This window comes from Podarcis filfolensis (genome assembly GCF_964270895.1).
Source record: "Podarcis filfolensis genome assembly, chromosome: 7".
NCBI lineage: Eukaryota > Metazoa > Chordata > Lepidosauria > Squamata > Lacertidae > Podarcis > Podarcis filfolensis.
Window position 1 is genome coordinate 64,377,994 of NC_139603.1, and position 126,838 is coordinate 64,504,831.

General features: G+C 43.8%; 1 protein-coding gene and 1 long non-coding RNA gene across 2 annotated transcripts; one reads left to right on the top strand and one right to left on the bottom strand.

Annotated features, from left to right (window-relative positions):
* Positions 1-59,700: 59,700 nt before the first annotated feature.
* On the bottom strand, positions 59,701-94,958 carry LOC310766855. The gene is made up of 2 exons (XR_014550464.1): positions 94,857-94,958; positions 59,701-60,904 (listed from the first exon to the last, which is right to left on the bottom strand). It is a non-coding gene; the product is annotated as an uncharacterized lncRNA (long non-coding RNA).
* A 613-nt stretch (positions 94,959-95,571) lies between these two features.
* RIPK2 (receptor interacting serine/threonine kinase 2) lies at positions 95,572-121,331 on the top strand. The gene is made up of 11 exons (XM_083623344.1): positions 95,572-96,656; positions 107,496-107,649; positions 108,462-108,617; positions 109,879-110,036; positions 111,202-111,251; positions 111,937-112,098; positions 115,647-115,732; positions 115,902-115,997; positions 117,197-117,278; positions 119,176-119,352; positions 120,715-121,331. The coding sequence occupies exons 1-11, from the start codon at positions 96,436-96,438 to the stop codon at positions 121,068-121,070; spliced, it is 1,698 nt and encodes a 565-aa protein (XP_083479470.1). The 5' UTR covers positions 95,572-96,435; the 3' UTR covers positions 121,071-121,331.
* The last annotated feature ends 5,507 nt before the right edge of the window (positions 121,332-126,838 follow it).

Consider the following 126,838-nt stretch of genomic DNA (forward strand, 5'->3'; position numbering starts at 1 on the left):
AGAGAGAGAGAGAGAGAGAACTGCACTTCATGATTATGTGAGATTTCCTCATCTCTCTTCATTATATCTACCTAAGGACAGGACAAGGATGAGGAGTTGGCATGATTAGGTGCTTACTAATGTCCACAATACAGGGGGTTCATCACCAAGACAACTGCTTGCCATTCCTCCATTTTGCTCAGCAGGTCCTTCTTCTGGTCCAGAAGGGGGTGGTAGTGGATAATAGTGTTATGACTCCCAACCAATAATTCTTGGCAGCCCCAAGGAGAAGAGGGATCCATTTCTTGGTTCATCCCATGTGGAGCAATGGACACCAGAGCCTGCCTCTCCTCACTTGAACCCAGGGAAGATGTCTCTGCCACAAGACTTCATTGAATGGTCCCCAGATTCCTTGGAGGATCTGAAGAGCCCTGAGGAAACTACTGTTTGAAACTTCATGATCAAGAAGCCGCCAATGGCTTCAGAAAAGAGCAACTGCCCTTTAACTGGCCAGATGCAGCATGCAGGTATTCTAGTCAAGAAATACCAATCCCAGTCTATAAAGGTCTGCCAACTGCCCCACAACACTGCCAAGATAACTGGACCATTCTTCCTCAGCTGTAGGATTGCTAACCATGGTACTGAAACCCACACCTTGGTCCCTCTCCAAGGTGCTGATTTTGCCTTGCCTTCCTATCTGCCTGGAACCCAGAGTCTACTGACTTACCTTGGACATCAGCTATAGTGAGCATTCCCATAGATCGAGGTCAAGGAGGAGAAGGGAATGGCTGTTCCTTGACTTGTTCACCTAACTGCTCTCTCCCAAGCAAACCAGGAGGCAAAGAGGAAGAGGAGCACCAGCAGGCCTAACTGAAGAAGGAGGACACATTGAAAGAGCAAAACCACTCGGGTTATTTTGTCTGAGGACTAGGATTGGCAGTGCTTATAGATAAAGTGTGATTTCTCACATCTTGGATCTCAATCTTAGTTGTCTTCTTGAAACTACTTCAGGCTTTCTGTTAAGTTTTTTTAAAAGCTAATCTGTAAAATGTTTACCTTTTAAACTGTAGAAGTCTCATTGTTCTCTGTTCTCAGACTTATTGCATTTTATTGGTTACTGTTGCACTTTTGTGTGTGAGCCAATCTGGGGACCATTTGAGGGCCGGAAAGTAGCACAGAAGAAAAGTATTTCTTCACACAGCACATATGGAACTCACTCTCGCAGGAAGCAATGATGGCCACTGAATCTAAAAAGACCCCTGACCATTAAGTCCAGTCGTGGCCGACTCTGGGGTTGCGGTGCTCATCTCGCTTTATTGGCCGAGAAAGCCGGTGTACAGCTTCCGGGTCAGGTGGCCAGCATGACTAAGCCACTTCTGGCGAACCAGAGCAGCACACGGAAACGCCGTTTACCTTCCCGCCGGAGCGGTACCTATTTATCTACTTGCACTTTGCCATGCTTTTGAACTGCTAGGTTGGCAGGAGCAGGGACTGAGCAACGGGAGCTCACCCCATCACGGGGATTCGAACCGCCAACCTTCTGATCGGCAAGTCCTAGGCTCTGTGGTTTAACCCACAGCGTCACCCGCATCCCACTGAATCTAGGTGGCTTTAAAAGCGGATTGGACAATTCATGGAGGAGAAGGCCGTTGGTGGCTATTAGCCATGATAGAGGCAGCAATGATTTTGAATACCAGTTGCTGGAAACTGCAGAAGGGTTGCGCTTGAATCCTGTTTGTGAGCTTATGAGAGGCATGTGCATGGCCACTGTAGGAAAAGGATGCTGGGCTATATGAGCCTTAGGCCTGATTCAGCAGGCTCTTCATACAAATGTTCATACAAATACTTGGTTTGGTTGCAGCTTTATACAAGCAACTATTAACCTACACCATGGGCTCTATGTTGGATTTAGAACTTGTTTGGGAGGGAGCTATAAGGCAGAATATAGGCAATGGTGTTTTTCATGTAATGTGATATGACTGGCCAATAAAATCAGTCTCAGCCCATTCTAGGGAAAGTACACTTAAACTGTACAAGACCCCAGTACATTTGACATATAAGACACCTCATACCTGTTGATGAGGCTATGGTGCTAGGGGAAACATACTTTCACCTCTGGTGGAAGTGCTGCAAGTTCACATATTTTGATTCTTGGTTTTCAAAGAAATTGCTGCAATTGCTAAGGAAATTACCCCCCCTTCTTGCTCTCCAATTTATTTTGGGACATAAAAAGATGGATGTTATTTTAAAAGAACTAGTAATCATCTTATTGGCTGCTGTGCACTTGTCTGCTGTGCACTTGTCCATCATCCAGAAAGGTAAAGCATTATGGTACTTGGACCTTATGCTTTGGTACAAGAATGTTAGAAATACTGCTATTCTGGAAAAGGTGACACTCCATCTTTGAACATTGTGAGGCACAGCTACACACAGGTGGAGTTTTACTTTGTGCACAAATAAACATCACGTACAACAAAATTTACACCAGCCTCCTATGAGATCTGGAATTCTTGAGTTAACTTATCTTTAGCCACAGTGTGTGATATATCATTTGTGCCATCCTTCATCCCCTATGATCCCTTATTGTTTTGCTTTTGCAGAATATTGTTTATTTTGCATTAAAATCAATATAAATAAAAAAGGAATGTTAGGCAATGCCCTTTAGTTGATTTTTACCCATCATGAGCAATGAATTTAGATGCATGGATCAAAATTATTTAAAAGTATTACTGGATTTAAGAAAAATAATAAGAGTTCTATATAGCAGCCAGTTCTGGAAACAAACAAGTTCTGAAGTGAATAACATTATCTCTCCTCAAAAAACAACAACACTGGAAGTGTTCAGCTCATACCTGCCTCCATTGTGCCTAAATTTGTTCAGCTTCCATTGCGGCTCTGGAAATCAAGAATGCCAAGTCCATATTAGTTCTCTCCCACAACACAGCATGCCATCAGTGCAGTGGGCAGTTTGCCATAAATATTAGCAGGCGCTTGAATGAGATTTCTGTAAATGAAGATTAAAGGAAGCCACTTTGAAATTGGCTGAACTGGACAAAGTAGGGATTTCACATCCCTCTAAATATTGTAGCACAACAAATACACAGCACAGCCACCAATTCTTTTATCAGCTTCTTTGTCACTTGCTGGAAAGAGGAGAGTTGCTAAGGACAAAAATATGGAATGTACAGTAATATCACAAAGTCTGTGTTGCTTCCAATGCAAAATATGATGGTTTCTACTGTATAACATTTGAATCACAAGCTTCCATTCCTCAGCAGCTCCTCATGCATATGGATTTTTTTTCTTAACTTCTGTCACTACAGATAGGTCCCTGAATTAGTTACTCCTAGGAAATGGGAACATGTCAATCCCAATTTCCCTGCAGTTTCTCCTATTTCCAATCTTAAATTCAGTACTCCATACCTCCACATCAGTTAGCAATTTTTTTAAGTCATCATGAAACTTCATCAGCAAATTTCTCATGAAATTTTGACCCCAGACCACATCTTTGCAAAGCAATTTCCCCAATTAGAATGCATTTTGGTATGTTATGTTCAGTAATGAGGGGCCAAGAAGAGTATGTGGCCTGAGGGTGCAGGTGAATGTAAAAGTTGTGCACTGGATTTGGCCAAGGCCCTAAACCCAAACCCAATCAGGCCAGTTCATGGGGATCTGGGTGTCACTTGGATTGAGGCAACCCCAGATTGCCATGGATTGGGTTGGTTCAGAACAACCTGAAGCTGTCAGGAAGCAGGGCATCAGGCAAGGAAGAGAGGCAGGCATTGGGTGGAAAGGAGAAAAAACACAAAAAGAGTAGGAGCGACCTACTTTACCAGCAACATCTTCCTGGGAGAAGGTATGAGCTAGTTGGAAATGGATGCCTTTGGATGCGGAGTGTGGGGTGCAAGTTTCACTGCCAAGCCTCACCTTCCTGTCCAGTCTCTTCTTCTGATGCTCCACTCCCTGAACCAGCACCATACAGGATCAAAAATTTTGCTTGCCAGTTGTTAAGCAAAAGATTCAATCCCACAGGGTGCAGATTGCTGCTCATTCATGAGGAGCTTCCCTGTAGGGTATGAGCAAGATCAAATCCTCCTGCTCTTGGTCCAGGAGAAAGCAGGAGGAGATACAACATCTCCTTCCCCCACACCCCACTGTATGTTGAACCAGAGTTTGAATTATTGTTTTTTGCCATTGCTGGAAGTTGTAATGTTGCAAATATAATGTGGTTATGTTTGTAGCATTGGTTTGTTGTTCTGTTGTTTTATTATTCCTGCTGTTATGGAATTGCTCTTGCAATGGTTGCTTTAGAGGTGTATTTCTACTCTCTTTGTTGTAAGCCACTTTGAGCATGTTCAGTTTTGTGGCTGGTGACCAGTATGGTTTTTAGCAAAGAATCCCCACACTTGCACACCTGTATGCATAGCACCATGCAGAAACATCTACCATTGCCACCCAGTGTGCCTGAATGGTCAATGCACACACACGGAAAAATAACCATTGGTGGGGAGGATACGCTAACATTCTACCTGTAGGGTCCTTCCACCATCTGGCAACCAGCCAAGACATCCAGTCGGCGGGGCAAACCCTGCCAGGCTGGCAAACCTTCTTGCTTCTAATATTCTATTGCTCCGTGTGTTGGGAATTTTTTGTATGAAGGACACATGGGAATCCCTGCCTGCACTCTGAAGGATACAGTGGAGAAGCTGGCTTTACTATCTCATCTGTTGTTTGTGAGAGAGAAGTAGGTCATAGTGAGATGGTGAATAAAATTTCATGGAGATTGATCCTATTTGATTGGATGAAATATTCCTCCTTTGTCTGGCAACTTGCTTGAATTTCATGCTGTCTGTGTGATACATCATCTGTAGCATAAATATCAAACCAAGCAATGATATCTCAGTAGTGTGTGTTCATTTGCCATCTTAAAACAATGTACCTGACTGTATTTTAGTTTATATTGGGTCTCTATTAGTACCTGGCTCTCACTCACTCACTCACTCACTCTATATATTTTGTCTTAAATTGCACTTGTTAGATGGATTTCCCATTCCATATAAACACCCCCATACTGTACAGATTATTATTATTTTTAAACCCTCTCTTGATAGCATGTGGCAATGGTGGTTGTTTCTTTTTCCTTTTGATAACATTTTGGCTAATGGACTTTCTGTCTTTACTGTGCTTCAATAGTTTCCCCATGATCGTCATAGCAACTGGAATCAAAGCTGTTGTCCAACTGTTGCACAAGCATATTATGTCATTCTTTTGTGAGACAAGAAAATGACAGCAGCAACAAAGCTTACCATCTTTTTTAACTCTATAAAAAAATGAACTTTTGCAAGTAAACATATAATATCATTCTATGAATGACAGCTTTCCTTTCACATCACCACACCACAGAAAAACTGACCATTAAAGCACACACACACACATGCTTTATCAATCTACACAAAACCCATTTTCATTGTTAAAATCAAGAATAGGTCAAATACACTTTCAAAACAGTAGCACAAGTATTGTGTGCATGTGTATTTAGTGTGGGTTTTTAACTCCATTGCTCCTGAAAAAGAACTGTATATTCTCTAATCACAGTTGAAACTATATTTGTTGTGGATAGCACCTTTGCTTCTTCCTATATACATAAAAATGTAAGGTTGTCATCACGCTAGTACTTGTGCACTTGCACAGCCAGCAGAAAGGGAAGAGCTTAGGTAGGCATGTGTGTGAGTCAGTGAGAGAGGGGGGTGAGAGAGCTAATGTGGCCTGTGGGAAGCCTTTCTGCCTGCAGTGGAACTTTGTGTCGAATTGCTTGGGGCAGCCCCACAGAGAGTTCCAGAAAGGAACGTGGCAACATTCTCTGCATTCTCAGAGGCAGCCACAAACAAGTCAGTACCTCCTTCCTTGGATGGGAGGAGGAAAGGGTCCGTGTGCTTGTTTTGTTGCCTAGACACTATAGAGCACATGCCTTTAAAGGCTACAAAAGAAGGGCAATGGGGCTGCCAGAAAGGTTGAGGAGCCAAAGAGGGGGGTATGTAGTTTGTAGAAGTGTACCTGCGCACGCACACACACCCTGGCCAGGCCAGCCTTCTTGTGGAAAAGCAGCAACACCTCCTTGGTCCTTCCCAACTCTCTCTTTTTCATTCCTTACACACACAGCCCACAAATCTTTCCCCCTCCTGATCATGGCCTTAAGACTAACCTTCTGGATTAGGCCAATGGCCCATCTCATCCAGCATCCTGTTCTCACAGGAGCCAAACAGATGCCTGTAGGAATTCAGCAAGCAAAACGTGAGCTCAACAGCACTCACTCCTCCTGAGGTTTTTAGGATCTGTCCTGAATCCACTTCCTAAGCATGGGATGGAATAGGATGGGACAGGAGAGGGAGGGAAGACCCACCTTGGAGTCTATGAAGGATGAAAAGTGGAAGAAAAATGTAAGGAAAGAAATAAACTAGGCAGAGTATCAGGGGTTAATTGGTTTCATGTGGTTTTTGAGTGACCAAGGAAGCAGGAATGACACAGAGCTCCTGGAGCAACACAAATCTACCTAATAAAATGGTCTGTCTTATCTAAACAAGTATAATTATCTGTCAGTGTTAATTATTGTGCTGTGGATTTATATTAATGGAATCCCATAAATTAGGTCTTTCTGCCTCTGCCTCTGTCTTGTTCAATTTGTATGTAAAACATCTCCCCTGTGTTTAGAGGGTCACTGTCTAGAAAATTCACAGCACAGTCCTATGCATGTCTACTCAGAAGTAAGCCCCACTGAAATCCACTGGATTTCCTTCCAAGAAAGTTTATATAGGATTGCAGCCCCAGGCTTTTTTGAAAACAACACACACACACACACACACACACACAGGTCTCCCAAAACAGATCAATACAAACTGTTCAGGCTAGACTTTAAGTTTCAGCTAAAGTCACATATTGAGCTTTGAACTTCCTTGCACACAGCCGGAATAACTTCTCAGAGTCTCCAAAACTGTGTTGGACCTTCACTGCTTCAACCAGCTTGACACTCTCCTGGGAATGAAGCATCCCAGTTCCACCCAAACGTCAGTCTGTATCATAAATAAAAGATGGTTATCCTTGCACTATGTTATTTTATGGCTTCTGTAGCAAAGAATGGGTCAGGGATTATGAGAGTGGAGCAAGGAAGTGCCACAGCACAATCTGTCTTCCCTCCTTTGCTACGAGTGTGCATTCTGCAGCACTGTATACTGTCCTGGGTGATTAACTGGGGCAGTTCTTTGTCTCCGCTTTTCAGCAGAAAAGATAAGCCACTACATGAATCCCAGAAAAGCTTTCCACAAACAAGCTTGATGTTTGTCACTGGAGAATCCATAACATTCTCCACATGAATGGCATGCCTCAGGTCCTCAGGATGCTGGATGTTTTTCTGGTTTAGGCAATTGTTTGCCTCTTAGGGTTTAAAATTACACTCTGCTCCCAGTGCTGAATGAGCCAAAGAACATGGGATCAAGAACTATATGTAGACAAAAGTGTAGTAAAGTCTTTATTGTTCACTTATTGCATTCATAGTCCACCTTTTTCTCCAAGGATCTCAAGATGGTGTATATGGTCCTTCTCCTTCTCCTCATTTCATTTTAGACTGAGAAGCAGTGACTGGCCCAAGGTCACCCAGTGAGCTTCATCATGGCCAAGTGGAGATTGGAGCCCTGGTCTCTCTACCCATTCCTCCACACTGGCTCTCCAAAATGGTCAATTTTTATTTGCTACAGCTCAAAAATTTCAGCACAACATAAGGCACATAACTAGATATCGGACAGCATGCTGCTGACCAGTGCCACCACCAAATCAAATATGGTGCTGTAAACATTGGTAGGGGATAGCAGAAACCTCAGACCTGCCTAAGGTGGGCTCTCCCTACAAATTGACTGAAGCAGAAGCAGCATGGCTTCTGTGAGGAAAAGTTTTATCTCACTAACCTTTTAGTGTTTGTTGTGATTGCAAGAACAGGATGCAAGACTGGATGGGTCTTTGCTCTGGTCCTCCTCCCAGCACCAGCATCTCATCGAAGAAGCACTGAGACTACACGGTTTTGCCTATCTAGCTGGCCCTGCACTTGGAACTGGCAGCATTTCTGAGGGTGGTATTCAACTAAACACTTGTGCTAGCACATAGATTCATACTAGCACAATGGGATTCCCCCTCCTCTCCTTGTGAACGACCCACACCATCCCCAAATTTGCTCCAGAAGTTTGAGGGAATACCCAGAACATATTTAGGGGGTGCATGAGGAAGGAAAGGAGGAGACAGTTCTGTCATGCAAGGAGAATTCTTTCCACTGATAGAATGCTCTCCTTAGTTCTACTTTGAATAAAACCCAGATAAATTAGCTTATCTTAACTGACATAGTTTAGTTAGGAGATTACAGTCAAGTAGAAACTGAGGCAGAGAAGGGGAAGGGGAAAGGAAAAGGAGGCACAGCAGGAGAGGTAACCTTGAAAGCTAATAGTTTATCACCAACCAAAGTAGGAGAGTTGGAGGATCAATGTAAAGAATTTGCAAAGCACTATGCAGTGGTTATTCTTTGAGAATGAAGTGGTGATGTGATTTTTGTTTTCAGCTAAACATCTGGAATCAGTTTCTACTTAACTTCTAGCAATCAAAATCTATTATACTGAAGATGTCTATAAGTTATATTAAAGCTGACAACAGTTTATTGGAATTTGACAGCTTTCAGAAGGTAAATGAAGGTAAAACCACTTTCTTAAAGGGAACAATATATTTAGCCCAGCAGGTTTTTGACCTCACAATGATCCATTGTGTTTACCCGCCAACCATTTTCTAGAGGGGGGTAGAATTGCCTTTGTCATAGTTGAGAAACACACCACTTTGTTAACCATAACTTTATATGAAATAACCTGGATCATTTTTCACCTTTGAAAAATGAACAGTGAAGCAGTTTGCTCTTTACAGGAGAGAAACGAACCAAGCATTAGTTACAATCAAACATCTGACAAAATGCTTAGCACAGCACTGTGGGGCTGGCAGTCCAGGGTGCAGATGAAGATAGTTTCACTGGAGCCCAGAAATGCAAGATATGGAGCAGAGAAAAAGATCTGTTCTCATTTTAATCTGACCCTATCAAATCCACACTTCCCAAGCCAAGACACAAACTTGAATGCAACTATCCGTCAAAATTCACACTGAATTTTGCAATGCAGTTCTACAGTCAACAGATCTGTATAAAAAGTGTGTGTGTGTGTGTGTGTGTGTATAATAATCTTTATTGATTTAAATTACACACATATACAAAGAATTTACAAAGAATTTACAATCTCATACTACAAAAAGAAAATTAAAGAAAAACATTTAAGAAAAAAGAAAAGAAGAAAATACAGAAAAAAGAAAGTTGAAAAAGCAGATTTACATGCATAAAAAAGCTTAATCTTCCTAATTAATACTTAAATAAAAAAGACTTCTGACAAAACGAATCTTCCAATCATTCTCATTGTACTGTTTATACTGTCGTCGTTTTTTCCACACAGTTTTATATTCTTTAATATTGTTCCCGTCTACTCCACAAACAGTATTTGTTGTGTTTACAAGTATCACTCAAGTTCTGCTAATATGGTGTGGTTGGTACAATATGATCTTATATAATCCTTAAATATTCTCCATTCTCCAAATATTTTCTGGTTCAATACTCCTCTAACTCTTCCCGTCAGTTTTGCTGTGTATGTGTATATTAGGTGGAACTTGATTCTGCAGTGGTTGCTGTCCCAACCAAAGTGCCCAGTGCCACAGCCTGTGATGTGTTTTGGAATCACTTTCCATTTATGCAGCCTGATTATATGGGTAAGGTGCTTGCAGCTCTATGCCGGATCCTGTGCCCATTTGATCTTTGTCCCTCCTGGCTTATTAAACTTGCAGAGGAGGTCTGTCTGGTTGGGTCTGCAGTGTGGTTAATGCTTCATTGTATCATGGGATGATCTCTGCTACCTTAAAAGACCAGATGTATGTTCATTCCTAAAGAAGCCAATTCTGGATTCATTGGTTTCAATTAACATATGACCAGTCACAACACCCCCTATTTAGGGAAGGTGATGGAGAGAATTTTGGGAGGGCAACTGCATACATTCTTGGATGATACAGTCAGAGATGGATAATGTGGCTGAGACAGTTATATTGAATTTTATTTCCCTGGAGAGAGAGAGAGAGAGAGAGAGAGAGAGAGAGAGAGAGAGAGAATATATACAATAGAGAGGAGTTTAATAATGACATTTTTATTATACATACTGCAGTCATGTATTTCATTCTTGGTCCTAGTACTTTCCTAGTCTTCCTTATTTTCCGCCTAGTGAAAGGATGCAACATATCTTATAAAATTATAGCTGCATTTCTGTTAAAAAACAAAGAAGTAAACAATAAACTACATTTTCATATTATAACTATTTTTTTATTAAAAAAATAATCCCATGCATAGTGTTAATATATTGAGCACTACAAAGAGTTGAATATCAACCTGTTTGATTCAGGATTCCTCTAACATTTACTGTCCATAAACAGATTTCAGTGTGCTGATTTGATGCAGGAGTAGGAGATTGTTTTATTTGTTTTTCTGAAAGGTAACAAAGTGGTCAAAGAACTCAAAAGTGAAGTTGCTGGGGATAAGCCAAAAATATATACATCCACACAACTTAACAACTGTATTCACAAAAATGGGGCCCTACTTTCACTAAAACAAGTTAAATTCAGTGAGATCCGGCTTGGGATAGTTCTACCACACCCAGAACTTAAATGTCACTACCATATGTGGCTAATATGGAATTCAGTGCCATCTGTAAACAGAAGCAGATGGGGAAAAGCTCCAGAATTATCTTTCACACTGGATAAAGGGGAAATAGAATTACAGAGGCCAAAATACCATGCAATGTGCCTTCAGAGGCAACAAAAATCCTAAGTTTAAAGATACACCAATGGCATATATGCTTGCTATAACTCTCCAAGAAAGTGATGGAGTCATACTAGAAGCTGAGTGGAAACTTCAGCTCAGTTTGCTAGGGCAGTGAGCTCAGATATGACATTTCTTTTTTAGGGACAACTCTGATTTAGCACTGTCAAAGTGAAAAGAAAAATTATCTTCCATTTTGAGGTAGTGTAGAAGGCAGATTGGGTTTCTCTTTGAAAGTACCAAATCTGAGCAACAGTTTGTTTTCAAAGCATTTTCAGCAACAAAGTACCTTCTAAGCTTTCATTTCCTCAGTTCTGGTTTGGAGACAAATTATGGCTTACCATAGTTTGTCCTATTAGTACATCATTAGTTGCCACAAATCAGGACACAGGGGAAGGAACTAGCACACGGGAGCAGGAAGGAGGGAGCACCCAAGTTCCGAGTTTGGATGATGGCCAAACCAAATGTTAGCAGTGGCATCCAAACTGAGCCTATGAAATTCTCACTCACAGAATGCAGTGATGGCCACCAAGTTGGATTGATTTTAAAGGGGGATTAGACTAATTCATGAAGGATAAGGCTATCAGTAACTACTAATCCTTATGGGTATCTCTCATCCAGTATCAAAAACAGTATGTCTCTGAATATCAGCTGCTGGGAAACACCAGCAAAAAAGCTTCTGATTCAGGAACAAGATGGTGGACTAGATAGACCTTTGCTCTGATCCAGCAGGGCTCTATGTCTGTTCTTTGGCCTACGTGTCTGGCTGCTGTTAAAGACTGGGCAGTCCTACCACAGAAGCTTGTAAGCCACCCCATTATAACGGACTTCAAATCATCAACACATTTTGCGCTAGTTTTTTTTATTAGCCTGCCTTTTTCGTGAAATAGGCAGGGGGGAAGAAATTAAGTGACATTAGCCATAATATTACTACTTCAAAGCAATACTGGCTTTAACAGACATATTCTTCTTCTATAACTCTGTGAAGAAAGGAGAGGAGAAGAAAGAAAAGATTAAAATCAGGTCACTCCTTCGCTGCGCAATATAGGCTACCTTAATTGGTTTGTGTCACTCGACAGAGAATAACAGCAGTGTAGTTCTGAGTAAAATACTTCAGCAAGTAATTACCATTTCCTAGAAATGGATCCTTCCAACCTGGCTCTCCCAGAGCAGCTGCAGGAGATCGCCTCTAAAATAACAGTAACAGCAGGCTATGGTGAAATAAGACTGTTTATCCATATCTCATTCTGTGTGTGTGTGTGTTTTTTTTGTTCCTTCCCTTCCTTGCAAATGTGGCCTGGAGAAAATGAGATAGAATGAGCTAAACAAACCAGGTTTAACTTGCACAAAGGAACAAAGAGACCTGTCCACTTTGCATTAAGAGCAATGGGGGCGATTCTGTGTGCTTTTCCCGCCATGCTATTGTAAGACTGCAGAAACAGGAGACTAATGTCAGGGTGGTAATGATACAAGAAAGGCTTGCAAGTTTGGAGCCTATGGGTTGTTCTATTAATTGCAGGCTCGATTATTGCACACTCTAAGCAGAAAACACTGCACAGTCATTGGATGAGGTGACACAATTAGTACACAGGGAAGGCAGCGTTTGACAGAGGCGCAACGAGAAGTGTGCACAGCAAATTGCTGTGAATTGTTTCTACATGGCATTTAAATAGACTTAATTTGCTTGCACAGCTCGGTAATCTTTCTAAAGGGGAGAGGTAGCCATGCAGGTTGTTTGAGGGATGCAATGGCTCTCCAATGTGGGCACAGCATCAGAAAGACTTCACAGCTGAACGAAAGGAAGTTTTGCTACCATCGAGTGCTAGAGGGAGAGGTAGGAACACTGGATTGGATCCAGGGTGCCCTTCTGTGAATGGAAGGGCTTTCCCCAATTTAGCACAACATCCTTCTATGAGAAAAGAGAACTGAACTCCAGTGGTGTGCTTCTTGTAGCCCTATGCCTTGCACAACATCTCAAGAGCCACATCTGTACTCAGTCAGGGTTGTGCATAGCCCCTGTCACTTGTGCGCACTGCATCACTACCAGAATTTCTTCTGCATCCAGCCCACAGAAGACAGATTATGATTGGCCTTTCTAGGTGTTTGAAACTCATTGAGCCTCAGAATTCACCTAACCAACAAAACAAAAATTTGAGAAGTATCTGTATTGGAACTGTAGTGGGACTGGCACTTTTTTACTTGGTCATCAACAGAGTGAGATCAGAGGGAGATGAAATGCAAAAGCTATACACAGTGCTAGTTATGCAAATGCCTAAGTGTATGCAAAACAATCATCTAATTATTAATGTTTGGCCTCACTCTGTATTCCTCACCATTCTCGTCCCTTCTTTCGCATACAGATGCTTGCCAGCTCCTGACAACTCTTCATACATGTGATGAGTACATTTGCCACAATAAATTTGTCAGTCATCACAATAATGCAAGATTCTTGGTTACTTTTGAAATCAAGTTCCTCCCTTGATTTTAACCTCTGGGGAGAGCTTCATCTGAACAAAGTGGGAAGAAAACAACATGTGCATCGGTAATCACACATCCATTGGGCACACACATAATCGTTGCCGCCTGTGCTTTAATTGAATTTTAATTATGGATGTTTCTATTTCTGAGAAACCTTTTTGGTTCCATGGAACAAATCCTTAGTAGTGTTGGCCTTGGGGACTAAATTTAACAGATTGGGGGGCTGCCCACCTGGCAATCACATGAGGTCACCGTGACATTGCACAGGTGATAGGTGGGCAGGGCTGCTCACCCATCAAAAGCCATGCTGTGATTTTGCAAAGCACCCCTTGAACTTGCTTCTGGCCTCCATTAAAATAATGGGTAGGCCAGTTCAAATAGCACTTCACTCTGCTTCTCCTTCAAGCAACCAGCAGCAGTAGCACCCCTCCATGGCCTGCTGAAACATGACCACTAAGGCTCACAACACTATGTTAATTGCATAGAGTCTAATGACTGAAAGGGACTACTGACATGCGGCTAACAGCAATTAGTGATTTAATGGGGTAAGTATAGGGAAGCTTGCTGCTATCCAAGGGATGGCACATAATAAGTGGATTTAAATGTAGCAGCTTTGTGTTTCCTCATTCATCAATAAGCCTACACAGCCTCAGTCATATCTTATACCTTCTTTTACCATGTGATTCCCACAAAATCTTTCTGTACCAACACTTTCAGAGTTGCATTCACTGCCAAACTGTTAAGAAGGTTTCTTTTCATGACCCTGGGATCATGCAGTGTGCAGCAGACGAAGCTGATGAAAGTGATGCTCAGGCTACTTTCATAGGTGGAGAAGCACTAATGCCTTATCTGGAGCCCTCCCAACTGGAAGCAAATCACTCCAGGTCTGACCAACTTACACAAGGCCTCAGTTGGCTCCACCTCCTTGTGTCTTCTGTAGATGCCTTTGCAGAACCATTTGGAACTGTCCAAGGTGCTGTTCAAGCAGACTTTGACTGCTTCCCCTATGAGTCTCAAGCTTCCATGGAACCAAGCAGTGTTTCCCAAACTTGGGTCTCCAGCTGTTTTTGGACCATCCCCGACCACTGGTCTTTCTAGCTAGGGATGATAGGAGTTGTAGTCCAAAAACACCTGGAGACCCAAGTTTGGGGAACACTGAACTAGAAGATCTTCTACTCCACCTTTGCGTCCTCACTAGTGTTTCATCAGCCCCCACCGACCTGTTCCCAGTCTATAGTCTTTCCTCAGTCTCTGTCTCTCCTTTTCTTCCTTCATCTCAGGAAACCAACCTTTCTCTCTAGGGTAGAGAAACAGGTCACAGCAGAGGCTGTTGGGAAATGTTATCCTAAGACTATATGACCCTTTCTTATAATACAGAATGTGCCAGGTTCTTCTAGGCATCTGAACTTCCACTTTCTTTAGCACTAGCACCTTCCAGATGTTGTAGGACTACAATGCCCACCAACCCTAGAAAGCACAGTAATTCCAGCTGAGGCTGATGGGAGTTGTAGTTCAACCACATTCAGAAGGCACAAGGTTGGTGAACGCTGTTCTAAAGCAAGCTGGGGAGTGATCATCTCAGAATATGTGATGGGTCGTTTAAACTAACGTCAGTTCAAATAAGCCAGGATCAAACCATGGTATATTATCCTGACTTGTTAAGCAACCATAGTTTAAACCAGGCATCCCCAAACTCGGACCTCCAGATGTTTTGGGACTACAATTCCCATCATCCCTGACCACTGGTCCTGTTAACTAGGGATGATGGAAGTTGTAGTCCCAATACATCTGGAGGGCCGAGTTTGGGGGTGCCTGGTTTAAACTGTAGTTCTCTGAGTTCAAATGTAATAAGGAGCTTCAGTTCACTTAAAAGCAGAAAACTGGTTTAGAATTTCAGCCTTCCTTATCTTTCCCAGAATCAGTCACAAAACAATCAAAGTTTGCAAGCTCATCTCTTGAATGAACCAAGGCATCACGTAAGAAGTTCAGCACACTGAACTCCCCATTGCATTTTAGCTTGTTTAATGCAAGAAACTAATTTACTGGTTTTACTGCTTCTTGGACAATCTTTGGGCTGGTAATTCAATTTTACATTCATTTAGCTTGTATTGTGTAGGGGAACATCTGCAACAACTCCTAACAATAACTACATTTCAAAACAATTACACAGTAATAACTAAGCTGGAGGATACTATCAAAAACGCACAAGAAAACGAAAAGAAGAACAAACATATGAGGCTGGAGGAGTCAAATTAAATTTGATCCTTAATCGGGAAAATGAAAATGTATGGGAGAGGAGACATAGACAGTAATGCTAGAAACACTGTTACCACTGGGCAGTACCAGTCCTGATTCCACAGCGTGAGATGCAGTGGAGCACAGAAGTCTGCAGATATGCTGAGCAGGTGCACGAACAAGGATAGTTGGAAATACTCCTTTTATCCCAAGAAGGAGCATCTTTTACTCACTCATATATAGGGATGGAAATATCTCTTTATTTTGGTTCTCTCTGTTCCTTATTTTTTCCAGTCTTATGTTCAGTTTGCCACATTTCCACATCAGTTTCCGGTTTTTAAAAAGAACCCCCCTCCACACACACACACAAATTCATCAATATGTCGGTGCATTTCTGAACATGCTCATCACTAGAGATTCATCCACCTTTCTGGAACAGAACAGAAAGTTCTAATGGTAAGATTCAAGCATAAGATTATGGTAGCATTTTCATGTTGAGGTCGTCCTATTCCACAGACAAGAAAATTGCTGTAGCATACCTGACAGGTCTCTTCCCAGCTACAGTCATGCGTAATGATAATAATTAAGGAACTGTTGCAGTTCTGTAGCATTTCTCTAAAAGAAGCCGGCAGTACTGTCAATGTTCTTCACCATTTACATTTCATAGCATTTGCCTTTGATTTGGCCCACCCTCTTTTCAGCTGTAGACAGTGTATATTGGTGCTAGATCTTCAGGCAGCAAGCATTACAATAAGCACCAGGAAACTATTTACAAAGAGCATGGGCTCCAAGAATTCTCACTGGATTTCATCTAGGCAACATCTCTCCCCTTTGTGTATCCTCAAGGATACACAACTGCACAGAAATTGCCACCCTGGACTCTTTTGTGAAAAATGAATAAATAAATATCAACATAGTAAAGGTAAAGGGACCCCTGACCATTAGGTCCAGTTGTGGCCGACTCTGGCGTTGCAGCGCTCATCTCGCTTTAGTGGCCGAGGGAGCCGGCGTACAGCTTCCGGGTCATGTGGCCAGCATGACTAAGCTGCTTCTGGCAAACCAGAGCAGCACACAGAAATGCCTTTTACCTTCCCGCCGGAGCGGTACCTATTTATCTACTTGCACTTTGACGTGCTTTCGAACTGCTTGGTTGGCAGGAGCAGGAACCGAGCAACGGGAGCTCACCCCATCACGGGGATTCAAACCGCCGACCTTCTGACCATAGGACTACTTTTAAAGAGGGGAGGGGGCTTACCTATGAATTGCTAGTCAGGCAGCCATCCTATGCAGAAGAAGCTGGTACAAAGCAAACTAGTGTAAATTAAGCTGGCATAAAGTTACACTAGATCCAAAATCCATTCTGCAGTGGGGCTGCTGCTGCTCTGTCTAAGCCTGGCAGAGTGGAAACAATCCTTTAAAATAGTGTTCTATGCTGGGTTAGCTGGTCACATGGCCAAGCTGAATAGGTGTAGGATCCAACCTAAATCCTCGCTCTCTGGTCCAACCTCTGTCACCCCACCAGAATGCCTCTTTTTTGGCCTCAGCCCAGCCATTATTATTATTATTATTATTATTATTATTAATACCACACCCATCTGGCTAGGTTGCCCCAGCCACCCTGGAAAGCTTCCAACACATATAAAACCATAATAAAACATCAAACATTAAAAACCTCTCAATGCAGGGCTGCCTTCAGAAGTCTTCTAAAAGTTGGATAGTTATTTATCTCCTTGACATCTGATGGGAGGGCCTTCCATTGGGAGAGCACCACTGCCGAGAAGGCCCTGTGCCTGGTTCCTTGTAACTTCACTTCTCACAGTGAGGGAACCGCTAGAAGCCCCTCAGAGCTGGACCTCAGTGCCAGCTTCGGCTGATCCAGAATGAGCAAGTTACATTGATTGATCTGGGGTTGGGAATGTAATGCTAACTGAGGCCGGTTGAGCTGAGAATCAGCTGGCTGAGTCTGAGATCTACTGCAACCTAAACTGCTCATCCTGAATGACCTTGCCATAGGATTGCCCCCTTAAAATGGTTATGGATAGATATAGATATAGATGATATGGATGATATAGATGATATAGGTAGATCTTTCTTAAGGAAATCAGCCCTGAGTGCTCACTGGAAGGACAGATCGTGAAACTGAGGCTTCAATACTTTGGCCACCTCATGAGAAGAGAAGACTCCCTGGAAAAGACCCTGATGTTGGGAAAGATGGAGGGCACAAGGAGAAGGGGATGACAGAGGACGAGATGGTTGGACAGTGTTCACGAAGCTACCAGCATGAGTTTGACCAAACTGCGGGAGGCAGTGGAAGACAGGAGTGCCTGGCGTGCTCTGGTTCATGGGGTCACGAAGAGTCCGACACGACTAAACAACTAAACACAACAACATTATAGATATATAGATATAGATATATAGATATAGATATAGATGATATAGATATAGATATAGATATAGATATAGATATAGATATAGATATAGATATAGATATAGATATAGATATATTCACTAAACATGCTTGTTTCGAGATTTTATTTTTATTTTCCTTCCAGAACATTCCCTTGCCACATTGCCGATTACTTTAACAATGTAATCAAAGTTAACACTCTGCAGCCAACAAGCAACCTAATTGTTTTTCAATACTGGATTGTAATTAAACCGCAGGGCTGTGCTGGAGGCAGTGCAGTAACATGGAAAGCGTCTCCGAGATTTGGATTGTGGCCTATGAATAAGTAGAAATGGCACAAGAATAAACTGCTGGATTAACCAAAGGGGATTTTACTTTTCCATTTGATCAGAAAAGCACAGGGTTTAAATGCAGAACTTTGCAACATCTCCTGGGGTTTGTTTATTCTTACATAAAGGACAGCAGCTATTTTCTCAGGACAAATCAAAGTATCAGCATTTTAGTATGCTGCTATGAAACATACGGGGATTTGTGCAGGGAGAGCACAAAGCTCTTCAAATTGAACTTCAGTGAAAGGATTATTTCAAAAACAAAGAACCTAATCTAATATCACTGTAAGTATATTACGAAAACCCGATCAGAATTCTTTTGGTGGCTGATCAGCAAGCATATGTTGCCTCTGGATTCAGAGATTGATATGGTCCAAATATGATTAAAACATATTCGTTAACTTACAACTCTTTTATTCAAGAACTGTGGAATCAGCTGCCAGGTATTTCTTTAAATTATGGAAGAAACCTCAAAGGACATCTAGACCAAACCCCTGCCAGTTCAGACTCTTCACTACTACTGTGGAACGCCCTCCCACCAGATGTCAAAGAGAAAAACAACTACCAGACTTTTAGAAGACATCTGAAGGCAGCCCTGTTTAGGGAAGCTTTTGATGTTTAAAAAACTATTGTATTTTAATATTCTGTTGGAAGCCGTCCAGAGTGGCTGGGGAAACCCAGCCAGATGGGTGGGGTATTATTATTATTATTATTATTATTATTATTATTATTATTATTATTATTACAACAGCATCCCTAATGTGAGGCCATCCAGCCTCTGCTTAAGAACCACTACTGAAGGAGAGTCCACCATCTTCTGAGATAGCCTCTCCCACTGTTGAACAGCTTGTCAAGCACCATAATAAGACACACATTATTTTGCACAATTAAGTCTGATATACCCATGTGTCCATGACAGTTGCACTTCTGTTATATTTATAACAGTACTGTTTTTAATGTAATCAATCATAAGCTGAATGACTGAGCGGAATGCTTGAACAGAAGTTAGCTCTGCTGTAAAAAGAAAGGACTTTGCCTCTGAGGCGCACAGAGGTGGGCTACCTTCCTTGCAAATTTCAAATGAGCAAGGCATTGATTGGCTCAGAATTGCAGAGTCATGGCAGTGGTCTTCCAGAAAGTACAGCAGTATCCTGTTATGGTCAGAGATCCTGTAATCATGAGGTCAGCTTGCCTGCCATGTGACTTTGGGCAGAGCAAACAGAGAAAAAATAAGCTTGGGGAATGGAACAAGTAAAGGTAAGAAAACAGTAAGAATTTTGGGGGCAGAGACACTTTGGGGCCAAGACTTCTGCAGCATCCCACCTACCCATCATTCCTCTGAGCAGCTGTCTTTGGTAACTATATCCCTGCAGCACAGGGATTCTTGAACAGATTAAATTAAAAGTTTCCTTCTGAGAACTGGTCCCATTGCCTTGGCCTGTGATTTCACCCACCAATCCCAGGCTACCTTCATGGCAAGCTGATGCAAAAAAATAAATAAATAAAAATCCCCTCCAGGTAGCTGCAATTTGCCTCAGGAAAGATAGCTCCCTATTCCCTCTGCTCAGTAGTAATTATGGTTTAAACTATAGTTATGTTCAATGACTGTAATGTGTAGTTGGCCCACCAAAGGGTTGGTTTCTATGCTGATACATTCTATTTTGGGGCTGTAAACTTAAACACATATTTACATAATCCGACTTGTGGTTCCCACAGGATTATTTCAGAATTAATGAGTAGTTGAGGATTGCAGTCAGATGCCAGGTTTCCATTAGAGTAGATGACTAGTGGAAGTTTTTGCTTAAAACGTCTTTCAAATTGCTTGCCACAGGTACCTCAGTAGTAATAGTAATAGTAATAGTAATAGTAATAATATATTATTATTTATACCCTGCCCATCTGGCTGGGTTTCCCCAGCCACTCTGAGTGACTCCCAACAGAATATTAAAAACATGATAAAGCATCAAACATTAAAAACTTCCCTAAACAGGGCTGCCTTCAGATGTCTTCTAAAAGCCAGATAGTTGTTTATTTCCTTGACATCGGATGGGAGGGCGTTCCACAGGGCGGGCGCCACTACCGAGAAGGCCCTCTGCTTGGTTCCCTGTAACCTCACTTATCGCAGCGAGGGAACTGCCAGAAGGCCCACGGAGCTGAACCTCAGTGTCCAAAAGATGGCACTGCTAGTCAAACTCCAGTGGCAGGTGACCTCTGTACAATTGCTCCCATAAGTGGAACTGCTGTTGATGGGAAATATTCCAAATATGTGGTCACTTAGCTGAAAAGGCTTCCACAACCTTTTGTGAAAGGTTCCTCAGTTGGATGCTGGCAGAAATAAAAAATGTGGAAAAGCTTTAACACTTGTTAACCCTGTTAACTTTAGTCAAATAACTCAATTCCCAGCAACTTTCAGTTGGCTTTTATATCTCAAGAAGGAGCACCAGTTTTAGTCTGTTGCACTATTTTAATCTTTGTTGTGCAGGTGTAACCTACCTGAGATCATTCGTGCTCAATTAAAGTGCTTATTACCTCTTGCACAACAGTAACTTGGGGAGAAGCAAACCATACTTATTGGGAGGTCGTTTATGAATGGCAGTCTTAAAAATGAAGGGTTATCACAAGAAGTCAGACATTATAGCCGTGCAGGTATGTAACCTTCAAAATACTGGAATTTTTATATTATTAATTTATTTAGTGGCCAATTATCAGGCTTTAGCACAAAGCAGCAAGAGGTCTTTTCTGTCAGGGGGAATGTACAAGCATCACTCGCCTGATGTGATAAGATGTACCTAAAATAATTGACCATAAAATCTTGGGAAACGAAATTATTTAAACAGACAATATAAAGACGGAACAGAAGTGACAGCAGTGCAGTTGAGTGGGGATGTTAATAAAGAAATCATAAACAATATGGATAGTGGAGCAGAAGCTGTAAGGATGAAAATGGGTATGTCACATTCAAGTTGCTAGAGAAAATGTACTTTAAAATATTTGTATACAAAGAGACCCTTGGGAGAAAGCCATCAGAAATGTTAGTTTTCACTGCCATGTTGTCTGGTCAAAATATACTGGGGTCAAGTTCAATGTCACCTAACGAAAGAGAGGCTCACACAACTCCCACCTCAGACCACCAATGTCTGTGCCAGAAACACTTCCCCGGAATCTGCAGGTTCAGCCATTATGTGTGAGGGTTTTATGCATGCAGTGATTTTAATTAGATAATTAATTGATTTGTACATTTATATCTCTCCTTTCCTCCAAAGAGCTCAAGTGCCATGCCTGGTTCTCCTCCTCTCCATTTTATCCTCACAATAACCTTTTACGGCAAATTAGGCTGTGGACACAACGGCTGGCCCACGTTTTGTGGCTGAGTGGGGATTAGAACCTTGTTCTCCCTGGTTCTGCAACAACATTCTAACCACTACATTGGCTTTAGGTTTATATTGATCCAGAAATGTGCTAATGTGCACTCCTCCTCTCTACTGTTCCAGTCAGCCATGTCTTTCTCCATGATACTCCCACTCAGTTTTCCAAATATATTGTTATAGATGGGGGGAGGCACCCTAAACCCTAGAAATTAATAAATGGTAAGATTTTGATTATTTGGGGTGTGAAGGGAGAAATACAAACTGCAGAGAAACTTTGCATGGGCTAGCCAATACCCAACGTCTCTCACCACCAAGGAAATGCAAACTTGTCGTTTAGTCGTGTCCGACTCTTTGTGACCCCATGGACCAGAGCATGCCAGGCACTCCTGTCTTCCACTGCCTCCCGCAGTTTGATGTTGAACTAGCTGAGTCTGAATCTTATTTTAGCAAGGGAATCCTGACCTTCATGCCCTGTGCTGTGGGCCCAGTCTGGATCTACTTGAGTTTTAAGTGTTTGGAGAAAATCTTGGCTCTTTAGATAAATGCTTTCAAGAAACATCAAACTATTTAACTGGGGAAAGTCACCTCAGCAAATGCGGAGCCTATTTATTCAGAAGCTAGCTTGAGGTTTACCTTTACGCACCATTGATAGGGATTAGTCACAGCAGAAAGAGGAATGTATTTGCCTTTCTTCCTTACTGAAGGCCATTAAAAACATTTTTAAAGTCCAATAAACAACATTGCATGACATCGGCTCTGCTTCGCTCAAACTGTTCGTTCCTTTCAATCCCGAGCAGAAAAAAATGGCAGATCTTGAAACAAACATTTTTAAAAACGATGCCCAGGATATTGCCGTAGTGAGTATAAAAAAGTATTTGCACACAATCAAGTTAGGTAATGATGCAAAAAATTGCTCCATAAATCAATCAGCCAGCTATACTTGTTTCATTAAGAGATAATATAACTGTGATATAATTTCAGTAAAATTGGCAAGGCTGTTCAAATTTGATATCCATCCAGGGTTTTGTTTTTTTGTTTTGTTTTTTTAAAAAAGGCACGACTCAGCACTTTAGAAACAAAGGAACTGGGGTGACAGTAGAGATAGTGCAGATGTACATTTTCATGATGTTTTATGCATAACAGCAAGGTTGCAATACATTAGTCATTATGGCAAAAGGTCTATATAGAATACTAACTAACGCTCAAAGGAAAGTTGCCCTTCCGTGCACCCTGAAAGGCTAACCACAAATTGAACTGAGTCTGAGAGACAGAGAAAGAGGGAATAGAGAGGCAGTTAATTTATTATTGTGATACATTATGTGCCAGATTCTGCTTTCTTGGTTAAACATAAGCAATTATCATCAGGCACAAGTTAGATCCCTCTGCATGCAGCAGAGAGAGGATGTCTTGCAGAATGTGTTGTAACTCTCCAGCCTTGGGGGGGAGGGGGAATGGGGGAGGGAGGACTCTGTCAAGCCTGTGTATTTGGTCATACTGAAAGGGGAGAGGATTTGTCTGGGTGACAGCTCACTAGTGAGAGATTGCCCCAGGATTACTGCCCCTTAGGTCTTTCCCAGTTCAAAATATAGACCCTGTTAAAAATGCATCACTAGCCTAAGACCTAGACCAAGGATGGGGAACGTGTGGTATTTCAGATGGTGTTGGAAGCCCCCGCCAGCATGGCCAATGAATTGGGAGGAGGAGTCATAGTTCCACAACATATGGAGGCTCCCTGATCTAGACATTTCTATCCACCCATAACTCTCCTTGCTTGAACTGTGGCACTGAAAACTACTAAGATTTATTATTTATATATAGCGTTCAAACAATATATTATATATAATAAATATTAATATGTAATTGTGATACTGCACAATTAATTGAAGAACTCTTAGCAGGCTTTAGCAAATTAGCTTTAATCTATTTAATGTGAATAAATGTGCCTGTTTCTAAGGCTGCAATGCTATACACATTTTCCTAAGAGCAAGCCTCATTGAAGTCAATAGGACTTCTAAGGATAGAAGTAATAATTATGGCGGAGCCCTTCTTAAGTCCTTCTCAAAAGAGGACTTTTTTGTATATTTGTATTTTTGTATATTTAAAAGGGGTTTGAATCACAGAGTTGGAAGGGCTCTCGGAGGTCATCTCACCCAAGCCATTGCTCAGTCCTGGATCTGCCATGCAGGAAGTAATCACTGCATCTCTGATAGATGGTTGTCTGCCACTGCTGAAATTCTTAAGCAAAGGACAGCCAACCACCTCCACTCCACTGTTCCACTCACTGATTAACTGATTAATGGTTGTAATTCTGCAACAAATGAAGTTTGAAATTTTATGGAAGGTTCATAGCTCAGTGGCAGAGCACTCATATGCAGAAGGTCTGGGTACAATCACTGGCATCTTGAGGTAGGGCTGGGAGAGACCCCAGTCTGAAATTCTGGAGACCCACTACCAGTCATTGTGGGGAGTGATGGCCAAACTTGGCCCTCCAGCTGTTTGGGGACTACAACTCCCATCATCCCTAGTTAACAGGACCAGTGGTCAGGGATGATGGGAATTGTAGTCCCAAAACAGCTGGAGGGCCAAGTTTGGCCATCACTGGTGTAGGGGAACCTTTTTTGGCCTGGTGGGCCAGAAGTTTATCCAGGACCTGCCTGTTAGAATTCCTGCTCCATGATTGCAGTCATGCATTTTTGTCTATTACATGACAGTGTATGTTTTGACTCCACAGAGTGGGAAGTGATGGAGACGGGATGTTTGTGTTACTGTGTTCTGTGAAGTGGGACTATTGTCCTTTGTTTTTACTCTTTGCTGTCTCATACTAGAGAGAGAGGGAGCCATGTTGCAGTGCTCCGTGTGTGTTTATATGTAAATAAAGTAGATTAACCAAAATGCTGAGTTGCTGAGGTCTGTTACAAAAGCTGCGAAGACTCTGCGAATCCCTAAGTGTGCCGATGTCTTTTGGCATCGGTCGCTGTGATGTTCTGGCTAAAGAAAGTTTTTGAAGCTCCCGAACCAACAAGTCAGGCATAGGTCTCTACCAGGTTCCTACTCAAGTGTAGGACGATCTCCTGACAATGGTTATGGGCTCAGGGATCAGGGCCACAGACCCAGTGCCAGCAGAGGAAGAACCGGGGGTTGTTTTTGTCCCGGTTGGGGTCTCCTGGAACCAGCAGCGTGAGGCAAGCCTCTTCAGAGATGGAAGAGAAAAAAGCTGCCCACTGGTCAAAGTTGTCCCACAGGATGCGAAAAGATAGTAACCAAGCAGGTGAGTTTCTGGTAAATTGGTCCCTGCTTGCACAGCCCTGACTTCCCACTCTACCTCCTGGCAAGCAACAGTGTCCCACCTCAGGTAATTGCTGCTAGCCTACAACTACCCCCTGTCCCAGGGGGTAACCAGGACTTGCAAAATGTGAATCCACAGCTGCTGTCTGCCCAGAAGTGTCAGAACAACAGATAACATCATTGGCACATTCTGGGCAGTGCTTTGCAAGTCATAGATATAGTATGTTTGTTAATATACCTTCTCCAGAGAAAACGTAATAGTTAAGCTTGTTGATGGTCATCTGGCCTGAATAATGCTGCCTGAAGCAGGATTTCCTGTTAAGCTTAATATTTTCCCCTTTTATGCACACGTATTTTCCTAATTGTGCTGACTAGTGTGCAGAGTATCCTTTTGTTCTCTGGTGGTTGTGTAAAGTATCAGTGAAGGCAGTTAGCAATGGCTACCTGATTGTATTTACCCCTCACATCTGTACTCTGTTCACGTGCACTAGGCCTGATCTTGTAATATGCTGAATGCTTCTGGGGAGGCGCTCATCTCCCTCAGCATGCATTGATTTCAGCAGATGAACAGCCTGCCATTTTCAATATCTTTTATTGCGGCTGTGGGATGCCACAGGCTCCTTTATAAATCAGATTAGAGAATACTTGCAAAGAAATTTGGGTTGCATCTCAAATCTGAATAAACATCTCATCATCACAAGCAGCTCCAAACAGGCCAAAGCAATGCCCAACTTGCAGGTTCCAAATTAAAATTCAATGCAACACCTTCATTTGCAGTACAGCCACTGTCACCTTTTCTCAAAGGGACCCAAAAAGTATCATTGCTATAGATTGGATAATTTCTGCCAGGCTACTTGTGGAGGGGTCATATGCACATCTAATATACCCACAGCCCATGTGGTTCCTGCTTTGTAATTTGTTAGTACCTAGTGGTTTCCTGTCAATCTGAACTTTAAAAAAATGAAAAGAGGGGGAAAGTCATGTGATCAGCATAATGAGCCAGTCTGCATGCCCTGAGAAGCAGTGGTGACATGGCTTTACCCACTGCACTGATATCTATCAATATGGTAAAGGTAAAGGGGCCCCTGACCATTAGGTCCAGTCGTGGCCAACTCTGGGGTTGCGGCGCTCATCTCGCTTTATTGGCCGAGGGAGCCGGTGTACAGCTTCCTGGTCATGTGGCCAGCATGACTAAGCCGCTTCCGGCGAACCAGAGCAGCACACGGAAACGCCGTTTACTTTCCTGCTGGAGCGGTACCTATTTATCTACTTGCACTTTGACGTGCTTTCAAACTGCTAGGTTGGCAGGAGCAGGGACCAAGCGACGGGAGCTCACCCCATCGCGAGGATTCGAACCGCCGACCTTCTGATCGGCAATTCCTAGGCTCTGTGGTTTAACCCACAGCGCCACCCGCTTCCCATGAATATGGTAGCATTATCCATTTGATATATTTGCTTAGCTGAAGAGCAACAGAGCTGGTCTTACTTATGCAGGTGTCTGCACCAGCCTGCCCTGAGCCCTATAAGCTAGTATGAGGCCTTCTGTTGCAGCAGAGGGCAGTGTCCCCTCACTAGTGCTGAAGTAAAATTCAACTGCTTGTCCATTCAGCTTTTATTCATGGGATTGGAGGGACACCTCCTTGTCCTTTGCCCCAGGCAGCAAAATGCACTGCACTGCACTGGGCTGGCCAATCAACTCCCATTTGCTCCAAGCAGAATGGCTAGTGGTCAGGGATGATTAGTCATTATTATCAGGTTTTATTAATTTAAATAGCACTTTACATACAGCTAGGCTACAAAACATTAAAAGCAGTTGCACAACATTGTGTAAATAATTAAAAAAAAATACTACCACCATTCAAATACGCAATAAACGTAACTCGCTAAAAAAAACCAAATGTCCATGATATAAATGTGCATTCAAACAATCCCATTAAAACAAGCAATTAAAATAGGAAACTTGGGTCAAGAGATCAAGAGAATGCCTCTGTAAACAGGTAAATGCACAGTAGCCAGCAGACCTATACTGGTTGGTTGATTGATTGATTGATTGATTGATTGACTGATGCATTTAAAATCTACACTTTCATGAAAGCATAACAAGGCAGCATACAACATACAAAAGTATAATAAAATCAGTCACAGCATCGATAAAACATCAGTAACTAATAGTTGGAAAAAATTAAAAATAACATACTTCAAAGGCCAGTCTAAGCAATACAGTTTTTGGAACATGTCTAAAGGAGGCAGGAACTGACCTGTATGGACCAGCTCTGTACTAAAGACTCAATCCCTAGTAAAAGCCAATTAAGCCTCAGTGGTGTGTGGAACCACCAGAAGTTCCCCATCATATAATCTCAGTGATTGAGGTGGAGTGTTCAAATGGTTCTTACACAGTTCTTTGGATCCAAATTGTTTAGGGCTTTGTGGATTAACACAAATACCTGGAACCCGGCCTTGTGAGAAGTTGGCAACCTGTGCAAATGTGATTTAAGAGTCTAACAACTTCTGAAGAGCACCAAGTTGGCTATAAAAAGAAAAAATGGAATTGGGATTTTGAACCAGTTGCATCTTTCAAACTGCCAAAGGCAACCACAGGTCTCTATCGCTTGAGCAATTTCTTGGGAAAGTGGGGTTTTCAGATGACGCTGGTCATAGGAAGAAAGAAGCCACAGTTCTTGAGGTACCTCAGTTTTCTTGAATGTGAGAGGTTAACGAAGAGGAAATGGATCGAAATGGTAGTAACACTGGCCAGTCATGATAAAGAACAGTAGTGGCAGAGCATAGAGAAAGCCTTTCTAGACTTAAAGCAGTTGTTCTTTCTTGAAACTGCAACAGTTTCAGTGGAAGAAAGGAGGAAAGAAGAATGGGTTGAATGTGTCTCACCAATGCTGGGAGCACATGTAACAAGGCTGCTGAATTGGAAACATATGTTGAGGAAACATTGGCTTAATTGGAATGGCAGGGACTGGTTAAAATGAGATATCAGCCGCAAGGATAAAATATTGCTTGAGAGGGGAGGGTTTCTGATGGGCTTCATGGTTAAAAAAAACTGCAGAAGAAGCAAAAATATGAACAGAGGAGAAATGTCAGGCCCATTGAAAGGAGGGGAAAATATTAAGCTGAAACTGCAAATACCATTTGAAATCAAGTGAAGGGTTAGATAGGGGGGGAATTGATCCTTGGCTATTGCCAAAAACCTTCTGGAAGCGAATAGACAGCAGACCAGGAAATGTTTGTGTGCAAGTAAAGGAAGTTTGTAACAATGCCAGGGCAGCAATTGTGCTGAGTTAAATGATCTACATATCAACTGGGAAGGCATTTAGAGGCGAAAATGAGGAAGGAAGCCTGATCCTGCCTGGACCTGAGCTCCAGGCCAGGGTTCATTCCTCAGAACATACAGTGGACCATGCAACATTTATCCCAGTGATTTGGAGAGGAACAAATGCTTCACTGCCACCAAGTAAGGGTGCTCAAAGTTTTCATTCATTCTTAAGCCAAGTGACCTGATTCACACTTCCTAGACTAATACCTGGACCAGAATGCAATTAGGCTTTTCACACATGGAATTTGTTCACTGTATATGTCAGACAGTTTCACTCCAAACTTGATATGCCAGCTGCATTTACAATATTAGACTTGGGGATGAGGATTAACACTTGCCTGCAAAAGGCAAATAACTTTGTTACTCCAAAAGACAACTCATCAGGACTATTTCCATTGAACTTGCATGTCTTGTTCAATGTACTTTTAGGTTTAGGGTTGTCATTTTTTATTCATTAATAAGTACTTACTAGCTCATATTGACTTTCTTGCATCTAGAATGATGATGATGATAACAACAACAACAAAATGCAAGGAAAATGCATATAAAATTTGCATTTAGGATAAAATGTACAAAAAAGAGAATTTCAAGGTATAATGCATACAAAAGTCATATTTTGTTTTTTAAAAAATAATGTGGATTTTTGGTCTTTGTTTTTACAAAAATGCTGATTGGTGTAGAACTGGGATGGAAGAGACTTATGACTAAACTTGTGAGAAACTGAATTAGTTCAGAAATGGACTTTATCCCTACAGCAAAGGCAGACCACTAACTGCTGACTTTTTCAAAAAATGGAAAAACTGGAAAGTTTGCAGAGATGGAGAAATAAATTAATGGGGGGAAATGGATAACATATAGAAGGTGTCCTTTCAGGATGGCGGGAAAATCAGGTAGCTAGAACCCATTTAAGTGGAAAGAAGACTAGCATGTCACTGTTAAGAGTTGCAGGATGTGATATTTTTAATTAGTGTAGCACAAAGATTAAAAGATTAACCAGACAGTAGAAAAATGGTACTGATATAACAGACACAGTCAGCACCATAACAATTAGGGTGGAAAAAAATGTGAAATAGCTTAAGGAAAGCTGGCTGGAATACAGCCATGGGGGAGATGCTGAGACATATTTAAGATTCATTGGGGAAAGATAAAAAACCAACACACATATGAGAAATAGATATCAGAAAACTGAAAAGGCAGACAGAGGAAAGTGTGTTTAAATATGTAGACTACTTTGCCTTGCTCTGAAAATCCAGCTCAAACAGGTTTTGTCAAAGGTTTCTCTTAGCTAATGCCACTGACCAGTTCCATTAGGTTGTATCAGCAACAGCAGATTCCTGCCCCGTAGCTGAGAAGCTTTCCAAAGTTTACTTTTCTTTACCAATATGTCCCTTTGTTGCTTTTTCTGTGTGTGGTACAGCACGGAAGTGACGTGCGACTGTAAATCCTACCAGGACACTTATAACTTGATCAACGGGCAGGGAGAGCTTCAGGCCTACAGTTTTACATGACTACACTGCAGCCCAGGGGGTGCCATCACTATGGGGCCAAAGTGTCTTTGCTCCCCCCATCCAATAGCTGTTGGGAGGAAGCCGGGTCCCCTCAAACTTGAGGGGTTAGAGACCAAGCATGACATGCTTCTGCAACTAACATCAAACAGAGGGGTCTTTTGCAGCGACAGAGCATATGCCCACGCTGCCCGGGGGTGTGTGGCGTGGAGGGTGCCCTCCCAGGCACAGGATAGCCACTTGGGTGCCCAGAGCGGCGCACATGCACTGCAGCCAGGGGCAGAGCGAGCCACCCATGGTGGCTCAACTAGGGCCAGGGCCTTTTCAGTACTGGCCTCGACTTGGTGGAACGCTCTGTCACAAGAGACTAGGGCCCTACGGAACGTGACATTTTCCCGCAGAGCCTGCAAAACAGAGCTGTTCCACCTGCCCTTTGGTTTGGACTTAGTCTGTCCCTTATGTTTCCCTCACCTTATGGTTTTGATCTATGGGCTACTTTTAAAATGAGGCTGAATTTTAAATTGCATTTTAACCTGGATGTTAAATTGGTGTTTTTTTTCCTATTATGTTTTTAACTGTAATTTTACTGGTGTTAGCGAGCCTGGTTCTGGCCAGGGAGGGCGGGATATAAATATTATTATTATTATTATTATTATTATTATTATTATTATTAACATTCAGTGTACTGCTCGCCCACGACTCCCAAGCCTCCCCCAAGCTGTCAAAACAAAGGGGGAAGGGGGGTGCCGCCAGCAAAGCGGCACAGCTCCCCCCTTACCCTGACGGCTCGGGGTAGGCTAGGCAGTCGAGGGCGGGCGGCGCCCCAAATGTCACCCCCCTCAGTGAGGGCACCCAGGGTCCACCCCCCCAGCACCTCCCCTTCCTATACCTCTGGTCTTTTGGTGCCACGCTTCCCCACCAATCAGGGCTGTCAGATGGAAGAGGGAACAAGCTTGTTTTCTCCTGTTCTAGAGGGTAGGACTCAAACCAACAGCTTCAATTTACAAGAAATGAGATTCCGACTAAACATTTGGAAAAACTTTCTGGCACTAAAAGCTGCTTGACAGTGGAAGAGACACCCTCGGAAGATTGTGGACTCTCCTTCCTTGGAGGTTTTTAAGCTAGAGTTCAGCAGAAGCACCACCCCAGACCTCAGGAGCAAACGCTGGCAGTGGTGGCCAAGGCCCAGCCCCACATGGTATGCCAGTTCTGAGGGGCAGGCAGAGGTCAGGGCTGCCCTGGGTGGGAAGAAAGGAGAAGAGCAAAGTGCAAGGAATCTTGATTTTTTAAAACAATAATAAGAAAAATGCTTTGTGTGTCTGTGTCTAATCTTGCCCCTTGTGTAGTGGTGCTGGCACTTGCCCTTCTTCTGATTGGAAGTTGGTGTGGGGAGTGAGAAATATCTCTATTTTCATCTGAGGAGTGTTGGAGGCTATTTCCCTCACAGAGCTACAGTTTCCAGAGTCCTCCATGATGAAAGATTGTTGTTAAACCACTCTGGAAACTGTAGCTCTTTAAGGGGAATTGAGGGGGGGGTCTCCTAACAGCTCTGGGAACCCGGAACAAACTACAGCTCACTGAATTCTTTGGAGGAAAGCCCTGACTGTGGTATCAGAGTGGTATCAGAGTGCTTTAAATGTATGGTGCGGATGTGGCCAGTGTTTGACGGCCTGGTTCTGGAATTTTCACAAGAATCACCCCCAGGAAAGGGTCACATGATGAGTCAAAAAGTATCGGGGATTTATGACTGGAAGAAGAACAATTAAAAATAAAGACTGTTGTGAATCATGTTGATGAATAACAAACAATGTGGGCACTCTCCAGCCAACACTGAGCACTTTTAAATCCAGTGGATTTCAAGGAAGCTGAGTTAAGCACATGCTTCACTTGCCAAAGGCCATAAAGCAAACTTTAATTTGCCTAAATTTGAATTGATGTTGCCCTGTGCCGGGTCCAGCTCCAAGTCGTTGGACAACCTGGGTGAGCTGCCTCGATCATCTTCATCTGGTGGTACCTTCCCTGCTTCTGTCCTCACTTCCATGCACCCCTTTTCAGGGGCCACATGCCATTGGAAAGTGGTGCCCGAGAGAGAAAAAATGGGTGGACTAACACATGTGAATTCTATCTTTGTACCATAGGCTTGTTTCTTTTCCTCCCTCTCTATCCTCCATCCAGGCCAACAAGAAGCACTGCCAGAGTTCCAGCCAGGCACAAACACTCCAGGAAGGTGCAAAGCAGGAATGGCGAGGGGTGTGGCTTGGGAGAGAGTGGCCTGGGGAGAGACCTACGGGCCAGATAGAGACAAATGGTGAGCCCCCACTGCCCCCCACTGAGGTTTGTCATCCCTAGTGAAGGGACAACAGAGTCACTTCAAAGGTCAGAGCCAAATAACACTAATGGCTTCTTCCCCATTACCTATAAAGGGAATCAAGTCCTATCTAATCCAGGGCAAAAGGGCATCTGATGTAGTGGCTGGTCATCTTAGTACAGTGGTTCACAAGATATCGCTGATAGAGGGGGAAGAAAGCAATGGTGAAAATGGTCCAGCGAGTTGGTGCAGGGGTGGGGATCATAGCGATTAGGCTTAAAGATTCGTATCTCACTAGCTCTAGGTGATGTCAAACTGTGCCATGTTATAAATTTATATGCAGTTGCATTTCTATCCCCTACATAGCTTCTTACAGGATAGGGCAACTTGTTCCTCACATAGACCTGCTCATTGAAATTCAATATATTCAGCACATTGGAAATTCAGCAGAAGCCAGAGGTTCACAGTATATTTGCATATTTTCATGGCTAACAGCATTTGCATAAAATTGATGTTAACATGTTGGGAACCAGACCATAGCCAGCGGACATGTTTCTTTTGTTCCTTTTGTGGTGCCATTTATACAAATTCTGGAACAAGACTGGAAGTAGCATTTGTTTATGTCAGTGAAGCAAGTGCAAAAGTACTAGCATTTGTTGCGATATGTTCAAGGCTGTTTTATCAGTCAGCTGGACACCCAGGACAGATTCTGAGGGCTTTGCCGTTGCAATGCAGGAAGAAGGAACCTGGTCATCAGAAAGGTTGCAATACATAATGGGTTGCTTTCCCCCCCCCCACCCCCTGTGTGTTGAATATAGAGCCCCAGATTGCCCACTAAGAATATATGAACAAGCAGCTGGATAATAATAATAATAATAATAATAATAATAATAATAATAATAATAAATTTTATTTATACCCCGCCCTCCCCAGCCAGAGCCGGGCTCAGGGCAGTTAACACCAGTAAAATTACAGTAAAAACATAATGGGGGGGGACAATTTAAAATACAGGTTAAAATGCAATTTATAATGCAGTCTCATTTTAACAGTAGCCCATAGATCAAAACCATAAGGGGAGGGAAACATAAGGGTCAGATTGAGCCCAAACCAAAGGCCAGACAGGACAGTTCTGTCTTGCAGGCCCTGTGGAAAGATGTAAAGTCCCACAGGGCCCTAGTCTCTTGTGACAGAGCGTTCCACCAAGTCAGGGCCAGCACTGAAAAGGACCTGGCCCTAGTTGAGACCAATCTAACCACCTTGCGACCTGGGACCTCCAAAATGTTGTCATTTGTGGACCTTAAGGTCCTCCACGGGGCATACCAGGAGAGGCGGTCCCGTAGGTACGTGGGTCCTAGGCCGCAGGGCTTTAAAGGTCAAAACCAGTACCTTAAACCTGACCCTGTACTCCACTGGGAGCCAGTGCAGTTGGTAAAGCACTGGATGAATGTGATCCCACAGCAAGGACCCCGTAAGTCCAATGGCCCACCCAGTCTACCATCTCATTCTCTCAGTGACCAACCAGGTGGCTGTAGGAAACCTGCAAGCAGGATCTGAGCACAACAGCACTCTCCCTTCCTGTGGTTTCCTGGAACTGGTATTCAGAAGCATTGTTGCCACCAACTGTGAAGACAGAGCATAGCCATTGTCGCTAATAGGCATCAATGACCCTCTCCATGGATATGTCTAATCTTCTTTTAAAGCCATCCCACTTGGTGGCCATCACTGCCTCCTGTGAAAGTCAGTTCCTGCATGAAGAAGTATTTTATTTTACCCATCCTGAAGCTGCCAACATTCAGCTTCATTGGATGTCCATGAGTTCTAGTGTAATGAGAAAAACTTCTCCCTGGCCACTTTCTTCATGCCACATATAATAAGAAAAGCTTCTGCCTTGTCACATCTTATAAGCCTTTTCTCTAAGCTAAAAAGTTTCTAACACAGCAACCTTTCCTTATAGGGGATTCACTCCATCCCCTTGATCAATCCCCTTCAGATGTCCATAGATCGTGGGTGGGAACCTGAGGCTCCTCCATGCCTCTCCATCTAACCCTCAAGACTCTTCCCAAGCCACATCAGCCCAGCTCCATCAGGTACTGTCAGGTACTGGGCAGAGGAGGAATGGTGGAGACCGCCTCCCCAGTCTGACTCTTCCGGGGAGGAAGAAGAGGAAGACAGTATAGATTTACAACAGGGGTTTTGTCAGGTGTGCGTGCAGGAGCCAGGCCCTGTGACCAATAGGACTTTGCAGGACTGGGGCCTTCCTGAGTTTGTTCTGAAGAGGCAAGGTGCAGCCTCACAGGGGAGGCTGATTGGTAACTCACAGCACCTGGTGGCAAGAGCTGGGAAGGGATATAAGGTCAGCATTTCCCTTCGGCTCTTTGCCGCAGCAACACGCTTCCTGCCTTGCTGCGTTTGGCTTCTTGATCCTCAGATTCTTGACTCCCAGGCCTCTGACCCTTGGACTCTTGGCTTCCTGACTCTTGGCTTCTGGACCCCCGTTCCTGCTCCCACCCCGCCATCTTGCCCCCAGACCTGACATCCCCTGCCGGGACTTCGATTGCCTGTGAACCGTACCGTGACAGGTTTAAGGGAGGTCACAGCTCAGAGGCAGATGAGGGGGGAAGTTGGGAAATCATGGAAGAGCCAGAGCACCACCTGGCTGACACGTCATTAGAAAGCATTCCAGACCCTCCGTCTCCCAGAACCCGGCAAGCCTTGAAAGTAGGAGCGCAAAGAGCTCAAAGACAGAGAGCACGTAGATGAGGAAGTGGGAGAGACAGGGGGTGGAGATTCACTTGGAACAACGTCATTATCCAAGAGACTGGGTTTTATAGCCTCTCTCTGTAAATACTGACTAAAAAAATGGTGGTAAGAAATCTTCTCTTGTCTTTATACTCTCCTGGGCAACAGCTGGGAGTTGCTGACAGCATCCTGACAGGTACTTTGGCATGACTGGAATGTATTCATGAATTGTTATCTATGTCGCTTAGCTGGAGGATGGAGATTCTGAAGGGGTGATGGTAGAGGAACCCTACTGTACAAAGGCAAACATAACATGTTGCTCCAACTGATCCACAACTGGCATGCAGGCTTTGAAAAACTGCTTATGAGGGAACATGGTCCTGCAGCTGAAAAAGTTCCCCCACCCTTGCCATGAAACTTAGCGTACAGTGATCGCAACAATGAAAATCCCTATAGAAGAACAAATTAAATAGTTGTTAGAATTAACCTTCTGATTACTCTTGGGGATAAAAATTAATATAGTGGACAGGAAGTGTCAAGGAGCTGTCAAGCGTGCCCAGGTCAGCCACAGGGCAGGGAAGCACAGGAGACACAGAATGCAATTAGCTTTTTATTAACAGAAATAGCAAGAGAGTCCTCTGGTTCTACTTAATCCAGCTGAGACGTTGCTGAAACTGACCACTAGCCCCACCCTTCCCCCTCTAGCCTCTCACTTTGGATCCCTCCCAAGCAGACAAAGGCTGCATCAAGAGGATGGGCTCCTCCTCTGGGCCTGTCTGGCCTGTTGCTCAGCAACATGCAGGACTCTCCTAGAGCAGTGTGTCAGAGGGGAAGGAGATACAGAAGGACTGGGACTGTCCTGCCGCTGGGTAACAGGGGCAACCTCTGACTTGCTTCTGTGTGAGTCTGTGCTCGCACTGTGAATCTCAGCCTCTAACCCTGTCCTGGAAGGCCCTCCTTCTCCTGACCACCACCACCCTTGATCACTCAAATCCGCTGCTTCTTGCTCATCCCTTCCCCAAACTGCTCTTAAGCATTCCACCACCACAACCTGGGATCTAGGTCATCTTCTGTGTCCTCCCTGTGTCCTCTTGGGCAGGTGGAACCCACCACTCTTCCTCATCCAGCCAGTCCCTGACAGGAAGGTCCACAAGTCCAAAAGGAAGACCTCAGCACAACAGCATTCCTCCTACTCATTATTTCCAGAAACTGGCATTCAGAAGCATACTGCCTCTGACAGTGGAGGTAGTCTTAGGATATAGTTTCATTCCACCTTTAGAACAGATGTGTGGATTGTTGTATGTCACATGTCTGTTTACATTCCAGCACAGTCTACTGGGAACTTCCATTGTATATTGCTGTTGCTCCTCTTCTGTTCGCTGGGACATGAAGGGAAGCAGACATGTTTTTTCCTTTTTTCCTGATGTTGAACAAGGTAAAGGTGAAGGTACCCCTGACCATTAGGTCCAGTCATGACCGACTCTGGGGTTGCGGCGCTCATCTCGCTCTTATGGGCCGAGGGAGCCAGCATTTGTCCGCAGACAGCTTCTGAGTCATGTGGCCAGCATGACTAAGCCACTTCTGGCGAACCAGAGCAGCACACGGAAATGCTGTTTACCTTTCCGCCAGAGCGGTACCTATTTATCTACTTGCACTTTGAGGTGCTTTTGAACTGTTAGGTTGGCAGGAGCAGGGACCGAGCAACAAGAGCTCACCCCATCGCAGGGATTCGAACCGCCGACCTTCTGATCAGCAAGTCCTAGGCTCTGTGGTTTAACCCACAGCGCCACCTAAAATGCTGTAAATATGCTTACACATGTCTCTGTCCGCCACTTCCGTTGTGAAAAGTTTTTCACTCTGCTGATAAGAGCGTGCTTCTGAGGCTTGAGTCGCTGATTGATGCTGTTCCGAGAACCGGAGTTCGCCCAGCTGTTGGCCGGTGGCTGGAGCCAGCTGGGGGCCTGCCAAATGCCCTTGTCTCCCTGGACACATCCCAACAGGTAGAACATAGCCATCATACTGTAACTAGTAGCCACCATTATTATTTTTAGCCATTCTAATGGGAACTACCTTTTGTACCATGGTTTGCTCTGGGTGAGCCATTTTCTTGTCATTCTGCTTTAGGTTGCCTTTGTAATACCAATGAACAAAATAAGTAATTAACCAGACATCATGCTGGTGCCAAAACATGGGCTGCTTCCACCATCCATACACTCTGTTTCATTATATCAAGATGGACTGGAAGGAGCCCGCCAGCCAGGAGAAAACTGACATTGTTTTATGCACACCTGTGCTTATTTAATTCAAATGGCTTTCCAAAATACCATTTACTACTTCTCTGTAATATATAAAGAATAATGTGTTTCTAAGCAGCTGAATTAATGTGCTGGGTTATGCAAGGGCTGCGGAACACTCAGGACAAAACAAAGAACTGTGAAACAAAAGAAAGGTTATTTGGGAACTGCTTATGAAAAGAAACAAAAGTAGAGCAGCCCCAAGTGCACTTAATAGGAAGTTAGCCCAATTTAAAGCAATATTTCAGTGTGAGTATTCCTAGGATCAGGTGGTTAGCTTAAGATGTTAAATGTGTCACAAATCAGGACTTCGTACTTACGTCTTTGTTAAAACAAAACAATAAAACTAGACATGCTCGAAACCAATGGTTTTCTTCCCTCAGCCATGCTGAGAGCCAGACACACATACAGTTTGTAGCCATGGAAACAACCATTTCAGGAAACACAAACTTGAACATCCCTGTTAAGTGACAGCTCCTTTCTTATTAAGAGAAGCTGTTCGATCTGGCATGATACTACAATCCCATCTGGGACTGAACCTATCGCAAGCAGTTGTGTGAAGTCTTCCAGATAAGAAAAAATTACTCAGCATTGAATTAAACTCAGGAAGGAAGATGACTAGTTGAAATCCTTGGAACACATTTAGCCACATCTCCAGGGACATCAGTATAGGTATCTGGCAAGGAATGCTGGATGCAGGATCCAAGGACAACTAGTGAAGAAGTTCCAGAGGGGTAGCCATGATAGTCTTCTCTAGCAGTAACAACAGAGGGAATTCCCAGAGGGAATTGTGGGAACTGTAGCTCTGTAGAGGGAATATGGGTCTCATAGCAGCTCTCAGCACCCTTAGCAAACTACAGCTCCCATGATTCTTTGGGGGAAGCTGTCGCTATTAAAATGGTATAATAGTGCTTTACAGGGTGTGTTTTTCAGGCAGAACTCACCAGAACTCAGTTCTGGCACCTCTCAGGTGGGCCATTGCCATTATAAGAGAACAAGGGAGGCATTCGTGGTGAGTTCTGGCACCCTTTTTCTAGAAAAATAGCACTGGTGCTTTAAATGTATGGTATGGATGTGGTCCAAGGCAGAAAGAGGCAGGATAATTTGAGAGTGCAGAAGACTTTCAGGCGTGGCTGTCGATGTTTCCCCTTTTTTAAGGGAAATTCCCTTATTCCAAATAGGATTCCTCATAAGAAAAGGGAAAAGTTGACAGTTATGCTTTCAGGTGTCTGAGGAATGAAGGAATGAAGTTCATGGGTGGCGGTTTAAGACCAGAGAGAGAAAGGAGGACAATGGATTGGCAAGTAACAGTGGGATTTTTGCACTTGACAGGGAGGTGGTGTTGGTGTCTCATTCAGCAATGGTTGGCTGTGAATGGAGTGTTCTGGTTTCATAGCCTCCATCACAACCTCCAGAGCTACACTTCAAGGAATGGGTCATTTTGTGAGAGGCTTCTCATCCTCTGTCTTCCATTTCAACTTCCCTAAGTAGACTAAAAACTAATTTTCTCCCTCCAGCAGTACTGTTGTGGAAAGTGAGTGAAAATGTCTGAGAAGGTTGGAGGGAGAAGGAAGTAGGGGAAATCCAGCATCTCTTTCAGCAGATTTAGATATGAGGGATAGCAGAGAACAATAGCTAGGAATGAGCAAAGACACACCCTTCCCATTTTGCCAAAGTAGATAGAAATTTTGGTGATCTTTTGTGGCAGCAGATTTTCATGAGGATTAAATTTATCACCCAGGCAGAGTCATTCCTCTCAGTGACCCACAGCAGGCAGCTACATTTTCTTCCCTGTAATCCCCCTCTGAGAGAAGCTATTACATAATTTCCCCCTTATAATTGGCCTGTGGGAGATGTAATAGCATCCTGGAGTTTCATTCTGGGACAAAGGGGATGTCACCTCCTGCTTTGCACTTGCCCTAGAAAGCCCTTGTGAATGACACTTGATATAGCATCATTTAGAGGCATTGTGGGAGATGGAGTAAGGACTGCAGAGAAATTCATTTAGTTCACATCTTGATGTGGAGATGCCATACTCACTGTTCTCAGCCAACATGTGAATCAAAGTACATCTCTTCTTTGAAATGTTCGCTTCTCTGAATCTATCAATGCAGCTCTCCAACCAAAGAATGCACACAACAATGTATCCAGCAGGGGGGAGATTACAAAACTGCATCCAGTTAGTAGAAAAGAGCTTGTGCAAATGCATACGCTGGACAAAATTGTACATACTAGACAAAATATTCATATCAGAAGAAATACATTAAACATTATCAGGCAGAAGTTTTTTGGGCTTTTAAAAAACAAATTCACAAACATTCAGAAAGGGGGTGAAAAACTGGAGACTGAGAGAAGGCCAAACTGACAGATTCGTCCATCCATGAGACAGATGGGAATTGAAGGCCACTGAAATGAAAAGAAAAAAAAATAAATCTGCTATAACCAATGCTACTGAAAAGCAAGGTGGCAAAGGGTCAAATGAGTCAGTAGATTTCATCGCCACATGGGTCTCCACTTGGGCAAATAACACCAATCTTCGTCCTACTTCTAGTCACAGCTGCCTGATGTGAAAGGAGCAAATCACCAAAGGTGCATTGCAGTTGAGCCACTCCTAGTCATTTTCCTGAGGTGAATTGATTTGTGGTCGTGATGAGGTTGAGTTTGGAGGTTCTCATTTTCTTCCCACCCAAATGAGGAAGGGGAAAAAAACTATCTTGAAGCTCTTGAAACAAGGATTCCAAATCGAATAACACTGATTTGTCCCGACTGACGGAATGTGTGTGTAACCCTGTTATTCGTAGAGAGCTGGTGTAGAGAGGTCAATGAAGAGCCAGAGATTGTCCACAACAACTGCATTGGCCATTTTCTGAGCACTCCTCTCTGGTGCAGTGGGATTTTGCTCCTCTGTTATTTTTCAAACTCTGCAATGCGTTTATGTTCCAAAGTGAAGAACTTCATTTTGTGCTTTCATTTAAGTGTGGAAATTAATCACTGGGGAGTGTAATTAAACATATGATGCTTGAGGAAAGTAGAATAAAATTTGAAGTAGAACATCTTTAGCCTGCATTTTGTCCTCGACATGTTAGATAATGCTTAATGAAGCATTTTACATCCTATTAAAGCTTTATGGCACACAGCACCTCCTACTTTAAAAATGCTGAGAGCCAGCATATAATTACAGTTTAAAATTAGATAATACTTATCAACTGTAAACACATTATATAACTGTCCCACTGTAATGTAATAACAATGTTTATACAGCTTGTGGTAAAAGGCAGAAAGCTGCCATAAAACATGTGCATTTGCTGACACAAAAACGAATCGCTGTTTTTTAGGACAGGCATATGGTGAGCAGCTACAACCTGATGGGGACCCCTGTGCAACACAAAGTCCAAATCATGTAGAAACTTCTTTGTGAGCAGCTGTGCACATGTATTTCATCAGAAATAATGACTCCCAACAGACTTCCATTCCAAAATATGAACTTCCTGGAGCATCAGCATGTCTGAGTCTAGGGCCCAAATTGTGGCTCCACTCTCTAGTCTTCATGTCCTGACCCCTGTGTATGGATAACATATGAAGAGGCTGTACAGGTTGTTGACTTAGAGCTGTCCAAGGTTCTGGAGCTCCAGTCTACCTTCTCAGTTGATTGCTATATGGCTGGGTCTGCCCAGGGACCCCCTCTTGGCCAGGATATCATCCCTCTGCTCTCTCCTCCAATGAGTCAATATGCTTTATTTCCATGGTTTCTGGTAAATACGTAATGTGCTGCTATCCAATAATAAAGTTAGCAATATAGAATATGCGTTCTAATTAAGTGGTATTTTTGGTGTTTTGTCACCATCATCATTAATTTTATTTGTTATCTGCCAAATGGTCCCTAGGTGACTCACAACAATTAGAAACAGTCTTACAATTTTTTTTCTGAGGGGCAATGAATTGAAGAGGCCAGAAAATGAATGTAAAGATATATAATTTTTGCATATGGAAATGCTAAGGTATGAGCCTAGCACACATGTTCAGCAAAACTCTCCTTTAGGTCACATTCCCTTCTGGACAACTTTCCAGAGGACACATGCCACAAGTGGGCATAGCCAGAGTCAAAACTGAGTGGTATAACAGCTGTAAATTTTAGCTTTGTAGAGTACACAGGTTTCTCTTCACACAGACAAAATCCTATGTACTCCAGCGGTTCTCAACCTGTGGGTCCCCAGATGTTATTGGACTACAACTTCCATCATCCCTGAACTCTGGCATTGCTGGCTAGGGGTGATGGGAGTTGTAGTTCAACAACATCTGGGGACCCACAGGTTGAGAAAGGCTGCTCTACACAGACAAGCAAGAGGCACTGTCAGAGTTCAAGAGTCCATCCCAGCCACACAGCCGCACACTTGGAGTTACAAAGCAGAGCCAGTGAAAGGAGTAGCCTGGTGAGAGTACAGAGGGCTAAGTAGAGTGGTCTGGGTCTGGCCCCTGGGTTCCCCCCCCCCCCGGCATATAGGATTGCAACTGACATCACCTTTCACTGCATGGTTCCTGATCCAGCAGAGAATTAGTGTGTGTGTGTGTGTGTGTGTGTGTGTGTGTGTGTGTGTGTGTGTGTTGTGTATCCACCACCTTCAATGGATTGGGGTCCATATTTTTTTTTTACTTCTAAGCTCTTTCTGAGCTAGTGTATATAGTACAATGATACCTGAAGTTTCCCTAAGAAATATATCCAAAATGTACTGAAACATAAAAGCATTGTGCTCAACTCCAAATCTACTTGTGGATTAGCAGTTTTGCTTTTACGGTGTAAGATAATTATGTACCCTGTTAAAAAAGCTTATTTTGCTGATTAGACTTCTTTCAGATGACTACCCACAATAGCTACTAGGCTAGGAACAAATTGTGTTTAGAGACAATATGCTTTCATGACTAAGGAAATCATTAAATTCGCTCTTTTTCTCTTTGCTCCCTGGTTTGTGTTTTTTCTTTCACAAACAGTTGTGGGCGAGTGAAGATAATTCATTTGGAATGCTGAACAAATGCATACGAGGAAATAATATATAATGATTCATTACCATATTAACAGTCTGTCAACACTTCGGCTTTTTCGGATTACTGACGCGGCACTTGTTGGTTTTACAGTTTTATAGTAGTAAAGCATGATCAGCAGAAGAGAAGAGAAGAGAAGAGATCTGGTGTTTGGTTTCCTTTTCCTTTTCTTCATCTGATAAATGCTGCCCTATGAAGCCAATGAGCATCCTTGCCCTTCAGTTCACTCTTAGGCCTCATCTGCACCATACTTTTAAAGAGGCACCATACCAGTTTAAGCAGTCATGACCTCGTCCAAAGAATCCTGGAAACTACAGTTTGTTAAGGGTACTGAGAGCTGTTGGGAGACTCCAATTTACCTCACAGAGCTACAATTTCTTGAGTGATTTAACACTCAATCCCTCATCTCAGGGAACTCCTCCAGGATCAGAGAAAGTATGCTAGCGAGTGTGAACAAGAGAGTGCTGTTGTGCTCTCATCCTGCTTGTGGGCTTCGTATAGACATCTGGTTGGCCTCTGAGGGAACAGAATGTGGCACTAGATAGCCCTTTGGTCTCATCCAGTAGGTCCTTTATTTTCTTTTTTTTAAAAAAAACTACTAAACAACAACAGGAGTTTAATTAAAGCAGGGATGGAGTTACATTGAGGGGAGAGTAGCAGTTTAAAGCAAGGTTTGCATACAGCAAGAAGAGGGTTGTGAAAGGCTTGGTTGTGTTAGCTTTTTTGTATTACTTTCTGTGGTATACCCATCTTTGCTATTATTAATAACTGTTAAAAACACACACACCCTCAGTGTTTCTCCATCCCTGCTTTGCTGTTGTTTCAAACCACCACTTTTTCCTATTGGTGTCCCTGTACCCCTGTTTCACTCAAATGTCTGTCACTATATTAAACCACTTTTCCCCCTCTCAATGGGGAAAGTGTCACACAGAGTGACCCTTCTCGCCGCCACCACCAACAAGGCCTCTCCCCAAGGAATTTACTACAGACAAGACTTTCCTCCTTTTCCTTCCCCCCACTCCTACCTCTAGAGCCTTGGAAACAGCCAATGACAGCAGTGCAATGAAGGAATAGTGCAGATATAGTCTAGAGATAAAACGTTTTTGGCACACTGTGTTATTTTCAGGCTTTGGAAAGGCATCTGAAATTGCAGGGTTATTTGTAGCGAGTGATTTGCTGACCATTCCTTTTTTGTGTGTAGCTCCACTCAAGACACAAAGCCATCATCATTTGTGGAATGCTTCTGATTTTCCAAGCGTTCTACAGCCTTTATCATGTCCTCACAATAGCACTGAGAGATGGTTCTCTCTTAACACATTCCAAAAGTATGGGGCATACACAAGAAGAACGCCTTTTTCATGGTAGGCATTACAGCCGATAATGAAATTCAGAAGCATATTTCTGCAAATATCCATTTAGGATGTGGAGAATTTATATGCTTTATATTCATTTCTTCTCTCAGCTATACATTCACACTACACATAGAACCATTAAAAAAAGGTTTCAATTACATATAAAACTCCACAGAAATTTCCATTTTTTGCCTGTAAAAGGCAAAAAAATATAAAAAGGCCAACCCTAGAATTAGATTTGTTCTCACTCTGCCAGCTTTTGTGTTGCTATGTTCCGTTTACTTTCCTTTTAACATGGATTTGTATGCACCTTGATGGACAGCTTCTCCTATGGGCTATTTTAAATTTTGCTCTTTAAGTTCAATATACTGGCATTGAAATTTATCTTTTAAACAGCTGTTTTCCAGCACTTAAATGTGTACCTTTCCTGAGGATCATAAAATACTTCAGGTGCTGAAATGTTGCTGCTGCATTGATCACTTCTGAACAGAAATTATTTGAATCCCTGCACTTTTATAACAATATGTTGTTGCCGACGTGGGCACTTATCTATGACTGATTGGCTGTATATTTCTACGTCATGTTCTTTAGTGGTGAAATAAACACTGGCTGGTCAAGGAAGAAAGTATTCATCTGAATTCATTGACCATAGAAAAAGCAAGGCAAAAGCATAATCCAATGTGTAAACTGTAGGGAATGATCTGGTCTGTCATATTTTCTGCTTTTAAAATCTTACTGGCACTCCAGGCCACATAAATAACATAGCCTTTTCATACTTCTGCAATAGCCACAGTGGTGTAAATTGAGGAGTTAGATTACAAATCAGCTCTCTGGGGTCTAAATATGCTAGCACATAATAGGAAAGCAAGACTCAGGCACATTTTACAAGTACAGATGGACAAATCTGTCAACTGCAGTTGCTCTTGGTTTCTCATTTTTCCAATATTAACTTCAGTTTACCACATTTCCACACCCCTTTGCAAAGTGTTCTTGAACATTTCTCAGCATTTTAGACTGCATTTCTCCCAGTAAACATATTTTTTTTGAATCCTAACTAGTGTCTGTATTTAGATTTTTGTTCATTTTATGCATGTGCTGCGTAAGTGGCAAATCATTTTGGGGTCCCTCCTGGGAAGTGACTTATAATCGAAATAAAGAACTTTTAATACTGTATCTGTATGTGGTTGTTACCCACGCTGGACCTTGTGGTCAAAAGTGGGTAAGAAATCCAAAAGGGGAGGAGGATTAGCTGCTTTGATCACTGCTTTAGATGGTTTTTAAATGTTTATGTCTAATTGTATAGTGTTATCACTATGGTGTCTGCCACTTTGGGCTCTTTTGGGAGAAAAGGCAAGGTATAAATGGAATGAATAAATAAATAAAGAAGTGTTGCCTCAGAAGGGGCTGGAGTGTTGACTTTGGCTGGGGAGACACAGCTATGCAGTCATGTAGCTGAGCCCATCCTTAATCCCAGGGTTGTGTGTGCCCTGTGTGTTGTGTCACTGGAAACTTTTAGTTGTATGCCTCATGTTGTTGTTGTTGTTGTTCAGTCGTTTAGTCGAGTCCGACTCTTCGTGACCCCATGGACCAGAGCACACCAGGCACTCCTGTCTTCCACTGCCTCTCGCAGTTTGGTCAAACTCATGCTGGTAGTTTCGAAAAAACTGTCCAACCATCTCGTCCTCTGTCGTCCCCTTCTCCTTGTGCCCTCCATCTTTCCCAACATCAGGGTCTTTTCCAGGGAGCCTTCTCTTCTCATGAGGTGGCCAAAGTATTGGAGCCTCAGCTTCATGATCTGTCCTTCCAGTGAGCACTCAGGGCTCATTTCCTTAAGAATGAATAGGTTTGATCTTCTTGCTGTCCATGGGACTCTCAAGAGTCTGTATGCCTCATGCAGAGGTCTAAAACACAGAGGCTCTTTTTCACCTTAGCTGTGCAAACGAAGACTGATTCCACGAGACTTCTGTTTTTGAATGCTGATGTTCAGAATCCACACCGTCTATTCAGGCTATTAATTGCATTAATGATTATTGCAGAGGGATTGTGCACTGAACACAAACTGATATGGGCACGAGGTTAGCCAGACATGACTGGAGCATGCAGGATGCACAAGCAATGGTAATTTGTTAGTTACCACATGGGGTTCGTTGCTGTGCAATGCCATACATTGAAACTGGATATAGCACTGAGCTAATTGGAATAAATTACTCAGCACAGTTAGAGCATAAAGGTCAAAAAGAAAAGCAGATTTCCTTAAGTGGAACTAACAGTGTGGTGAGGAACGGAGACAGGAAGAAGAACTGCCTGTGTGGAGAAAAGTTTATAATCAGGTTTTGATCCCTGACATGGGGAAAGTTATTGACTCTATATATTCTAGCTAACACACATGCATATAGCTGCCTGTTCTGCCATGCATAAACTAGCATCAAACTTCTTTGCTGATGAAAATTGTATTACACAAGTGGTTCTAAGTGAGCTCACAGGCAATTAGGCTTATTTATTTATCTGGCCTGTTCAACATGCCGAGATTAATATGGCATGGCATTAACAAAAGTCAAGGCGAATCATTATTTCATGGCTATTATGCTATCGGAATGGCAGTGGTTAGCAGGGAGGTCACAGATTTTGGGGTTGAGCAGAAATACACCCAAACATTTCACATTTCACCCACAGCCATTTATAGTGCCATTTTTGTGTCGTTATGGGAGTTTAGTGGGCGGGAGGATATCACCTGGTTTCATCTCAGGACAGCAACTAAAATCTGGCTAGGTGAGCTAAATTATTTATTTATTTATTTATATTATTATTATTATTATTATTATTATTATTATTTACTTATACCCCACCCATCTGGCCAAGCCTCCCCAGCCACTCTAGGTGACTTCCAACAGAATATTAAAAACACAATAAAATACGAAGCGTTAAAAACTTCCCTAAACAGGGCTGTCTTCAGATGTCTTCTAAAAGTCAGATAGTTGTTTATTTCCTTGACATCTGGTGGGAGGGCATTCCACAGGGTGGGCACTACTACCAAGAAAGCCCTCTGCCTCGTTCCCTGTAACTAATTAATCACGATCATGAAAATGACCATAGCAGGACAAATCAGATATTATTCTAGCTCTGATCCTGTCCACTTGTAGTACAGTATGTCAATGCCAGAAAAATTCCACTGAAGTGTACACAAAGCAGGCCAATTAGAAAACAATCCATCCACCCCCTGTTGTTCTCCCCAACATCTCAGAAAGCAAAGGTCATTAGAAGACAACAACTTCATAACAAACAAGACAGTTGTTGTCCTCCCTCCCACCTTTTCCTTATCATTAACCTTTAAAAAGCTTGTCGTCATGGGAAATCATGGCTGCAAACAGAATAAAAGAACTCAAAAAAGGATTAGAAATGCCCATGTCATATGGATATGCATTTGTGTTCATGGCTACGAGGCAATCTTGTTTTTAGAATATCCTTATTGGTATCTGTGTTGTTCAAGGCCACTGTCTTCTTCTGGGTCACATGACAGTGGTAAGCAAGGACAGAAGTAAAGGCAGGCAGAGCAACAAACAGGCTTGCTTGTACACACATCCATTGCTATCCTCCATCCAGGCAAGCAAGCAAGCAAGCAGGATTACCAGAATTCAAAGACCCATTCTAGCCAGTCAAAAGACTCAAGAAGGCTCCAAAGCAGGACCAGTGAAGGATGTGGCCACGGAGGTGAGATGCAGCCTGGGGAAAGTCCAGAGGGCCAGATGGAAAGAACCGGAGGGTCAAATTAGGCTCCCAACCAGATGATTGCTATCCCTGGTCTAGAAAATGGAAGACACCAAACAGGGCAAAACTACCTGTGCATGTTCCAACCAAAATAAAAGATTGTCATTTTAAGCATGCTTATCTTGCAGGTATATCTTACTGAAACAAATAGAACTGAATTCTGCAAGTCTCACTGTAAATAAAGAGTTTGAAGTGCTTGATTCTGTTTGGATCATGCCCATTGCCTGCTTGTTTGCAACTTAGTTGTCCATTAGGCAGATCTGAACAACAATTTTTTAAAAAATACAACATTAAACAACATCAAATAGCATCATGGAACCAGGGATGGGAGTAAAATTAGTTTTTATTTGCATTTTATTGAGAAACTACCTAATTTGCACTTCTCGAATGAAGCTAAACACAAGTATCATTCAAAGTCTGCAATTATCTGAATTTTGCAATTCAGATTTCGAAGAAAACAATGTGTACCAAAAAAAAAAACTATATTAGGGGAAAGGGTGAACAAAAATGCACACGTTCATCAAAAGAACATACCAGGAAGCATTACATTAGGGAAATGTGCAGATAAGGAGAGATGCAAACTAAAATTCTGAACAATTTTCACGAGAAATTTTTTAAAATGCAAATTGCTGCAAAGATTCAGAGACCTGAATTCAATATTGGAAAAAGGGGAGAAACTGAGGGAAACCAAAACTGACAGATTTGTCCATCCCTAGATGGAACCAATGGCAGGAATCATGCAGCTCAACCAGGCACTGTCCAGACCCAGACTTGCTTAGCAGCAAGGTGTTAAATTCATGTGACTTCCAGCCACACCTTCAACTACAATCCCCTAGTCATTGCTGACCCCTTTGTTTATGATCCACACCCTACCTTGCTTCCTGATCATTAGTAATTGTTAATAGGAATTCTGGAACCAAAGGACTTTTCCCATTCAGTATCAACCTGTACACACAATAGTGCCATCTACTTCAGATGAAGAATGAATGGCTCTTACAGAATTCGAGGTCTTAGTACGACATGGATGGACATGCTGTTTCACTTTAGTCGTATAAGCCTTGAGACCATTCCATGGACTGGGGATGTCAGTAGGCATGTCTTTAGTGTGGGATCGGGAGAGAAGAGAAAGTCATTCAATTTCTAGCATTTTGATTAATTATTACAGTTGAAGGTTAAATTTATAGACACGTGGTAGGAAAAATGATACTTTCTGGTAGTCAGCAGGTAAAGGAATAAGTCTTCGGGAAGTTTGTCTGGGGCTTTCTGAAACATTTTAGCTGTCTGTAGCTTTCAGTTTGCCTTAAACCACAGCAGTAGACGTTGAGCTGATGATTTCAGAGAACTACCTGCAGAGACACTAGGGTCTCTTTCATGAGTGGGTATTTGCTCTTCCGGGAATTCATGTAGTTTTCTTCTCATGGCCCTTTCCTGACATGAATGTTCTTTCAACTGATAATCCAGTAGCCTCAATGACTCTCAGTCTGCCTTCTTGCTTCTGATACACTTCAAGGAGGGAACAGCAGTGGAAAGAGAGAGGAAATACAAGGGAGATACTTTGTGAATGGGAAAGTCTGCAAAGAGAGTAGAGGCTGTTTTGTTAGAAGTACTTGGCAGTCAAAGAATTTCAAATAACAATGAGTCAGAAAAGGGATAGGTTGGAGAGAAACTGAGGAAAGGTTTCAAGCGTGCGTACATACACCAGGATTGGATTCAATGTGTAGTGAGTTAGAGTGTTGGATTTAAAAAGACCTGAATTTGAATCCCTTATCAGCTATGAAGCTTCATGAAGGAATTTCAGCCAATCATTAACTCTCTCAATAGCTTACAGGTGCAGGGGAGTTGTGAAGCTAAAATAAGGGGAACATGTTCGTTTTGAAGGATATGAAGTATATACATGAAAGGCAGGCAGGCAGACTGGCTAACTAACTGAGAGTCAGTGTGTTGTAGTGGTTAAGAGCAGTAGACTTGTAATCTGGTGAACCAGGTTTGTGTCTCCGCTCTTCCACATGCAGCTGCTGGGTGACCTTGGGCCAGTCACACTTCTTTGAAGTCTCTCAGCCCCACTCACCACGCAGAGTGTTTGTTGTGGGGGAGGAAGGGAAAGGAGATTGTGAGCCGCTTTGAGACTCCTTCGGGTAGTGATAAAGCGGGATATCAAATCCAAACTCTTTTTCTTCTTCTCTGTAAACAGTGTGGAATTTGCCTGGGATCTGGGGTACAGAGCTCAGAAGTAGAGTTAGGAGTAGTAGAACCCAGCATATATATATATTTGCAAGTCTAGAGATAAACCACAGTACAAAAGATACCTAGTTGCTTAAGATGATGTACAGGTAAAATAAAGCCTTGGCCCTTAAGCAAACCATCTGAGGGAGTTGACATCTTGTTTAATGAAAGTGCCCTAATCTGAAGAGGCTACTCACTCACAAGGCCTTCCAACAATGACACAGATCAAGGGGGAAATCCCATCCTTTCCTCTTATCTGCCCACACAGCAGAATTACTCTCACACTTGCGAGGTGTTAGGACTTCGCCTGAAGTTTCAGTCTAATTCTTTGGGTCGTCATTGAAAGAGTAAAATCTCAGGGTGGCAGGCCAGAATCAAGGGGGATGGAACTATGTTCTGCTTTTCTTAAGAACGTCTCCTGTCCATTTTGCTCCACCACCTAGGGAGAAGGGACAAATGAAGTCTACAAGACTTCATTTGTCAGGTACTAGGCACTACCATGGTCTCCCTCAACCCACCAGGTGTCATCTGCGTCCATCAAATGCAGCAGGGCTTTGACAATGCACTGTAAGACTCGATTTTCCTACTTTGCAGACATAACCCTAGTTTAATTCATAAGCTTGTGAGGATTTGAGCCTTAGGAGGCCTAGCAGTTCTGTTATTACTAGATCTAAAATCATCCCACCATGCTACTGAGGGCTCATTTGCTTATTAATGTTGTATAGTTAAGACCTGAGGTCCCAAACATGATATCCATGAACACCATTGCATTTTCAGCTTCCCTTGGTGTCCTTTTCTTTATAAAAAACAAAACAAAAAAATGAGCTGTGTGTATTTGACTTGGGGTGGGAAGGTTGTTTGCTGGGAAAGACTGCCTGTCCAGGGCTGTTGCCTAATTCTTGCCTGTATTTTATTTGTTTGTGGGTATGTGTAGGTGTTTTGCCTGTTTGAGGAGCAGTGGTGATTCTGAGCATGACTAGATTTTTCCTTCTGTGAAATGGATATTTTGTGATGCTCACTGCATTTCTTTCGATTTCCAAATATGTCCAGGTGCCAAAAGGTTGAGGTGGGGGCTGCTTTAAGCCAGTCATCTGTTTTTATCAACACAACAAGATAGTGCCAACACAAGTACAAACAGATACATAGTAGAAGTAAGAATATAGCCATGGGAACTGTTATTGACTTTCTCAACCATATTAGTACATATCCAGCAATGGTCAGAACTGATCACATGGACCAAAATAAATAAAGAAGTGAGTGTATCAGCCTTTAGAATGTTCTTTCACTGGAGTTTTCCTTTTATGTTATATTAAGCAAAGTAAAAGATCCAAAATCCAAGCTGGGAACTTGATTTATTCATTCTTGGTACTGAATGTGGTTTTCCTTAAGTCGTTGGAAAAACTCTGCATATTTGCATTAACCAGTATTATTTTTCATCCAGATCTATCTCTTTTTTGACCCTTCAGCTGCTGCGAAAATTAATCATGCTATTACTCAAATCTAAAACCAAGATTTATCTCACCATAGAATAATAAATCTTGTTTAGAATGCAGCAGGGTTTTTTTCTAACTTAATGATTCTGCAGTCAAAAGAATGTTAAGGTTGTGACAAAATCAACAAAAGCCAGGAAATCCAAAGTTAATGCTGAATATCATCCATAAAGCACATCATTAACCCCCGTCATTGCATCGTGTATCGTTTCCAGGGACATCTGCAGTTGCTTACAATTACTGGGCAAGTTAAGGACAAGCAACTGAGCCAGGAACATTCAAGGCAGCATCTTCACAGGTTTTGTGCTACAGTGGCGCATCCCAGCTATATCTTGAGCCAGTGCAGGCAGCAGATTATGGCAAATCTCAAGCATACCTAGGAGGTGAATACTGTACATTACACTGGTGGGACAACCCAGTGCTGTTCACCTGCCTTACATATAACCCCCACTCTTCCGTCTGGCCAACATTCCTCTTTCCTTGCCACATTCTGCTGCCGCATTCTGCTACTTTTGATCCTCTGCCTGTCTTTTGATATTACTTTGATTACAGAAAGCACAGGGAACTTGTGGCACTCCAGCCCCATCCATCTCAGCTGGCAGAGATGCTGGGAGTTGTAGTCCAACAACATCTGAAGGCAGCCCTGTTTAGGGAAGCTTTTAATGTTTAATAGACTATTGTATTTTAATATTCTGTTGGAAGCTGCCCAGAGTGGCTGGGGAAGCCCAGTCAGATGGGTGGGGTATAAATAATAAAATTATTATTATTATTATTATTATTATTATTATTATTATTATTCGTCCTTCTGAGTCCTGGGACACTTGGCAGTACCTGTAATGATCTCTGGCAGACAAGCAAGCCTCCATAAGAAGTAAAGACTCTCCAGCAATTTTATGTATGTTTATTTAGAAAAAGACACATCCAGAGCCCGGCTTCTCACCTGCCCACATTTATGGTTGTTGGTCAGTCTGAAGTTCCGCCCTTCCCACAGCAGGAAGGACGCCAGACTCCTGCCTTTCCCCTCTTGCCCTTCCGTTGCCTTCTGATTTCATCGTGATGTGTAGATCGGAGAATGAGAGGCTGACCTCCCCTCTCCTCCCCACTCTCACTTGACCCAGACTCAGACCTCTGCTTATCTGCTGATTGCCTAGCAGCGCTCTGGCCGCCTTCCAACTCTTCCTCTCCTTGAGAGCTAATAGAGTCTTCTCCGCAAAGGGGAGTCGAACTGCCCTTTCCTGATTCTGTCAGCCAGTTCTCATCTGCTGAGTCGGTCCCTTGTACAACTAGTTCCATTTCTGAGTCTGACTCATCCCCTGCGCTTTGGGGGGCACATTCCTGACAGTACCTGGCCTGGCTGACTGCTGGCACCAGGGTTGGTTTGACAATATTGGCCACTTGTGAGCACTGATACCAACATTCAGGCCTCCAAACAATCCATCAGATCTCACCATGTCCTCCATCCCCACACTTATTCTTTTACCTAAACAGAGAAAATGTTCTTGGAGTAAATGAAGACTTTTGGCCCACACTGCCTTACTTGCTTCAACAATTCTTTTCAAGACATAGATGAAAATCCTCAAACAAATAGGCTTCGACAGGACTATTGCACCAATGGGGCCAATGTTTGAAATAAGCCTTAGGATAGCTTGACTGCAGGCAATTACAAAGCAATCTACTGACTTAATTGAATTGCTCTTTTGTGACTTGAAGGGCGAGAATACTAGTAGCAAACTTTGGGTTTAATTTTTTTTTTCTTGGGGGCTGGATTTTTTAACAAAATAATTCTTACCTAGAATACAAAGTATAATTAATTGGCAATACTTTTGGATAGAATACTTCTGGCTCATTTAACAGGTAATAAGTACGGTACTTCAGTCTGATAACATGAAGTAGTTAATTTGCTCATAGGCATCCTGCAGTTGGAACAGGTAGCAAAGGAAAATACAGAGCTGTTTAGGTTGGAATGGTTTTGCTTGCTATCATTATGACTGATTTATATGTTTCTATAGTGTATCTGCCAAGCTGTTAATTAATAAGCCAGGGTAAGAAATCATGAGACTATATTGGCTGTGAGTCCTGGAAGATCTGCTCCCTGGCCTGAGGGGGTGGGGCCCTGACAGACTCCAGCTGCAAAAGCTGGCTCTGTGAACTGCCCTCAGACCCCTGGGTATAGGGCAATCTGTATGTGTGTGTATTCATAAATAAATAAATAAATAAATAAGCAAGCAAGCAAGTGAACATCTTGGCTGGGAGTCCAGAAAACCTGATCCCTGCATTGCAGGCCTTTTTCTACCTGGCCTAGGAGGGCAGGACCCTGACTGACTCCAGCTACAAAAGCTGAGGCTGCTGAACAGACTCTTGGGATAGGATGTTTCGTTAGGAGAGTTGTTGCAGGAGGGTTGTATCTTTTTTTTAGATCTTGTGATTTATGTAGAAATTGTTTAGTTAGGTTATGTATTTTTTGTGTATTTATTGTTTACGACTACTTTTGTAGATATGTATTTTTTATGTTGTAAGCCACCCTGAGCATGTTTTGAACTGTGGAAAGGCAGCATACAAATAAAATTATATAGGTATGTGAAATAAAATAAATAATAATAAATACATTATGTCACGGGCTCGGCAGCAGGAGCACTGGGGAGAGAGGAAATGGAGAGCGAAGGGGAAGAATCCGAGGGCAGCGTAGGGGAGTATGACAGTGACCCGAGAGATTCCATGAGCTTCTCCAGCGAATCAGAAGATTCCCAGAAGGGGGCTCCGATGGTCAGGGCAAGGGGGGTCCCAGGGGGGACGCACCAGAAACAAGGAGCCAGAGGGGAACCCCAAAGCAGCAGTGGAGGATCGGGACCAGTTTCCCCACCAGAGCGTAGTGGGGGGGAAGAGTCACATGTGTCAGGACCAGCGTCTCCTCCAGCGGGGAGAGAAGATGAGTCAGGGCTGACCACGCCTCCATCGGAGAGTGGGGGAACGGAGGGGAGGTCAGTTGCAGCTAGCCTCCCCGAAGGGGGAAGCAGTGACAGCAGCAGTGAAACGGTCAGGAGGAAAGTTGCTGGCTGGGCGCGCGCGCCAAGTTCAAATGTACAGGCGCGGGGGACAGCAGGAGACCCGGATTGGGAACCATCTCCTAAAGCCCGCCGGAGGGAGGGGGAAGGCTCAGGGGATTCAGCGTCAGAAGAGTCTAGAAAGGGCGAGACCCCGACGGACAGGCGGAACCAGAGGCGGAAAGAGCAGAGGAAGAGGTGGAGCAAGGCTAGAGTCTTAAACTGGTGTCTGGGGGGAGGAGATTCAGACGGAGCTTCAGCGGTCTAGAGTTTGAGACGTAGAGCTGCACGCTGCGGCTCTGGAAGTGAAACTGAACTTCAATAAAGACTTCCGTACTTAACAACGAAGTGGCGTTGGTCCTTTGTGAGCTGGGACCTCGGGCAGCTCTGACACATTATATTTTTCTTCTTTGTCAACAAACTTTATCACCAAGACAAAGGAATTTAAATTAACGTAGACTTCAATACTACATCCAGCTAAGCTGGAAGGATTGCAGATTACTTCTGAATAGACAGGTCTACAGGGTTACCAGCCCCCTAGGGCTGACCTGAAGCCTCCAGGTATGCCTGCCTTTCCTCAAGTGGGTGGCAAGGAGAGGGCTAGAATCCCCAGGTGGGCAAAAGCAGCTTAAAATTATGATGATGATGATGATGATGATGATGATGAATGGGCATGCAGCTTGCAAGCTCTCATCCTCTCACAATTAACCACCATCTCTGCAAATTATTGTATAGACTCCCAGGCCGCCCCACCCCCCAGGAGACCAGCCCTAGTTCTCAAATTAGGGCCCTGAAAACTCAGTGTCTGGGATACACGTGTAGATTGCACATTGGCTCAAACCAATGGGGAATTAAAAAAAAAAACAGCCCTGGGGATGGTGAATACTGGGTAAGTCTGCTCACCTCCCATCCTGGCTGGAGCAGCAGAACTTGGGAACTGGCAGTACAGTCATACCTCATGTTACGTTTGCTTCATGCTATGTTTTTTCAGGTTGCGTCCCGTGGTGACCCGGAAGTACTGGAAAGGGTTACTTCCGGGTTACGCCAATTGTGCGTGCGCAGAAGCACTAAATCACGCTTTGCGCATGTGCAAAAGTGCCAAATTGCGCCACATACCTGCGCAGATATGGCACTTCAGGTTGCGGGCTTTTCATGTTGTAAACGGGCCTCCGGAATGGATCCTGTTCGCAACCAGAGGTACCACTGTATATCTACCAGTTCACCACACTCTACCCCCCAGCCAGTCCTATTCACCTAAACTCATATAACGATTTTGTAGTTCTATATAGTTCAGATGAGTGAGACACTCGCTCTTTGTTCCCCACCCTGATATGGATTTGGTCTCTACTTATTTTGGTCTCCAGCCATGATTTGCCATTGTTACTTTTGCTGATAGGTTTCAAAATGAAATGGGTATCGACAAGCCCTGCATCTCCAAGTGCTCTTACGTCAGCAAAATCTACACAATATATCTCTACTTCCATTCTGTATATATAGAAAGAGAAGTGTGATAGATGCTTACTCCGTGACATTTATCTTCACACCCATTAAAAAGATAACTCTCGCCACTGTTGTAAAGGAGCTGGGAAGATAAATGCTTCAACAGAGCCATTTTGTTATTAGGTTTTGGGGAAGAATTCTTCCCTCCTGAGAAGCTCCAAGCCGCCTTATGCCTTTATTGGGAAAGGCATGTCTTGGGAAACATCAGAGGAGTCAACCCCTAGTCAACTCCCCAATAAAATATTTGAGAGGCCTGCCCCCCAAAAGTTGATGGGCATTGCATTTCAAATGGGGGCTTACCTGGCCCCCATATTTTATTCTAGTTGGCACCTCTGGGAAACATTGAAATTGTTTGTGCACAAAGATTGATACAGTACTAATTTTTTTAAAATGCAAGACAAGCCCACTTAGCTCCTTCATGAAACTATATATAGGTATGCTGAGGTTATTGTTTATGATGGTGATGAGATAGACACTGTACCCATAATCCCTGTCCGCCATTGGTAACATCTCCCAAGCATATTCTTACCAATCTTCCCCATGCAAACCTCACTTTCAAGCATCCCCACCAACTGCACCCGGAACACAGCTAATCCTCAGCCAACTGTATGTTGCAAAGGAAGTTCTGGTCTTCAAAGAAAAAAGAGGAGGCAGTATTAAGCATAATTTACAGGCAGCTCATTCAACCGTCTCCATAGGGCAACACAGTACCATACAAACAACAGCACTGTCAGTCGCCTTCTGTCTTTCAACATGTAATAACCAGAGATGATGGGAACTGCATGGCACCTGGCTGGGAAAGCCTGCTTTAGGTGGACTACTATAGTCAGACAACAACAATTAACCAAGAGCACTCCTAATCTCTATTTCAGAAAACTCGCAATGGACAAACACCAGTTGACAAGCAACCATTAGATGTTTTGGTAAGGACACAAGACATGGCTGTATACCAGGCTTCCTCAACCTCAGCCCTCCAGATGTTCTGAGGCTACAATTCCTGTCATCCCTGACCACTGATTCTCCTAGCTAGGGATCATGGGAGTTGTAGGCCAAAAACATCTGGAGGGGCCAAGGTTGAGGAAGCCTGCTTTCTACAGATGTGGAAGTGCGGGATCTGGACTAAAAGTCAAAGGTAAAGGAATGACCAGCAAATGCTTTCTGATATTCTCCAGGTTAGCTTGTCATCCCCCCACTCCCTTAAGTTTAAAACATTGTACAGATTCTCATCACCCAAGCAACTGTGTCTGATAGATTGCTTGGCATTCAGTACTACATTCCATGATTAGAGTTAACCAGCATCCTGGTGAAAGGCAGAGCTGGAGATTCATTATGCTAACAGAGCAACTGAGAATTTGTTAGCTTTTTCAGTAGGTCTGATATAGGAATAATTATGGGGGCAGCACTGGCAAAACTTGTCACCTTCATTCTAAAAAAAATAGGCTGATTCAATATATCTGAAAGCACAGCCAGTGTTTACCTTGTTAGCTTCACTGAGACCACATATCAGATACATCTTTTGTATTATTCATACTATAAAAGGACCACAAGAAAAGCCATTCCTTTCTTTCCATCACCTTGTGCAGATGTTAAATGCAGAAAATGTGCAAGGGATTCAAAGATAAAACTTACAGTGCAATCCATGTCTACTCAGAAGCAAGTCCCATGGAGTTTTGTGAGGCTTGCTCCCAGGTAATTGGGTACCTGATTGCAATCTCAGGGAAATTTTATTTTCTACATCAAAAAATTATGTTAATCTAGGAAAAAAATTAGATATATCACAATTTAAATGACAACAAATCAATGATTGTGCAACTGTCAAGTTTGAAGCAAGGAGCCTCCCTGTGCAAATTTCAGAGCCCTTGAAAGTCAAGTTCTAAAATCAGAGGTTCCCCCATGAGTGGAGGAGAATTATTGCTTCATACAGTCACCCCAAAACTCATACAGAGCGATGAGAACAACGTAGACAAAGTTAGCACACTTGGGACTAATCTGCACTGGTCAGTTAATATGTTTAAAATGTGTTATAAAAATGTGACACCAGAGGGCGCTGTAGAGCAGCAATCGGTCATCAATGGGAAATTTCATTGAGAACTATATTATGTGGGTTTTTAAGCGTTTGGTTTTTTTTCAGATCAGTGTAGATCCAGCCTTGGTCTCACAATGTCTCCCCTCTTGCATGATGGCCTTGCAGTATATGGTCTCGGAATACCTGAAGACATCTTGAATCAGCCACAGGAAATAACATAATGCAACAGAATTAAAAGTTATTCAAACACCAGAGACAGTTCAAAACCAGTTCAATAAAAGCAAATAAACATTTTTTTCAATAAAAGGCTTAGCAATGAATTGTTCCTGCTAATCATAATCAAGGACTTCTGGTGAGTCACAACAAACCACACAACCTCTCATCAGATATATAGAAAGCCAGACTTCCTGTATCTATCATTTAATTACTGTTGAATGATTTCCCTGCTAGTGACCCAAACCATATGTAAAGATTTGGAATCTCCAGGGGAGCAGGTGGAATGTAACTTTACAGTAAACACTTTATTAGTCTGCTAATCATAAATGGCTTTTTAGAAATTCTTCAGTGAAGTATGGATGGATAGCTGTAGCGTAAGTGTAAAAATGTGGTCTTTTTTTTTAAAAAAAGGGCTGACTAGTATAAAACATGAACATTTGTAATGAACAGCATATTTAATTCCCAATGTTGAATTCTGAGCTGTCGCACAGAAGATGGATTAGATTTGCTCCAGGGTGCAGGATTGGAACCAAAGTATGGAAACTGTAGAGAAACAGATTTCTGCTAAACATTCGGAGAAATGTCCTAACGATACAAGTTGTTTGCCAGTGGAACAATCTGGAGGTGGCAGCAGGCCTGGCACACCCAAGAGGCAAGGAGAGATGACTGCCTCAAGTGGAAGGATTCGCCAGGGCAGCAGAAACCTGATGTCAATCTTTCTTGTTCCTGGTGTAGATCTTCCCTCACCACTTCTTCCCTGGCACAGGTCCGCCTTAGGTGCCAAAATGTCTTGGGATGCCCCTGGGTGGTAGACTGCCAGTGGCCAGAGGTATTTAAGCAAAGAGCAGATTATTTCAGAGGTCCATTCCAACTCTGTGATTCTCTCTATGTGTTGGCTTTGCCCTTGTTAAACACATACCGTACTTTTCCGTGTATAACACGCCCCTATTTTGGGGGACTGAAAATTTAGAAAATAGGGGGGACCTTTTTTGGGGAGAGGATTGCCCACAGTTGTTGAGTGGGGGGGGCAATAGTTAAGCTTTTTTTAGGGGGAAATGCTCACCCACCAGACCGACACTGCCACTCACGCACATCGACAAAGCAACCTATCCTCTGTCCCAGAGGATTTTCCTTTAATGCCAGCAAGGGCATTAAGACCGGCAAACGGAACTTGGTTGTTTTTGCCATGGCCTGATGATTAGCAGTTTGTGTTAACACAGAGGTGGGCTTTTTCAATGGTGGCAGCAGTGCTGTGGAATGCCCCTCACTTCTGAAATATGAGAGGTCCCATCAGTACTAGCCATGGAAAAATGTTTGTTTCTCCTGCAACCAAAGCACTGTGACAGCTCAGAGGGAATGGCACCCAGACCAACCCAATCTATCATTATTTTGGTTAGAGAAGCTGACGCCAAGCCTGCCATCTTAATAAAAATGCTGTAGCAGAAGACGAGTACATCTCCCCCCCCCCCAACATGCTGGTATTTTCTAAATTTAAACTCACTCCGTGATTGAAGTGAGTATAGTTTTCCTGAAGGTTGATGGGCACCTAGCAACCAGATAGAGTAATTTATCACTGTTAGGAAATAGCAGCTTCCAACCACAGAAACAGTTTTAAGCAAAAGTGTGTTTGTGTATATGTGTTCTCATCATTTGAATTTACTCTAATTTTTGTCTTTGAAAACCTCATTTTGAGCTTCATTACAAACAGCAGGGGAAAATCTTACAATGATTCAAAAACAGAGTTCAGAACATAGGGTTCTCTGCTTCCGAAAGCATAGTAAATGGCAACATGTACAATTAAACACACCCTTCCTGCTCTGAGCTCATACTAACACCCCATGTATACATCATTCAAAGGCATCTGGGTAAGATTTCCAGTGATCAAATATTTATCCAAATTACAAAAAAGTAAAAGCAGCCTTGTTGACCCATCAGAATAATAGCAAAATCCATATTATGGCCAACTAAAGTATCACAAATGATCAAACACATACACACATATAATGAATTGCAGGTGTTCTGGATGAATTATGTTAATGGTATAATGTATTCATGTTTATGTTTTTAAATATGTTGCAAGTCTCTTGGAGACCTCTGAGTAACAACTGACTAACAAGTCTAATAAATAGTGTGTAAATGTTTGAGCTCCCCGGAACTCTTCATCAGGCTAGATCATAAACTGAGCAGGGAGGACTTGGCTAATGTTGAAGCCATGGAGTCTGAATGTGGTCACAGACCATCTTGACTGAGATTATGACCAGATGAAGAATCAGTGACTATTTTTTTTTTAATGATTCTTGGCTTAATCCACTATTCAAAAAACTCATGTTCAGACTGTGGCCACATTCACACTATACATTAAAAGAACTATGATACCAGTTTAAGTAGTCATGGCTTCCCCAAACAAATTCTGGGAGCTGTAGAGCTACAGAGTTCCCTGTGAAGAGGAATTTATTTTTGAACAATTCTAAGAATTGTAGCTATCTGGGAGGGAAACAGTGGTCTCCTAACAGCTCTCAGCACCCTTAACAAACTGAAGCTCCCAGAATTCGGGGGGGGGGGGAGCCATTGCTAAAGTGGTATCATAGTGCTTTGAATGCAAAGTGTGGATATGGTTTATGTGTCACCTTTTGAACACCAACTTCCCCAAGCCCCAATCTGGTGCCCATATCTGCTAAATCACATGTGTACAGACTTAGGCATAATATGTGGGACCTTGTTGTTGCTTAGTCGTGTCCGACTCTTCATGACCCCATGGACCAGAGCACACCAGGCACTCCTGTCTTCCACTGCTTCCCACAGTTTGGTCAAACTCATGTTCGTAGCTTCGAGAACACTGTCCAACCATCTCGTCCTGTTGTCCCTTTCTCCTTGTGCCCTCAATCTTTCCCAACATCAGGGTCTTTTCCAGGGAGTCTTCTCTTCTCATGAGGTGGCCAAAGTATTGGAGCCTCAGCTTCAGTATATGTCCTTCCAGTGAGCACTCAGGGCTGATTTCCCTAAGAATGGATAGGTTTGATCTTCTTGCAGTCCATGGGACCTTATAGTGCAGGAATAACTGTGCTGCAGTTTGTCCTATAAAAAGAAGAACACAGAGAGAGATGCAGGCCAGCCCAGCAGGAGAGTAGGAGTACACAGCCTCCAGCAAACATGCTCACAAGAGGTTCAAAAAGGGCACATCAATGAAGTGGCGAGAGCAAGTAAGGGCAAGTTGGTCTTTGCCAGCTAGACGACCATGACAGCACTGCTTTTCCCAGCAGTAGGGAGTAATAATACATTTAAATGTAATTAAAACACTAGACCTTAACAAAATAAAAGGAGACAGTTGAGCAGCTTAGAAGTATACCAGATGAAATATCCAGTAATATCCAGAAATATCCAGTCTATAACCCTTGAACAACCACAATCCACACTGGAATCACAAAAGGAACAAGTTGGTTAAAAATATGCAAGGAGGCACTGTGGGTTAAACCACAGAGCCTAGGACTTGCCAATCAGAAGGTCGGCGGTTCGAATCCCCACAACGGGGTGAGCTCCCATTGCTTGGTCCCTGCTCCTGCCAACCTAGCAGTTCAAAAGCACGTCAAAGTGCAAGTAGATAAATAGGTAAACGGCGGGAAGGTAAACGACATTTTGGTGCACTGCTCTGGTTCGCCAGAAGTGGCTTAGTCATGCTGGCCACATGACCCGGAAGCTGTACGCTGGCTCCCTCGGCCAATAAAGCGAGATGAGCACCGCAACACCAGAGTCGATCACGACTGGACCTAATGATCAGGGGTCCCCTTACCTTTACCTTTAGACACACACACACACTTCCCAAACTATGAAATACTGTACTTGGAATTGTGGGTAATAACTGCAATATTCTCAGTGACAATAGCATCCTGGAAAACAGTGCAATCTGGAGCAAACACCACATACAACAAATGTGCATTTATTGTGGGACACACACGCCATGCACCAACTATGTGAAAATCCTAAGAAGTGTCCATAAATTCCTCATCGTATAGTTTGCATCTTCTGCTTGCAGAATGTGGGGCTTTCAGCACAGCATCAGTTAAAGTCAGCATTTTACAATGGCAAGAAACCTGGCCAGGCTTGGTGCCCTTGTTAATGTTACAGGCGACACAATGGATAGGATCAATATTGTAATGAAAATAATATTAAATCAGAGCTGGGGGAAAGAACATATTTGAGGGGGGGGACAGGGTTTTGCAGTTACCTTTTGCTCATGGAATTGAACCAAGACTTTTTCAATCTATTGAAGCCTGGCTTTCAAGGAGGCTGCAAAAAGAAAATCTGAAGAACACAATAGAAAACTGCTACACTAGCAAGAATAATACAAAAGGGTGAATCAAACTGCATCAACCTTGTATCAATACAAGAGGAGCAAAGCAATAGGGCATTCCATTGAAGAGCTGGCTGAGATAACTGCAGGAGATAGTTCAGCAGATACAGTTGACCTTTGGTGATAATGATAACATTATGGGAGATATTTATTTGTATTTATGAATTTATGGCCTCATCTACACCGCCCTAAGCAGCTCAGCTCAGGACTAGGGAAGCTTATAAAATTATGTCCATCTGAAGTTCTCTCAAGATTTGGATATTCCAAATTATCACTCAGGTTTGCAGAACTCAGATTTTCCATGCTTCAGTTCTGATGTACGAACTTGGATCAGAATGTGCTGTTTGTTGCAGTTTTCTCTTCACATCTTTCTCTCTTTCATCCTTACAGATTACGGGTGTACAGAAGCGCGCGCACACATGGATGAAAACACAATGCAAAGGGAAATTTTGAAATGTCATTTCCTGGGACTTTACCATGTGTGTTGATAAAAACACAGCACCAAAAGGAATCCTGGTATGATTCATTTTGCGTAGTGTGTTTTAAATCATTTGTGCCCATGACATGCTACAGTAACCTATTGAGTGGGGAGGGGAGACATGTATGGCACACTGAAGACACTGTGCCAAAATGTGAAGTTAATTTTAGAAATTCTCTAAACTAAAGTGGAAGACAGGCAAAAACAATAACAGACCACAGGAGAACACACCTAAAGCATGCCTAACATGCATATATATGAGTGAAAATAACATACAAAAATTACAGATAGGTAGCCGTGTTGGTCTGCCATAGTCAAAACAAAAAAAGAATTTTTTTCCTTCCAGTAGCACCTTAAAGACCAACTAAGTTAGTTCTTGGTATGAGCTTTCGTGTGCATGCACACTTCTTCAGATATCTGAAGAAGTGTGCATGCACATGAAAGCTCATACCAAGAACTAACTTAGTTGGTCTTTAAGGTGCTACTGGAAGGAAAAAAAATACAAAAATTAAATACATATGGGGAAATTGTTTGCTAAACAATTAGGCAAAAAAAATGCATACAAACATGTGTATATTAAGAGGAATTCTCACTAAAATGCTGATGGGTTTCTCGTGGGCACCTGTGTAGAATTATAACAATACCAAATGAATCCATCCCTTCCTTGGGTCTTATTGTCAACATTTTCAACTGCATATTATTTCATAATCCATATTTTAAATCTGTCCATATTGTCCATAGTACTTGTTACATTACAAGTGTTATTAAAACCCTGCTAATGTTTTCATCTGCTTACAGTGGTCTCCTAAATAAATTATTTCCCCCCCCCCCATTCTTTCCTAAAGTTTTTGTCTTCTTGGTTCCTGAGCTTTCTGGTCAGTTTTGCCATTTCAACATAGTCTATCAGCTTAGTCTGCCATTCCTCTCTGGGCGAGACTTTATCTTCTTTCCATCTCTGGGCTAGTAACATCCACGCGGCCATTGTTGCATACATAAGAAGTCTTTTCTGATCCTTTGGAATATCAGTACCTACAAATCCTAATAAAAAAAGCTTCTGATTTTTAAATAATAGTTACTGTATTTTAAACATTTATTTTCTATTTCATTATATATCATTTCACAGAATGCTTTTATTACTTTACACGACCACCACATGTGATGAAATGTGCCTTCTTTTCAGGCATTCATTCCCAATCCCCACTCAGTCCTTGCTGCTCAATGTGCAAAGGTCAGGGGTGGGATGGGCAGGGCTGGCGTGCACCAGGACATTGCGGGGAGACCAGTGTGTTTTTCCCCATGCCCTAATCTCCCTGGTCATGACGGGAATTCTCTGTTCAGGTGAGATGCTCTTGTTGCCCACCAATCACTGAGGACACTTCCACAACAGAAAAAGAACAGCTGCACTGAAAGGACTCTCGACAATTTACTAAATGTTTATCTATCAAGGTGATCTGCTTTACACATCCGGAATCAAATACTAAACTTCTTCTGCCCCCCACCCCACCATAAATGCCAGAGTTTTTTACTAGCTTTCTCCTATTTCCTATGAAACAACTGCTACTTAGATAGATGTTCCTTATTTCAGAAGAGGCCTCTTTCCTGTGGTCTTGTTACATTAGACTACAGAAAGTGAAAGAGCGCTATCGGGTGAACCAATTTACACAGAGGAATTGTTTCTCAACAAGCACAGAAGCAGCTTAACAAGTTGTCAATTTGAAATGTTTCAACAGGAGACAGAATGGAAAATACTCAACTCCACTGCAGTGCTACCGCAGCTGCTGAGATCACTTAGGTGGGGGAAATGGAAGGCTCTTGACAGTAAGAAAAGGAGTACGTGGAACAAGCTCTCATTCCTGAAACCACCACTTCTACAGGAGTAGCACTGGGGGCAGGGAATGAGCAAGGTGGAAAAGAAAGGGTTAAGGAGGTTTTCAAGAGACCAGTTCTCCTGCAAACATGAGCTGTTAGGAGAATGATGTTCAGGAAACGCATGCACTTGTTCACAGAAACATAGGGAGCTGCCTTATATTGAGTCAGACTCAGACCATTGGTCGATCTAGCTCAATATGGTCCACAAGCAGCCCTCTGGGATGTCAGACAGGGGTCTCTCCCAGCCTTGCTTGGCTATGCCAAGAATTGAGCCTAGGAACTTCTGCATTCAAAGAAGATGCTCAACCATTTTGCTACTGCCCTACCCAAGTCTGTGTAACGGTTCAGGTGTATGCATGTATGCCAGCAATCTTGGGAGGGGACGAGATTGTACATCATTAGGAGCTGAGGAACTGCCCACTGTTGCCCTCTCCTTGAATTGCAAGTCTGATAGCAAAATGGCCCTGAATATTGAAACACGCCCTGGAGTTGTTGAAAGTCAGGGAGGTGTTATAGTTAGAATCTGGTTTCAAAACTCCACTCACGAATAAAGCGCAGTGGCACTGCTGCCCAGCCAGGACCCTAAAGAGAGCCTCCCCTGCTTTAGGTTAAGAGAAAGTCAAGGGTGAATGAACTAAATCAAGCCAGGAAGTCCCACTCAGAGCACCTGAATTCTGCCGACAAGCACTTGAAACCCTGCTGGAATTCTTACAGCACCCCTAACTGGGTGAGGTCCACATTCACACCATACATTAGGCAAGAGGGGTTTGTTTCTAGCCAATAAGGCAAGATGACTCATCCCGGACACCCAAGAAGAAGAAGAAGAAGAAGAAGAAGAAGAAGAAGAAGAAGAAGAAGAAGAAGATTTTGGATTTGATATCCCGCCTTTCACTCCCTTTAAGGAGTCTCAAAGCGGCTAACATTCTCCTTTCCCTTCCTCCCCCACAACAAACAATCTGTGAGGTGAGTGGGGCTGAGAGACTTCAGAGAAGTGTGACTGGCCCAAGGTTACCCAGCAGCTGCATGTGGAGGAGCGGAGACGTGAACCCGGTTCCCCAGATTACGTGACTACCGCTCTTAACCACTACACCACACTGGCTCTCAACCACTGGCTCTTAACCAATACACTCACACTGATTTCTCTCTCGGTAGGAAGATGAAACCCGAGAACTCAGGGTTTCAGGCCATCAATCATTGCTGTCAACAACAGTAGAAGCTCAGCTCAGCAATCCTGAACAAGCAAAATGCTTGCATAGGATCTCTCTCTGGGAGCAGAGAGAGGAAAGTTGTAGAGCTAAAAAAAACCCCGGACCACATTGACTGCTGTTAAAGAGCAATGTGTTACTTTGTATTTTGTAGCATTTATATGTAACTATTTTAATACTGTTTCCAGTAAAAATTAACGTTATTGTGGTGGAGAGCAAATTCACTTCTACTCTACACAAGGTTCTGGTCAGGGATCCCACTTGCATCAACAACATATTTTATATCCATTTTGTGTTTATGGAGGATTTTGGATTCATGCCAGTGATGTCATACTGTAGCTGCCCCCAGTTCCTCTTGGCTGCATAACCTCCAAGTCACAATAAAACACCGCAAATAAGACACAAGTCAGATACTACATAGAAATGGGGGGCATGTTCAGCTCAGACAACGTAATCCTTCCTGACAACCCAGCTTACTGGGTGGTGTGAATATAATTGTGATGGCACAGATAAAAACCTGCATTGCAAGAAAGGAGAAAGCAAACAAACCAGTCAGACTAGCCCCTCCACTTTCTTAGAGTAACCACTGTCTCCAAGTGGATATTTATTTTTCTCTGACAGCACACTAAGCAGCCTTTTCACCTTTTGGACTTTGACCCAACTTACTCCAAATACTAGGTAGGGTGGTATGACAATTAGACATAATGTGACTATAAGGCCACAGACCAATTTCTTCCCCAAAGAAATTATGCTTTTGTTTAAGAATGTAGACTGCAAACATAACCCCACACAAGCACAAATAAAATTACTTCTGAGTAGACATGGTTAAGATTGCAGTCTTAGTAAGGTGACAAGTTAAAAAGTTTGAAAAAATGAATTATTTTAAAAGCTAATTTTACAGGAGAAAGCTTTTGTTAAAAAGAGACAAGTGCATCCAGTTATACCTATACTAGACCATTATTATTATGCCCCTCGGTCTTTGAAAAAAGGTTGTGCATAAATTGAAAGGGGAAATAACTATTTATAAAAATCAGACTAAACGATATGAAAACTGTTCCTCTTCACCTCTCTCCCCACCTAGATGTCATTAATCCAAAGGGACTAATTGAGGTTTCAAGGCCGTTTAATCTCAATAGTGGCATTCATAATCATGTCTGCCTAAGTAAAGCTTATTGCACTCTGACTTTGGACAGTGTATTGTAAAGGTTACTTACTGCAGCTTGTTTGATGGCTTTTTATCCGTAATGGCTTCAAGGCCAAACTCATGGGCACTGGGCTTATAGCAGTGTATAGATAATTACTTGAAAGTCTGCACCTTCTGGCTCCCTGCTGGTTGAGTGCAGTTGCTGTCACTTGGAAACTTAAGCTTTTTTGCATGCCACTACACACACACACACACACACACACACACACACACACACACACACACAGCAACTTGCAGTTTCAGTGGCAGTCCAAAAGCTAAATCCTAATAATTGCAGTAGCCAGGAACGGCTGTCTGGCTTTGAACAAGGGATGCTCTGCAAGCTACCATGGACCCATGGACAGGGTTCCGTCTTGGGCCCAGTCTTATTCAACATCTTTATCAATGACTTGGATGATGGACTCAAGGGCATCCTGATCAAATTTGCAGATGACACCAAACTGGGTGGGGTGGCTAACACCCCAGAGGACAGGATCACACTTCAAAACGACCTTGACAGATTAGAGAACTGGGCCAAAACAAACAAGATGAATTTTAACAGGGAGTGTGATGGCCTGGGAATCCGATTCAGAGGCTGAACCGGAGGAATCCCAGCCTGCACAGGAGTCCCCGCCTCCAGGGCCGGCTGAACTGGGGCAGGGCCTTGATTCTGAATCACCTGCACCTGTGCCGGATCCTCAGGAGCAGGCACCAGGTGAATCCACTCTGGCTCCGGAGGTGGTTGAGGACTCAGTGCCTACAGATGAGTCTCCCCCTGGGTCCAGTAACCCTTCAACCTCTCCTGAACTGCAGAGGCTCAGGGCAGAGAGGCGAAGGGAACTGGTTTCTCCCAGGAGGAGTGCTCGCCTTAAGGCCAGGAGAGGCGGACCGCCCCTGGCCTCAGAGAAGATAAAAGGCCAGTCAGCCCGGTCCCAGGTTGCGGGAGCAACGTCATTGATGAGCTGTTTCGGCCAGCATCCAGTCCTGTTCCCCCAGAGTTCCTGTCCTTGCCAGGCTTCTCGCTGTGGACCCCGCTTTGCCCGAGGAGGACTGTCTGCCGACCCTCAACTCAGGTCCTGGACCTCGCCCCACGGTAACCTCCCCCCCTGGACCAGCACAGTTTGCTCCCGCCACACCCGCACTCGGGAAAAGCCAGAAGCCATGGCCGACCAGGCAGCTGCGCTGGTGGCATTGGCCCAGGAGAACCAGGCCTTGACTCACACCGTGCAGCAGCTCAGCGATGTGGTTACGGCACTTCAGCAGCGGTTGGATGCCCTACCGGCTCCTGTGGCCGACGCCCCAGCTCCAGGCAAGTACCCAGTGGCCTTGCCAGAGAAATTTGATGGGGCCCCGGCCAGCTTTCCCATGTTCCTTGCCCAGGCCAAGTTGTATATTCAGGGGCGAGCCCGGAACTTCCCTGACGACCGCACCAAGGTGCACTTTTTGATCAGTTTGTTAAAGGACCAGGCGGCGAAGTGGGCATTGCCGCTGCTCAGGCAAGACTCCCCCTTGCTGACAGACCATATGGGGTTTTGCAACCATTTGGAGGCCGCATTTGGCAACCCCCAAAAGGAGAGTCAAGCCAACCAGGCAATTAGGCGTTTGAAACAGGGCAAGTCCACTGGCATTGGCCCAGGCAGCTGCGCTGGTGGCATTGGCCCAGGAGAACCAGGCCTTGACTCACACCGTGCAGCAGCTCAGCGATGTGGTTACGGCACAGTAACCTCCCCCCTGGACCAGCACAGGGAGAAATATAAAGTATTGCACTTGGGCAAAAAAATGAGAGGCACAAATACAAGATGGGTGACACCTGGCTTGAGAGCAGTACATGTGAAAAGGATCTAGGAGTCTTGGTTGACCACAAACTTGACATGAGCCAACAGTGTGACGTGGCAGCTAAAAAAGCCAATGCAATTCTGGGCTGCATCAATAGGAGTATAGCATCTAGATCAAGGGAAGTAATAGTGCCACTGTATTCTGCTCTGGTCAGACCTCACCTGGAGTACTGTGTCCAGTTCTGGGCACCACAGTTCAAGAAGGACACTGACAAACTGGAACGTGTCCAGAGGAGGGCAACCAAAATGGTCAAAGGCCTGGAAACGATGCCTTATGAGGAACGGCTAAGGGAGCTGGGCATGTTTAGCCTGGAGAAGAGGAGGTTAAGGGGTGGTATGATAGCCATGTTCAAATATATAAAAGGATGTCACATAGAGGAGCGAGAAAGGTTGTTTTCTGCTGCTCCAGAGAAGCTGACACGGAGCAATGGATCCAAACTACAAGAAAGAAGATTCCACCTAAACATTAGGAAGAACTTCCTGACAGTAAGAGCTGTTCGACAGTGGAATTTGCTGCCAAGGAGTGTGGTGGAGTCTCCTTCTTTGGAGGTCTTTAAGCAGAGGCTTGACAACCATATGTGAGGAGTGCTCTGATGGTGTTTCCTGCTTGGCAGGGGGTTGGACTCGATGGCCCTTGTGGTCTCTTCCAACTCTATGATTCTATGATTCTATGACCCAACTGCCACATGAGTCAGCCTTGGATCAGAACCACTGTCTTATTCTTAGAATGAAGGGCTCCAACAATATGGTTGTATGTGTGCGCGTATGCACACTCACAACAGCTTTACCATATCTAAATTGTGATCCTTGGTGTGTGTGTTTTTGAACTACAGAATTCCTTCCAAACTATACTATTAGACTTCAGGAAGATGGATGTGTTGTTAGCCTGAGCTTGAACAAGGGCAAAGTTTAATGTCAGAAGTAATTTGAAAAAGAATGAAAACCATTTCAGCTTTGGGGGATGCTTTTCTAGCTCTCTCTCTCTCTGCCAGACATGCCAACGATTCTTTTATGTTCCTATTAGGGAAGGTTACAGAAGGAAGCCAGCTGAGTCTGCTGAACTTCGCATGTACCTCGCGTGTCCATAGCTCCTATTCCCTCTGTCATCTGAGCATGCAATCTAGAGAGGAACAAAAGCAGAATATAATGAGCGCTGCAACTGGAGTTTCGACTTTAAAGACCTCCTTGCAGTCTGTTATTTGAAACAAGACTCCAGCATGTTAAGCGGTGCAGAAAAGGATACTGGCACCCTTCAGCCACAAAGCAGATGATCAACCAGTTGCCCATATTCAAAGCTGAATGAGCAGCTGCCTGAATCTTTTTGCCTCCTTGTTGGCTCGCCTTCCTCATGTGCCTCCTATGGCAGTGGTTTCCTATAGAAGAATAGAGTCAGAAGGGACCCCAAGGGTCATCTAGCCCAACCCCTGTAGTGCAACCGTGCCCAATCTGATGACCCTCCAGATGTTGCTGGACTGCAACTCCCATGCTGATTGCAGCATCAGGGCTTGACAAGGCATGTGACCCTCACCTGTTCCAAGCCTGCTGCAGCTGAGGAGTCACACAGCTTCTCCCAGAGCTAGCAAGCCTCACCTGGCCAGGCTGTGGGCTCTTGCCTGCCTCAACCTCCTCTCTCTCTGCTCCCTACACCTCAGAGCCCACCATATTAGTGGGGACAGGGGCCACTCTGGTGACGGGTTCTGCTGCTTTGATTCCTGTGTATTGACCTCCACCCCTTTGCCATCCTCCTGTGAGTACTTCCTCCTCCATCCCCAGTTTGCCCAGGTGTGTCCCAGCCTCAGCTACACCCTTCACCGGGATCCTCTTTCTCCTCTCTGTCGTTCTGCCAGGATCAGGTGATGGATAAGTCCTGTTTGAGGCCCACCTGGAAATCTGATGCCATTCAGAGTTGGTAGCACTGGGATAAGTTCCCCAGTGATCTGACTTGTGTTCACCCTAAGTTGACCTTGTGAGCCTAGGTGTTGTCATGCTCCTGCAAACGTGATAAAAGCCACTGCAGATTGAATCCAAGTGCACTCTTCTTGAAGTGGGTCATGGACCTTCCCCCCTTCCTACTCCAGGCCATCAACACTGGAAGCTGGAGCTAAGTGCTGGAAGACATTTGTCTCCGAGATGCACTGACCCTAATAGGAATGCTTGTTGTCTGCGTTCTGACTCACCCCTCTGTATTATAAACTCTAGGCTCTCTCTTGCCCAAGCATCGGTATAAATGTCACTTATTTTGTTTTGAGACATAATACACTTTAGTCGGGGATTTGTTGCTTTGTGGGGTTGTGCCTATATGCATTGAACTAAGGAAAGCAGCTTCTAATCATAAAACTATATGCAGCCCTAAACAATGCATGTAACAATGTCAGTATTGTAGAACAGATGATATTTGCAGCACAAAACTAAGAAACATATATATTCCTCATGGCCTCTGAAAACCCTCCTGCCCTGATCTGAGGACTTCTAATGCATGGAAATGGGGGCAGCCCAGCATGTTTTAGCACTGATGTAGTGAGTCTTATTTCTAATCATTAATACCATTTTCAACTGGTTGAAGGTTTTGAATCTAATTTTAACAAGCATATTTGGATTGTTTAGGGGGATATTCAGCCCAGTTCATTTTGATAATTATATGAGATGAGATGATTTCAGCAAAAGTTATTTGTTAGATGGTGTTCCACTTTATTACTTTCTTGCAGTTATTAAATAAATCAATATCTTTAATAAAAAAAACAGAGTTGGAAACCAAATTAGAGACTCAGATTTGCCTTGTTTCACATGGGAAATGTGTGTGGAGGCGGAGAAATGACAAGACACCTAAACAAGACATGTGCATTAGTAACATGATCCTTCTTCCCTAAATGCCACCTTTCCACAAATTGTCAATATATTTCAAAGCCATCTTGCCTTCAGTGACAGATTCTGAATCCTCAAGAGACAACTTCTTCTATCTGAGGGTGACTGGTGTGGAGAAAGAAAAAAATTCCATGGGTCCCTGGGTAATCATTTTAAATTGTTGGTGTGGTGCTCAGCTAAGTTTTACTCAGAGCAAGCCCATTGAAATTGATGGACCTAACCCAGCTAGTTGAATACCACCTTTGTTTTTAACCACACTACTCTGTTTTCTTCTCTTGCATGTTTCTTGTTGACTACAGTGACATCTACTGCTGCCAGGCAGATTTTAGGAAACAGCACAAAAAAGATACATACTATGCTGAGGACTCATGAGTGCCCAGTTTGGATTGATATCTGAACCACAGCAGCAATAGCAACCAATGCAATTTTCAGAATAGAATGGAGCCAGGATTCAGTGTATATATTCTTAGCACACTTAGGGCTAATTTGGATGTCTACTTAACACTGGCTCCTTAAGATCTGGGTCAACATCACTTTTTAATGGGTGTGTCAGTTTTAATGTGTCAGTTCCATAATGCCAATGCATGTAACATTATCCTATTGTCATGGGCTGGCTGGGCAGAGAGGAGTGGTGGAAGGTACCCCCTGGGGAACCCCTAAGGGACGAAGGCTCAAAGCCTGGGGATTGGTGGTGGGACAATAACAAGTGGTCAGAAGGAGAAGACAGAGAAGATTGGGAGGAGGTATTGGAAGCTGAAGAGGTAACAGGGTTTAGTGAGCAGGAGGAGTCTGTGACAGAGAGAATCCCAGAAGCAGAAGCAGGAGAGGAGGAAGACGAAGAGGAAGAGATAAGTCAGGTCAGTGAAGAAGCTAGAGTGTCTCCCCCTCCTGCTGTGACAAGTTTCACTCCCCCCTGGTCTCTCAGAACCAAAAGAGGTATGAAGAGGGAGGAATAGAGTCAGTCATGCTGGCAGAGTCTCAGATTGCTTGGGAAGGACCCAAGGGAGGAGGAGATTTAGGCTGCTGTCGGAAAGCAGGGACCTTCAATCCTCACAACTGCCTCATAGGGGCAAGATCTACTGGGAAGAATTACTGGCTCAATTAGGCCTAGCACTACTGAGAAGCCTTGTTTCTTCTAATAAAGAGTTAACTTCACTTACTCTGTGTGATCTATTGCTGACCCACTCCTGACACATACAACCTTTCTGAAACAACAGAAACCTCTTCCGAACAGGTGTTCACAAGAGGAAAAGTCATCTGAGGTGTGATTTGGAGTGGGGGGTGGGGTGGACATGAAAGCAGTTAAATAATCATATCACTGTGCTTCTCAAATCCCCAATGATACTCCAGAACTGATGGATTCTGTTTAAAAGAAGCTGTCAGGGTAATGTTTCATATGCCCTTGTATAATCTCTAGTTTGACCCTGAGAGTAAACTATGGGAATAACATTACTCTAGCAACCCCTTTTTAATAGAGATGAAATACCGAAAGATGGTCTCTGCTTCTTAACAGAGCTTGAACCAACAGTGATTTGGCATTGGCTTAGATGAGATGACAAAAATCTTACATCAGGACTCCAGTTTGTTTCCTTCTTTTTTATTCTGCACCAGAAGCAAAACTTTTAGTCAGCTTTTAGCTTTGTACAGCTTGCTTGGCAAAATGTACAATTAGCAAGGTTTATCAAAATGAAGTCTCTGAACAGACCACTGCACAGACATTGCAGGTTAATGGTGTATGAAGCATTAGTAAAATCAGAACTGAATGTGCTGATGTCTCAAAGCCTTGGCAGCTGCTATAAGGAGCACGACAGCAAGGGATGTTTTTGGAGGTGAGCCCCAGGGCACAGGAGGAGGGGTGGAGAAATCCCAGGTTGCATCTGCAAGATTAATTCTGTACCATCGTAGCAAGATGCATGGCTCCTTCTCACTTTCCCTCATTCACCCAGGCACCCAGACAGAAGTACACCTAAAAATCGGCACCTGTAGCAAGGAATCCTAATGCATCCCATGAGGACACGGATTTAGAACCTGAGGAGCCTGAGTCCAGCCACAAGTTCCCCATCCCCTAATCTAATAAGGAAAACTATTGGCAAACCAATAATGATGTACACCTGGTTGACAGAGCAATCGTAACTATAGAAAGCTCGGAACATATCCTGGCATAAATTACCCCTGTTCCAAACTCCATTCAGGAGAAACTTGGAGGAACTTTGATTGCCCTTTTGCCAGCCTTTTTCTTCTGGGTTGCTAGGGCATGTGATCAATATAAAGGGTTGGAATAGGTGTAAGTCTTTCTTTGCCCTGTCCTACCCCTGCAATGCCCCTTTTGGGGGATTTTCACTGGTGTAAATTATACCAATTTAAATTATGCTGGATGAGTCCACTGAAGCTAAATTAAAAGCAAGAAGTTGTCTCTGAGCTCCTAAATAGGTTGATAATTAACTTTTGGTTTTTTTTCTGCCAGCTAACGTGAGTGTTTAACCTTAGATCACATGGGAGGCTATTAAATTGCAAATTGCCATTTTGAAGGGAGTTGCCTTTAGACTTTGTTCCCTGGCTCTTTGAGAGTGAGGATGTAAATGAAGCTCTCTAGGAAAATAGCTCCAAGCAAAATGGATACTGTAAGGAGAGAGGCCTTTGCTTACAGATCTATTTGGATTATTTCATATTTTGTAAGATGCTGAGCCTATTCCTTGGACTGGCATATGTCTTATGGAACTGTTTGGATGTATCATTTGATGTTTTTGTTCTGTTTCTGAAGAAAATCATGCAAGTAAAGTTTTAATTAAACTTATGGGCCTTGGCAATGTTTTATTTCCAAAAAGGACTCAGTTTTCACGTTTCCAGTCACTTCAAACTGCACAATATTAATATTTGCAGTGTCTGTGCCAGGCATCAGGCTCAGAGTAAGTGCATAACTTGCTGTTTGCTTTCTCTCTACTTATTAAAGGGAGCTCAGCAGTGGAGCATCGACTTTGCATGCAGAAGATCCTAGATTCATTCCCTGGCAACAACATTCCCTGGATGTCTGAAATCCCAGAGAGCTGCTGCCAATCAGTGTAGACAGTAATATGGTGATCTGACTCAGTATAAGGCAGTTTCCCATGACACTGATCAAACAGCATCCTCCATCCAATGAAGCAAAATTAGCCTGAACCGGAGAACGGTACTGCATAATGCACTGAACAAATTTGCTTCCTTGTGCTTACCAGTTAAAATAAGACAGCATACATTCGTTAGATGACCATGTGTTCTCTTCCCGAACCTAGCAAAACTCTGCAGGGACAGATCCTGCAGTCATTTGCAGACGAACGAGGAGCCAAATGAGGCATGAGTCATAGCAATGCACAAAGAAGTGTCACAAATGTTGACATTAAATACAAAGAGAAATGAGAAATGGTTCTGAGCAAGAGCAGCTGAACAAACAACAGCCAGTAAAGTCCAGCAAATACTGGGAAGGGAGATAATGAAAAGGGGGCAAATATTTGTGAGGAGGCACAAAAGAGAACAGTAAAAAAAAATGCAGAAATAATGGATGAATGGCTGTAGAAAAGTTATAGAAGTGACATATCAGAACTTTAGATTTTGCACAATTAAAGCGGATTATTGTGCTTTGTTGCTGTGTTTTGTTAAAAAAAGCGATTTTTTAACAAAATCAAAAAAACTTTTGGAATTAGGAAAGTGAAAGGAAAATGGACTGAAATGTGTGGGGTGAGCAAATGATTCATGGGAAGACGTGTAAACATCCTGCAAGCAATTAGGATGAATGCAAGATGAATGCTCACTGTCGTATAACTTCCCTGTAAACAAACCAGAATGAATGCTCAATAAAGGCCAAACATAAAGACCACCTTCTCACCTTTGTGCAAATGAGGATGAGTGCTGAATAAAGGAGGAGCCTCCTGTTGGCAGAACTAGGTTTTTGTACTGTTGCAACAGTCATGGGATGTGCGGATAGACAAGCAGGAGGAAGGTTAAGCATTTTGCACTGTGCTCTTTGACCACATCCCCAAAACATCATCCCTCTGAAGTGGATATATTCTCCAGTTTGTTTGTTTTTTTAATCCAAACTTGCATCTCCTCACACCAAGGGTACCAATTTGAAAAAAATATTGGGGGGGCAGGGAAGCCCCACCCCACTTAACTGATTGCGTGACCCAGTGCACGCATACCATTTGAATGGCAACGCCCATCAACTTTGTGGGGGGCTGTCAAATATTTTATTGTGGAGGCCGAAACCCCCTCACCCCTAGGAGTTGGCTCCTATGCCTCACACTGGTACAATACTGCAAATGCGAATCATACGTCTACAGTGGTACCTCGGGTTAAGTACTTAATTCGTTCTGGAGGTCCGTTCTTAACCTGAAACTGTTCTTGACCTGAAGCACCACTTTAGCTAATGGGGCCTCCCACTGCTGCCGCCGCGCCGCCGGTGCACGATTTCAGTTCTCATCCTGAAGCAAAGTTCTTAAGCTGAGGTACTATTTCTGGGTTAGCGAAGTCTGTAACCTGAAGCTTATGTAAGCTGAAGCGTATGTAACCTGAGCTACCACTGTACCTCCATTGGCATTACAGCTGGGACCACTGCCAGTGCCTAAATCCAAGGACCGAGACCGCTGCAATCATAATAAATTGAGCTTGGAAGGGGGGCTTATTTACCATTGGAGTTGAGCCTTTGATACATTCCAGAGAGCAAGAAGGATCCTGCTCCACTAGCCCCTTTTGCAAATTGGGCAATTCAGCCTCCCGGTATTCCAGAAATAGAGCTGTGGGCCTTGTCATTATTTATGAGTTAGTCCATATCTCCCTCAGGGTTAACTAGGCTTTGCCCCTTCAGAGCATCCAAGCAACCTCATTCTGGCACCTTCCCTCTCTTAGCCACATTGCTGCTTCACTTCAGATGCGAGCGAGCTGAACATACACCTGAAATGGGAGGGTCAATGCACATCGCTGGAGCTGACCCATGTCAGATGAAATGTTGTAGCTGCAAACGAAAACTGCACCTTTGACAGAAGAAGGAACTAACGGATTTAAAACGCAAGCACAAAAATTTGAAAGGGGCACAGAAATTATGAAAGCGAGGGGGACTTCATCCCATAAATTTTGCTAGACTTCCAAGAAACAATGGCAAGAGACAAGTCCAAAGTAATAAGACAAAGCTACATCCACTGGTCATAAATCAGAGGTGCTTTATAGTGCCATAATATCTTTTTTATACCTCTAATACATTGTAGCACTTCCAGAGCTGAAGTGGATCTACAAGGGCTAATACAGCAATGGTGCAGGCCCTCTTGGCTGTGAGTCCTGAAAGACTTGCTCCCTGCCTTGAAGACCTTTTCCCACCTGGCCCGGACTGACTCCAGCTGCAAAAGCTGAGGCTGCTGAATATAATATTGGGCTGGGGTGTTATTTGGAGGGTTTTGTTGGGGGACGTGGTTGTTGCTGGGGGGGGGGTTAATCTTGTTGTGATTTATGTGGAAATGATTCAGTTTGGTTATGTAATTTTTTAATGTTTTATTTATTGTTTATGCTATGCTATGTTGTAGTTATGTATTTCTTTCATGTTGTCAGCCGCCTTGAGCATGGTTCGAACTGTGGAAAGTCATCATACAAATAAAATTGTGTATGTATGTATGAAGTACAGTGGTACCTCGGGTTAAGAATTTAATTCATTCTGGAGGTCTGTTCTTAACCTGAAGCACCACTTTAGCTAATGGGGCCTCCTGCTGCTGCCGTGCCACTGCTGATCGATTTCTTTTCTCATCCTGAAGCAAAGTTCTTAACCCGAGGTAATATTTCTGGGTTAGCGGAGTCTGCAACCTGAAGCGTATGTACCCCAAGGTACCACTGTACATATCCATACTATCCAAAGCCAGTGGCGGAGCTTCATGTTCCGGCACTGGGGGGCAGAGAGCAGGAGGGGCGGGGCTGGCACATGTCCTGGGGGTATGCTTCTCCCGCACTCCTCTTCCCCCGCACTCCTCTTCCCCCGCACTCCTCTTCCCCCGCACTCCTCTTCTTCTGCCACTGTCCAAAGCTCAAATTAATTACAATCCATAAAGCCAGAGGCGAAGACATTGAAAGCGGGATACAAAATACTTCATCTCAAACTCTGGAACAATATGTGCATTGCCAACCTTAGTCGATATTTTATGTCAATACAGAGGATGTTAGTATTGTAAATCACAGAGCAAGGAAATGTAATTTTTGAAAAGTACAATGAAAATCTGACAAAAGACTCAATGAGTCCTGTTTTCTCCAAACAGTCTTGTTTCTCAAAGGAATAAAGTGGCCCTAATGTAGAGATATGATCCTGTACTACAGGCTTCCTATGTTATACAGAGAATTCCTCAGCTATAATATACCGGTACATTTATATGATGAATTCACCACATTATGAATTTGGTAACAGAACCATCATAATATATTCTAATTTCAACTCAATCCTTTGAGTGCTGTTGCATAGCTAGCCAAAACGCCAGCAGCTATACATCAGAGGGAGGGATCAGCAGGCTCAAGATAATATCACAGCAAAAAAAGTTTAAAAAAAAAACTATAAGAAAACCGAAGTCCCTCTCCCAGCCCCCACAAATAGTCCAGTCAAATACTGAGTATACTTGGTGGCTATGGAAACCATGGGGAATGGAATGGATTGGTTGAAGAAGAAGTAAGGAAAATAGTATAGAAAACCACCTTGTCTGTTTTATATATATATATTACTATATTGTAAATCGTACAATCATTATCATAGAATTATAGAGTTGGAAGGGACCCTGAGGATCATCTAGTCCAACCCCCTGCAATGCAGGAATATGCAGCTGTCCCATACGGGGATTGTTACCAGGACCACACTCTAGCCAACTGGGCCATCCAGGCATTAATCACTTCAGGATGCCTCATGGAAAGTGATTAATAATAGTAATTAATATTATAATACTAGCAACAGTCAGAAAACATATCAGCTTAGGAAATGCTGTTCTCAGATGCTTTTTTCTTTCTTTCAAACATAGCAGCTCTATTTGGTGTGATTGATTTCATTAAGAAAAGGAAACGTGCCACCAATTATAAATTTAGAACAGTAAGAGCAAACGCAGCAATGTGTCAGAGGTTTTCCCGTTCTACTGAGAGCTTGAAGAAAAATCCCACAAATCTTGACTAAAATATGGCTTCTAAGCAGAGAGATTCTGGTGCTCAGAGAGTGATCCTGTTATATAATTTAAAATGAATTTTAAAACTTACATAAAATATCTATCTCACAGTCACAAATGTAATGCTGTAATAAATCATACAGGGAATCTGACTTGCACAAAGTTGGTTGCATGAGAATTATGGCTGTAAGTTAGCTGATGCTCACCTGCCGAGAAGGTGTGGAGTTTTGTGCATGGGATTCTAAAACAGGCTTCATCAACCTGGTACTCTCCATATAGGACCCCTGGACAGTTAAGTCCAGTCAAAGGTGACTATGAGGTTGTGGCGCTCATCTCACTTTCAGGCCGAGGGAGCCGCCGTTTGTCCACAGACAGCTTTCCTGGTCACGTGGCCATCATGACTAAACCGCTTGTGGCACAACAGAACACCGTGATGGAAACAAGAGCACATGGAAACGCCATTTGCCTTCCCGCCACAGCAGTACCTATTTATCTACTTGCACTGGTGTGCTTTCGAACTGCTAGGTTGGCAGGAGCTGGGACAGAGCAACAGGAGCTCACTCCGTCACAGGGATTCAAACCACCGACCTTCTGATCAACAATCCCAAGAGGCTCAGTGGTTTAGACCACAGTGCTGGCTACATCTCATGGTAGTCCAAAAACATCTGGAGGGTGTCAGGCTGGTGAAGGCTGTACCACAGCAACAAAAAGGCAGTGGTGAAATCCTAAGCCAGCTGCCATTTGCACTGACACTTTAACTCCCATCAGCCCTACCAGCATGGCCAATGGTAAGCAGTGATGGAAGTTCTTCTACCCCTGGAGGATTGCCTAGAAAAGGCTATAAAAAGCTCCCCCCGCCTGAGTCTCAACATCCATCTCAATGTTGCATTTGAATGATTGGAGGTATGTCCATTTTATTTCATCTTCAATCCTCACATTAAGCCAATATGAAATTGATACATGCATCACCTAACCATTCCAAAGTGGCATTAACTTGGATTAGCACAAATCTTGCAGCGCTAACTGTAAAAAGAAACTTCTGAACAGCTCCAAGACTCTGAGCACTTTAAGAGCCGCCACAATAATTGCTGATTGAAAAAACAGTTAAGGAAGATCAATGAATTAAAAACAGCAACAGAGAAGTCTGAGGTTCGACAAGCACTTGAACCGTTTTCAAAAGTAAAGATGCATTGAGCATTGCTTTAAACGGGGCCAATTTATTCTTAAAACGGTTACGAAGAGAGATAAGACTAACTGAAGATGTTGCATTCAAGTTCCTATTAATACAGTGTCATCATAAATGAGAGATAAATCTGGTTTAAAACAGGATCAGAGAATTTGTGACTACAGTGACACCATGTGGCTAGATGGAGTGCCGACAACAGTTCTCTGTTGATCCTCAAAAGTTTGCCCAGGCACGTGTTGTGCATCATCTGAGCCTCTGTAGGAGTGCTCTTCAAATTATATTTCAAAGAGAACAACGTAACATTCATTCTACACAAATTGCAGCAACAGTGTGAGGGAGGAATCACTTTGTCGCGAGGACATAAAAAAGTAAAGATAGCCATGATGGATCAGACCAAAGACCCATCTAGTTCAGGATTCAGCCAACCAGATCCCTGAGTGCAACAGCCCTCTCTTGCACTTGTGATTCTCAGCAACTGATAGCCAGAGGCAAATAGTCCTGGAAGTATAACATAGTTGTCATGAGAAGGCGTAGCAACTGGTAGCCTTATCCTCCATGAATTTGTCTAATCCTCTTTAACAGCCATCTAAGTTGGTGACCATCAAGTTGTAGGAGCAAATTCCATGGTTTAACTGTGCAGCGTGTGAAGAAGGACCTCCTTTTGTCTGTAGAGAATCTCCCGACATTCAGTTTCGCTGGATGGCTCTGGGTTCCAGTATTATGAGAGAAGAAAAACTTCTATCCACTTTCTGCACACCAATGCCCAATCTTCTATGTCTCTATCACACATTGACTTACTATTTCTTATCTCTAAGCTCAAAAGACCTATAACCTTAGAGGGGAAGTTGCTTCATCACCCTGATAGTTCAGGTTGCCCTTTTCTGATCCTTTTTTAAGGTGAGGCACACAGAATGGTACACAGAATTCCAAGTGTGCTTGCACCAGATATTCGTATGATAGCATTATTGGTAGTCTTAGGGACGCAGGTAGCACTGTGGTCTAAACCACTGAGCCTCTTGGGCTTGTTGATCAGAAGGTCAGTGGTTTGAATCCCCGTGATGGAGTGAGCTCCTGTTGCTCTGTCCCAGCTCCTGCCAACCTAGCAGTTTGAAAGCACACCGGTGCAAGTAGATAAATAGGTACCACTGCGGTGGGAAGGTTAACGGCGTTTCCATGCTCTCTGGCTTCAGTCACGGTGTCCTGTTGTGGCAGAAGCGGTTTAGTCAATGTGGCCACATGACCCAGAAAGCTGTCTGGCTCCCTCTGCCTAAAAGTGAGATGAGTGCTTCAACCCTATAGTCGCCTTTGACTGGACTTAACTGTCCAGGGGTCCTTTACCTTTACCTTTTTATTGGCAGTCTTGCTTTCAGTCTCTTTCCTCATGATCCCTGACATGGAATTTGAGTGGGGGATGGGAGGGGGTTCAGACATATTAACACCCAGAACCAGTAACTAAAAAGTAGGTGCCACACTCTAAAGCCCTGATTTGGACATCATGCAGGATGGACCTCCTGAAAAGATGTGGAGAACACAGTGGTCAACTGAGAATATAGAGGTAAAGATTATTCTTTAGGTATAGCTGTATAGGGCTTTGTACACCAGAACCAGCACACCAAACATATTCTGGAACTTCCTGCTCAAACTTGTAACTTTTCATACCACAAGTGATCAAGGAGTTGGGGGGGGTTGTCCCACTATAATTGCACTATAGTGCTTCAGACAGCAATAATGTGGTGGTACTAGGGAAGCACAGAATAACTAATAAAGCAGAATAAATCTACCACATGTGTCAGGAGCATGTTTCAGAATGCATCTGCGACAAAACACCAGTCTAAAGGGGCTCATCGCTCACTGTACCAGAGAATCATGGAATCATAAAGTTGGAAGGGACCATGAGAATAATATAGTGTAACCCCCTGCGATGCTGGAATCCTTCACTCAACATGGAACTCAAACCCACAGCCCTGAGATTAAGAGTCTCATGCTCTACCGTTTGAGTTTAAGAGTTATATAAATTACTCTGTCCACCTGTGAATCTGCCCCACCTCTGGCATGCAGCTTCCGAAAGTTCCCCACAAGCGAATTTGGTCCTTAGGCTGAAATATGTTCTTTTTCTTGACTATAATGTTTCTTCAAAGTTCTCATTACTAGTTGTTATGGGAACTTTAAAAACAAATATATGCCAGCTTGTTTGTTCTCCCCCCCCCCAAAAAAATCCCCAAATCATTTTACACTTACCTCGCTCGTTGCCAGAACAGTTACTTCATCTGAACTTGCCATAAGCTCTAACCACGGGGCTAAGCAACTTCTAATGCAACCTTTTAAAACATGCAACATGTTTAAGCATTCTCCCCCTCCCCCCCCCAAAAAAAAATCCTGATTCCCATTTCTTTGGTTAGCTGGACTTGGATGGCCAACCTTACACTTTCAAAAGAAATGAAAGTCATGCTGGCATTTTACCACAAGGTGGCAACCAAAACATACAAAAATCTATTGCGAAGAACACAAACCGCCTCCTCATTCATATATACTTTTCTGACAACTGTGTTCCTGGGTTAAAGGCAGAATCTTGCACACAACAGAATGTTTTTTACGTTTCCTGTACACACACACAAACAAATGTACCAGTGGATTTTAAAATGGCTTTCTTCTCTCTTTCTCCTTCACTATTATCATTTGCAGATATAGATAGAAAGGAAATTGGAAGTCTGCTGCAGGAGGCTGTTTGCCTAAGTGGGGGAGAAGCACTGATTCCCTGCAGTGAACGTCTGCCTGCCTACTGTTCACATCCTGATTCTTTGACTAAATAATGCCACTTGTCTCCATTCGGAAATCCTCCTGAGCCACTTCTACTTGTCTTACGAAGACACACTTCCGATTTAACCTGAACCCTTATTTAACCACTGTAGAGCTCAATATCTTTTGCATCAAGGGTGGGGAATGTGGCCCTCCAATCCTCTCTACCAGGCCCTCAAGACTCTCCCCAGGCCACTCCCCACACCAGCTTTCCTGTGCTCCCTTCTCAAGTGCTTTTTCACAGCTGAAATGTGTCTCTGGACTTGGATAATGCCATGTTCTTGTCTGGGTGGAGGATGAAGAGTGTGTGCTTTCATGTTTTTATGTGGAAATCTCTGACATGCACCCAAAATGCTGCCTACTGTTATGAAGATGAGAGTCATGTCCACTACTCCACCCACTTTTGACTCTGGTCTCACCCACCACCTGGCATGTGGCCTTCAGAAAGTTCCCCACAAAAGAATGTGACTCTTCAGCTGGTACAATTTCCTCACACTGGTCTTACATCATGGAACCCTCCTTTATAAAAGATTTCCTTGTAACCAAGTGATAAGGAGAATAGCAGATGCTCCAAATGTCCCTATTTTCCAGGGACAGTCCTGGATTTATAGAAGCTATCCTAGTTTCTGATTTGATCCTGGAATGTCCCATTTTTCCCCAGGACATCCCTATTTTCATCAGAGAAATGTTGGATGGTATGGAGTTATGCAACCTCCAAGCCAAGGAGATAAGGAACAATACAACCTTTAGAAGACATCTGAAGGCAGCCCTACATTGGGAAGTTTTTTTAAATGTTTAATGTTTTATTATGTTTTTATATATGTTGGAAGCCACCCAGAGTGGCTGGGGCAACCCAATCAGATGGGCAGAGTATAAATAATGAAATTATTGGTATTATTAGTATGGAATAAAAGGTAAAGGGACCCCTGACCATTAGGTCCAGTCGTGGCCAACTCTGGGGTTGCGGTGCTCATCTCGCTTTATTGGCCGAGGGAGCCAGCGTACAGCTTCCAAGTCATGTGGCCAGCATGACTAAGCCGCTTCTGGCGAACCAGAGCACCACACAGAAACGCCGTTTACCTTCCCGCCAGAATGGTACCTATTTATCTACTTGCACTTTGATGTGCTTTCAAACTGCTAGGTTGGCAGGAGCAGGGACCGAGCAACGGGAGCTCACCCCGTCACGGGGATTCGAACCGCCAACCTTCTGATCAGCAAGTCCTAGGCCCTGTGGTTTAACCCAGAGCGCCACCCGCGTATGGAATAGGACGTCCCTATTTTCATCCAAGAAATGTCAGAGGGTATGGATAACTGGGGAATTGAAGCCCGTTGTCAGGAGCCTAGGCTGTCATCTTGATAACACAGCACGCAAGTTGTAATTAGCTTGAAGATACCGGTATATTGCAATACAATTAGCCTCGGACGTCTAACCGAACGTCAGTGGCTTATGAATCAGTTGACCCTTCTGAAGAATGCTTTCTGGTTTTGCAGAATATCCTGAACCTATGACCCTTACATTCCTTGGGCTCAGATGATTAATTGCCTCCTCTTCCAATGAGGAAATGCTATTTCGCCTGCTTTCTAAGTCTGCCTGTGCTTCTTGCACGAGCTGACTTCTCACCCTCCCATTCTCTGCCAACTCCTTATCAACATTCCATTCTGTGTCAGAGAGAGGGGAAGAAGACTTACTGACTCATGCTGTGTTTATCTACTTGGGGCAGATGTGTTCATGGCACCCATTTTGCCCCCTCCCCAGCACCATTTTCACTCCAGAAGGTTTGCTTGAAAACATGACACAAGTTAAGGAAGTCCATTTGTATTATCAGAAGTAAAACAGTGTCTGGAGGCAGTTGGAGGATAGATGGCAGCTAACAAATTGAGGTTGAATCCTGACAAGACAGAAGTACTGTTTTGGGGGGACAGGAGGCAGGCAGGTGTAGAAGACTCCCTGGTCCTGAAGGAGGTAACTGTGCCCCTGAAGGACCAGGTGTGCAGCCTAGGAGTCATTTTGGACTCTCAGCTGTCCATGGAGGCACAGATCAATTCTGTGTCCAGGGCAACTGTTTACCATGCAGACTGAGACCCTACCTGCCGGCAGACTATCTCGCCAGAGTGGTGCATGCTCTAGTTATCTCGCTCGGACTACTGCAAAGCGCTCTATGTGGGGCTACCTTTGAAGGTGACCTGGAAACTATAACTAATCCAGAATGCGGCAGCTAGACTGGTGACTGGGAACGGCCGCTGAGACCACATACTGGTCTTGAAAGACCTACACTGGCTCCCAGTACGTTTCTGAGCACAATTCAAAGTGTTGGTGCTGACCTTTAAAGCCCTAAATGGCCTCAGTCCAGTATACCTGAAGGAGCATCTCCACCCCCATCGTTCTGCCCGTACACTGAGGTCCAGCATCGAGGGCCTTCTGGCGATTCCCTCACTGCGAGAAGAGAAGGTACAGGAAACCAGGCAGAGGGCCTTCTCTGTAGTGGCATCCGCCCTGTGGAACGCCCTCCCACCAGATGTCAAAGGAAAAAACAACTACCAGACTTTTAGAAGACATCTGAAGGCAGCCCTGTTTAGGGAAGCTTTTAATATCTGAAGGACTATTGTATTTTAATATTTTGTTGGAACCCGCACAGAGTGGCTAGGGAAACCCAGCTAGATGGGTGGGGTATAAATGATAAATTATTATTATTATTATTATTATTATTATTATTATTATTACTACTACTACTACTACTACTACTACTACAGGAAAGCAAGCAACATTAGAGCTCACACTGTGGCCCTCAAGAACTAAGCAGATGGCTCTTGCAATTAGCTCACATTCTTCATCCAAGGAGCAGTAATGTCAGCATCACAGATAAGAGCTTAGCAGGAAAAAGGAAATCCTAAAAAGCAAGATCTAATACTCGCATTAGAAATAGTCTTTTGTGAAATTATGAAATCCAGTTTGGCAATGGTTCTGCTTGTCACATTTATGACATTTTTGCTAAGGAAGTCTAACACCATGCATTCTTCCTTTATTACCCTGGGCCTCCATCTTCCCCTTTCTCAAAGACTATAAACTCCTGTAACCTCTGCCCTGAGGCTTCTCAGATCTCACTGGGAAGGGGATTCGATAGCTGTGGTGCCACCACAGACAAGGCCCTATCTCAGGTACCCACCAAGTGAATATCCACTAAGGGCAGGCCAGAGAACATCTAGTCACAGCTTGGGACCATTTTATTTGTGAGATCACCTTACCCAATATATATCCACTAGACCATTTTGATCTGGAGAACTGGCACTTTAGTTAGCCTAACCTTGGGGATCCCCAAGGAATACAGATACCCTCCCTTGTGTGTGGATGGAGCTGTTTGGGCAACACATGGACCAAACTTGGAGAATCACACAGAGAATCAACTTGCTGTTGGCATATACCAACTGGGGCAGTGGTTCCTATTAAGCTAAGCACTGGGGAACTCCTGTTTTTCAAAAGCCAAGCCATGGGCCCCCTAATTTTGAAAATGTTGATATCTCTATGGTATATTTTGTTATGTGAATGGTGCCATTGATCCCCTGGGTAGGGGTCTGCAGACTACCAATTGGGAACCACTGGTCTAGGGTATGTCTTCACTGGAGGACAAACAAGGTACAGCATTGCAGAGTGTAAATCACTTCTGCCTACACAGTGTATAACTGAAACTTTGGACGTGGGTGGTGCTGTGGTCTAAACCACCAAGCCTCTTGGACTTGCTGATCGGAAGGTTGGCGCTTCGAATCCATGTAACGGGATGAGCTCCCGTTGCTCTGTCCCAGCTCCTGCCAACCTAGCAGTTCGAAAGCACTCCAGTGCAAGTAGATAAATAGGTACTGCTGTAGTGCGAAGGTAAATGTCATTTCTGTGCACTCTGGCTTCTGTCACAGTGTCCCATTGTGCCAGAAGCGGTTTAGTCATGCTGGCCACATGACCCGGAAACACACTGTGGACAAACACCGGCTTCCTCGGCCTGAAGCGAGATTAATACCGCAACCCCATGGTCGCTTTTGGACTTAACTGTCCAGGGGTCCTTTACCTTTACCTATAATTGAAACTATCGCTAACTGTAAGTGGCTCCATCATGCAAGGGGTGCTTCTCTCCCACCCACCCCCCATCCAAAGCTGTTAAGTTTGTAGAATCTAAGGTTATTCATGCAGTGTTTCCTTAAAGTTCCAATTGTTACAGAACTGTTTCCTCCTTTCCATTGAAAACCTGCTTAGCTGGAGTGGTGGGGGAGCGAGGGGATTTCCCAAGACTTCTGCCCAGTTTGAAATATGTGCATGGTCACAAAATCCTCTAACCATGGAAACTTCATTCAGCTTATAGGCCTCAAACAGCAACACTTTAAGAAGGAGCCATTGCTCCTCTTCCTATACATGGTATTCTTTGTTCCTCTCACTCAGGGCTTTTCCAGACAACCTGTGGAACACACATTCCGCTTTGTTTGCAGGAAAGCGTTGGATGACACTGTTTCAAAGCAAGTGTTTTGTCTCCTACACTTTCCAGTACATTTCCCCCTTTGTTCTCCTTATTGCAAAAACACCAATCTTTTGGGGAAGTGGGTTTGTTGCACATAACCTCCTACTCAACTGTAACTGGGTAACCTGAATTTGCCAGTATGTGGTGTGGAATCTCACCCCCCAGCAGCAAAAGTCTGGAAGCCCCCTTCAGTTGCTGCTTGCTGTTGATATGCTGCTCTGCACCAGAACCTAAGACAAGCCTGCTGGAGTGTGAGGTGAAGCTGAGAAACAGTGGCTGGTCAAAAGTCACCCAGTGAGCTTCATTAGTGCATGGGGATTTGAACCCTGGTCTCTCAGATTCTAATCTGCCTCTATTCTACTTTGGTCAGACCACACCTGGAATATTGTAAAAAAAAGGGGGGGGGTAAAGGTAAAGGACCCCTGGATGGTTAAGCCCAGTCAAAGGCGACTATGGGGTGCAGCGCTCATCTCGCTTTCAGGCCGGTGTTTGTCCACAGACAGCTTTCCGGGTCATGTGGCCAGCATGACTAAATCGCTTCTGGCACAATGGTACACCATGACAGAAGCCAAAGCTACCTTTTACCTTCCCGCTGCAGCGGTACCTATTTATCTACTTGCACTGGTGTGCTTTCGAACTGCTAGGTTGGCAGGACCTGGGATAGAGCAACAGGAGCTCACCCCGTTGCGGGGATTTGAACCACCAACCTTCTGATCGGCAAGCCCAAGAGGCTCAGTGGTTTAGACTACAGCACCACCCATGTCCCAGTTACTGTGCCCAGTATTGTGCCTAGTTCTGGGCACCACAGGATATTTACAAGCTGGAATGTGTGCAGAGGAGGGTGACCAAGACGATCAAGCCTCTGGAAACCAAGCCTTATGAGGAATGGTTGAAGGAGCTGGGTACGTTTACCCTGGAAAAGAGGAGTTTGAGATGAGATATGATAGCTATATTCAAATATCTTAAGGGTGAAGATGAAGCAAGCTTGTTTTCTCCTGCTCTGGAGGGCAGGACTTGAACCAATGGCTTCAAGTTGCAAGAAAGGAGATTCTGACTAAACATCAGGAAACACCTTCTAGCAGTAAGAGCTGTTTGACTGTGGAATGGACTCCCTCAAGGGGTTGGTGACGCTCCTTCCTTGTAAGTTTTTAAGCAGAGGTTGGATGGTCATCTGTCCTGGATGCTTTAGTTGAGATTCCTACATTGCAGGGGATGGAACCGGATGACCCTTGGAGTCCCTTCCAGGTCTACGATTCTATGACTCCAACTACTACACCACACTGGTATCATAACTAACAGTAGCACCATGAACTTGGCCTGGTAGCAGATCAGCAATTAGTGCAAGTCTCTGAGAAGATGTGTTAAATGCTGACCAGGTTACCACTTCTGTCAGCAACCATGCTGCAGCACTCCGTGCTAACTAAAGCTTCTGGATCAAGTGCAAGACAAGCCTTGCAGAGAGTGCATTGCAGTAACCCAATCTTGAAAATAGCCAGTTTGTGGCCAAGCTCACCTGGTCCAGGATTAGCCATAGCTGCTGTAGCAGTCAAAGATGGTAGAAGGTGCTTCTGACTGTTGAGGCCACCTGGGCCTCCAAGGACAAGGCTGTATCCAGCAGCACGCCCAGACTATAAAGCTGGTCCTTTATGGGGAATGCAACCCCATCCAGGGTAAGCAATTGACCCATTTCTCAGACATGAGAACTCTTTACCCAGAGTGTCATCATCATCATCAACCTTTTATTCGACCGTCAGTCAGAAAAAAGTACATTTGTCAATACACAGTTAAAACATCCAGGAAGATTTTAGACCCAGAGTGTCTTTGTCTTGCCAGGGCTCAAGCTCAGCTGGTTTTTCTTCATCCACCACACTGCTGCATTCAAGCACCAGTACAAGGCACCAGTCCAAGGGATGTGGGTGGCGTTGTGGTCTAAACCACTGAGCCTCTTGAGCTTGCCAATCAGAAGATCAGTGGTTCGAATCCCCGCAACAGAGTGAGCTCCCATTGCTCTGTCCCAGCTCCTGCCAACCTAGCAGTTCGAAAGCATGCCAGTGCAAGTAGATAAATAGATACCGCTCTGGTGGGAAGGTAAACGATGTTTCCATGCATTCTGATTTCCACCACAGTGTTCCATTACGCCAGAAGCAGTTTAGTCATGCTGGCCACATGACCCGGAAAGCTGTCTGTGGACAAACACTGGCTCTCTTGGCCTGAAGGTGAGATGAGCACTGCAGCCCCATTGTGGCCTTTGACTGGACTTAACCATCCAGGGGTCCTTTACCATTACCAAGGCCTCCTGAGTCCAGTGTTATGGATAAATGGAGCTTTGGGGCATCAGCATACCCAAGCAGTAAGCTACCTTCTAGAGGAGTGAGACAGCTGAAGCAAAGAACAGAGACCAAACATCTAGGCTTCCATCCAAGATAGTGGTCTGCCACTCCATTCCAACTGTACCTTCCCCTGCCCACTACCACTGAAACTGGAGCATCATCATTGTGAACTCCTGCTTCCTACCCACCGGACACATTTTAGCTCCCCATCACCATATACGGCTGGGAGATGAGGGTCACAGATGAGAAACTAAGGTCCAACCTCACACTGTCGGGAGGAAGATGGTAAGTCCCATTCGACAAATCAATGGAACATTGAAATGTCATAAGAATGAAATGAGAAGTGAGTGGCAGAGGACTTTGCTTTCACTTTCCAGTTCTTTTCAATGTGTGGACATACCGACAAAAATTGCATAATTTTTTTTCTTAGATAGCTGTTTATGCCAACGGTTCATACCCAAGGTCAGCAGTATCCAGGCTGCCTTCCAAATTACTTAAGATGCCAAGCCACAAAATAACCACAGTTGGGACTTTCCCAAGTAACCTTTGGGAATTGCTCAGAGGTTGCCCTGTGCAAACTATACTAGCTTGCTGGGAATTTCCACTTTTTCCTATTCCCCCCCCCTCCATTTTCAGCAGTGTGTCTGTTACATCAAAGTACCCAGAGATGTAAATGACAGAAATTAGGTAAGCTTGCAGTCCTAACCCCCTTATCTGGGAGAAAAACTCCGGCGGGCTAGGGACAAAGGTGAGAGCTGTTTCCTAGTTCTGCTGGATCTCTCAGCAGCGCTTGATACCATCGACCATAACATCCTTCTGGACAGTCTTGAGGGGCTGGGAGCTGGGGGCACTGTCATACAGTGGTTCCGCTCCTTCCTCCTGGGCCGTGTTCAGAAAGTGGTGGGGGGGGATGAGTGTTCAGACCCCTGGGCTCTCACTTGTGGGGTGCCTCAGGGTTCTGTCCTCTCCCCCATGCTTTTCAACATTTACATGCAGCCACTGGGAGAGATCATCAAGAGGTTTGGGCTGGGTGTTCATCAGTATGCGGATGATACCCAGCTCTACCTCTCTTTTAAATCAGAACCCGTGAAGGCGGTGAAGGTACTGTGTGAGTGTCTGGAAGCGGTTGGAGGATGGATGGCGGCTAACAGATTGAGGTTGAATCCTGACAAGACAGAAGTACTGTTTTGGGGGGACAGGAGGCAGGCAGGTGTGGAGGATTCCCTGGTCCTGAATGGGGTAACTGTGCCCCTGAAGGACCAGGTGCGCAGCCTGGGAGTCATTTTGGACTCACAGCTGTCCATGGAGGCACAGGTCAAATCTGTATCCAGGGCAGCTGTTTACCAGCTCCATCTGGTACGTAGGCTGAGACCCTATCTGCCTGCAGACTGTCTCGCCAGAGTGGTACATGCTCTGGTTATCTCCCGCTTGGACTACTGCAATGCGCTCTACGTGGGGCTACCTTTGAAGGTGACTGGGAAACTACAACTAATCCAGAATGCGGCAGCTAGACTGGTGACTGGGAGCGGCCGCCGAGACCATATAACACCGGTCTTGAAAGACCTACATTGGCTCCCAGTACGTTTCCGAGCACAATTCAAAGTGTTGGTGCTGACCTTTAAAGCCCTAAACAGCCTCGGTCCAGTATATCTGAAGGAGCGTCTCCTCCCCCATCGTTCTGCCCGGACACTGAGGTCCAGCTCCGAGGGCCTTCTGGCAGTTCCCTCACTGCGAGAGGCCAAGTTACAGGGAACCAGGCAGAGGGCCTTCTCGGTAGTGGCGCCCGCCCTGTGGAACGCCCTCCCATCAGATGTCAAAGCGATAAACATCTACCTGACATTCAGAAGACATCTGAAGGCAGCCCTGTTCAGGGAAGCTTTTAATATGTGATATTTTAGTGTATCTTTCATCTTTGTTGGAAGCCGCCCAGAGTGGCTGGGGAAACCCAGCCAGATGGGCGGGGTACAAATAATAAATTATTATTATTATTATTATTATTATTATTATTATGAATAGGATTTTTCAGTAGACACTGGACCATGCTGTAAAATTGCATTTTTAAAAAATATCATATACAGTATACTAATAGCAAATTCAACTATTCTAGTGTGGATCCAAGCTTTGCAGAAGTATAGAACTGTTTTTAGAAAGGAGGGAAAACCCTACTGATGGTAGGGAAACCCCGAACAGCTAAATGAAGACCAAGTGTACTCTGTTGTCATAAATCACTTTTTGAATGGGGGGCGGGCAGTGGAAACAGAAAACCAGGGGAGAAGCAAAATGAAACGGACCATTCGGGAAGAAGGCATTGATGGATGGCTGACACCCTGAACACACTTCAACACTTTGTTGCAGGTCCCACTTGTTTTAACTAAATGGAGAAGTTATTATGCTTCTGATTGCCGTTCTGCACCAAACACAGAAATTCCTGGGTTCAGCCTATGCAAACTAGCCTGACAGGGCTGGTTGAATGCAAGGCATTATAAAACAATGGCCAGACATCTACACATTAAAAAAAGGAACCTTGGGTCTGTAAAACAGGGCTTGCCAAAGATAGGAGAGGGGAAGGTGTGATGTCACACAGGAAAAATGTGCCTTTTTAAAACTAGGCTTGGAATAGGAGACAGAAGGGGAGGAGTTGCTTGGGCTGCTTCTGGGAACAGGAAAGGAAGCTGGCAAAACTCCCTGCAAGGGCTGAAGGGCAGAACCATCTTAGTGAGCTGGCTGAAGGCAGGCTGAGACAGAGGCATAGAGATGCCTTGGAATGTGATGCTGCACTGCTGTGGTGAACAAGCCCCTCTTGAGATGCAAACCCTGCACTCCCTCCATCTACACCCAGGTGTAAAATAAACCCTGTTTCTTAAAGACATGCTCCCCCAACCCTTTCAAGCACAGTTCTCTCCCGACCCTACCTGGTGTTGCCAGGAATTGAATCTGGGGCCTTCTGCATGCAAGAGCAGAGGCTCTGCAATGGAGCAAAAGCCCTATATCTGCTTGTTTCACTATAAAGCAGGGAGTGAACATTTCTTATGAAAATGATCACGCGGGAGAAGAGGAAGTGAAACCTCCGATGCCCCTCACCTTGTCACATGTAGTTGCATCAAGCCGTTCCCCTCCAGCCTGGCTCACCTCCAGTGTTGGTGCTGAGCTGGGGGAAATGGCTTAGAGCAGTGGTCTTCAGCTGGTGGGTTGGGACCCACAAGTGGGGAGCATGGCCTGATCCAAGGGGGACTGTAAGAGCAGCACAACCACCATGCAAATAGATGGTAAAAGGTTAAGAAATGCAGAAAGAGGGTCCTGGGTCTGAAAAGGTTGACAATACAAATTTAATAAATACGTAAGCAAGATACCAGGCTTAAAAGCATCTGTCCATAGCAAGGCGATGCTGAAGCTTTTAGAAAAGTCAATCTCTGCCCCATTTTATAGCTGAACATAGAAATGCATAGTGTTGTCTCTCTCTCTCTCTTACACACACGTTTATGGGATGCTTCACACAAAGCATAACCACTTGTTTTTTTATTGTGACAGCTTTATTGTTTTTATAATTGTGTATTGCATTGCACTGCTCACAGGCAGCACTGATTACAATCAGCATGGTTCCATGCTTGCGTGCTGAGCATGCTGCTTTAAGGAAGTGAGTCGTGGGCAACTTACAAAAGCCAGAGAAACACCTCAATGCTTTCCACATGTGCTGCAATCAGGAAGGTTTTGGGCCTACATGGCAGGGCAGAGTCTCAAACAAAGATGCGCTCTCCCAAGCCAGCACCTCTCAGGTGGGTTCCATCACCATTATAAGAGAACCGGGTGAGTTTCAGTATCTCTTTTTCTAGAAAAATAGCACTGCTTATAGCATGTTACTCAGAAATAAGTTTCACTGTGATCAATATGCAGTTACATCAAAAGTCATAAAGAGAGAGGATTAAGACTGGTGAACAGATTAGCACTCACACAGATATTAAAAAAATTAAAAGCAGGTTTACTGTGGTGAAGCAGGAAGTCAACCTAACAGAGGATGTTTGCCCAGATAAACATCGCTACTGCAAAAAGCCAGATGGGTGCCAATTTTTCCCCATTATAATTTTGGAATGTGGCCTCAGACATGACAGGACATAATTAAGTCTTACTAGTATTACTTAGTAGAGACATCACCTTGCCAACAAAGGTCCGTATAGTTAAATCTATGGTTTTCCCAGTAGTGATGTATGGACGTGAGAGCTGGACCATAAAGAAGGCTGATTGCTGAAGAATTGATGCTTTTGAATTATGGTGCTGGAGGAGACTCTTGAGAGTCCCATGGACTTCAAGAAGATCAAACTGATCCATTCTTAAGGAAATCAGCCCTGAGTGCTCACTGGAAGGATAGATCGTGAAACTGAGGCTCCGATACTTTGGCCAACTCATGAGAAGAGAAGACTCCCTGACAAAGACCCTGATGTTGGGAAAGATGGAGGGCACATGGAGAAGGGGACAACAGAGGGTGAGATGGTTGGACAGTGTTCTCGAAGCTACCAGCATGAGTTTGACCAAACTGCAGGAGGCAGTGGAAGACAGAAGTGCCTGGCGTGCTCTGGTCCATGGGGTCACAAAGAGTTGGACACGACTAAACGACTAAACAACAACAATGTTTGTGCACAGGCATGGTCCTCACAATAATGGATTTGACTTGACTTGACTAAACAACAACAAGTATTACTTATTGGAAACTTTAAAAAATACTTGCTTATTGGCTAGAGGCAGGTTGATTTCATTTTTATTTTAAAGTCTACTCTCTCAACCTTCTTTAGAAGACAAAGCACATTGCGACTTCCCACTGAATGCTAGGTCTAAACCAAGTATGTTTTCTGGAACCTGATGCTGCCCTCCTCCTTCCAAGCTTGGTATGTGCATGTGATCAAAACCAGGCCCAGAGAGGGAACAAGAACTTCATTCATCTGTTTCCAAGATGTTCCGCTGATTGTTTCTAATTTGGGATAAAAATATTGAGCAGTCTCAGCAGGAATGAAGTGTCTGCTTTATCAAAAATACTGAAAAGAACAAGATTTAAAAACAAACGCTGATCCCCCCCAAAAAGGCGGGATGGACAGACACTTTCCCTTAACTAAAAGTTAGAAAGCAATCCTATGCAATTTACCTTGCCAAAAGTCCTATTGACTTCAGTGGGGCTTACTTCTGAATAGACTTGCCCAAGATTGCCGGGAGCCGCATGTTTACTTGGGATTGTTCCATGGGGCTTACTGCCCAGTAAGCATGGAATACACTTGACTGCCGCAGTCCTAAAACACAAGTACCTGGTTGGGGACACGCCCCATTGGCCTCAAACGTGACTCTTACTTCCGAGTAAACACGCGTAGGATTGCCCTGTGGAGACTCTTACCATCCTCAGGGAACTACCGTAACTTGCAGGTGGAGCGACTCGGAGGAATAATAGAACTCTAGACCTGGAAAATATACCCGAGAGTCGTCTAGCCCAACCCCGAAATGAAAGTTATTGTTGCCGAAACCCGGGATGGAACCAGGGACCTTTGAATCTTCCAGCTGAACGATCTCCCAACTAAGCTACTTCAGCCACACCGACTGTGTTACGCTTACTCTTTGAAAGCGCGCGTGGGATGGGATCGCAGCCTGCAAGGAGTGGCCAAAAAGTGAGTGGATTCCCTTTGGAAGCGCGCTCGTGAGTTCTCCCCAGAATCGGTGCTCGACAACAGAGCAAAATAGGAGTTATTTTGAACGAGGTAAGGGGGAGCAGCAGTGCGTCCTGGAGCTGCGCCGTGGGGGCGCCCGGCTCTCGGTTTCAAACAGCGCCAAGGGAGACAAGACGAGTGGGATGTTCACCTTCTCCCCGCGTAGCCGCACGCAACGTTGAACTCACATCACAGGCTGAGCCAGACTTTCCGGATGGCGAGGCTCTTGTTTTCCCAGTTTGGGTGGGCGGAGTCTTCTGGCCCAGAACCTTCGCCTCCTCCCTTGCTCTCTTCTGGAAAGGCTGGGCGAGGAGGTTGTTGTTGCGCGCGTCGAGGCGGGGCTCCCCAGTCGCCATTGACGCGTGGTTGGTGCAGCCGGAGAACGGACCGAGGTCCCACTCGTGTTTTATTTTTGCTCCGCTCATGGTCTTGAATACCTCCGCCCTCATAGGCAGATTGGAGGATTCCCAAGATGGGAGAAGCAGCAACACATCTGATCTGGCTTCCTTGTGCCAGGGGATTATCGGCAGTGCATCTGGAGATCTGAAAAAAAAAGGTTTATACACACACACAACATCCCAAAAAGTTGCAACGTTGTTTTGGATCTTAAGCCCTTTGAGACGGAAGATCGGGAAAGGAAGGGATCTGGAACTTTTTGCGACTGTCTAAACTTTTGTTCGAGGGGAAGGGAAGCGCAGGAGAGACGCGTCCTGCGGAAACTTTGTTTGCATCGGGAGGTGGGGTTTGAAGAGGCCAGGCTGATGGTTGTGAATGTGGGGCAAAGAGCAAAGGTGAGCGGAGTTTGGGTGCGATGGCGAGAGAATTTGGCAAGGGTGACAATTGGGCGTTAAAGCGCAGGGACGGGTGCGAGCTGTAGAATTTGGCAGGCTCGCCGCGGGTACGTGGAGAGACTGGTGTTCTCTCTAGAGAGAAACGGGTGAGTCAGGGCCGCTTGGACAGCAGAATGTGAGGCGGAGAAATTGTGCAGCCCGGCGCAGAAGAACTTGTGGAAATCTCGGTGGATGTTAGAGGCTCTGGGTTCCAGAGAGGACCTTCTGCTTTCTTGGAGACGCGGCGCGCATTTGGCCCCCTTTGGCTACTGTAGTGGAAGAGGCTCCGCGGCTCCTGTGCGGCCCCGGGGATTGGCGAGCGCGCACTTGGCATAGTCCAGAGCCGGCCTGACTTAATGGCTGCTGACGCCGGCATGAGGACGAACGGCGGCGGCAGGAGCGACGGCAGCTGCGCGTCCTGCGACATCAGCTACACGCTCCCCACGATCTCCTCCAACAAGCTCCCGGACTTGCGCTTCATCAGCCGCGGCGCGTATGGCACGGTGTCCTCCGCGCGCCACGCAGACTGGCGGATCCCAGTGGCTGTCAAGTGCCTGCAGGGACCCCTGCTAGAGAGGTAACAGTTGCGGGTGGGTGGGGTGGTTTGATTGCCTCAACCCCATTCGCAGCTGTGAAATCGAGAAACTTTAATATTTTTTTTATCCGATGTAAAAGGTCCCTGATTCAAACCCTGGCATTTCCTGCAAGAGAGCCACTGTCTGTCAGTGTGGGCTATACTGACCTAGATGGGATTTTGGTCTGCCTTTGGATAAGGCAGGTTCATGTGTTCCTAGCATCTCCTCCTTTCTTCAAAGGGGGAAAACATGGTCCTCCCCTCTCCCTTTTATTCTCAGGACAATGGTTTGAAATAATGGCTACACTGGGATTTGGCCCCAAGGTTCTCCAGTCCAAGTCAATACTGAGTGTAAGCCATTACTCAGAATTGGCATTCTCTGCTGGGACCAGTGTATTGTCAACTGTTTTGCCCTTAGCCCTTGCCTCACTTCTTTGGTTTAAAGAACCACACCCCCTCTTCCTGCTGAAAGCCTTGTCAATACAGTATTGTTTCTGCCCAGGATGAAAAGATCTGCAGGGTTTCCTCTGTTTGGAAGGGCCATAGCATGCAGAAGGTCCCAGTTTTAATCACTAGGCAGGGCTGGGAAAGACCCTTGGCTGAAACACTGAGGGGGGGAACCGGCCAGTCAATCTGGACAATATTGAGCTGAATGGACCTATGTGCCTGACAGTACAGTATAAAGGCAGCTTCCTGTGGTTAGTCTTCTTGTTTTTATTTTAGATTGGATTTTAAACGCTGTGTTCAGAGATTGTAGTGGTTCCTCTCTGCCCCTTCCCCCAAGAGCTCTTTATTTAGAAGAGATTAGAAGTCCACATTGTGCAACACCCAAAGCAGTTCTCTCTCTGTTTACTCAGACATCCTTGTTCTTCACCCAAGTCTACACCTATATGTTTGCAACTTGAAGAGGTGTCCTATTGGAGCCAGTAATACTTCATTCTGGGAATACATAGAGGATTGGACTCTAACCCTAAACACACTTACCTGAAAATCAGTGTTAGAAATTGAGATATGAAAGCTAGGAGCTAAATGGCACCTTAAACCTAAGTTATGGGAGCAACAACGGAATGTCTAGGCACACTTTTTTATAACAAGAATACAAAGCTGAAAATGAATGAACTGAAGCTAAAATGTCATGTTCATTTTTCACACGGTCTAGTCCAGGCATGTCCAACTTTCAAGAGACTGAGATCTACTCCCACTGTAAAAAAGCTGGCAGTAATCTACCTAAGTTGTTGAGCTTTGTTAAGGGAGCCAAAGTTGTTAAGTTGTTGAGCTTTTTTTCGGTGGGGGGAGGGTCCAGTGATCTACCACGGACACCCCGCAATCTACTAGTAGATCACAATCTACCAGTTGAAACAAAAAAAATTTTTTTCTTCCAGTAGCACCTTAAAGACCAACTGTTAGTTCTTGGTATGAGCTTTCGTGTGCATGCACACTTCTTCAGATACACTGAAGAAGTGTGCATGCACATGAAAGCTCATACCAAGAACTAACAGTTGGTCTTTAAGGTGCTACTGGAAGAAAAAAAAATTTGTTTTGACTATGGCAGACCAACACGGCTACCTATCTGTAACTGAATCTACCTGTTGGACATCCCTGGTCTAGTCCTTCTCCTGCCTTCCACCCACCCCCTGATATTCTTAAGAGGGTCTCTTCTCCAGTCTTCAGAGAGTGGGGAGGCAGAAAAAGGTCCTCCTTTCCTTCCACTCTGCAGTTTTAATCTGAATTCTTAGGTGCAGTTCTGCGCCCAGAACTCAGTAACTGCTTGCGCTAATGAAATCCCTTGTCGCAAAATGCACCTAGAACAATGGGAGTTTCAAACACTTCTGAAGATGGATCCCACTGAACTCAATGGGCCTATTTCTGAGCAAACCTACTTAAGGTGGGCCTACAATGCATACTTAAGCAGGCACTCTATTCTGAGTACTCAACCTTCTTATCCATGTCTGCATAGAAGTAAGTCCCACTGAGTCCAGTGGTGCCTACTCACAGGTAAGCAGGTTTGAATTGCAGCTGTATTAGCGTTGCTTTGGGCCTTTTGGAACTTCTAAGCTTTATCTTCTTAATTTGACTAGGGAGTTGTCTTGCTTCCTCAGTTCAAAACACAAATCTTGCATTTAGCACTCTAGAACTCATGCATTTGGAACTCTCTACCTTTGAATCTGTTCTGATGATAGCTGTTTTTTACAGCTTGGTAGCCCTGTGTACAAAATCTTCCCTCAAGGGACTGATTAGTCTAGGCCAGGGGTGGTAAACGTTTTTGAGACTGAGGGTCATATTTCCTTTTGGGCCACCCTCAAAGGGCCACATGCAAATGGTGGGAGGAACCAGCAGCAAAGAGTGGGCAGGGTAATATGTGAATTTTACCTTTATACAGTAGGGGGCTTCCTACATCTCATGCCCCTTTCCTTCCCCCATTTCACCAGGCATGGTTCTGGAGGAATGTTCCCTGCTTCACCTTGCACATGAATCTCAAAGAAAATGTCCTAGGCGATCCCAGCTAGATGTTGTTTAACTGCAGTCAGATTGAACAAAATTAATCCAAGGCTTTATTGACTAGCACGGTCATTGCTAAGGCGCTGAAAACCAGCTTATTCCCTATTGTGTGGGACTGGGTGGTTAAGCAACTCTGGGATTCCCTTGCTGACCCACATGACAGCAACAGCACTGACCTGATCCTCTCTGATATGCCAGCCTGCTGGTTCCTCAAAGACTTGTTTCCCCACCCACTGCTTCTCCACACGCACACCAGCAGCAGCCCTGGCCGATACAAGCGCAAGGGTTGTGGACATGATTCCTGACTTCTTGGCCACTGCCAGGAGCCTGAAGCACTAGCCTAGGGTCCACAGGTAGCAGAGAATTGCATGCCCTCAAGTGAGTGGGCTAGCAAAGAAAAGATGGGGTTTTTCCCATCCCTTCTGAATACCCAGCATAGAAATGCAGCAATTGCATGCCTCCTCTGCCAGCCCCCAGCAATCTAAAAATACTTTATTTTTTGTAGACTATTAACATTGTTTGGATTACCTATAAGGCTTTTTTGAAAAAAAAACGTGAAGCAAGTACAGTGGTATCTCAGTTTACGAACTCCACAAAACTGGAAGTAGTGTCCCGGTTTGCGAACTTTACCGCAGTCTAGGAATGGAATCTGAATGGTAGAAGGGCACCCTCATTAGGGAAAGCGTGCCTTGGTTTAAGAATGGTTTCGGTTTAAGAGCGGATTTCCGGAATGGATTAAGTTCTTAAACCGAGGTACCGCTGTAGTTGTTAAGTCTGTTTGGGCTTGAGGTGGGAATATTATTGTTTATCTGGTTCTTTTGCTATGGTTGCTTTGCTAAAGTTATTGCATTCTCTGCACTGCTTATATTGGATGTTTTAAATAAATTTTATTGTAAGTCACCTGGAGACTTTGGCATGGGGCAACTCATACATTTAATGACTACTAATAAACTAGGGGGGATCTAAATAGCTGATCCTGGATGGGAGAGTAATTTAATAGAAGCTATCTTGTAGCTTTTTGCGGAGAAGGTATGTACAAAAGTACGCTATATATTGATTGACCCTCCTTGATGACTGTGAGAAACCGCAGAACAACACTCATCTAATTAAATGGTTCCTACCTGACTCACCTCTGGTGAGTCAGTTCAGCTTAATGTGCCTAGTCAGTCACACACATTTCACTGTGATGTAGTGATTAGAGTGTTTGATCATATCTCCACCATACATTTAAGCCACATGGCTTCCCCATAGAATTCTGAGAACTGTAGTTTAAGGATGCAGATAATGGTAGCTGTTTGAGAGGTAAATGAAACTACCCAGGATTCTATGGGGGAAGCCATGTGTGTTGAATGCATCATGCAAATGTGACCTTAGCCTAGATCTTTGGAGACCAGGGTTCAGATCCCCACTGAGCCATAAATCTTGCTGCGGTGACCTTTGGTCATTCACTGTCTCTTGACCTAACCTACTTTATAAGGTTGTAGTGAAGATAAAATGGGGATGGGGGAAAAAAACCATATGCCACGTTGAGCTCCTTGGAGGAAAGATGGGATATCAATGTAATAAAAAATAAATACAGTATGTGACAATAAATCAAATATGTACCTACTGTATTTATGCTTTTGAGGTGCAGAGTATTTAATATTCTTTTTAAATTAATCTAGATTATGGGTAGCTGGAGTCATATGAGGATGAAATGAATACTCAGAATTATCAGGCGCTTGCCTTTTTAGATCTAAGCAAACCACAGTCTGATTAAAGACATTTTGATTGAGCTATGATATGATAAACATAGTTTTTGAATTTGCGTGTAGGGGTAATATTTCTGGAGAGGTAATAATCCTGGGCATATTTTTAGTACATTTTCTTTGGTAATCAGTTCAGTGTTGTAGCTCTATTAATATCAGGGTGCAAAAAATTGTACCCTCCCTATTGCAAGACATCCGGTCCCCATCTAGATGGAGTATTTCTTAAATTGTTATCATATACTGTGTTGTGCATACTCCTTAGAAACCGCAGACCAGGGCCTTTAGGACTTCTGCAAAACACATGGTGAAATTAAAACCCTACTTTGGGAAAGTATCTAATTTGACTGCATTTGTAAATTCACTTCTGGCTAGTGTGACCAGATGCTGAGAAAGGTGGAACTCCTGCACCTTCCTTAACTGGAAGGGGGAAGGAATTCTTCTTATGCAATGATGAGAAGAGGTTGCCCTGTCCTTCTCTCGGACACCATAGTTATGGCCCAGATTTCTGTATCACTGTCAGAATATGCCATCCAAAGCTCTCCTGCTCCATTAAAGGCATCACCTTTTCTCCTGATGTCCAGAACTGTCTCTCAAATGACCTCCATGCAGGGGGCTGCAGGTTTTATTTTATTTGCTCATTACATTATCTTCCACCCTTTCCCCATAGGAGCTCGTAGTGGCATGCAGTGGTTCTGCTCCTCCCCATTTTATCCTCACAGCTGAGTAGAGATTCGAGGTGGCCCGATATAAAGAACACAGATTATGTTGGGCAATATGGTTCCAGCACTAGCGATTCACAAATGCCCATAGTGGGGCCTGGTCTCCTCTAACTACTGGCAAAGAACAGCATTTGGTAACGCTTTCTGGTCAGTTGGCTGCCGTTCCTTGCTATGATACAACTTGGTATTCACTTGAGAGTTGGTTTTAAGCTCTTGAGGAGATACCAAATGTTGTAACCCACCTTGTGATCTTTGGATGAAGGGCGGTATATAGATTTAACAAATGTATAGATCCCTTGTACTATCCCAGGGGCCTAGTTAGGTCCTATGAGTGACAGGGGACTGTCCTGAAGTGTGAACTGGCAACATAACTTATAGCACAACTGGGTGTGGCGAATGTGCACATGCCTTTCAAGACTGCGCTTTCGCTGAGGTGGCAGCATAGATAATGGGGAATGACTGGGATTAGGCTCTGTTTACCTCAACACTGAAACTGATGCAAAAGGTTGCATCCAAAGTGACTCCTACACAGAGTAGGTCCATTGAAATTAAGGGGCATGACTAACTAAGGACCACTCATTTCACTGGGTCTAAAAAAAGGGAAAGGGAAAGGACCCCTGGACGGTTAAGTCCAGTCAAAGGCACCTATGGGGTTGCGGCGCTCATCTCGCTTTCAGGCCGAGGGAGCTGGCGTTTGTCCACAGACAGCTTTCCGGGTCATGTGGCCAGCATGACTAAACCACTTCTGGTGCATCAGAACACCATGACGAGTGCCAGAGCACAGGGAAATGCCATTAACCTCCCAACTGCAGTGGTACCTATTTATCTACTTGCACTGGTGTGCTTTCGAACTGCTAGGTTGGCACAAACTGGGACAGAGCAACAGGAGTTCAGCCCGTTGCGTGGATGGGTCTGTATTGTATATAACCAAGAACACACCCACACTGCAGATTTAAACTGGTTTAAAAATCAATCCCTCTTCCCAAGAAAATCTGGGAATTGTATTTCTACGAGGGGGATAAAAGTCTCCCAAGAATTCCCAGAACTCTTAGAAAGCTATAGTTCCCAGGATCCTTCCTTCCCAGGAACCATTGTTCTGTTGAAGTTCTGTTGATTGTTCTGTTGAAAATTGATGTTAAAGTATAGTGTGACTGAGCAGCGTTCAAAATTTACTGGGCACCAGGTGTATATGGGCCACTTGTGACCAAGTGAAGATGCCTGGGCACCAGGATGTCTCCTGATGTCTCCACCATCTGGAGGTGCTTGCCTGGGGATCCTTGGACCTTGCCTGTTTTCACACACTAGCAACACATCCTGTAGAATTCTATCCATTGTATTTTATCTGGCCACAGTCTGGCAATCCAGCAGGTAAAGACATCTGTCTCTAGGCCAGCCAAGAGAGGGAGCTAAGGTTTTGGATTGCTAGTGAGCCTGTGGTTCTGGGTTGCAGCATACAAAACTGGAGAAGTGGGGACAGGTCCGCAATACAGTAGGGATGAGGAAACTGTGGTCCTTCAGATTAGTCATACTGGGTGGGAATGGTGGGCACTGGAGTCCAGCATCTCCAGCCCTTCCATAAAGGAAGAGGAGCAGAAATTTACCAGACAGGAACTTCAGAAAGAATTATCCACTCCCGTACAGCATGAATGTTCTGTGTAGTTAGACAAACTAGGTAGAACTCATTGATCTTAATGGAATATATGAGATACCCCTATAGATAGTATGAGTGTCCTGTACCGTTACTTATGCCCCTTAGTATGCATTAGTCTTTAGGAAATACCGTATTTTTTGCTCTGTAAGACTCACTTTTTCTCTCTTAAAAAGTAAGGGGAAATGTGTTTGCGTCTTATAGAGCGAATGCAGGCTGCACAGCTATCCCAGAAGCCAGAACAGCAAGAGGGATCGCTGCTTTCACTGCGCAGCGATCCCTCTTGCTGTTCTGGCTTCTGAGATTTACAATATTTTTTTTTCTTGTTTTCCTCCTCCAAAAACTAGGTGCGTCTTGTAGTCTGGTGTATCTTATAGAGCGAAAAATACAGTATATGAGATAACACCACAGGCCAAATTCTCCCTCCTGACCTGTCCTTAGCACCATTGACAGTGCGAAATTCTGCTGGATCTCAGTTAGAATGGGTAGCTCTTTTATCAGCAGCCGTGCGTCTTGGATTAGCAGGTCATTGGGAAACCACAGGATTCTCTATGATTCTCTATGAAAGGTTGGTTGGCCAAAATTTGGGCTGTGGGTCTTTGGAACATTTAGCTTATCAAAACTGGAGGATAAGAGGAATTTCTAACAAGGAAAAAAATGACATATTTGGACTCCTTTTTTAATCTATGTGAATAAAGATGGAAATGCATAACCTCCTCCACCCAATCAGATAATTATACAGAGGGGATTTGTTTGCCAAAAGATGCTTCAGGTATTTAGAAGGGGCAAGATTCAGCCTGTATAGATTTTGGATATTGTATGCCCATGTCTGGGGGGTTTTTTTCCCTATTGCATTTAAACATCTGTGTATATTGTTTTCTTTCAGGTCAATTTTTAAAAATCTCAGTAAGTAAATATAATTATCCAAGAAATGTTTGCAGAGGTTGTCTTGAGTTCAGATAAAAGTAGAAAATGTATGTGGGACAGGAAAGAGTGTGTGGCTTTGAAATTTTGGTGGGAATTTTTTTTTTTTTAATTGCCCCAGTGGACCAGCCTCTGCTAACCAGAGAGAAACTTGATCTAAATCAAATCTTTTCCATCTAAATTCACCCTGAGTAAATAATTCACCCAGAGGATGAGAGGCTGATTGTTTAGCCTGACAACTCTATTGTGGCCTTTTGCCACAAAGCATGTTATATTCTTTTTCTTTGAATGGGAATAGAGCCAAATGCTACAAAAATGTACTTGCTAGTGGTTGCCAAGCAGTGGAAGGAAAGCAGGGAAGATTTGCAGGTGTGTGTGATGGAGAAGGAGTGGCTGTTTGTGCTTTGAGGTAGCTCAATGAAGGAAGAATGGCATAGTACAATTCAGAATATTAGGTTTGTCTGGTTTCTGAATTTTCAGCATTTATTGATCACTTTACCATAGCTGCAGGGAGTGCTGTAGGCAGTGTAAGTTGAGCTTCTCAAGTAATGAATGCTTTGGGGGGGGAAATATAAAAACTCAAAACACAGTGAAAGTGGCAACTGTGAAAGTTAGGTGAAGTCTGAAGAAATTCCTGAAAAACTAAGGGCAGTATCCAGCACTGGATTTAGGGCAGTGCATAGGGCGCTGAACTGAGGGGGCGCAAAACTGAGAAAGTTAACAACTGAGAAAATCCATTTGGGGGTGCCAAATTTTGGACTTGCTCATAGTACCAAAGATGACCAAAGTCCGCCCCTGGCAGTATCCTACTGAACAAGTCTGCAAGTGCAAGGTGTTTTAGCTGCACAATGGTGCTTTCGTGTCCTCTCTTTTCCCTACACATCCCATAAATTTGCTCTATAAGGTATGGGAAACTTCTGCACTTCTGTAACATGTTGGAGGGGACCTTGGGACATTTTCCTTTCAGTGTGATGTGTGAGTAGTCTTTCAGTTCCACCTGATATGGGTGCAGCTAATTGACTGTCCCTCAAGGGAGAAGCACCAATCCTTCTTCAGACATGTTGTTGAAATGTGAACAGTGGATGTGCAAGTCAATTACACGTCTACCTGCAGCATCCTAGTAAGCAGAAAGTACATTGTAATTACTAATGGGTCTAATTACATATCATAGTAATTGTGTGCCTTGCAACCACATCAGAAGGTTTTGTTTTGTTTTGTTCATCTTAGGAGCAGGACAGTTTCTATCAAGAGTGCAATGTGTGAAGTTTAACCCTTTCCCCTCCAGGAATTATTGCAATATAAATTGCCTCCCCCCCCCCCACCATCACTCCACACAGTTAGCAATTATAGAGGGATTATAAATGGTGAGGAAATGGTTAAACTACCCAACACACACACACATACACTGCAGTCCCGCTGGAAATTTAAAAAAAATCTATTAATTGCAAACAATGCAATTAATGCAGCACGTAGCGAAGCCATTGCAACATGGGTGATGTTGCTAAGGGCTCACTTGAAAGCTAAGCTTGCCCACAAACACAATGGGCAGCTTTGAATAAGTCATTTATTTCTACTGAATGTACTATGTGTGGTATGATGACAATCATAGCCTGCATTGCAGCATTGTTGTAAGAATTAGGTAATTCCTAGAAATAATTTCATGCACTTAATGACATTGTTTCTCAAAAATGAGCCCAACGACAGCTGGGGACCCAAGCTTGAGAAACACTGACTTATGAGAAGCACTGAGCATAATTAATTTTTTAGACCAACCTAAATCAGAAGAGGAAGTGATTATCTCTCTCTAATAATAGCCAGTTCAGTGCCCCTGTGGCAATAGGATTGGAGCCCAAGGGGGCAACTGATAAATAAGAGGGAAGCATCTGAATGCCCAGGTGCATCCTCAGGTGTGGAAAAGTAAAACAAACAAACAAAAAAACCATTATTTAAATCAAAAGAGAACAACGTCCCACCCCAAAAAGCCCGTTTGGTGGGCTCCTGAAGCTGTGAAATAATGAGTGTTGAATTGGAAAGTAAAACAGAAATTGGGGAGTGGAAGAAAGGAATTTCCATCTTGAGGCCCTTATAGTATTCTGAAGGGGAGCTTGGCTGACTGGCTGGAACTCGAACAGTAAATATTCACTAGTGGTAGGGAATGTACCACAACTTGTTCATGAAAATGTTCTGCCTGGGTTTTCTTTAAAATAGTGCTTCTTGAAGGCACATGAGGTCACTGTCTTGCTGAAGGAGGTCTGGGGCTGGTCAGTGGTTGGATAGGAGACTGCCCTCCTGAGGGTCACCACCCTTACTCTTAAGCCTTAAATTCTGTGAAGGAAGGAAAGCGCATGGAAATCTGAAATTTAGCTAGCTTTGTTAATTCAGCTAAATATAAATTTGTAGTTTTAGCTACCATTGATTGATACCAGGGAGATGCAATTGAAAAGTGTGCTTTCAGTCATGTGAATCTGCAATGTGGTTTCTGATTAATAGGTGGCTTAGGGGATTTTCACTACCTCATTCTTGCAGGACTGGGCAGTGCTGGAAAGAATTACTCAGTGCTGTGTTTTCTGTTTTCTTTTCCCTTTTCCCTTTAACCCTTAACTCTGCTCAATGCAAACCTCTCAAGGATGCCAAAAGGTGAAGAAGAAGACTAGATCTCGCTGTATTTGTGGGCGATCCTTTCCCTCTTCTTCCTCTTCTGTTTGTCAGTCACTTTATACTAAAGAAAAAGTCTCAAAAGTGACTTAACAAGATAAATTGCTTTCATTTGTTGTATTTCAACTAAAATGCCAGTCCAGTAGCAAGACAAGTCCCACCCACTTCTGTGCCACAGCTAGTCTCTGCAACTAGAGAGGTGGTTTGCATGTAGCACTAAGCCAAACCTCTGCCAGAATGCTTGAGCATTTTGTCTGAGGCCTGGTGCCTCCTTCTCAAAGCCCTATGAAAAATTTCACCACACGCCACTGGTGCACCATTAAGTCTGTATATAATCTAACCCGTGTGAGTTTTGTGCAAGCAGATTAGGACACATACTCAATAACTGGGTTGCTGGAGGCACCCTTGATATTTGTTCAACTTCATTGATTGCAGACCACCTTGAATGTGATTTCGTAGAGAAAGGCCGTTAATGCATTTTTATTAGTATTAATTTACTGTTTTCCCCCAGCCGTTACTTCCCTCTCACAGTGTGTGGTTTTCAGCACACTGCTTCAATGAACTCCTTCTGGAGCTTTAACCTACAGCTGCATATTTCAAGCTTCAAATGCGGTAAAACTGGTTTGCCCTTCTCTTCCTGTCCCTGCAGTGAAAGAGACAATCTCCTGAAAGAAGCTGAAATTTTACACCAGGCGAGGTTCAGTTACATTCTGCCAATTCTGGGGATTTGCAACGAACCTGAATTTCTGGGCATTGTGACGGAATATATGCCAAGTGGGTCACTGAACCAACTTTTACACAGTGTAAGTATATTGAGCCCACGGCTTTTTTTTTTCCCCTAAGGGAGTGGGGGAATTAAAGAGACGATGCTCTTCAGTTGAACCCAACTCTCTGAACACCTGAGTAGGGCGTAAGACCCTTTCTGCTGGTCAAACACATATAGCGTTAGTCTGAAAGGAGGGCCTGCTCTCAGATGAAACTTGTTGTGGGCAGGAGGTCCCACTCCCCCTTGAAAATGTGGGCTAACCTATCACCCTCCAGATGTTGCAGGAAACCAGCTTGTATCAGCCCCAGTCAGCCTGGCGACTGGTCAGGGGTGAGCCAAGCTAAATGTGAAGGGTAACAGGTTCCCCAGCTGTGCTCCAAAGGGCTATTGAATCTGTGGTTTAAAGGAGCATTTTGTAGTTTGAAGTAAGTTTTTAAATAATTTTTATTGAGGTTTATTAAAATGCATAATAACAGATACATAACATACCAGGTATCAGGGTTGCATATTGACATGAATGATGTTTATTAATCCATACATATTATCTAGTATTTAATGTCCCAGGACAACCATCACAGATAGAATATAGCTCAAGCCGTACTATTCAGGATAGCCATATTGGCAAAGATGCTTCGGAGAGATTTCCTTACGACCAGTTCATTTGCATATTGAAGAGACGGCCACCACATTGCATAACATTTTTCTGGTTCTTCTGTTGCTTTTATCACTTTTAAGTTATGAGTTATTTTCCCTTTCAGTGTCACTTTAGTTTTGTGATACGGAATCATTTTAACTGTGTGGCCTTACTCCTAAATTTGTGTTTCATCATTCTCTCTCTCTCTCAAATAGAAAAATGTATATCCTGACATTGCTTGGTCATTGAGGTTTCGCATTCTTTATGAAATTGCCTTGGGAGTAAATTATCTTCACAACATGAGTCCTCCTCTCTTGCATCATGATTTGAAGACGCATAATATTTTGCTTGACAGTGACTTTCATGTTAAGGTATGAGCATGTTTCTCTCTCTAGGGCCTGTGATTCTTTACAAGGGAGGGCACATTTTGGATTTTGGGGCTCTAATTTGTGTTTCACAAGATCTGTCAAATGGAGCCCTGTGCAGAAGACACTGAGGCTGAGTTCACACCATACACTTAAAGCATATGGCTTCTCCCAGAGAATTCTGGGAGCTGTAGTTTACCTCTCCCAGGACTACAATTCACAGCACCCTTAGCAGCTACAATTTCCAGGATTCTTTGGGGGGGGGTCATGTGTTTTCAGTGTACGGTATGTACACAGCCTTAGAATTAAAGAGCAGGATCCCTCTGAACAGCTGCTGAGCACAGAGATTTGTGGAGAATACCAGAACTGAACTGAGCTCACAGTTCTTCCACACACAAATCCATTCTTGGTTCCCCCAGCTTTCTTCATTTCAGCAGTGTCTCTGTGTGTTGTCTGTTGTTGGTGTTGTGAAATGGTTGGGCGTCAGGAATTTTTGATGTACCACAAATCACTTAGAGATCTACCTGTAGATCGTAATCTGCTTTTTGCCACACCTACTCTGCAGTATATAGAGAGCAGCTGAACAGTTGAGGGTGGGATTTTGTAGAGAAGATTACGCAAAATTACAAATTTAAGGTGGTACAAAGATATGAAGAATGACTCTTTCTCTCTCATCACTATAAGGTATTGCTGAACCCTGAAAGCCTGAGACTTCACCAGACAGTGCCTACATGCTTATGAACCAATACATGCCACTCATGATTAGAAACTTGGTTTTTGGAGGGGTTTTGTCACTAAAAAAAATGAACTGTGGTCACAAAATTGCCTCAGTGAACAAGAAACATTTGCCTTTAATGGCTTAAGAATTTGGGAGGCTTATTTGGTCTGGCTATTCATTAAGCGGCAATCTATAATGCAACTGTGTTTTCTTAAGGGCAAAAAAGGAACGGTTTCCATTGTGTTGGTTTGGACGTTAGTGGGTGGAGTTCATTCTTGCGACTCATGCACTAAATATATCCTTGAAAAGTGAAGTAATAAAGCTGTGTAAGGATTTGGATGGTCATGCAAGGGTGTTGCACCATTTGCTGAGTAAGATTTTTTTTAGAATGTTTACGGTAAATGGAACACCATAGTTGTAGTTCAGTTGTAGTTCGGCAACACCTGGAGGGCCAGAGGTTCCCCATACCTGATTTGCGCCCACCCCAGTGTATCTGACAGGTACTCTATATTTGTGGATTGTCCCGAGTTCCTGTTTCTCTCCTTCCAGATTGCAGATTTTGGTTTGTCAAAATGGCGCATGGTATCTATGTCACTGTCACGCGGTGAGAAATCAATGCCTGAGGGAGGGACTATTATCTACATGCCACCTGAAGATTATGATTTCAGTCAGAAAACGCGTGCAACTATAAAGCATGATATATACAGGTATTTATATTTTATTACAGAGTTAAGAAAAGATGCACACTGTTGTTTATGTTCTTTAAAAATCCTTGCATGTTTGGGCGTATTGGGTGTATCATAGGGTGTGCTGAATTTTTCAGCTTTCGAATTCAAAAAATGAGGGGTGCTAAAAGGTTGTAACATGACTTTGGAATTCAAAAGATATTTTGGTTAAATTAATATCATCCAGTTTTGGTTGGTAAATAAAATGTGTGTAAAATTGCATAGATATGATTGCCAAGTACTTTGCAGTTATACTATATATTAATATTATTATTGTTGTTGTTGTTGTTTTTGTTGTTGTTGTTGTTGTTATTGTTATTAGTTAGGGTTAGTTAGAAGGTAAAATTAACATTCTTTGGCTTTCTGAAAGCAGTTTATGTGCATCTGCATCAATTGTAAATTTACCAAGCGAAATGTTTTCCAGTCACAAAAATAATAGCAGGTTTTTATTCCTCACACCCAAAAAATATATTTTTATGACCCTCACATTGAAGAAATTTGCCAAAATTCACGCCCTAGACATGGCGAAATTTGAAACCTCCTACTACTTCAGGGTTGCAATTGCATCTGAAATTACATTAGACTCATTTCTGAAGGTTTAAGCCAACATGACAGAGTGGTATATAAATATTTTTATAGATAATGGGTGTCAACAAATTTAATAAATAATAGTTTTGCATCTCACCCATTCAATCTGCAGCATTACCAGTTGATTTCCAGTGGCAGGACTGCACAAAATGTTTAGAATGGGCAGAGTCCATGTAAGCATGAGTTCACACATGCATGTTTCTTAGCAGATGGCTGTAGCATCCAGTCATGTAGGTTTGTGTGAGTGAGGCTACCAAGCATGCTTGTCTGAATCAGCTCTTCCCACTTTCTTTTGTACGTACTTTTGCACAGGATTATTCACCCTTGAGTTGCACATACATGCAGAAAGGCACACCTCAGGTTGCAGCTGTGAAGGGCAACAGCCACTGAGTGCTTATTCCAACATAATGCTTGTGTTCTCCAACTGCCTTCAGGAGTCCCCTTGTAGCCTGGTCCCCTCAGTTACTACATTTGGAAGCCTACCTGGGGCAGAGTATATTTTGTCCCGGACTGATTTACATTTATGTTGTATTTTTTTTCCTTTTTTTTCTTTGAACAGCTATGCCATTATTATGTGGGAAGTGCTGTCAAGAAAGCAGCCGTTTGAAGGTCAGACTACTTTCTTTAGTTTCGTTGCATAACTTCTGTTTAGAATCAGCAAGATTGGGTTTAACATGCAGCAATCAGGAGGAACTTGCCCCTTGAAATAATGCAATGCATGCGCTACTCAGCGGAGACCCATTGAACTTAATGTAGTCATGGGTCTTCTCTGAATAGCGTTAGATACAATCCTAATTATTACTGCTTTTTGTAATGACCGTTCTTTCTTGTAATGTAATGTACAGTGGTACCTCAGGTTACATACGCTTCAGGTTACATACTCTGCTAACCCAGAAATAGTGCTTCAGGTTAAGAACTTTGCTTCAGGATAAGAACAGAAATCGGGCTCTGGCGGCGCGGCAGCAGCAGGAGGCCCCATTAGCTAAAGTGGTGCTTCAGGTTAAGAACAGTTTCAGGTTAAGAACGGACCTCCGGAACGGATTAAGTACTTAACCCGAGGTACCACTGTACAAAGTCTTGTAATGACTTTGTTTTTCCACTTTGGTTAAATAAATGATACTGTGAAGACTTGGAAAGGAAGGGAGGATTGGTAGCAATATCTTATAATTTAAGAGGGTCAACATTGTCTCTGTGTTCACAGGATGTGTGTGTTGTTGTTGTTGTTGTTGTTGTATTGCCATGGCGTGAGAAGTACACATATTTCTAATAAGTGCGCAATATCTACTTTTGACAGATGTTATAAACCCCTTGCAGATTATGTATAGCGTGTCACAAGGAAAGCGTCCGGACACTGGGGACGAGTATCTTCCGCTAGACATTCCTCACCGGGCCTTGATGCTGTCATTAATGGAATCCGGCTGGGGGCAAAATCCAGACGAAAGGCCTTCTTTCTCAAGTGAGCTTCACCTTTTGCATAGCAGGGTAGGGAGCTTGGCAGGCGGCACTAAACTCTCCTGTTGCTGCATAATCTCTGTTAATTTCATTGAAGCATAACTATTGCCCTCCACATAAGCCCCTCTTGGCAGTGAGTGTAAGCTGTGTGCTGGCTGTGTGATTAGGAGATTGCTCAATTTAGGCTGTGTACTCAGCATGCATTTAAATCACATGGCTTCCCTCAAAGAATCCAGAGAACCATGGTTAGAAAGTTGGACATATAAGCTAGGCACCAAATGCTTAAACCTTGGTTACGGTCGGCACAGCAGAATGTCTATTTGCCATGGGGGTGGATTAGATGACACTTGGGGTCCGAATCCCCGCGACGGGGTGAGCTCCTGCTGCTCAGTCCCAGTTCATGCCAACCTAGCAGTTCAAAAGCACACCAGTGCAAGTAGATAAATAGGTACTGCTGCGGCGGGAAGGTAAATGGCATTTCCATGCGCTCTGGCTTCTGTCACAGTCCTCTGTGTGCCAGAAGCCAGTTTAGTCATGCTGGCCACATGACCCAGAAAGCTGTCTGTGGACAAACGCCGGCTCCCTCGGCCTGAAAGCAAAATGAGTGCCGCAACCCCATAGGCGCCTTTGACTGGACTTAACCATCCAGGGGTCCTTTACCTTTGCCTTTTTACAGTTCTTTGATTCTATGATCTCACTTTGCTTGACTGTAGCTTGCTCTTACCATTCACTTGTCCCAGTATGTGAGAAGGAGAAACACACACAGTTGAAATGGAAATAGTTTTAACTGTGGACTAAGGTAGAGGTTTTTAAACTGGCTGGGTGGAGATGTCTGACATCAGCATGGCACCCAGAAATCTCCACACTTGGACCTGCACCAGAAGCAAAATGCGCCTGCCACCCAGGGAATTTCTAACACTGAAGAGAATTGTAGTTTGTTAAGGTGCTGGGAATCATAGCTCTGGAACAAGTAAAGATACAGTTCCTGTGATTCTTTGGGTTATTTAAATGTATGGTGTTTATACAGCCAGAACAGTTCTGGAAGCATTCCAAGTGTCTGTGACCCCCCCCCCACCCAAATTTGCATCTATTACAGTTACAGTGTATGATTTGCATGAGTTATGTGAATGCCAGAGCTTCATTTATGGTACAGATACAACTTATAGAAGACATCTGAAGGCAGCCCTGTATCGGGTTTTTAATATTTGATGTTTTATTATGTTTTTATATGTGTTGTAAGCTGCCCAGAGTGAATAAGCTAATTTTTCAGATTTCTCACTGTAGGAGCTTTCAGCCTTCTGTTTTATTTTTTAGTTTTCTGCCTGTAAGATTTAACTGGGCTATACACCTTTTTATCTTGCCAAGAACCATCTTTAAATTTCTTGCTTTCCCCCATTTTTTAAAAAAAACGTATCTGCAGCTGCTAGCAAAAGCTTTGTCAGATGTTGAAATGTTGAAATAACCAGATTCTCCTACTTCCCTTCATTTTGCAATAATCAAGGCAAAAGTCAGAAAGTTAAATTTCGTGAATAATGTGGTCTTGCCTTGAGTCATTTGCAGCCTGTTCTCTGACAATTTGTTTTTCCAGATATGCAGCTGTACCATAAATGAAGCTCTGGCTTCATAATTCCGGAGTTTGTTTGATCCTTTTGGATGCCTTTTTGCCAATTATCTTTATGGAGAGCCTCCTGTTTTCCCACCTCTCTCTTCAGTCAATCCCTCTTCCCAGGAAACTCTGGGAACTGTGGTTGTGGGAGGGGAATGGAGGTCTCTCAGCACCCTTAAAAAACTGCACTTCCCATAATTCTTTGGAGGAAGTCATGACGGTTAAATTGGTATTTTAAAAAAAGGTAAAGGGACCCCTGGCCATTAGGTCCAGTCGTGGCCGACTCTGGGGTTGCAGTGCTCATCTCGCTTTATTGGCCGAGGGAGCCGGTGTACAGCTTCCGGGTCATGTGGCCAGCATGACTAAGCTGCTTCTGGAGAACCAGAGCAGCACACGGAAATGCCGTTTACCTTCCCACCGGAGCGGTACCTATTTATCTACTTGCACTTTTGAACTGCTAGGTTGGCAGGAGCAGGGACTGAGCAACGGGAGCTCACCCTGTCGCGGGGATTCGAACCACCGACCTTCTGATTGGCAAATCCTAGGCTCTGAATGAGGCCCTGTTAAAAAATAAAAGGAGGCTGGCCAGTTACTAGCTGCCACCTTCTAGATCAGGGATCTTGAAATCAGTGCCTTGAGGTAGATTTACTCCAGCTGTAGTGGCAGAAATCCTGTTGATCTTTGTGTGGCCACTTGAGCATTGAGCATGATAGTTTCCCAGCCTCCCTGCTATTTGCCAGGGCTTGGCTAGCTGCACGAGGAGGAAGGAAGCACATCATCATGGCTGAGTTTGTGCTTCCTTAATGTTAAGTCGTAAAAAGCTGTTAGAGCAGAAAGCATTTTGTGTGGAATGTAGACACAACGTTGAAAGCAAATAGCTTGCAGTGCATCGCTAGATGCAAAGAGTCCTGCTTGCTTTGAATTCCCCCCCCCCCCTTAGTTAACTAATAATATTTCAAAGGACTGTATTCTCGGGTCTGTTTTTTACCATATTTTTCGCTCTATAGGACGCATTTTTTCCCCTCCAAAAAGTATGGGGAAATGTGTGTGCGTCCTATGGAGCAAGTGCAGGCTCCTTGGCTTCAGCGATAGCAACGCAAAGCCTCCGAAGCGCAGAGGGAGCGCTCCCTCCACGCTCCGGAGGCTTCACGCTGCTTTCGCTGAAGCCTGGAGAGCTAGAGGGGAAGGTGCGCACCGACCCCTCTTGCTCTACAGGCTTCAGGGATAGCCGCCTGAAGCCTTTGGAGCGCAGCGGGAACTTGCGCTGCACTCCGAAGGCTTCGGGATCCTTTTGCTGAAGCCGGGAGAGCAAGACTCTCCTGGCTTCAGCAGAGAGGGAGAGCTGCGCAGCGCCCCTTCAGCAAAGCGGGAGGAGAAATGGAAGGGGCTCCATTTCTTCTGCCGCTTCTTTGAAGGGGCGCTGAGCAGAGAGGGAGAGATTTTTTTTTTCTTGTTCTCCCCCTCTAAAACAAGGTGCGTCCTATGGTCGGGTGTGTCCTATAGAGTGAAAAATACGGTATTTCATTCCAGTCCATATCAAAAAATAAATTTATCCATAGAAATCTGGGTATTTCCCGACCCAAAGAGCAGTGCAAACAGAAAGCCAAGGTAACATTGACATCCTGGTCTCCCCAGTTGCAGGAGACCTGAAAGCTGCGACTTTTACATGCCGATGGCCTGCCTATATAAATAAATCTGTTAGCAACCCTTCTCGATGCATGGCTGTTGAATATCCCAGATCTGTGTGTGCGCTGGGATTTTTAAGCCTGCAATTTGCTTCTGCAGGGGGTTAGGGCTAGCATCCTTACAGTGTGTTTTATGGTGTGTGCCCTTAAGTCGCTTCCCCCCCCCCCCCATAAATGTGATTTCAAAAGTTCAGTAATTTACTGTTATAAGAGCTAATAGTATAGGACTGAATATGGTTTCTTTCCTCTTTTCTTGCTTAGGGTGCTTAATAGAGCTTGAACCCGTGCTGAGAACCTTTGATGAGATACCGATGCTTCAAGCAGTGATACAGTTAAAGAAAGCCAAAGTAAGTCTACGTTGTAACCCAAAGTGAAAATACACAAAGTGAAAGTTATTTGTCCACGCAAAGAAACAGGATGGCCATGTTACTGAAGCTTGAAATTGTATACCTAGAATGTATCCTCTTTTCACAGTTCCAAAGGTGACTGATACAAGCCTCCTAATGTCTCTTTCAGGCTGAATACGAGTGGCGATGTGTTCATATGCCTAGCAAGAAGCCCGATGGTGAATCAATATCTCTAAATATACCTTTAAATCCCAGTACACAAGAGGTAAAGCAACCTTTTCTTTTATTATTGCCTTAGTATTTCTGTAACGCAGAGAATTGTAGCATTGGAAGGGACCATGTAATATACTCTAAAGCACTTTGCATGTGTTAAACCATTTTCCTTTTGTGCATAAACTCTATTTTGTGGGCCTTCTTTGCTCCTGTATTGAGTGAAGGGCATGGCTGCACTAAATACACCAAGGGTCAGCAACCTAAGGCCCATGGGCCGGTAGTAGCCCACGGGGCTCGTGTATCTGGCCCATGGCGACCCCTGCCGCCCCCCACCGCTGGCTCTTACCAGCGCAGTGTGCAGACCAACTTCCAGGTTGATGGCGCCTGTGCGTATGCGCACGGGCACTCTTCCAACCCGGGTGCATCCTCCAACGGACGGAGTGTGGACCAGCCCATCATTTGGTAAGCTTGCTGACCCCTGAAGTAGACTGACTGTGTGATGCAAACATCTGTAGCAAGTGGGTCTCTGATGAGGAAGCCATTTAGCCTGTGAGGCTGTTTGGCTAAGCCATGCCCACCTGCACTACACCTGACATATCAGCTATGGGACATGTAAAGACACGTCTGGCCCAAATATGGTTGTGCATTTGGCTGATGTAGGTCCTTGCATAATTCCTTGCAAGCTCTGACAACCAGCTGACTGCCCACATGGGGTAAAATGTCATTCACCTACCTGTGAAACATAGCTCACAGGGTAGGGGGAGGTGATAAGGAAGGAGCCAGCCAGATCCAGTTCTCCACCTCTGCCTGCAAGGGCATAGCGTGAAGGCACATTATACATACAATATTGTGGCTAAACTCAAAGCAGGCCCAACTCTGGTCTACATCTACCTGGGAGACAATAGGGAACTCTGAGCAGTATTCAACAAAGTTTTGCACTTTGAAATTAATGGACAGGACTTAATAATAATAATAATGGTTTATATCCATTGATTGTCCTACTCAAGGTAGACCCACTGAAGTTAATGAACAGGACTACCTCAGGCTCGTTAATTTCAGTGGGTCTGCTCTAATTAAAATGCAGTTGAATACCACCCTCTAGGTATACATCAAGTTGTGTTTATATGCTGTGTATTAAAATGGGATAGTAATAATCCCTTCATAGGGCTTCAGGCGGGAGATTTTGCAGGGGAAGAATGCAATGGAAATACCATTATCAAATGTTTGCTCCGTATGCTGTGATAATTGCAGGACTCTTCATCGCAATGTGATAGCTACCTTTCACGAAACACTGTCCGGGATGCATCGAAACAGTGCAATCTCCTCTCGGAAGGTAAGCCCTCTTGACCTAGCACAACTTTATATTAAATATGTTTCCCTGCAATTTCCACCCGTTGGTTCTTGTCCGACATTCTGGGACAACAGACAACAAGGGGGCCATCAGACGTGGGGATTATCATGTTAGTTTTCTGGGTTATAATGCTGTTCTGGTTTCTAATGCTCATTTTATACTGTGTTACCTCTTGGACAATATACTGCCGTAGAGTTTCATTCACACCAGTGGGTGTGGCGTGACACAGCAGTGGACATCTTTTGACATGTCACAGAATCATAGAGTTGGAAGGGAACCTGAGGACCGTCTAGTCCAACCCCTAACAGTGCAGGGATATGCAGCTGTCCCAAATGGGGATTGCCACCCTTCATGGCCATACATGCTTTTGCTCTTTCCCCCCTCCCCCTTCCCATGATTCACCCACAAGAGTGAAGAATGAATCTCATCACATGGCATGAAATTGTAGGGATTAACATTACACACACACACACACACACACACACACACCAAATCCCATTATTTTCCATGTTAACAGGGTTCCGGACAATTTTTTTTCTCAAAGCAACATGGAAACAAGTTGCTAAACTTTTGCAAGATTTCCAGAAGTGGCGTTTATGTCATGTGACAGATTACATATAATGCAGAGATGATCAGATAAAGGAAATGTCAGAAAAGCAAAGTTAAAGTGCTTCCTGAATGCAGCCTCCGTCTGCTCCGTTAAGGGATCCGTGGAATACTAATTGGTTGAAGAAGTAGTAGAAATATGAAGGAAAGCTTGGGGGTCATGAAGCTACAACAGGTTTGTCCTGACTGTTCATATCTGGACAAGCTGATTGGGTGTTCATTCTCACTGCTACGTTACATTGTCATCATATTGCACTAAGTGAAAAAGATTGGAGTCAGCCCAGCCACACAAAACTTCAGACCACACTATTTCAGGGGTAAGCAACCTAAGGCCCATGGGCTGGAAGCAGCCTGCGGAGGTTGTTTGACTGGCCCACGATCTGCCCACTTGCGCACTGTGCTAAATCAGCACAGTGCGGCACGGGGACTCGCCTCCGCGGGACCAGAAATCACATCTGCACACACGCAGACACCAGAAATCACCGGTGCGCATGCATGATCCGCGGGACCAATCTGGCCCAGACAAGATAAACCTTGCTGACCCCTGCACTATTTCTTGAGGTACCAGTGATACAGCATGTGATGCATTAAGTGTCCCTCCCCAAGCTCCCTCAGTCTTGCAAAGGCTCGTGGGATGCAGATTCCAGATCTTGCACAGCTATTGCAAACTATTCTAGGATCAGCCTCCTGCATGACATAAAAGGGATTCAGAGCCACATCTCTCTAATTGTTCGGCCCTGCAGCTTGGAGCAGCACCATGCCTTGGGCCAGCCCTGGCAAGCTCCTCCATTAATGGGCTGCGGCCTCACGTTTGTGGACGGTGGTCAAAGCAAAGGGGCACATCTACACTGATGTGACTCCATGACTCGGATAGTACAAGGGTAGACGAGTCTGAAAAACCCAGGACAGAAATTTTCATGGCCCTTTAGTAGCTTTGGTGGCTGATAGTAATACATTTGGCTTTAACTCTAGAGGTGTATACTTGATTCTGACCAAACTAAGCGTCCTAGAGCAAAATATAAATCCTGGTAAATGAGGCACCATAGCTGCTAAAAGGGCCATGAAAATGTGTGGTCCCAGGCATTTTAGACTCATCTACCCATGTACACAATCTGCATTGCTTGCCAGATGTGAATTTTTTTCAGCTCTCCTATCTGGGCTGCAGAACACGGGATGCAGGATTAAGCATGCAAAATGACTTCTGGCTTTGTTTTTGGTGTGATTTGAATTCAAAATTGAAAAAAACATACAAACCACTGTGTCTTCATTACAGGTAAATATGATTCTCTGGATGAACCTCACTCATTGATTAGCTTGAAGCAAAATCGCTCGCTGCTGTCGACTATTCCGTCTTATGCATCTCAACAAAACTCCTGCTCGTCCACCACAGATAGTTCTGATTCCTCAAATTCCACGCCATACCCACGTCAGCCACCAAGAAGTAACTCAGGTACAAAAGTGGAACCTTCGTTTTCCTTGTCTCCATCTCACTTTATCACTTGGAGTATTGAGTAACATTGGCATGAAGCATGGTGTGCTAAATCAGGTCTCTGAACACAGAAGCATTGATGCAGCTTTTATGCAAATTCACCCGCATTTCCCTCTTTTGCCTCTTTGATTATGTTTCTGAGGATGAGTTTATACAGTTTTTCTGACCAGAAAATTTTACTCTGCAACTGTTCCCTTTCAAAGCTTCCTTGCAAACGTACCACAAATGACTTGTACTTAACCAGATTCTGAGCAACGATCTAAATAAAGTCCTTCGTACTGTAAGTTGGGGAGGGACTGTTTATTAATTTGAGGCTGCTGTTTCTGCAAACTGGGGGGGTAAATTGCATTAAACACCGTGGGACCTCTTTCTGCATAAATGCAGGGAGGACTGGGCAGCATATGACTGCAAAATAACTGGTTTGTGCATCTATTTAAACCATTATTATTAGTGTTCTGATAACTTGATTCATATCATTAAATACATTGCAAATTCAAGTGACTATAAAACAAAAAGAGGTTAAAAAGAGAAACTGTTACAGGTGGGAAAGAATTGCAGTGCAGGAAGGAGTTTGAATGTACTTGTAAAATACGTGTATTTCTTTTGAGAATCTGACTGATAAGCAATGGTTAGTTATCAAGATTGGAATCCTAGTCATCTAAACAAAAAGAGTCTTATCTGATTTATTTGAATGAAGCTGCAAATTGATTCAGTTGACTAATGTAATACTAATTATAAACATTAGGCAGACTCCTTTGCACTCTCATTATCAGTTCCTGCTTAAGATTTAGGCAGACCTACCCAGATATGCAGCTTTATTAACCATATTTGGTTTGGTTTTCATATTTTGATAAATTTTATGTCTACAGTTGTACCTTGGTTTTCGAACAGCTTAGTTCTCGAATGTTTCAGCTCCCGAACGCCGCAAACCGGCTCCAGTTTGCGAACTATTTTTGGAAGCCGAGCGTCCAGCAGGGCTTCTGCGGCTTCTGATTGGCTGCAGGAGCTTCCTGCAGCTAATCAGAAGCTGTGCTTTGGTTTCCAAATGTTTTGGAAGCCGAATGGACTTCTGGAACAGATTCTGTTTGACTTCCAAGGTACGACTATACTTGGTTTTCAGATTTGGGGTATTTTTTATTATGAATATTTTGCATTGCTTTATGCAAACTGCTTAGAGGTTTTTGTAGAAATCCTGTTGAAATGACACATAATTCTGGTATTTTGAAACGCAGGCAAGTCTCTCTCAAATAGTTCTGCTGCATTGTGATGCTCTTCGTATGCGTTCACACCTTTGACATCTTTCTCCCCTCTGCCCTTTGTTAGATTTTATGCTACAGAGTCTGCATACTCTGCAGCAGCAGGAGCAGCAAGATGAAACTGTGGCTCACCAATGGATCCAAACCAGAAGAGAAGACATTGTCAACCAGATGACGGAGGCTTGCCTTAACCAGTCCTTGGATGCCCTCCTTTCAAGGGATTTAATCATGAAAGAGGATTATGAACTTATCAGCACAAAACCTACAAGGACCTCAAAAGTCAGGCAGCTGCTCGATACGACCGACAGCCAAGGAGAGGAAGTTGCTCGAGTCATAGTGCAAAAACTGAAAGACAACAAACAGCTGGGACTTCAGCCTTATCCAAATATATCTGCTCCCTGCAGGTCCACATCTTTGAATTGATAAACATCCGTATAAAGATCTTACAGTGTTTCCCTAAAAGTTGGAATTCCACTTTCTGAAATGTCACTGCTACGTGACTCTAGACTGAAGTTTGGAGTGGGTGGGTCAGGGGGAAGCCTGGCAAGTGAAAGTATTACATGACACCCTTGTTGTTTTTTTAAGTTCTAAAAACTGCTTTTACACTGCATCTCAGTGGAGACTTCTGTATTTTGTGGATCTATAAAAATACATAAATATTAAAAAAAGAATGGGGAAAATGCACACAGCTTTACTTTTACCTTTGTAAAAGAAGAACAAGATTACTGATTTCGTAAGTTGGCAGAATTGCTCTAAAGAAGTTGTTTTCAAGCCCTCTTAATGAAGGGCAAAGCCTTTCTGCCTTGACTCGTCTGCTGTGGGACCTACACCCTAACTGCTCCACTGCTGCTGTGCATTGTGGGAGATTATAGGGCATATTCTAAGGTTCCTGGTCAGTTTTCAGAGACCTTGACCAGACTTATTGAGCCGTATCACATAAGCAAGAGCACTCTCCCTGGAGAATATCCACTGCTGCAGCTGTGTAATGTAGGAAAAGATCAGGAACCGTAGACAAGCTTGTGTACTGAGAATGATCTTTCCCTTGAAAAACGTGGTAAATTTTCTTCTTTTTTTTGTAATATTTTTTATTAAACAGCTTTTATATTAACACAAACAAAACATACAAAAACAAACCACACACGTTAACAGAACAAAAAACAAGTACCATTTCATATCCTAATTTCTTAGACCTTACTTCCTCGACTTCCTCTTGCTTCCCGTTTCTGTATTCCAAGTTCTTACAATTATTCAGCGAATCTTCCCTTATTTTATTATAGATTTATGTTAATCGTCCTTATTCTCTCTGTCTTAACCATTACTAATAGTAACCATTTATTTTAAGCCCAACATCATTCTAACTGTCAAACGTGGTAAATTTTCAAGAAAGGCTTGGGACTGTAAATGGCTTGGGCCCCAAATACTTGATGACACTGGTGCAAAGGGCAGTGGTGGTTGGGCCTTCTCTATGGTGGCACCTTGTGCATGGAATTAACCTTTGGGGAAATTTGGTTGTCTCCCTGCCTTTTAAAATGCCAATAAGATTCAAGCCTTTGGTCCATAATCTGAGGACTGCTTTGACCACTAGTTGCTGCCATTTACGATTTTATGTTGTGATGGCTGTTTGAGTTTGATGGTTTTATTGTGATTGTGGATGGATGGATGGAGAGACATTTGAATTTATATATTTTACATACTGCCCTGGGGAGGATGGGGTTTAAGAAAAACCTCAAACAATAACTATAAATAAATCCCTGGGTTGCCCAGAGCATCCTTTGAAAACCATAAATCTAAAAAAAGAAAAATTAAAACATTGTGGAAGTGACTCGTGTTTATTCTAGGCTTACTTCTTCCTTATTTCCTGGGGAAATCCACTGTGTGTTCTTTTTCCAGAGGTACTCAACGCCCCACTGATTTCAGTTAAAAGACGTTAGTGAATCATTACCTTCCTAAATGTTCTTGCTGAGAAATATAGATGTGTTGTAACTACCCAGCCTCCAACACAAATGCTTCATCAAAGCAGTAAAAAAACCAAAAGCCAACACTGTAATACAAACATTAATAACCAAGCATTTCAAATTGGATGACAATTTACGAGTAAGATCTTTTCCACACTTCTTTCTGCTTGTCTTACGTTTTCTAGGCATGAGTCTAAGCAGTTTTGCCTTTGTTCCACCACTTTCCCCCAAAAAACCTGCTCTTTAGCACTAACTCTGAGCAAACACCAATCCTGAGAAAACCCGATAGATGTTTGCTCCAATTCAGAAGTGAAGTGTGGGTTTTCATGGGGTAAGCAGGTGTGGGTGAGCCTTAACTGACGCATGGATGATGGAGCAGGAGTATAATCACTGTTAAGAAACATTCTTACCGCAGCTTCTGGTTGGTTGAAGAGAATTATTTCATAGTTATGAGGCTGTTTTCCACTGAAAGAAGAAGGCAACTCCTTTAAACAGCAGAGCAGAGAAAAACTCATGTTCCTGTTGCTCACTGACCATGCTCTTTGTGGAAAGAATGTGTCATAGGACTGCTGTACATATTTACTGTCCTCTTGAGTGGTCTAACTGGCAATCCCTCCCCTCTTCCCAGGGAATTCTGGGAATTGTAGTTTTGCGCATGGGGGGAGGGGTCATCTAACAACTCTCAGCCCGCTTAAACTACACTTCCCAGGATTCTTTGGGGGTGAAGCCATGACTTCTAAAAGTGATATGATGCTGCTTTAAATGTATAATAGCATTGATGGGACCAATTATTAGCACTCTTTGTGTCAGATTGAAAGTGTAGGAGGGGGCACAGCTCAGTCAGGGGTGACACTCAGGGTTCATATGCAGAAGGTCTACACTTCAATCCTTGCCATCTCCTATTTAAAAAGGATCAGATTGTCGCTCTTGAGAAAGATCCTTTTCTGCCTGAGACCCTAGAGAACCACTGCAAGTCAGAGTGGATCAGGCATAGGCAAACTCGGGCTCCATATGTTTTTGGCCTACAACTCCCATGATCCATAGCTAACAGGTCCAGTGGTCAGGGATGATGGGAATTGTAGTCCCAAAACATCTGGAGGGCTGAGTGTGCCTATGCCTGGAGTGGATAATACTGGGCTAGATAAATAAAACAGACTGATTTGATATATGTCCTACTGACTGAAAGTGGGTCTCTACAGGGTGTATTTTTACCAGCACTTTAATCAGAGCAAGTCTTTTCAATGAAGCACTGCAAATTCAGTCTATGTGGTTGTTTTCTTCTTCTTCTAATGTGTTATGATCTGCTGTGAAACATTTTACAACTGCATCTATCAATAGCATTAGCTGACTTGGTGAGATAGTGGAAGCAACATAAACTTGAATGAGTTCTTGGAATTGGTAAGTACTCCGCAGAAAATCATCTGGAGCAGAGGAATAAATATCACATGTGGTAAGTTGTGTTAAACCCATTATGGTATTCCCTGCCCAAACTATGAGGGTTTAACTGTGGTGCTTGTCTGACAGGAAAACTCTTTTTGCTTTAATTTTATTTAACAAGAATAAGACCGAGATTGCAGGGGCTTTTACTGTACTCTTTTTGGCACCAGCTAATAGCATTTTTGTTTAGGCAAGCCTATCTAGATATGTAGAATGTCGACATCTGCTTTTCAGCGTATTGTTGATTTTAACTATTTTTTTTATTTAAATAATTGCTTTAAACTTGTTTCTGCTGTTGGTTTTCTTGTTTTGCTAGTTTTGTAAACCACTTCAAGGTTCCATTGCAACCAGAGGGGATATAAACCTTGTAAAATAAATACCACACAAATATTAGTGGCGTGCAGCATGAGTTGTGCACGCTAGCTGAGGATAATGGCAGTTGTAGCCCAAAGTACCGAGAGGACATCAAGTTAGAGGGGAGGCTGCTCTGCAGACATTTGGTCTCCCAGCCCAGACTTCGCTATTTCACTTCCTTGAGAGTTGCAGCTTCTCACCTGCCTCTGCCCCTGCTACTTCCTTGTTTCCTACTCCTGTTGGTGGGCCAAATTTGACCCAGAGCTGCCTTCCTCAACCTGCTCACTTCCTCCCAATCTTTGTGAGAGCAGAGCGCTTTCCTTGCACACTGGCCTTGAGCCAAAACAGCTGCTTTACCCCATCATCCCAACAGTGAAGAGACCCTGGAAACCCCCAGAGGCTAAGTGAAGTTAAGCAGGGATTAAAAATATATGAATGAGTACAAAATATTCCTCTCTTGTGCCCTGTCGGTCTACTATGATGTCAGGCATGCCAGCTTCTGTGACGCCCAATATATGGGAGCTCTGATCACTACACACATTCCAAATACAGTGGTAACTTGGAAGTCAAACAGAATCTGTTCCGGAAGTCCGTTCGACTTCCAAAACATTCAGGAACCAAGGCACGGCTTTGGATTGGCTGCAGGAAGCTCCTGCAGCCAATCGGAAGCCACAGAAGTCGTATTGGGTTCCAAAGAACATTCGGAAACCAGAACAATCACTTCCAGTTTTTGTTAAAACGTTCGACTCCCAAGGCTTTTGAAAACCAAGGTACGGCTGTAGCCTTTTTTCGCACTCCTCTGTAGAACTACAGAAGGCTGTATGCTTAAAGCAACACTTCCCACTAAAACAGGGGCAAGGAAACTCTGGTCCTCCACATGTCAACAAAATCTCATTCCCATCAGCCCCAGGCAGCATAGCACATGCTTAAGAATAATGGAAGTTGTCATCCATTGACACCTGGAGGGCCACTAAAGTAAACTAACAAATCATCTGTCATGAACTGGCAGGACAATGGGGAGGAGGCAGAGGATCCTTGTGAGGGGTGTAACTTGGACTGGGACACACCGGGGCAGGCAGGGGAAGGAAGTACTCACAGGGTAACGGAGGATGGAGCAGGGATGGGGGTCAGTGCACATGAACCAGAGCAGCAGGACCCATCATCAGAACCAGAGAAACTGTCTCCACAAACATGGAAGGCTCTGAGGCATAGGGAGCAGCAGGTGGGGTGCTCTAGGATGTAGGCAACAGCCCACAGCCCAGCTCACTAGCTAGCCAAGAGGGGCTTGCTAGCTCTGGAAGGAGATGTGTGATTCCTCAGCTGGAGTAGGCTTGGAGCAGGTGAGAGTCAGTGGCATAGCGTGGGGGGTGCAGGGGGGGCGGGCCGCACCGGGCGCAACATCTGGGGTTAGGGCAAATCCATGGGTTAGGGGGCGCAAATCTACGGGTTAGGGGGCACAAATCCACGGGTTAGGGGGCGCAAATTACTTGCCTTGCCCCGGGTGCTGACAACCCACGCTACACCACTGGTGAGAGTCACATGCCTCGTCAAGCCCAGATGCTGTAATCAACAGGCAAAGCACAAAAGGAAAGCAGAGCTGAGGTGCTGTGTCCGCTCAGCTGCCCATGTTCAAGGACCTCAGCTTGTATGCTCTAGGATTTCGGTGGCACTGGGCTTCGGTTTGGACATGTGGATTGACCCTGGACTGAGGACTTGGCATGCTAGCTTGCTGCCAGGTAGGCCCAGGGGTGTTGCTGAACTACAGCTCCCACTAGCCCCAGCAAGCATGGCCCAGATGGTGGCAGGTGAAGTTCAGCAACACCTGGAGAGCCAGAGTCCTCCACTTAACATAAGCTGGCTCTTGACCAACATGTTGCTGCCTCTTCCATGGAAGGGCTATGTTCCATTGAACATAGTGATCAAAGCTAGTGGTTTAAGAATGACATATTTTCACAGGAAAGTGATTCGTCTACCAAGAAGCTCCTGCTCATTACTGAGGAGTGTCCTGAGTTGCATGCTCAGATCATGTGCGATGGGGCTCCCTATCGCCCCATGTGAACTGAGAGTGCACTTACAAAAACCCATCACTTCCTTATAGCTGTGGGTTACAGGGGAAGATGTATTTATTTAGCCAGGCAGGCATTTAAATACTGCCTATTCAACAAAGTTCTCTCTGCGGTGGGAGGTGTGCAAGTTGTATTTCAGAAAAGGTTAGTCAGTGCTGTCAGTCAGAGCCTCTGATAAGTTTCTAAAGAACCTAAGGCTCCCCTGAACTACTGTTTCAAAATCACATAGCTAAATCATGGAAACATTAAATTTAAATACAGGAATGGGCACTCCACTCTGGATCCTGGTAAATCTACCAGAGACATACTTGTGCAGTTCATATATGGCTAACGCAACAAATGTTTTAACAATATTTCACAAACCATTAAAACTGGAATG

What these genes read in the sequence shown, in the direction of transcription:
- RIPK2 (XM_083623344.1), top strand. Translation starts at nt 96,436, where the DNA reads ATGGCTGCTGACGCCGGCATGAGGACGAACGGCGGCGGCAGGAGCGAC. An exon ending in CAGGGACCCCTGCTAGAGAG is followed by an intron (nt 96,657 to 107,495) that starts GTAACAGTTGCG and finishes CTGTCCCTGCAG; the next exon opens with TGAAAGAGACAATCTCCTGA. An exon ending in TACAGTTAAAGAAAGCCAAA is followed by an intron (nt 115,733 to 115,901) that starts GTAAGTCTACGT and finishes TGTCTCTTTCAG; the next exon opens with GCTGAATACGAGTGGCGATG.